This window comes from Mustela nivalis, assembly GCF_964662115.1.
Source record: "Mustela nivalis genome assembly, chromosome: 4".
NCBI lineage: Eukaryota > Metazoa > Chordata > Mammalia > Carnivora > Mustelidae > Mustela > Mustela nivalis.
This window is the reverse complement of record NC_139023.1, coordinates 60,127,909-60,272,087: the sequence shown is the minus strand read 5'-3', so window position 1 is coordinate 60,272,087 and position 144,179 is coordinate 60,127,909. Positions and strand designations below refer to the sequence as shown.

Sequence of the window (144,179 nt, the reverse complement as noted above, 5' to 3'; positions counted from 1 at the left end):
ACCACTTACAATGATCAACAGAATACTACATACTAAGTAAATCCATAGAATTTATTGAATGGATAGCAAATGAGTGATATGAGTGAATGAATGATCTCCTTTTTTAAAAAAATAGAGAGCATGTGTTAATAATGATAGGGGGAGGGGCAAAGGGAGATGGAGAGAGGAAACCTTAACCAGGCTTCATGCCCAACACAGAGACCAATTCAGGGCTTGATCTCATGACCCTGAGATCATAACCTGGGCAGAAATCAAGAGTCAAATGCTTATTGGACTAAAGGACCCAGGCACCCCATGAATGATCTCCCTTAATCTCTAAAACAATCATCCATGATAGATAATAGACCTTAAAGTTTTGAGATATGGAATCTAATGATCAGAAAGCTTAACTCATAACAATTGTTATACAAACAATAACTTACAAGGCTAAAATTAAAATCCAAGTTTGTTATTTAAATCTGTCTCTGTCTAGAAGCTTCAGATTAAACTTTGGAAAAATATACTTAAAATTGTCGATTCCTATATAATCACTGAACCCAGCAAGTGTAGCTTGGGAGATTTTTTTTTTTTTTTTTTTTTTTGGCACAAGGCTTGACAACTAAGGAAACTCTGCAAGAGGTGTCTCAGGAATAGTACTTCTATTGAAACCAAGAAGAGATCTGAAAACTCAAGCCTCCTAAAACCAAAGAAAACAAGACAGTGAGACTCAAAGGACTATGACCCAGTGTTAAAAATAATAAGAAAGGATTATGGATGGTAAGGCCCAAGGGCTTCTGGGAATAAACCGGACGATTTCAAAGGAGCTTTGGTTTGGAGAAGTGAGGAATGTTTGATTGGCCCTGCCTTTTGGCAGGGCAATTCTCTGATCCATGAGACTGTAGCTTCTCATCCAAAGTCCCACAGTCCACAGCCTGTCACATTTGCCTCCATCTGAGCTGTCCTAGAATGTTTGCTCATTCTACCTCCAAAGAACTTTAAAAAAAAAATTGAATGAGAACAAGCTCCCTTACACCTGACTTTTCACCAATTAATTTGAAGAATGACATATAATTTAAAAAAATGAAGTTGGCCCATATAACATGGCAAACTGTTAATATTTCATCACTGCCTTAATAGTTTTGAGAATTTAAATGTAAATTATATATATTAAATACATATATATGTATTTAGTATATATTAATTAAATATATATATATGTATTTAATATAGATAAATTAGGACCTTGTCCATATATATGGACAAGGTCCTAATTTGTCGTGCTTATCTGGAACTTGAGTGTTGCAGAACAACAGGGAATGTGATGTTAGAATACTTGGAGCTGAATATCATTTCAAATTTTATATATATATATATATATAACTGAAGAAAGAAAGATTCATGTGATATGACAATATGATATATATATATATATATATATATATATATATATATATATATGGACAAGGTCCTAATTTGTCGTGCTTATCCGGAACTTGAGTGTTGCAGGACAACAGGGAATGTGATGTTAGAATACTTGGAGCTGAATATCAGCTTTATTATGTAATTTAGGCATGCCTCTTAGCATATAAATCAGGCATACCTCTTAGCATATAAATCATGGGAATCCCAATGCATGTTTCCCAGGGAGACCAACAGGGCTATATGAGACAAGGTATGATAAAAATGGCAAGACAATGCTTGTAGAAGGTCATAAGGCTGTTGCCAGCCTTTTCTTCTTCCTCTTCCTTCTCCTCTTCCTCTTTTTCTTTTTCTCCTCTTCCTCCTCCTTCTTCTTCTTTTTTTGTTTTTAATATTTAATTTATTTATTTGAGAAAGAGAGAGCATGCACATGAGTGGGGGTGGGGTTTGGAAGAGTGGTGGAGGGAGAGAGAGAATCCTCCAACTGACTCCCAGCTGAATATGAAACCAAATGGAAGGCTGGATCTCATGACCCTGAGATCATGACCTGAGCTGAAATCAAGAGTCAGATGCTTAACAGACTGAGCCACCCAAGTGCCTGGAATTGCCAGCCTTCTTATCTCAATACTGTATTTGCTATCTGTGCAACTTGGAGCAAATTACATAATCTATTTGTTGCCACTGATTCTGACCTGTGAAGGGAAAAAAAAAAAAAAAAAGTTAACTATCTTTTTTTTTTTTTTATTTCTTTTCAGTGTTCCAGAATTCATTGTTTATGTACCACACCCAGTGCTCTATGCAATAGGTGCCCTCCATAATACCCCCAACCAGGCTCACCCAACCTTCCATCCCCCTCTCCTCCAAAACCTTCAGTTTGTTTCTCAGAGTCCAGTCTCTCATGGTTCATCTCCCCCTCCAATTTTCCCCAACTCCCTTCTCCTCTCCATCTCCTCATGTCCTCCATGTTATTCCTTATGCTACACAAATAAGCAAAACCATATAATAATTGACTCTCTCTGTTTGACTTATTTCACTCAGTACAATCTCTTCCAGTCCCATCTATTTTGATACAAAAGTTGGGTATTTATCCTTTCTGATGGAGGCATAATACTCCAAGGTATACATGGAACATATCTTTATCCATTTGTCTATTGAAGGGCATCTTGATTCTTTACACAGTTTGGCGACTGTGGCCATTGCTGCATTGGAGTACAGATGGCCCTTCTTTTCATTACATCTGTATCTTTGGGGTAAATACCAGTAATGCAATTGCAGGGTCATAGGGAAGCTCTATTTTTAATTTCTTAAGGAATCTCCACACTGTTTTCCAAAGTGGCTGCACCAACTTGCATTCCCACCAACAGTGTAAGAGAGTTTCCCTTTCTCCACATCCTCTCCAACACAGTTGTTTACTGTCTTGCTAATTTTGGCCATTCTAACTGGTGTAAGGTGATACCTCAATTTTTTTTTTTTTTTTAAGATTTTACTTATTTATTTCACAGAGAGAAAGAGATCACAAGTAGGCAGACAGGCAGGCAGAGAGAGAGGAGGAAGCAGGCTCCCCACTAAGCAGAAAGCCCAATGCTGGGCTCCATCTCAGGACCCAGAGACCAGAGTTGAACGCAGAGGCTTTAACCCACTGAGCCACCCAAGTGCCCCATCTCTCAGTATTTTACTATTTTCCTTCCTTCTTCTCTGGCCAGCAGTTTTTTCAACTATAAAAATGGAAATCAAAACTGTCTATTGCAAAACCTAATTTTAAGAACTAGAGTTATGTATTGATCGAGTACTAAAACGTTACCGAAGTTTTTTCTTGTTAATATTATGATAGATCTCTCTCGTTATGTGGTGTTAAATGCCAGTTCTCTCTCCACCTTGTGCTTTTCTTAAATAAGTGAATAGACAAAGCACTTGGATCCAATAACCTTAGAGCTTTTTTTTTTTTTTTTAAGATGTTGCATGAAAGAGAATCATACCCCATGGACATAATCAATCTGAGCAAGAGACCATGCCTCTTACCCAGGCTTGCTGAGGCTTGCCCACCACCTGAATTTAGAGGCAGACTTCTTCTCAGAGATAGACCCATGACCTCTGAAGAGCTGACAGCTGCTCCCAGGTTCCCAGACCCTTTCTACAAAAACCTGACAACTGCAGTGTAAGTGGATTGGAGATGAGTATTAAATGCAAGGAGTGGCTGGTAGCTTCGTTGGTCAGAAAGGAATAGACAGTTTTCCTTTAGGTCTTTTACTACCATCTATATTTTTTACTTTCTCTGAGGAAAGTAACAACTGAATGTTAGAGGGAGCTACATCATCTTGCAGCCCAAAGGCCTGGATTCTACCTCTACCAATTGTGTTTGTATCATGGGATAACCCATGTGACATTTCTGGAACCCCTACACTTCCATTAACATGTAAAATGGGGGAAAATAGCTACCCCCCAAAATAGATGTTGTAAATGATGTTGCCTTGCCATCTACATGTTCTATTATAATTATTATATATTGCTATGACCTTTCTGAGGTACTGGGGGAAGCATAATCTAATCCATGTTTCTAAGGGGTAATTCCTTGAACTGAAGAAAGATTCATGTGATATGACAAATGAAGAGATAAAATCTAATTCCATTTAACCTTGTCTCAGAAACCGAAATTACAGTCTCTTGTCTCTGAAACAAAGGAGATGATGATCTTCTTTTGTGTAGTCGTACTGGATGTCCCCTTGATGCTCAAAGGGACTTTGACACCACGAAGCATCTCCATACCTGGTTTTCCAAAATGTTTTGCAGGACCATCTTCAGGAACACTGCGTTTCAATGCTGAGGAGGAACTCATTGAACGTGTTTGCATTTTCCCATGAGCCTACGTGTGCACATACGACTCTTTCTCTCAGCTCCCAAGGATCTGGCCACATGCTAATTAGCTCAGACCATCCTTGCCATGTCTTTCCCCCTACTGTTGGAGCTCACAGTCCTCTCTATATAGCAACATATATGCGGCATAATGGGTTTGTTTTCAAAGCTTTTCTTTCCTGGTAGGTGGCAAATCTTAAAGATAAAGGACAATGTATTATTGATATTAATATTTTTGTGCCTCATGAAGACCCTGGCCCAGGGTTTTGCCCTCAATAAATGTTTCAGAGAAAGAAAACAAACAAACAAAATAAGAATGAGGGAGAGCCAAAGTGAGTCAAAATGAGTCAAAGTGTGTGGGTAGTACAGAGGAAGGAAACCAGCATAGGAAGTGACATTATACCAATGTATCAGAGGAGAACTTGAGGCATCCTTCACTGGAACAAGAGTATCTAGAAGACTGCCATGTGGAAGAAGAGGGAATATATTTGTCCAATTTGACCCCAGAGGCCAGAACTATGGTTGGTGGGTAGAAGTTAATCAGCATAATGGATAGCTTTCAGGGTGGTGAGTTTTCACTGGGCAAAGAGATCAAATATGGGTTGGACAATCACAAGATACAGACTTTGCATAAGAAGACAGTCACTGTGAATAGTAGGGAATAGTTCCTACCCAGAGAAGTCCCTTCTATTCCTAATGTCTCATTTTTCTGCAATTGCACATTATATGGTTCTGAGATAAATGATTTCTAGGGGAGAAAAGAGCGTACAATTGAGAAAGAGAGAGAGAGAGAGATAGTTTGGTATGAGAGTCACCCAAAACTATGCCTTAGGTGGGCTGCTATGATTCTGTTTTGTTTCCTGATTTATTACTCTTATTATTAGGATCTCCCACCAAGCTTTGTGTTCTGTTGGGGTGACTCAGCTCAAAGCTTTGTTCAGGGCTTTTCTCAAAGGTCCTCTCTCTAGAGAGTCCTTCCCCCACCATGCTTTCTAAAGTGGCACTTTCTCCATCACTTTTTGTCCTTTACCCAATTTGAATTTTTCTCCTGCCTTATGAGCCCAATCTGAAACTGCACCATATCCCTATTTATTTGTTTGATTTCAGTCTCTTCAATTTAATGTTAGCTCCAGAAAAACAGAGACTTGATAAATTTTGTTCAGCTCTATATTTTCAGTACCTAAAATAGTACCTGACACATGGGCAATGTTTAGTAAATATTTATTGGACAAATGAATAAATGAAGGGTCTTGATTTACTTTGACTTGCCTTAGGCTGTTTTGTGTGCTGGAAGCACCTGGTATAGTAATACCAGAATCTGCTAACTTATTAACAGCCCTGAATAAAATATGACTGCCATTAACTTACTGTATTTATGTTAAATGGATTGCAAAAAGAGTGTCCCATCTTCAAAATGAACCCCATTGGACACCTGCAATATTCCCTGCATCTGCTTAGCACACATTTACACAGATTCCCTGCTTTGCTGATAATCCTTCTGAATCATGTCTCCCATTTACCCCTCCACTCACCCCACTGCCACTCTGCAGTCAGGCCATTTTCCATGCAAGAAAATAAGTTCCTTGAAAGCAGAGGTTGGTCTGTCCAATCTGTTATTGCACTTTCAACAATCAATGTGTCATATGGCAAATGACCCTATTTCTGCAAATATATGATGAATGAATGGGGGACAAGTAAGCAAATGGATTATCACAATAGCTTTCTAATTTATGTCACTTACTTTGCTTTTTTGTAAATTCAATTTATCCATTTCTTTCAAGCCAAATTGATGTTTCTGAAATTATATTTTATACAGGTTATTCTCAAGTATAAATGCTTTCAATGGCTTTCCACTGAATGCCTTATGGACTGAATGCTTGTATCCCATGAACCTGCAGTCTCAGTAGAGTCTGGAGTACAGAACATTGAGACTCAAGCTCTTTTTTTTTTAAATTTTTAATTTTTTATAAACATATATTTTTTTTTTCCTAGTTCATTACTTTTTTTTTTTTTGATTTTTTTTTTTAATTTATTTTTTATTTTCAGCATAACAGTATTCATTATTTTTCACCACACCCAGTGCTCCATGCAATTCGTGCCCTTTATAATACCCACCACCTAGTACCCCAACCTCCCACCCCCCATCCCTTCAAAACCCTCAGATTGTTTTTCAGAGTCCATAGTCTCTCATGGTTCACCTCCCCTTCCAATTTCCCCAAACTCCCTTCTCCTCTCTAACTCCCCATGTCCTCCATGCTATTTGTTATGCTCCACAAATAAGTGAATCCATATGATAATTGACTCTCTCTGCTTGACTTATTTCACTCAGCATAAACATATATTTTTACTCCCCAGGGGTACAGGTCTGTGAATCACCAGGTTTACACTCACCAAAGCACATACCCTCCCCAATGTCCATAGTCCCACCCCCTTCTCCCAAGCCCCCTCCCCCCAGCAACCCTCAGTTTGTTTTGTGAGATTAAGAGTCACTTATGGTTTGTCTCCCTCCCATTCCCATCTTGTTTCATTTATTCTTCTCCTACCCACTTAAGCACCCATGATGCATCACCACTTCCTCATATCAGGGAGATCATATGATAGTTGTCTTTCTCCGATTGACTTATTTCGCTAAGCATGATACGCTCTAGTTCCATCCATCTTGTCACAAATGGCAAGATTTCATTTCTTTTGATGGCTGCATAGTATTCCATTGTGTATATATACCACATCTTCTTGATCCATTCATCTGTTGATGGGCATCTAGGTTCTTTCCATAGTTTGGCTATTGTGGACATTGCTGCTATAAACATTCGGGTGCACGTGCCCCTTTGGATCACTACGTTTGTATCTTTAGGGTAAATACTCAATAGTGCAATTGCTGGGTCATAGGGCAGTTCTATTTTCAACATTTTGAGGAACCTCCATGCTGTTTTCCAGAGTGGCTGCACCAGCTTGCATTCCCACCAACAGTGTAGGAAGGTTCCCCTTTCTCCGCATCCTCGCCAGCATCTGTCATTTCCTGACTTGTTGATTTTAGCCATTCTGACTGGTGTGAGGTGATATCTCATTGTGGTTTTGATTTGTATTTCCCTGATGCCGAGTGATATGGAGCACTTTTTCATGTAGAGACTCAAGTTCTAATGGAATTTGTCTTGATAGGTTTTAGACTTGTTTGGGACCCTTCAACTCTTATTTCTTATTTCTCCTTTTCAGAGTAAGACTCTCTATCCCCTACCTGCCACATCATTATATTTTGGAAGTACACAATTTGTCTGGTTTTACAAGGTGCACATCTATCTGGGAGGAAGTTGCCTCAGGATGAACCATACCTTGGATCTCAACCACATCTGACTGAGCTGACATTTAGAAGAGGCTTTGGACTTTAGAGTTTGCAATTGATGCTGAAATGAGCTAAGACTTTTGGACCCTTGGGATGGAATTAATGCATTTTGCATTCGTTTGAAAAAGGACATGAATTTGGGGGGCTAGGGGAGCAGAATGTTAGGGATGAAATGTCTGTGCCCTCCCCAATTCACATTTTGAAGTCCTTTGGAGATGGGATAGAGCCTCTAAGGAAGTAATTAGGGTTAAATGGGGTTATAGGTGGGGCCCTGCCATAGGATTTGCATCTTATAAGAAGAGACACCAAAGACCTCACTCCTTCTAAGTGCATTTATGAAAAAGTCCACGTGGGGACATAGTAAGAAGGTGCCAACTGCAAGCCAGAAAGATAACCCTTGTTAGAAATTGGCCTTGCCAGACCTTGATTTGGAACTTCTAGCCTCCAGAGCTATGACAATAAATTTCTGTTGTTTACATCCCCCAGTCTGTGGTATTTGTTTGGAGTAGACCAAGGAGACTAATACACTGTGAATCACTAATCTTCAAGTGACCTCAAACCATCCTTCTATTACAATCTCACCTTCTAAGACATCACATGCTCTGCCAAAGTGAGTGGCCTGCTGATGCTCCAAGAGTCCAGTGGATCCCACCTTTTTTCCCTCTTGCTTTGGCATATGTATGAAGTGGACAATCCATGTAACTTTATTACTCTAATAAAATTGAATTAAGTTGAGATGAAGCATGGGATAATTTTAATTTTATGGTTTAGAAAGTTCTTGAGCTAGACAATGTTGGAAATGGATTTTAGTGGTAACCAAAAGCACTGATCTGTTGGCAGCAACAAATGGACCTCTTTCTCTTCCATACTCATCAACATGCTTGAGGAAAACATGTTCTGATGGAATATGGGGTCACATGCACCATGAAAGGCTGCTGCATGGTGTCTGAGAATAACCTGGATATGAGTTCTTGTACTCCAATTTACTACATGCTGATTGTGAATGAAGCATTGATCCTCTCTATTGTATGGTTTCCTTATTTATTCAGTGGGTGTAGGAATTCCTATTTGTCTTACACTCTATCTTGTTTGATAAATAAATAATAAATAAGTAAGAGGATGGATGGAGCAGGTTTTGTAAACCAGAAACTCATGTAATGGAGTTCAGTGTTCTGCCAACTCGTACCATGTCTGGTACATGCCAGAAGCTTCATAAATGTTTGTGAAGTAATGCTTTTGAAGACATGTATTCTGTTTGGCTTGAAACCATCTCACTGAGCAATCCCAGCCTGTCCTCAGCCCATGTTGTAGAGTTTGGTGGTAACCTAACAATTACTTGCTCATCCTACTTTTTCATACCTCAATGAACTGCATACTTAAATTTTATTACATGTAAAGAGTACATGCAGGACATTTTATTACATGTAAAGATAGGTCAGTAAAATTGATTTAAAAACACATATGTGGGGTACCCAGGTGGCACAGTCAAGAGTCTGGGTGGCTCTGACTTTTGACTTCAGATCAGGTCATGATCTCAGGGTCATTAGATCAAGTCCTGTGTCGGGTTCCATGTTCAGTGGGGAGTCTGTCAGAGATTCCCTCCCTCCTTTTCCATCTCTCTCTCTCAAATAAATAAATAAATCTTTAAAAAAATAAAAATAAGAATAACATCCAGTGTTGGGGAAGGTATGCAGAAATGGGGTGTCTTATAGACTCGTGGGAGAAGACATTGTTATAGCCTTCCTGGACAGCAATTTTGCAATTCAGACCCAGATCCTTAAAGGCATGATATAGTACCTTTTGATTCAGATAGCACTTTCTGAATTTATCCTGTGGAAGTAGTCAGTCAAATGAGCAAATTTATGTACATAAGATGTTTATCATAGTATTTATAAAAGCAATTATAGTGGCTTAAATCTATAAATGATGTCCACATAAAATAATTTAAATTATGGTACATATGTACAAGGGAATGTTTGCCACCATCAAAAATGTGAAAAGAACATCATCATATAATACTGGGCATAGACATAAAACAGATTACAAAACTAGGGACAGAATATGGTGTCAATTTTGTAAAATAAATATATGTATATACCCCTGGAAAAATGGGTATAAACTAGGACATAACTGGATTATTAAAAATAATTACATGGAGCATAATCTTCTAAGATTGATTTCTGTATACATTTTTATCTTTGTGGTTTTTGTAATAAACATGCAATATACACTGTCAAATAAATATTAACACTTTAAATATAAATAAATAAAATATATGTATATCTAATATACATGTAAGAGTAGTATTTTTTTAATAAATGTATATGTATACATAAAAAGTGAAAGTTTGCCTTTAACAGTTTTCAGGAATACACTAATGAAATCTTGATTCTTTTCCCTAACCTAAGTTTTACTTGGATATCATTTATGAAGAAAGGTTTCTTAAGCAGCTCACTCACTTATACTGGATATCAGTATGGGTGTTTATGCTAACAGAACACTGGACTTCTCCAACAGAGCACTTAAAAACTGTCATGAAATAATTTATGGTATTATTCTGTTCATCTGTCTTTGGTTTTCCATTTTTTTAAATTTCTTTTCAGTGTTCCAAAATTCATTGTTTATGCACCACACCCAGTGGTCCATGCAATACGTGCTCTCCTTAATACATCACCAGGCTCATCCAACCCTCCATCCCCCTTCCCTCTGTCTTGATTAAATTGTGTAAGTCAAGTGTGTATACTCACCTGAATGTAAGCTGCATGAGGACATGCTCCAAGTCTGCCTTGTTTGCTAACTGTAAAATGAATAAATGAACCAATTAAGTGTACACTAATTTCAAACTTTCTGTGGCATATCAGTAATGAGCTAATTATAATTATATCACCTCTTCAGCAAAGTAGGTCTAGTAGGACCAACGCTTGCCAAACTTCATAACCAGTTAATTGCTGAAATGTTCTTGAAACTAATAACTATCAATAAAAACTATCATATGCCACTTTATACTTTTCATATTTACTTCAACTAAATCCCTTAACAATCCTGAGCCATAAGCAAAATTTTTATGTCTATGTGTATACCATACACTGTGTGGATTAACAACTAAAATCATCCAAACTCTGATTTCAGCTGTGGTGTTTTTCAGTATAAACCAATGCAGAAAATATGTATTCTTCCAAGCCCTGTCTATACATGTGGGGTGTCAGGGCACCTGTCTCCAAACTCTGGATTCCTAAGATGGTGGGGGAGAGAGAGAAAGAGAGAGGGGGTGAAATATAAATATTTGAAATGAAAAAAAAAGAGAGAGAGAGGAAAGAAAGAGAACGAGGAACACAGTGGATTTAGAAGCCAAATGTTCTAAATCTTGCCCTACCAGTTGCAATTAGCAGCACCACCATGAGAAAATTACTGAATCTTCCTAGACCTCAGTTTCACCAAGTGTAAAGTGAGAATAATTATATATGTCTCAGAGGTTTGAGCATTTACATAAATAATATGGATGCAAATATGGTGATAAGTTAAAATACTCATAACAGTAGTTATTATTGTGATAATAATAACTAACAATAAATAGTTATTTTTTATTTTTTAATAAATATGTATAACCTTATACATATTAGGTTAACTTATTATACATAATAAGTTTATACTTTATATTTATGTAAGTGTATGGTTAGAATAAATTATTTATCATTATATATTTAGTATTAAAGGTAGAATAAAAGTAATAGCCAATAGCAGTAATAACAGCTAAAGATTTACTGAGCATTTACATGAATCTCCACTTTGGTGATGAGTCACTAAAGGGGTTAATAAAGATGAAATAACTTACTCAAAGTCATGCTGTTAGAAAAGATCAACAAAATTGGGGTTCAACAGTGTGTCTGTTTATTCAGGAGCTCACATTCTCTGCTCCTGTTTGTACTTAATATTTTCTTGGAGATGTTCAATAAATAGCAGATTTCAAAGAGGGTGCAGTCAGGAGACGTTGAGAGCAGGAAATAGTCAAGAATGGGCTGTGTGAAGGGTCAAGGCAGCAAGGTCAAGGGGAGTTGCTGATCCACACAAGGGCACCAGGATGGTTACTATATGGTGCTGGCCGCCTGGTCAGGGACTGGAGAGGGTGATCTGCTTGGATAAAGGGAGCATGGAGGGCTGAGGATTTTCAAAAGGATGTGATTGTATGTCTTAGTGGATTAAACAGCCCCTGCCTAAAAGGTCCACAGCAGTGAGAAAGTCCAGTGCTGTGTACTGTATAAACGCTACATCAGTCATCTCTGAGGATCATTGTGTGTGGCCAGCTCTTTAGAGAACATCCAAGGTTATCCCCTATGGCTTGCCTACAGTGCCACCACTTCTCTCTCATCTTCAGAGCATGCTCTCTAAGCTGGGATCCCAGGTCTCTGGTTAATTAACCATCTAAGGGACACACTCCTAATAGGGCAGCACACTCCCTTTTAACCACAAGATCATTGTTCCCTCCCCACCAGGTACAGCTGACCTAGAAATAGGCTGTATTGTACCAATGCTGAGACTATTTATTAAGCAACCTATTTTCTGCTCCAGGTCAGCCAACAATGGACGAGCTGGCACAGAAACAGAGGTGATGCCTGTGTTGAGAAGGGAGTTAAGTCATCAGTGAAGCCATTATGACAAAAGGCAGAGGCAGTTGTGTGAAATTGATGGCATTCGGGGGCAGAGGCACTCACACACTGAGGGGTGGATGGGTTGTAACACCATTTTCCTGTTTACTGAGTCCTGATGAGGCTGTGTTGTCTTGAGTCTCCTCCAGTAGGACCAGCCTGCACTCTGTTGCCCAGCTCATTGTTAGTACTCGGGTTTGGTGGCTCTTAAAAATTTGTAAACTTTGGTGGTGCTGAAAGGTAAGCTGGAAACACTTGGAATTTTCCTAGAGCAGCCTCATTAATCCCCGACCCTCTTCTGGTCCTGGCCCTATGGTTTCCAACCCAGGTCTTCATCTTTCCATGATGACCACACTCTGAGGTTCTCAGAGTGCCCGTCTGGGTCTTATCAGGGCCCTCCCACAAACTTGCAATTCCCCCTTGTCACTTCTGGCTTGGATTATTTCCACTCCTCATTCCTTACCTGCTATCTACTACCTGTTTTTCCCTGTATTAGACTAACCTTGGGGCATTATTCCCTGCTGGGCAGGAATTAAGGTAGGCAATCAATAGGTAATTGATGTTTGTAGAGACTGTGACTTTGATAATGACCAAAGAACTGATTTTTCTCGTAGTGGACTGTGTAGAAGCCAGTCATGTTTTCTCAGGTGTTAACACACCCCTTAAACATTATTTCCAATCTTTCCAATCGTGTAAAATCCTCCCATAGATGCCAGTCCTCCAATTAGTTGCCTGGCCTGTGTCTGAATGCTTCCTGGGACAGGAAAACATATAGAGGAGGAAATGTATTTTAATGGAGCACTCACATGGTACAAGGGTTATTTCTTAGTCTGTGTGATCTTGGACCGTCTTAGGTCAGGGGAGAAAAGTCAGATAATAAAGGGTGTGTTAGGGGTGCCTGGGTGGCTCAGTGGGTTAAGCCTCTGCCTTTAGCTCAGGTCACGATCTCGGGGTCCTGGGATCGAGCCCCTCATCAGGCTCTCTGCTCAGCAGGGAGCCTGTTTCCGCTTCTCTCTCTGCCTGCCTCTATGCCTACTTGTGATTTCTCTTTCTCTCTCTCTGTCAAATAAATAAATAATTAATTAAAATCTTTAAAAAAAAAGGGGGGGGGGTGTGTTATCCAGCTGGTGATCACTGTGATCCAGTGTGGAAGAGACACCTCTGAGTTTTCCAAACTGGGGGCTTGGGAGCCAGATCATTTATACTCTGGCTCCTTTGTTGACAGATTAACAGTACCTACCTGGTGGGCATTCCCTCCCTGCTCTGTCTGCCTTCCCCTTGGGCAACAAAATAAGTTCCCATGGTGAGGGAAAGTACTTGGACAAGGAGATGTAGATATTGGCCTTGGAAGCTGAGCTGGCATGCACTGAAGCAGCCAATACAAGGGACACAGGCTGGCCCCAAGCAGCATTGGACACAAATCCTCAATGTAAATGATGAGGAGGAAAGGACCAAATTTTATTGAATCATTGATAAGAAACAGACCTGTGTCAGGAAACAGACCTGTTTCAGGGGCTTTATATACTGTCTCATGCAATTTAGTCTTCACAATAATTCTTGGAAAGGATTATCAGTATCCCTAGTTTCGTTTTTTTGTTTTGTTTTGTTTTGTTTTGTTTTGCTTTTTCCTAGTTTCGTTTTCAAAGTTCCAGAGCTCTTAATGTTATTTGATGCAATCACACACTGAGATCTAGACAGACCTAGGGTTTATTTGAAAGGACCCAAAACCTCTTGCCTTTTCCATGTTCCCAGGCATATCTGCAAGAATTCAAGCACTGGTCCTTCTTCCTCCCAGACAGAAACTGTTTCTGAACCCACAGATTAAAGTGTGACTGAGGAGATGCAGATGACAAAGAGAGGACCCCCAGGTGTCGGGCTGGGAGGAGGCTTAGAGCTGTGCCCCTATTCTGACTGTCTCTTCACTAACGGCTTGGGAAGGGGGGCATAGCCCTTTAATGAAATCTGTGGTTGGCGGAAAATTGGAAAATGCTGTAGACACCAATTGGGTTGGAGACACCAGTCTGAGTGGGGACCCAGATTCAGAGGGAAAAGCTTATTCCTACTCCGCCCCATCCGAACACACTGAAGGAACAACAAAGAAAAGGAGGTTGTGTTTTTAGAAGAGGAACTGGGAACAGGACAAAGAGCTGCAGTGTGACTCTACCTCAGCTCTGGAGCAAATTAAGGCAGGTCTCGGAGAAGATCAGGCTGAAGCAGAAATCTACTGACAGGCCCTTCAGAGTTACTCATCGTCACCGTCAAAATATGCCAGAGCTATTTCCAGCAACCAGATAATTGTGATGGCATTTGATCAGTCAGGGAAGAGTTAGACCCTTCTTCCTTGGGGGAGCTGGGGAGCCCGTACCGTGGTGCAGGGCCTATTTCCCTACCTCTTAAACTCCCAGGGAGGGTAACAAAAAAGCAAAGATCCCGGGAAGAGATTGAATAACTGACTGATCCCATCAAATGTATGGTAGTGTCTGCAGAGAGCTTTTTATCATCATGCATTGTCTGCACTTCCCAAGAAGTGTCCATTTATCATGGGGATTCTTGTGAGAGTCATGGAGTGGGGATTTTACCCTCCCCCTTTAAACCAGGGAGATAGGAGCTGGGTGAAGGGATGGGGAGACTTCCAGAGTTCAGGCAATGTGTCCAAAGCCACACAGTTCAGCATGCCTCCCCTGCCTCTCCCAACCATCCCCCATGCCTGCCTTTCTGAACACTGCTGCTTATCTCTATAAAGCAACAGAAGGAAAAAATCACTGTTTTCCTTCTGGCCCACCTCCCTTGGATGTGAAATGCATTACCCAAATAATAAAACATTTCACAGAGCTTTTTTTATATCTTGATTGAGATCTACTTGACAGATAAAAATTGTTTATATTTAAGGTAGATAATGTGGTAGTCTGATATATGTATCCATTATGAAATGATTACTAATAGTCAAGCCAATTAACATAGTCATAACCTCACATAGTTATCTCTTGTCTGTGTGTGTGTGTGGTAAGAGCCCTTAAACATCTATTCTCTTGGCAAATCTTAGGCATACAATACAGTATTATTAACTTTTGTCACTATGCTGTGAATTAGACTTCCAGAATTCACTCATCCTGAAATTTTGTATCCTTTAACCAAATCTCTCCATTCCCGCCACCTTCCAGCCCCCGGTAACTACTATTTTACTCTCTGGTTTTATACGTTGGACATTTTTTAGATTTCACATATAAGTAAGATCATGCAGCATTTATCTTTCCGTGTTCAGCTTATTTCAGTCGTCTTAAAGGAACTTAAACAACGTAGTAGCAAAACCCCCAAATAACCCCATTAAAAAGTGTGCAAAAGACCTGAATAGACATTTTGCTGAAGAAGACATAAAAATAGCCAACAGGTATATGCAAAGGTGCTCAACATCACCAATCATCAGAGAAATGCAAATATAAATCACACTTAGTTATCACCCTGCACAGGACTTTATTACATTTACCATATTAAGACCAAGCTCTTCCAAGTAAAATGAAGGTGGCACCCTAGTTCCACTTGCTGTGTTCCATTCTCACCTCCAAAACTGGGCCTTCCAGGAAGTCTTTGTTCTCCAGCATAAAGGTTGGAAATACTATTTTCTGGGTGTCTCCAAATGTCCTGCCAATTCTAAAATGTTATAGCCTAGACTTTCCTACTATTAAGTATTTCACAAATGCATTCTTTAGTATGAACACAGCATCTTAACGGAAAACAATTCATTTGAGGAGCTGGTTTCCTGATGCTCCTTTCCTGTTCAGAATCATCAGTCTGGGGGAACTGGGATGCTCCTTCATGCTCATAATTGCCCAATGGTTAAAATCTCCTTTATCACTCACCACAGTGATAACATTTGAATAAACTTTAAGCATTGGAAGAATAAAAGCGAACTGACAAAAGACAAAGGATGGGGTTATGGGTCAAGTCTTGTTTTCTTTCAGTTGGGTTAGGGAATGTGAGTAACTGGTAACCAAGAACTTGGAGTTTCTTGGGAATTCAACAAGGAAGAAAAAAAGGAAGGGAGAAGGAAGGAAGTAAAGAAAAACGGTAAAAAGGAGGGAAAGAGGAAGGGAAGGAGGGAGGGAAAGAAGAAAGGCAGGAAAGAGAGAGAGAAAGAGAGAAAAAGAAGGAAGATGGGAAGAAGGGAGGGAAGGTGGGAGGAGAGAGGGAAAGGAGGAGAGAAGGAGGAGAGAGGAGGGAGCGACAGAGGAAGGAATGAGCGCTACCTTTCCTGAGAGTCACAGGCTGCCTCCCTCCAGTTCACTCATTCATTGGCTGTCATTCACATTCTGCCAATGGCAACTTTTCATTCAACCCTCAAAGTGGGTTAACATGTTACTGGTTTTCTGGGAGTTCTTTAGGCACCTTCAAATACATAATGAAAATATGAACTTTATAATAAAGGGAATTGGATTTTTATTAAATTAGCACTCAGAATTACAAATATTAGTGATTTTATTCTTGTATTTTTAAAAGCAGACTTTATGCATTTAATGGCTGAACACTCAAAAATAGTTTTATATTTTAATCTAATCTAATCTTATAGTTTAATTATAACTCAATTTAAACAGTTAATTGAATTTCTAACTTAATTTAAAAATTATATTTTCACAAGAATCCTATTTTAAGATTATTGTAGAATAAAATGTATACTGTAGAAGCCAAAAATGAATGCTACTTTTTTTTTAGCAGAAACTACAAAAAAAAAAAAAAAAAAGAAACAATGATCTGTTATAACAAGTAGTCTGAAAGATTAAGATAAGTCCTAAATCTGAACTTAATGAGCACACACAGGTTAGGTCAGAGGCCAAAGTGACTTGAATCTGCCTTTCTTCTGTGGTTTTGTTTCCCATAAATAGTCATGAGCACACGTCTAGTAATCATTTCAATGCTAGAGGACATGTAGATATCTAAATGATGCCACCTGAGCAATTTCTGGATGGGAGGACTCAGCATGCGAAGCGCCTCCTCAGAGTGACCCCAAGTGATCTCTAGAATTCCACCATTAGAAATTCACTTTGGGAACTTCTGTCCCGACATGTCCCATGTTCCATCTAGAAGACAGATTTCACTAGACATCAGTATCTAATAAATTACTAGATTTCACATTTCACATTTCACAACCTCTGTCTGCCAGGAGCTCAAACAGAGCCAAAAATATACTTGCATGCAGAGAGAAATGCATATGCTGTTTGTGTACACTACAGAATCCCTGTTTAGATTTCACAGAGGAAAGCAGAGAATCCACATACCCCTTCACAGGCCACACTATCAGACACAACAGAGCTGAGTTCATGTGAAGATGTCACATGGCAAACAAGAATTTGGTGTTCTGGATTTGTCAGTCAAAAGCATTCAGAAGATTCTTGTGCAGAGTGAATAAACTTGGGACAACTCCTTTCCATAACAATACCTCTGAAAGCCAGTCAACCAGTACAGCCACACTCTAATAGCCAAAATACCAGTCAGTCTCCAGCATTCCCACTTCTTAGAGTGCACTAATCCCTCATCCTTGGTTCCCAATGCTGTGCTTTGCTTAGCAAGTGATACTTGCAGCCTTTTTTTTTTTTTTTTTCCTGAAATGAGATGTGGCCTCCTCCTTTGTATTCCTGACAAAAACACCAGAACAAATGAAACATGCAATATTCTAAAAAAGGAGGAGGAGGAAGGGTGGGGAAGAGGAGGAGAAAATCTTCCTGAACTGAAGAAAACTGAATCTGCAGATTAGAAAATTTATGTAGTACCAGGAATAATACTGAAATATCTAAATGTAAAGAAAGTCTTGACCTTCAATTTGGAATAAAACATCCCCAAAAACTGTAAAAAAATTACCTATTCCCCCCAAAAGATGAACCCCAACCAGTTTTATACTTCTCTAAAAAGGTGACACCAAAAAACTGGGAACATATTTGAGTTCTAAGAGTGATGAATGCTACCCAATACTTGATTTCTTAGGCAAAGTTTTGTGTATGTATGAAACTTCCAAAAACCAATTAAGATAGGCAACAGCTGGGGAATGATACAGATATGACCTACTCAAAGAATACCTGAAAATAATGTTAGAGAAGAAGAAGAAGAAAAAAAAAAAAAGACCTTGAAAATGCCCACAGAGTAATATACTGAGGTGTAGGGTGAACATCAAGATCATTGATGGAGCTCCAGCATCTGGTGCACTGCATACCCCACAGGATGATAAGGTGCATGACCAATGTATTCCCCAAGAAGTTATGCACCTCTACTTATAATAGCACCTAAGTAATTGTTATAGAGATAAGTACAGAATGAATGCCAATATCATTACTTCCAGAAAGATGGCATATGTAATATAAAATCAGAATGATCCTTTGAAAGGATATCAGTCTAAAATCCAAGACAAGATTTCACCTATAAATAAAGCAGAAAGAAGAAGGGGAGGTAGGAAGAATATGGAAATTACCTCATTTTTCAGGTAGGGAGTCAATAAAATTTCTTTGGGAGAAGCAATCCTTTTTAAAACTATTTTTTAATCAAAAATATATCATCATCTGAAAACATTAGACATCAAAGGGAATTGTGAATAAGAAGTCTGAAAAATAATAGGTTCATCAACCAACAGTGATCAATACTATGATTTTATGTCATAATATCATTCCAGACCTCCCACTGCCCTGGGGTTGAGATCTAAGTATTTAAAGAGACCCTTCAAGGTCCATGAAGATCTGGCCTCAATCTATCTTGACAGCTTCATTTGCAAACCACATATGGTTCACTTGAACTTCAGGAACCTTGAGTAGCTTGAGTTTCCCCATTGCATACTACTTTTCTCTTCCACACTTGGCTTGGGTTTCTCCTTGTCTTTTCCCTCCTCTTTCCATCCCTTATTTCTTGCATCTCTTAGATCCTTCCCAACTCATGCCAGCCTTCCAGATCCTTCTCTGAACTGTGCTACTCAGAGATATCCACATACCCTCAGACTGGGTTAGTTGCCCCTCTTCCTACACATTCCTAATTTTATTGTAGCATGTTGGGTGGTAATAACCAGTTGATGATATATAAGATTCTGGAAAAAAAAAAAAAGTTTGGTTTTTCTTGGTGACCCCAGTGCTTATCACATTTCTGTATGGCAAGTAACTTGCTGCACAAGTAAATGAACTTTCAACACAAGCTCTACGCCTCTGGCCAGCCAGCTGACCTGCTGTAACTATTGTGATTGCTCCCATTATTCTCAGTTGCTTCATTTAAAGCCTATTGAAAGAACTGGGTGTCCTAAGCCTGTTTTCAAATATCTGAATGACACTTATTTTTGGTCAGAATACACTTATTTTGTGCTAGAAAATGTCAAGAGCAAATGAAATCCAAGTCAAACCACTGATTACTATTTTTTTTCTCTTGCTTTAAATAGAAAGTATTGTGCTCCCAAAAAATAAGATTGTGACCACTTTGGTCCAATATATTTCTATATTCCTTTGTCTTGGTTGCTAATGAAACCCTTGCCCATGGTGTTTGGAAGTTCTTCATCTTTTTGTTTCTGGAGGAATACCTGAATCCAAAACAAAGAAATAGGTGAAGTTTTCATTCAAATGGTGATTTTTTTAGATAATTAATGAGGTTCTAAAGAATCTCAGGAAATCTTTGATCTCTTAGGAAGATTTGCTAAGAAAGATCATAGGGTCTCCTGGATAGGACAGTCAGTTAAGTGTCCAGCTCTTGGGACATCTACGTGGCTCAATGCTTTAAGCCTCTGCCTTCAGGTGAGCTCATGATCTCAGGGTCCTGAGATAGAGACCCACATCAGGCTCTCTGCTCAGCAGAGAGCCTGCTTCCCCCCATCTCTCTCTGCCTGCCTCTCTGCCTATTTGTGATCTCTGTCAGTAAAATAAATACATCAACTCCTTAAAAAAAAAAAATGTCCAGCTCTTGATCTCAGCTCAGGTGTTGATCTCAGGGTCATGAGTTCAAGCCCCGACTTGGGCTCCATGCTGGACAGGGAGCTTACTTGGGGGAAAAATAAAAGAATCATAAGCTTATTATTGGGAGTGGTTGGTAGTTTTAGAGTCCAAGAGTTTGTGAAACATTTGATTAATCTAGGCCATAATAAATAAAACAGATTCCAGAAAACCTTGGTTTTACAAAAATACCAGAATGGGGGAAAAGGAGAGATTAAAAAGTATCTGAAAGGGAAAGGGGTGGCAGAGGAATGAGTTTTTTTTTTTAATCTTATTTATTTATTTATTTATTTATTTATTTATTGTGTAACAGAATTCATTATTTATGCACCACACCCAGTGCTCCATGCAATGCGTGCCCTCCATAATACCCACCACCTGGTTCCCCCAACCTCCCATCCCCCGCCCTTTCAAAACCCTCAGATTGTTTTTCAGAGTCCATAGTCTCTCATGATTCACCTCCCCTTCCGATTTCCCTCAACTCCCTTCTCCTCTCCATCTCCCCTTGTCCTCCATGTTATTCATTATGCGCCACAAATAAGTGAAAGTATATGATAATTGACTCTCTCTGCTTGACTTACTTCACTCAGCATAATCTCTTCCAGTCCTGTCCATGTTGCTACAAAAAAGTTGGGTATTCATCCTTTCTGATGGAGGCATAATACTCCATAGTGTATATGGACCACATCTTCCTTATCCATTTGTCTCTTCTTTCCACAGTTGGCGACCATGGCCCTTGCTGCTGTAAACATTGGGGTACAGATGGCCCTTCTTTTCACTACATCTGTATCTTTGGGGTAAATACCCAGGAGTGCAATGGCAGGGTCATAGGGAAGTTCTATTTTTAATTTCTTAAGGAATCTCCACACTGTTTTCCAAAGTGGCTGTACCAACCTGCATTCCCACCAATAGTGTAAGAGGGTTCCCCTTTCTCCACATCCTCTCCAACACACGTTGTTTCCTGTCTTGCTAATTTTGGCTGGAATGAGTTTTTTAAATTGTGGAATTAGCTCCAGGAATTGGTCAGAGGTCCTTGTTTACTAGGTAGGTTAGAGGAAGAGGAAGAAAGCCGGAATTTCTCCAGAAAGGTGTGGGCATCGAGAGCTATCGGTGCTCTGGTAATAGGAGGAGGGGTTGACCAGATTTCTGGTGTTCCCTATGTGGGCACTCCCACGACAATGTGTATGGGAGTGTTCTCATTTGATATGTGCACAACCTTATGAGGGAGACCATACTTTTCTCTCACCTTCACATTTGAGGAAGTTGAGGCTCAGAATATAATTTACTGGAAGAGTCACAGTCAATAAGTAGCGGATTCTTGACTGAAAACCAGTCCCATCTAATGCTAAGGCATGGGCTCTTCACACTAGTACATGGACTTGGATGACTTCTTGGAAGTGTGGAGGAAGGTCAATGGGGGATAAGGAAAAGAATTTGAAAGAGGGAAAAAAAAGGCAGGACATTTTTCCATAAAAAAATCTATATGGAACAGGACATATTAACAATTTTTCTGTTTATCATTTTGTTTGAAAAATTACAAAGAGAAACTGATCTTTGTTGAAGTGATCCATGTTATCAGGAAAGAAAAGAACATAGATTTTTTTAAAAGCTGTAAATCTATGTCAAGAAAATATGTGTACGCTGGTATTATAGATAAACATCTATTATATTGTTGGAGGAGGTCACCAAGAAGACATGACCGTCAGTTGACCCACAAGTGGACCAGAGTGCTTAGAGGCTCTTTCCTCCCTCCTGTGTCCTTGGAATGTGTGTTCTGCTTGCCTTGCCTGCTCCCAGAAGCTGTTCCAAGGATACAGCCTTGAGATGAGGATATGACGTTGAAGCTAACTGGACTGGGTATGTGGCTAAACTCAGTGAAGGCTTCTACATAAACTTTTAACATTTGGTGGATGGGTGCACAGATGACTCTTCTTGTGGCCGCTCAAGATAAGCCTTGTATATAAGTTCCCTGGCTTATTGAATCTGCCACCCACCTACCAGCCTGAAGGGGCCACCTCTTTCTTCAGTCTCTTCCTGCCCTGTGTGTATAGGGGCCAGTTTGAGATCACACCCAGGAAGCTCCCAGATTTTGTGAATCAACATTTATGCTGATCGGTCAACATTTAACTGCATGATTGTGGCGATAGGTTACCATTCATTTCTTGCGGGTCCCCAGAGCACGAGGGTATTCTACATAATATGGAAGCATGTGTGATGATCTCCAAAGTGTTCCTGCACATCCAGGAATGGATGTGCAGCATGGATGGTTACAGACGCATGGTGGGACCGGAGCCTTGCAGAGAGAGATGGCGCACATCTGTCTCCCAGGCTAAGGACAGTGTGCTTCAGCAGTTATGTGTTATGTCAATTTTCTCCCTTTCCATGGCTTACTGTTTTCACTCATTAGTGGTATCTTTAAATAAGATAAATTTTTAGTTTTAATGTGGCTTAATTGGCTTAATGTGGCTAGTGTTATTCATCACTTTTTAAATTTTTTTTTTGTATCATGTTTAAGATATGATTCTCTGCCTGGCTCATGAAGATATTCTCCAAGCTTATCTTCCAAAATGTTTTTTTTGTTTTTTTTTTTTTGTTTTGTTTTTGTTTTAAGATTAAACCTTTCATATTGTGTTTTTAGCATGGATAGAATATTGTTCAGAAAATTTCACCTCCCACCTCCCTCCCCTCACAGGCGCAACCCTGGGCCTGACCTGGGACTTAGGCCAACAGAATGCATGTGATAGCACCAGAGCCCCAGATGTGCTCATGTGTTACTAGCTCTGCAGACTTTCTCTTTGAGAAGAGCAGTCCATGGGGAGCAGCTGATCAAGAGAGGGTAGCAGATGTATGAGGCACACCTGGACTTCATCTGCATCCTGGAAACAAGCCCAGTGACCTCTGATGGAAGCAGTGCAGCCCCAAGCAACCTGCAGAATGGAAAGAAAACTATGCATTGTTGTTATGAGGTACTGAATTTTGTGCTGCTGTGTTCACTGCATGATTGTGGCAACAGGTTACTGTTCATCTGCATCCAGTAGTGTAACTGATGGCCTAGCAGGCACCCATCTTTGTAGTCCTCCTAGCTTCTCAAGGTCATCCAAACTGCTGACGTCTTAGCTGGCTCTCCCAACATAGTTGGCCCAGGATAAAGGCAACTCAGGTGCTAAGCTCACCTATGGGTTCCAGACCTTTGTTTGAACTTGGGTCATTCAGTACTCACTAATAGTTAACTCTTTGATGAGTTTTTAAATTCTAATTGCAAGTGTTTTTCATGCACGGTCAATATTGACTCTAATTACCTAGCCTGTTGTTATTGGATGGCCAAAAAAGACATGCTAGTTTTTCACATGTCCTGAAAGGATACCTAAGAACAGATAATTCAAAAAACTACCCATATGGCCATCTGCTGATTTGATGAGAGCTACGTCCTCTCGTGCCTGCTCCTTGAACAGGCATGCTCAAGCTACCATGTTGAGTTACCATGACTGGTAGTCATGGGCTGGTGCTTCTTCAGGCTGAAATCTCTCTGTACCATATTCTCTACAGTAGCAGTGCACTCCCATTGGATTCAGGCCACTATCTTCCCTGGGTATTTCCTATAGTTTTCAAGTTTTTTGTTCTGCTATGCCAGACAAATCCTGTAATATGGGAACATAGGCATGGTTCCAGACCTCTTTTGGTCCCATTGTTGTCAAGGCTCTCTACTGTTTTCTCCTCATCTTCCACAATTTAAGGCTGATTTCTGTATCTGGAATAATTTCCTGCTAATTTGTAACTGGAAAAATCCAAAATTTAGTTCACAGATTATATCACTTTTGAAAACCTTCCCTTATCTCTGCACAGAATTGTCATTCTTCTTACCCACTTTGCATTTTATATACTTATTATTATAAGTGCTGTTTTATTTTCATTGCTATGACATATATGTGTGTGTGTGTGTGTGTGTGTGTGTGTGTGTGTGTATACGTTTTCAGAAGTTTAGCTACTCAATGGAGATCATGTGCCTACATGTAGACAGTAAAGCCAAGCTCTTGTGGGGGGGGGATATATATATATATATATATATATATACACACACACACACACATATAGAGACACACATATATACACATATATATACACACACATATACACACATTATATGTGTTGTGTACATATGCACATAATATACACAATATATATACACATATTTACATATATACATAATCTACACAAAAATATATATACACACATAACACACACATATTTGTATATCAATATTATATTAATTGTTATATAAAATATAACAAAATATACCATATAAATATAATTAATTAATTATATAATTAATTATTATTAATTATATATTAATATTATATTTATATTAAATATATATATTTTTCCCCCTGCTAGAGCTTGGCTTTACTGTCTACATGTAGGCACATGATCTCCACTGGGTGGCTAACCTTCTGGAAGCTTTATCATTTTTATTATGGAATTCTTTTGTTTCAACTGAAGTTGAGGTACATTCAGTAACATGAAAATCTATTATGTATGTGGGTTGATAAATGTCATGTGTGTATACATCTACACAATTACGATATAGATCCAGGAATAGAGCATTTCCATTATCCCAAAATGTCCTTCATGGTAGTCTCCAGTTTTGTTTTGTTTTTTTAATCTGATTTACTTATTTGACAGAGAGAGAGATCATAAGTAGGCAGAGAAGCAGGCAGAGAGGGGGAAGAAGGCTCTCCATTGAGCAGAGAACCTGATGCGGGGCTGCATCCCAGGACCCTGAGATCATGGGCTGAGCTGGAGGTAGAGGCTTAACCCATTGAGCCACCCAGGTGCCCTGGGTGCCCAGGTTTTAAGTCTCCAGTCTTAAAACCACCCACAGAAGGTGGTGGACTCTTCTGACTTCTATTTCCATAGACTGCACTTTGCTTATTCTGAAATGACACACAAATGCTATCAAGCACTAATGTGTTTATTTGTCTGGTGTCTTTGGCTCATTGTACAGGGTTTCTTAAGATCTATTCATTCATCTGAATGAGAGAGAAAGAGTGAGCACATATACAGACAGGGTGGAGGGCAAAGGAAGAGGGCGAGAGAGAATCTCCAGCACACTCCCTATTGAGCACAGAGCGCAACATGTGGCTCAATCCCATAACCCAGAGACCATGACCTGAGCCAAGATCAAAAGTTGGGTGCTTCTACTGGGTATTTATCCTAAAGATACAAACATGGTGCTCCGAAGGGGCACGTACATCCAAATGTTTATAGCAGCAATGTCCATGATAGCCAAACTATGGAAAGAACCTAGATGTCCATCAACAGATGAATGGATAAAGAAGATGTGGTATATATACACAATGGAATACTGTGCAGCCATCAAAGGAAATGAAATCATGCCATTTGCGATGACGTGGATGAAACTAGAGGGTATTATGCTTAGTGAAATAAGTCAATCAGAGAAAGACAACTATCATATGATCTCCCTGATATGAGGAAGTGGAGATGCAATGTGGGGGGGGGGGGTTGGGAAGTAGGAAAAGAAAAAAATTAAAGAAGGTGGGATTGGGAGAACACAAACCATAAAAGATTCAATCTCGTAAAACAGACTGAGCATTGCTGGGGGGAGGGGGGATGGAGAGGGTGGTGGGGTTATGGACATTGGGGAGGGTATGTGCTATGCTGAGTGCTGTGAAGTGTGTAAACCTGGCAATTCACAGACCTGTACCCCTGGGGATAAAAATATATTATATGTTTATTAAAACATAAATTAATTAATTAAAAAAGTTGGGTGCTTAACTGACTGAGCCACTATGGCACCCCTTAATATTAACATATAGTTTTTAAAATTTATCTATATTATTGCAGGTATCAGTAACTCTTTTTCACTGCTGTCTACTATTCCATTTTATGACTCTAACTAAATGTGTTTTATCTTCTTTTGGTAAAAATTTGGATTGGTTTTACATTTTAGCTCTCATAAATATGCCTTCTATAAAATTTTTTGTACATATATTTTGGTGGCTTGTTTAGGTTGGGATATTTCAGTTTTGCTGAGATGCAAATTAGCATGTGGCAAGTCTATTACAAAAAATAAAAATAAATAAATTATTAAAAACCAGAAAAGTGAGAAATCCTGTTATTATAGTTTCCAAAAGCATATGATAGAATCAACTACTAAAGTCATCTAGGCCTGGAGTTTTCTTTGTGAAATTATTTTATTTATTTATTTTTAAATTTATATATATATATTTAAAAATATATAATTAAAAAATTATTAACATATAATGTATTATTTGCCCCAAGGGTACAGATCTATGAATTATCAGACTTACACATTTCACAGCACTCACCATAGCACATACCCTCCCCAATATCCATAACCTAGCCACCCTATCCCTATTCCCCTACTCCCCAGAAACCCTCTGTTTGTTCTGTGAGATTAAGAGTCTCTTATGGTTTGTCTCCCTCCTGATCCCAACTTGTTTCATTTTTTCTTTCCCTACCCCCACAAATCCCCACTCTGCATCTCAAATTTCTCATAACAGAGAGATCATATGGTAATTATCTTTCTCTGATTGACTTATTTCACTCAGCATAATACCCTCTAGTTGTGAAATGATTTCAATTAAGAATTTAATTCCTTAATATATTAAATGCTACTTGTTATTTTCTATTTCTTTCTCCATCAGTTTTTAGTAAATTTTGCTTTTCAACAAATTTGTTCCATTTCTCTAAATATTCAGGAACATTGCCATATAATTGCTCATAATATTGTCTTATTAAAATTTTAGTATCCGTGAAATACATATGATATTCCCCTTTTTGTCTTTGATGTTGATTATTTGTGTTTTCTCTTTTTCTCCCTTGATGAGTCTTGCTCAGAATTAATCAATTTTATTATTTCCTCAAAGATGCATTTTGAAAGAATGTCTGATTCCTAATAAATAAATAATATCTGAAGCTGAAATGTTACTTATTTATTTATTTCTGTACCTAAACCCAATTGATTGACTTTTTTTTCTATTTTATTTTATTTTTTTCATCATGGTAAGTGTACTCTTTAAATTCCATCCTCTACGTCCCCATCCCCCTGCCTCTTCTCTGACAACCATCAGGTTATTCTCTAGAGTTAAGATATGGATTAATTTTTTTTTAATGGTAATGTTGTCATGTAATTTGAGAATATGGGTGACTTCTAAGAAAAAAAACTGTTGAGGATATTAAAAAGAATTGGAAGAAGTAGGAGATTGCTTTTATTTTTAATACAATTAGTCATGATACTTTATCTTGTAACAGTATTTATATGTATCAATTTGAAAAAAAATAAAATTTAATTAAAAAATGGATCATAACCATCCCAACTTATAGTATGTTGTGAGAATTAAAAAGATAAAGCATGTGTCGTGCTTAGCATAATATAAGAATTTAATAAATGATAGCCATTTTAAATGCTATTTTTCCACAAACATCATTATAAAAACATTAATGCAACTCTATATATAATGAGAAAAATCCTGCCTTCCAAACATGATATATAATGTTCATTTGTCTTTGTTCTCTTTTAATTTGTATTGCTATACACACATAACTTTACAGAGAAAGAATAATAATCTACACATGTTTGTGTGTGTTTAAACATTGTATTAATATAGCATCTCATGTGTCCATAGATATTTTATTCAGGAGGTTATGTTACATTTGGTTCATACATATTATTTGGTCCCTATGTACATACAACAGTGTACCTATAATTGTGTTATTGTTGGATGCTTCTGTATTTTTTTTTTCTTAGCTATTATACATGATGCCATCTTTAAATATATATACTTTTGGCTTTTAGATTATTTTCTTTATTTAAATTCTCTGAAGTGGGGCTGCTACTTCAAGAAATATGACGGCATTTATATTTCTTCCTAATGAACTTCTGTATTTCTTTCCAAAGCAGTTTGACTGTTTTGGAAAGTTTGTTTTTGACAGTTCATTACATCATCAGCAATTACTGAATATATTGATTTCCAGCCACACTTTTGATAGTATTGCCTATCATTGTGCTAAGTTTAGAAATTCAATAATAAATAATATGCTATTTTCAAAATTGACTAATATTACTCAGGGAACTACTTCATCATCATTATAATTATTATCATTATTACTGTGCAGATCTATCTTTCTCTTGGAATTTATTGTCTGTAAAATAGATTTATTTGTCACATTTAGCTTAGGGATTCCAGAAAAAGACACAAATTCTCCCTTATCCCCGCCCAAGAACTCCTGGCCTCCTAAATGGGAATGCAAGTCAGCTCAGACTACCACATGAGAAATGCCACAGACTGGATGAATTAAACAAATACTTATTCCTCAAAGTTTTGTAAGCTGGAAACCCAACATCAGGGGACCAGCATGGTCAGGGTCTTGCTGGGGTCCTCTTCCTGGTAAACAGAAGGCTATCTTCTTGCTACATCCTCAGAGGGAGTGATCACCTCTCTATGTCTCTTCTTGAGGGACAATCACTTACACAGAGATTGCATTCTCATGATCTGAACACCTCCTAAAAGTCTCACATCCAAATACCAGGATATTGGGGTGTAGCACTTCAGCATATGAAGTTTGGAGGACTCAAGTCTTTGGTCCATAGCAGAGAGGTTCCAAGTAACTTGAGAGAAATACCAATGTTTCTGCTTTTTTCCCCCTCTCCTCTGTTTTCCAGCAAACTTACTTTGGTTTAGATGTGGGTCTTTACTTTCAATTTGATTTCTACTTGGTTTTTGTTTATTTCATGTTTCCACCTGATTATGTTCTTATTGTACAATGTCTTCTTTCTGGAAAGATGTATCTCTCTACTTGTGAAATGTCACTTCCTCCAGTAAGTCTTCCCTGATCTGCATTCCCTTATCAGCTATTTTAGGACCCACACATACTTTCCAAGCAAATCTTTTATATTCCTTTCTATACTGTGTTTTAATGACCATATCCCTGTCTGTTTGGCTATTTAGACTCAGAGTTCCTTGGAGTCTGGAGTCTGTGTCTTATTAATCTTGTTGTATTACCTTTGTGACTCAAAATAGTGATTTATTGATTTAAAGTAAAAACAATATTTTATTCATCTTGCTGATCTATTTACAAGGAATGAATGCACATATATACGTGAAAGACTTTTTTTTTTTTTCATTTTGTAAGTAAAGGAGCTGGAAAGAGGAGTTTCAGGGATATTTCATTTTAGCTCAGTTCATTTCCATGAAGGATGACAAAAAGTCAATTTCAATTCAACATGTATCAATGCTCTGCAGATCTAATTTTAGTTGTCACAGAGTTTTAGACCTTCCCCCAGACTATGAATCCTAGTTTCCTGACATACCTGTTCCCTGGGTATTCTTCTCCCCTGCTTCAGTTAGAGCTTGTGAAGTCATGTGTCTGGTTATGATTCATTCATTGCTCTGTTGTGTGAGGCGCTGACTGTGTTCGGACTCTTCTTCTTACCTTGGACTGATTTTCCACAATTGGGGAGCATCAAACCAATTCCTTAAGTAAAAACCTCAGCCTGACTTCGTGTCTCTCTGTCTGTTCCCGGTGTCTGAACAGTTCCATTTTCCCACCCCATCCAGGGCATTTGCCTGTTTCAATCGATCCTTCAGGCTGTCTCACAAAAGCAAGGTGGGGTAATGAGAAGTTTGAGTAGGAAAAAGAAAACCAAGTGAGAGATCTCTCTCCCACAGTATTCTCAATTCATATGCAAATAATATGGATTCGAACTGTGAGCCCCTCTTGGGTCTTAGGCATAGATTTGCCAAGAATGTCCTGTGCTGGGGGTGCCTGGGTGGCTCAGTGGGTTAAGCCGCTGCCTTCGGCTCGGGTCATGATCTCAGAGTCCTGGGATCGAGCCCCACATCAGGCTCTGTGCTCAGCAGGGAGCCTGCTTCCTCCTCTCTCTCTGCCTGCCTCTCTGCCTGCTTGTGATCTCTGTCTGTCAAATAAATAAATAAAATCTTTAAAAAACAAACAAACAAACAAACAAACAAAAAAAAAGAATGTCCTGTGCTGAACACTCATTGGACATTTCAAAGAAGTTCAGGTCCGTCATAAGTTAAAAGAAAGAAGAAAAGGTGTTAGATTCAGGTTCCTGGTGACTTTCAGATTTGAAATTCTGTAATTGTAAGATTTGCACCTTAGAAAGTTATAGAAAAAGCTTAGGTTCAAAGTTTGTGGCAAAGGCAGCTGGGTAGAATAGAAAGGATGGAAACTGGAGGACTCCAAAGATGGGTTCGAGTTGTCTCTGCTACTCACAACCTGGGAACCTCGAGGCGGTGCTCATGAACTCTAGTGTAAAAGCCACATAGCATATTTCTTTCTCTGCCTGTCATATAGGGTGTACTTTGGATCAAGGGGAGGAGGACATGCTGGGTAAGCCTTACTGTGTTGGACATACCCTACCATGAGATACCTGGATTCTGCGCCTGAAACCGTCAGCTCCTATCCATGTGAGCCTTGAGAGCAAAGCTGCTCCTCTTTCTGGTTGTTTGCACAGACTTTTGTGTGGCAGCCAGGACAGCTGGGCTCTTAATAAATACTTTGGTTGATGCTACTGTACCTACGCCAACAGCCCAAATGGGCAACACACAAGTTTGGAGGCTTCCAGAGCACTTGGCATCTGTTTGGAAAACCCATCCCTCCCATTTCAGGACTCAGGACATTTTTATAGCAGCTCCTGGCAGGATGGCAATATTGAAAAAAAAAAAATGAAATATGCAGTAACTCATTTCTCAAAAAGCCACTTTGCCGTCACACCCTGTAATCTCTGCAATGCGTGGGCTGGGCAGTCAGCTGTGACTTAATGTTGCCGTGAAACTGGAAACTTAGAGAATCTGCCTAATGTGTCTTTTTTTTTTTTTTTTAAACTTCCTTTTGTCAACCTGCATAAAAATCAGAGTAAGATTAGTGCTGGCCAAATTATGTTCTGAATCACGTAAATAAACGATTTGTAAATACATTTTGTGGGTCTTGCCTCTCCCAGATTGAACTGGGAGGTTCAATTCTGAGGCTTAGACTCTCATCAGAAACTCAACCTTGCTGTACCATCCACACAGTCTTATAACACCAGGGAGCTTTGTGGACACAGGGGAAAGAGGACCCAAGATCACAAGGAGGCCATCTGCTACAATTGCCTTCAATAGAGTAGGTCTGAACAACATTTATTTTATTCAGATTCTGTACAATAGTGGGTAAATATTGTGTGTATTTAAAAATCATCTGGGGGCTCAAATTCTATGTCTCCTTATACTAGCTGGATCACTTTAGGAAAGCCACAATGTCAGAGAGATTTGCTTCAAAATGCCCAATGTCTAGTATATGTTCATTTTTCACGTGTTTTCTTCCTTCATGAAGAAAACTCACTTTGAACATGAGGTTGTTGAGTTCATGGTGGTATTATTTGAGAACATGGAGAATGGGGAAGATCTGAAGATACTGAAAACAGAAGATAAAGACTCTGTTAATAAAAGAAGTGTATGGTTTGTCTCCCTCCTCTTAATCTCACAAAACAAACTGAGGGTTGCTGGGGGGAGGGGGTTTAGAAGAAGGGGGTGGGGTTATGGACATTGGGGAGGGTATGTGCTTTGGTGAGTGCTGTGAAGTGTGTAAACCTGGTGATTCACAGACCTGTACCCCTGGGGATAAAAATATATGTTTATAAAAAATTATAAAAAAATAAAAAAATAAAAAAAAATAAAAGAAGTGTATATGAGTACACATATGCATGTGCATATCAGAGACTGGGAGTGAGAGGGAATGCATGCTGCCTAATGGACTATGCTGCAAAACAGAAGGTGCTATGGGTTGAATTGTGTCCCCCCAAAATTCAAATGTGGAAACCTGAACTGCCAGTCCTTCAGATTGTCACCTTATTTGGCCACAAGATTCCTTCTTAAAGAGGAATCAAGTTAAAGAGAGGTTGTTGGGATGAGCCCTGATCCAATATGAGCCTTAATCTAACATGAATCCTTTTATAAAAGGCCAAGGTTGGAGATTAACACATGTACAAGGAGAACACATATGCAAGGAGATGTGAAGATGAAGGGAGGGATCAAGGTGATGTGTCTATAAGCTGAAGAATGCCAAAGACTATCAAAAGCATTAAAAGCTAGGAGAGAGGCACAGCACAGATTTGGTCTCACAGCGTCAGAAGGGACTAGCCTTGCTGACTCCTTGATCTCAGTTCTAGCTTCCAGAATTGTGAGAGGATAAATATCTGGTATCTTAGTCACAGGGTTAGTGGTACTTTGTAGGATAGCCCTGAGAAACCAATTCAGAGAGTCTGTGGGGCCTCCAAGCTCTTTCCTTCTCCACATTGCTGTGAATGAGTTGCAGGAGGACACAGACTTGTGCTGTTTCTCTTTGGGAATATGGCGAAGTTGGGTGAAACTGACAGGATGAAACTGAGGCAAGCCAAGCCAAAGATAGGATGGAACTTAGCAAAGACAGGTAGATAGATGATAGATAGACAGATGATAGATAAATGCATGCATAGATAGATGGATGGATACCTACATACATAGAAATAGTCATTTGCTCTGTAAATAAGCACATAATGATCCAAACATGAAGTTGATGGACCTAAAATCACAAATTTCCTGGTCGTACTCACAGAAGAATGGTATCAGGACCACGTAGGGGGCAATCTCACATTGTCCTGTGCTTATAAGGCCACAACTGTGGATTTTATTCTCTTTCTGGTGCCCCTTTCCAAAAGAGATATGGACAAGGTGAATATAACAGATGGACAAGGGGCCAGTGCCAAGATGGGTTCAGCCATTCATTTGTTCATCCATTAAGTGTCTTGCTCTGGTCATTCACTCGTCAAGTATTGAGCTCTTTCTATGAACTGGAGATACAAAAATGATTAAGTTTGTTCATAATCACAAAATATTTACAACCCAGTATATGGCAAACTATTGCATACCCATCAGTTAATCACCTCTTTTTTTCTTCTTAACTAGTTTTCTTAGTCAACAATGTCTTCTGTCTAGGCCAGGTAATTACTTTTTCTTCTTGCTTTTCAGTGAGAAATGACTGTGGGACAATCAGAAAGTCTTCAGGTGGGCTTTTATTTTCTTTTTCATCATACACTCTTTTTTTTTTTTAAGATATTTATTTATTTATTTGACAGAGAGAGACCACAAGTAGGTAGAGAGGCAGGCAGAGCGAGAGAGAGGGAAGTGGGTTCCCTTCTGAGTAGAGAGCCCAATGCAGGGTTTGGACCCAGGACCCTGAGACCATGACCTGAGCTGAAGGCAGAGGCTTTAACCACTGAGCCACCCAGGCACCCCTTCATCATACAATCTTGCTAAACTTAATATTTCTAGTACTTTGGTGCAGGTTTCATTGTGTTCCACATAGATGATCTATTAATCAAGACAATTGTACTTAACTCTAGAGAACAGGGGCGTTGGGTGGTTCAGTTGGTTAAGCATCTGCCTTTGGCTCAGGTCATGATCCCAGGACCCTGGGATCGAGCCCCGCATCAAGGTCTCTGCTTGGTGGGGAGCCTGCTTCTCCCTCTCCCACTTCCCCTGCTTGTGTTCCCTCTTTTGCTGTGTCTCTCTCTGGCAAATAAATAGATAAAATCTTAAAAACAAAATAAAAACAAAAAAAAAAACCTCTAGAGAGCAAGCTAATTGTCACCAGAGGGGAGATGGGTGGTGGAATGGAGTAAACGGGTGATGGGGGTTAAGAGTGCACTTATCATGATGAGCACTGAGTGATGTATGGAAGTATTGACTAACTGTATTGTACACCTGAAACTAGTATATCACTGCATGTTAACTACACTGGAATTCAAGTGAAAAAATTATTAAAGCAAAATAATAATAATAATAATAATAATAATAGAGAATTTTACATATACCTACTTCATCTGAATGCCTTTTATTTCTTTTTCTTCTCTTAAGTCTTGGCTAAACCCTTCAGTACAATGAACAAAAGCAAGAAGAGAACACATTCTTGCTATGTTATCTTGGGGTAGGGGGGTAACACTTAATTTTTCACCATTAAGTATATATTACCTACACGTTGTTTTATGGATGCTCTTAGAAGACCAAGAAAATTAATTTCATTCCAATTTAAGTAATAATTTTTATCATTAGTGGATAATGGATTTTGTCAGATGATCTTTCTACATTTATTGAGATGATCTTATTTAATTAATTATTTTTATCAGTTTATATCTTGAATTACAGGAATTAATTTTCAAATGTTAAACCAACCTTTCATTCCCGGGATAAATGACATTTCTCATCATGTATTATCCTTTTTGTGCATTTTCAATTTCAGTTTGCTAAATTTGGGAGTGGGCTTTTGATTCCTTTTAAAAGTGATGAAATAAAGAGATAACAATCTGTTATCATTTTTTTCTTCTGCTTTTTGCCTTGACTGTGGATAAGATACCCAAAACATCTTGCAAAAATAATGCAAAGAGAAATAAGACAAAATTCACAAGTTGTGAAATGCAGAGAAGAAATCTCGAAGCGCCATGTGCTCTTGATAGTATGGTCATGTTGCCAAACTAATTCTGAGCCTACTTAATTCCACAGTTTTTTGTTTTTTGGTTGGTTGGTTTTTAAGTAATTAAAGAGTCATGGATTTAAAGCAATATTCTTTGGGCTTTTTGCTACTTGCACCTGGAAGTATTCCTAACCATGAAAACTGTGGCTAACAAGCATATGATAGATGCTACAATAGTATCTTGGAGAAAGAACTAGTTCTGCTCAGAGAACTCAGGGAAGGCTTTTGATCTGGATTTTGAAAGAAAAGTATGAGACTAGTTGAAGAAACCAGAAATGTCTACACTGGAAAGGTAAAGATTCAGGCAGCCTATATTAGCTGTCCTCATTATGAAAAGGCCTTGATACACAAGTGAGGTCTGACCTAATTTTGGGGGTCTCGGGAGAATAGGCTTGGGTGATGCACGGAAAGGTGAATTGTGGCTATAATACAGGAGAAAAATTTTGAGTCAACACAAGGAAGCCATCTCTAACAGGGCAGCCTTGAAAACAGTGTATCTCTTAGAGCTGACATCACGTGGGAATGACTACATGATGAGTAAATGATAGAAATGCTTCAAGGGGCGCCTGGGTGGCTCAGTGGGTTAAAGCCTCTGCCTTTGGCTCAGGTCATGATTCCAGGGTCCTGGGATCAAGCCCTATATTGGGCTCTCTTCTCAGCAGGCAGCCTGCTTCCTCCTCTTTCTCTGCCTGCCTCTCTGCCTACTTGTGATCTCTGTCTGTCGAATAAATAAATAAAATCTTAAAAAAAAAGAAGTGATTCAAGGACATAATTGATACTTAACTGTATTTATTTTAAGGAATTTTTCATAGTGGGCTGAATGCTTAGGTCTTCAGCCATTTTCTACTTTTTCCTGCCAAGGATTGGACTACTATCATTCGGTACACAATCTGCACCTATCAGTGGCATACTGTCAGGAAGAAAGCTAAAAGCAGGTGTTTAATGTCCAGATGTCCAGGCATGACACTATTTTGCTCTAGATAGCAGATCAGAATTTAGCAAGCTATTCAGTTGTGTCTAGATGCAGCTGTGTATTATGGGGGTAAAGGGATGTTCATGCTTATGCTCTCAATGTGGAACATAATTTTCAAAAAGCTTTTAAGTGGTTTTATTTGGACTGAAGGAAATGTCAGGTTAAAATGCATTTCTTTTATACTATTTATATGGCGTAGGACTACCCCTCAGAAAGTTTCTCATGGAGAGCATTTTATATAAAAAGCTGAAAGGTGACAGGTACAAACAAATGACTTTGAAAACAAAAGGAGAAAAAAAAATGAACCTCTACATCAACAAGAATGTATTTCATGGGAATGTTTCTACTTGGTGTTGTTGTTATTGTTGTTCATGTAATAATGTTCCCATTGCTGTGATTTTATGTCAGAATTAGAAGGAAAAGCAACACCAGTCTTTGCCATCACCTGGTCACTAGACACCGGCCTTTGAACAAACTCATGAATACCTGAGCTGAGAGCATTTACAACTGTCACAGTGTTCGTCAAAAGCACCTGCCAACCTCATTCTGTTTATCTGTAAATTATACATACATTGTACCTGTGCAACATTGAATTTTATGCAGTTTAGCACTCCTGGAAACACTTTTGACACTTGAATAAACTACTTTTGATCAACTCGGAATACTCGGCTGGCAAGGAAGGGAAATGGGAAAAAAAAAGATGAAGAGATGCTTCTCTGATTATTGTAAGCAAAGGAAAGAGAGCGGTGCTATCTTTCTAATTCCTCACAGAGCAGAGCAGGACGGATCACAAAGGAAGAGGCCGAGAACGTCATGAATGTGGGCTGTCCAGTAACTTATGAAGGAAAAAAAAAATTACACGGTGCTTTTGTTGCAAACTCAGCCTGTCTCTCCACAAAATGGTAAGTAGGAGAAAAGACCAAGAAACTTAATGGGGGGTTAAAAATGGCCTTTGGAGCATTGCAAAGCACAACACAATAATATGAACTACACTAAATTGGTGAATTGTGCTAAAAGTGGAAAAAATAGTCTGTGCCAAAAATATTCTTTAAGATTGACTTGGTGGGGGCGCCTGGGTGGCTCAGTGGGTTAAGCCACTGCCTTCGGCTCAGGTCTTGATCTCAGAGTCCTGGGATTGAGTCCCACATCGGGCTCTCTGCTCAGTGGGGAGCCTGCTTCCTCCTCTCTCTCTCTCTGCCTGCCTCTCCATCTACTTGTGATTTCTCTCTGTCAAATAAATAAATAAAATCTTAAAAAAAAAAAAAAAAGACTGACTTGTTGACTTTTGTAATGATAGCTACTAGTAGCGAGGAATCAATGATGACACTGGCTGTTCTGTGGGAAATTAATGAACATTCTGGCATCATTTCCATGGCATGCAGTAGACTGCACTTCTCATGATGCTCTAGACACAAAGCCCTTAACACATCCACAGACTCCAGTCACAGTCCTGGTGCTAACTAACTGTGGGGCCACCTTGTTCCTGAGGGATGAGTCTGCAGTATGAAGACAATAATTTATTTTTTATGATGTCAATACACTTAAAATTTCTGGGTATAAAATAAATATTCAATAAATATTTATTTCTTCCTTTTTTTTTCCCATTAGAAAATTCTGTGAGTTCGTGGGGCTCTTGGGTGTCTTAGCAGTGTCTGCCTTCAGCTCAGATCAAGATATCAGGGTCCTGAGATCAAGCCTTTCATCAGGGTCCCTGCTCAGCAGAGTCTGCTTCTCCTTCTCCCTCTGCACCTCCTCATAGCCCCACTCCTGTTCTCTTTTTCCCTTTCTCAAATAAATAAATACAATCTTTTTTTTTTTAAGATTGTATTTATTTATTTGACAGAGAGAGATTACAAGTAGGCAGAACGGCAGGCAGAGAGAGAGAGGAGGAAGCAGGCTCCCTGCTGAGCAGAGAGCCCAATGCAGGACTCGATCCCAGGACCCTGAGATCATGACCTGAGCCGAAGGCAGCAGCTTAACCCACTGAGCCACCCAGGCGCCCCAAATAAATACAATCTTTAAACAAAGAAATTCTGTAGGTTCAGTATAATCATCAGTTTGGGTTTATCATGGGTCATTTGGTTGGGCCTATAGAGATGCACATTGGTATCAACAGTATCTATGACCTATAATTTAATCACATTGGTTAAGAATCAGATGGCCTGGGTTTGAACCTTCATTCCAACACTTGGACAAATTATACTGTGTGACCTTGAACAAACCACTTACTCTTCCTGTGCTTTCGTTTTCTCAGTCATAAAATGGGGATAATGAGTTCTTCATTGGACTGTGGGGAAGATCAAATGATTGAGTATTTATAAAGTTCTTAGAATGAGACTGGCTTCGAGTAAGCCTTCCATATATTTTTTTTTTGTTAAATAAATATATTTTACAATTTAAATCAAAAGCAGTAATACCTCAATAGCAAGACAAATGTTTATGTAACCTTCCCACTCCCATATGTGATACTTTATTGTTACTAGGCATTCACTTCCCTTTGGAAACTGGTAATTAGGAGATCGTTGACCCCTCAGGTCTTTTGTTTTGGTTACATGTCATGTGGTTTAAAAACACACAGAATCCCTTTTCTAAACAAAAATAACATGTGTGGTCTCCTAGTGAGGATGAAAGTCAAATCTTTATGTCATTATAATTCTATGCAAAACAAAACCAACTTAGGGGGCCTGGGTGGCTCAGTCATTAAAAGTCTGCCTTCGGCTTAAGGTCATGATCCCAGGATTCTGGGATCAAGCTCTGAGCTGTCTCCCTGCTTAGTAAGGAGTCTGCTTCTCCCACTCTCCTTGCTCCTACTCCATGCTCTGTCTGCCTCTCTCCCTGTCAAATAAATAAAATCTTAAAAGCAAATAAACAAACAATCAAAAAAAAAAAAAAAAAACACCTTCACAGAGTTGTGTAACAAGTACCATGGATATCCCAAAAAAGAAAGATTATTTCAAGCTAGAAGAATTAAGGAGAAATGCTCTCATGAGAGTGACAGGTGAATACAGGAACATGGGCTTTCAGAGCCGACTATTTGATGACTACTGAAATCATACTGGGCTGTTGGAAGTCTTTTTGGAGGAGGTGGCATCTATGTTGAAAGCTGACAAGGATTTGGAATAAAGATAGAGAAGACCATGAATTTTGGTGTTTAAGAGATGCTGAGTATTCATTCGACAGCTCTCCTTTTTTTTTTTTTAAATCTTTATTTATTTTTTAAATTTATTTTCAGTGTTCCAGAATTCATTATTTACGCACCACACCCAGTGCTCCATGCAATGCATGCCCTCCATTATACCCACCACCGGGCTCATCCAACCTCCCACCCTCTGCCCCTCCGAAACCTTCAAATTGTTTTTCAGAGTCTATAGTCTCTCATGGTTGGTCTTCCCATCCAATTTCTCCCAACTCCCTTCTCTCCATCTCCCCATGTCCTCCATGTTATTTCTTATGCTCCACAAATAAATGCAACCATACGATAACTGACTCTCTCTGCTCAACAGCTTTCCTTGATGGTCAAGCTTGGCCCATTTGGTGACTTTGGGTGAGTCACTAGCACACTTCTGAGACTTCTTCTCACCCTAAAAGGGAAGTGAGGAGAGCTACTGGCAGCAAGAGCAGGTATATGAAAACACCTGATGTGGCTAGTCTTTGCCTCCCCACTGCCCTCTGCCTCTAGCTGGAAGTGACTTCTTGTCCTGAGCTCTCAGTTCCTGGGAAAATTGGGGTCACATCAAACTCTTTATGTGTTCAATAAACAAAAATAAATTGCCCATTATCCTACATACACCAGGAGAACAAAAGATGCTTTATGAAGTTTACCTTGTTCTCCTATCATTATGTTTTTCTTTGGTAATGGCCACTGAGCTGTATAACTACCGGTGGTGATAGAACAGATAATAAAGCTTATTAGTGTAATAGCCTGTGAGGAGCAGCAGGAGAAAAAAGGTCTGGTGCTAAATGCTCTGACAGGATCCCTGGGATTTTAATTTCAAAATTAAGCCATTGAAGATGGGAGGAGATTCTATTTTTTTTTAATAAACATATAATATATTTTTATCCCCAGGGGTACAGGTCTGTGAATCGCCAGGTTTACACACTTCACAGCACTCACCATAGCACATACCCTCCCCAATGTTCATAACCCCATCCCCCTTCTCCCAACCCCTCTCCCCCCAGCAACCCTCAGTTTGTTTTGTGAGATTAAGAGTCTATTTTGTTTTGATTGGGACACTACTTAGCCTGGAAGAACTTTGGTAGAGGAACAACTTATTTCAGAATGTGGCAGGATGGAATGAAAGATGTTTGGAACTTCTGGAGAAAAAATAATCAAAATATTTCTAAATATTATTGTCCCACATAAAACCCAGCCTTGCTTGTTACTGAAGTAGGAAGCACATGACTGATGTGACTTCAAAACTATCAGAAGGAAGGCATTAACATTTCCAGAGTGACCATTAGATGGCAGGCATTTTAGGTCCTAGGACTAAGGAGATAAAAATTATGTCAATAATTATGCACAAAGTGTTAATAACTCAACTGAGGGAACACAGAAGAAAGAGTACTGCAGACCTGAATTTCTTGTCCAAGACTCCAGACTAAAATCTCAGCAGGGGTTCCATGGATGAGTGTCAAATAGTGGACATGTCTATTGCTGGTATGCATACTACTCTCAAACTCAGGTTTGCAAAAAAATGACCTATTACTTGTTTTTCCCCCTAAAATCAAATGAAGTCTGATACTAACTACCTCCCAGCCAGGCTGGTGGAAGAGGCAATGATAATCATTCTGGACAGCCCCTGGATGGACAGCATGAACTGCCTCACTAGTTCTATAGGGAAGTAGATAATAGGGAAGTGTCTCTGCACCTTTGGGTGTTTGATCTACAAAGGTCACTATAGTTATGCTCACTATCTTTATGCTCATTGTTCAACACCTGATATTCTTTGCAAAGTTATGTCTCTGTTGCTTCTGTGCCAAGCCTAGACACATAAGATCTTTCCTGAGGTTGGAAACCTACTGCTCAGAGCCTGGCTTCCTTTTAAGAATGGTCCCTCATGCCCTCTGAGGTCCCTATTTCCCCCAAGACCCTGCTCAGTATGGACAATAGACCTCTGTTCACTTCCGAGCTTACAAATCTTTCTCACCTATGGAATTGGATTTTTTCTGCTTCAAGGTTCTCTGTGTCACCTTGTGCACAGTCAAAGATTATTTAGGCATTTGTTGGGTTAATCGTTTCCATACCTCCAACTTCACTGGATGTTACCGCAATGCTTTCAAAGCCAGCTGCATGTGTCCACTATTCTAAGTGGTGTGTGATTCTTCCAATGCTCCAGTGTTATTGACAAGATTGAGTATTACCAGAATCTTGTAAATTTCTGCTAATTTGGTATGTATGTGAAGTGGTTTCTTGGTGTGGTTTTGACTTCCATTTTTCTAATGAGTAGAAAGGTTAAACATCTTTTTCAAGTTTACTTACTGACCATTCAGGTATCTTTTTTATTTACTATTTATCCTGGGCCCATTTTCCATTATTTTTTAAAATAATTTTTAATGAATTCGTATGAATTTTTCTTAAATGTAAGAAACTAATCAGTTGATAGTCACATGTATTGTGAATTTCTTCTCTCAGTCTTTTAAGTAAACTGAAACTCTTGATTTAAAGGTAGCAAATTCTATTGTATATACGGACCACATCTTCCTTATCTATTCATCTGTTGAAGGGTTTCTTGGCTCTTTCCACAGTATGGCAATTGTGGCCGTTACTGCTATGAACATTGGGATACAGATGACCTTTCTTTTCACTACATCTGTATCTTTGGGGTAAATACCCAGTAGTGAAATTGCAGGGTCACAGGATAGCTCTATTTTTAATTTCTTAAGGAATCTCCACACTGTTTTCCAATGTGGCTGCACCAACTTGCATTCCCACCTAACAGTGTAAGAGAGTTCCCCTTTCTCCACATCCTCTCCAACACTTGTTGTTTACTGTCTTGATAATTTTGGCCATTCTAACTGGTGTAAGGTGGTATCTCAATGTGGTTTTGAATATTATGCCTCCATCAGAAAGGATGAGTACCCAACTTTTGTATCAACATGGATAGGACTGGAGGAGATTATGCCTGAAGTGAAATAAGTCAAGCAGAGATAGTCAATTATCATATGATCTCACTTACTTGTGGAACATAAGGAATAACACAGAGGACATTGGGAGAAGGAGAGAAGAAGGGAGTCAGGAAAACTGGATGGGGAGAAGAACCATAGGAGACTGTGGACTTTCAGAAACAAACTGAGGATTTTGGAGGGGGATGGGTTGGTTGGGTGAGCCTGGTGGTGGGTATTAAGGAGGGCACATATAGCATGGAGCACTGGGTGTGATGCATAAACAATAAATCTTGAAACACTGAAAAAATAAGATAAAGTTTAAAAGAAAATAGAAAATTCTATCATTTGCATTTTTTAACAAATAAATTTTTTCCTACTACAAGTATTAAAATGCTGAAACTTTCAAAATATATCTGATATTGATTTTCATGTATGGTGTGAGATAGGGATTTAATTATCTTCCTCCCAATCCCAGCACAATCTGTTGACTGCCATCAGCATCATATATCACATTATCATGCAGGTATAGGGCTGTTTTATTTTATTTTATTTTTTTTTAAAGATTTTATTTATTTATTTGACAGAGAGAAATCACAAGCAGATGGAGAGGCAGGCAGAGAGAGAGGAAGGGAAGCAGGCTCCCCGCTGAGCAGAGAGACCGATGCGGGACTCGATCCCAGGACCCTGAGATCATGACCTGAGCCGAAGGCAGCGGCTTAACCCACTGAGCCACCCAGGCGCCCTAGGGCTGTTTTAATATCTGTATTTATTTTCTCCATTGATTTGTCTTAAAATACCAGTTTCTTTTAAATACTATGACTTTAGAAGTCTTATATCTCTTCAGCATTTCTTCCCATCTTGTTCTTTGCTTCAAACTTAATTTATACTTTTTTGACCCTCTGAGTTTACATAAGGTCCTGCCTTGGTAAATTCTACTTAAAACTCTGCTAAAATTGTATTGGATTAATAATTAATAATTTAATCTGGGAGAACAGACATATTTGTGATATTTAATATTATATCCATGAACATCTTATATCTTTCCACTTAGTAATATATTCTTTAATGTCATTCAATAATGTTTTGCAATTTTCTCTAAAAAGATATTATATATTTTTCTTATATTTATTGTGAGGGTTTTATAAATTGTAGTTATAGTGAATGGTTCTAATGATTCTTTCATTACAGCCTTTAATTAATTATTATGAGGATAATAAATGCTACTTATTTCATATGCCAATCTTATTTACAATAACCTTAATGTACCATTTAATTAGTTTAATAGTTTGTAGCTTTGCCTGAATTTTCTTTGTATATCATTCTGTCATTTCCAATTTTTATAATTCATATTTTTCTACTTCATTTCAGTACTAAATATAAGTGATGATTTTTAGCATTCTTGTTGCATTAGTTTGAATGCTTCTAAATATCATAATTATGCACAATCTTTGCTAAAATTTTAATGTCAATTTTTTTTTGTTTTTATTTTTAAATATTTTATTCATCTATTTGACAGAGAGAGAGAGAGACAGCAAGAGAGGGAACACAAGCATGGGGAATGGGAGAGAGAAAAGCAGTCTTCCCAACAAGCAGAGAGTCTGATGTGGGGCTTGATTTCAGGGCCCTGGGATCATGACAGGAGCTGAAGGTAGACACTCAACAACTAAGTCACCCAGGTGCCCCAATGTCAATTTTTAAAATTCCCTATGTTTCTAACATTTTTTTAAACTTTATTTTTTCAAATATGAGGACTGAAGTTTTTCAAATATTTCTATACATCTATTTAGATTATATTTTTTCTCTCATAATCTATTGATGTGATATATTGCATTAACTGATTTTCTTTTTTTTTTTTTTTTTTTTTTTTTTTTTTAATTTATTTTTTATTTTCAGCATAACAGTATTCATTATTTTTCACCACACCCAGTGCTCCATGCAATTCGTGCCCTTTATAATACCCACCACCTAGTACCCCAACCTCCCACCCCCCATCCCTTCAAAACCCTCAGATTGTTTTTCAGAGTCCATAGTCTCTCATGGTTCACCTCCCCTTCCAATTTCCCCCAACTCCCTTCTCCTCTCTAACTCCCCATGTCCTCCATGCTATTTTGCATTAACTGATTTTCTGATGTTGAGCTATCCTCTAATTTCTGAGACAAATTCTACATTGTCAGATTGTATTCATTGGAATTTGCTGGATTTGTTATGCCATAATATCTTTAAGATTTTTGCATCATTATTAATTAGGTCTTTGAGTGATTTAGGGGTCAAGATAGTCCTAGCCTAACAGAGTGCATTAGGGATTTCTCCTGAAACTCGTCTGTAGTACCTTGTTATCTTTTTATTTGGGAAGAGAGGCAGAGAAGAATTTTGTTTATAGGTTCAATTGATAGAATCTCAGATTACTCATATTTTCTATTTCTTCTTCAGTTTTTGCAAAGCCTCTTGGCCTTGGTACTGCTGACATTTTGGGTTGGATAATTTTTCCTTGTTGGGGACTGTCTTATGTTTGTAGGATGTTGAAGAGCATCCCTGGGATCTACCCAGTAGATTCCATCCCTACCTTTGGTTGTGACAACCAAAAATGTCTCTAGGCATTGCCAAATGTCCAATGGAGGACAAAGTTGCCCCTTGTTGAGGACCATGACTGTGAAACATACAATTATAACACTTACCTGACAAACATCAATGTGAGAATTCAAAGAATTAGCACATGTGAGTTTCTCAGATCATTGTCAGGTACACAAAAAATGCTCAGTAATTGTTGGCATTCCTATTATAATTAGTTTTTCAAGACTGAGGTACCTGGGCTTATCCTCTGGGTGAGAAGAATGTTTGTATCTGCCACCATCCCAGTCATAATATCGTTTCCCTTACTTGTGGAATATAAGGAATAGCATGGAGAACATTAGGAGAAGGAAGGGAAAAATGAAGTGGGGGGCATTAGAGGGGGAAATGAACCATGAGAGACTGTGGACTCTGAGAAATAAACTGAGGGTTTTAGAGGGGAGGGGTGTGCAGGGATGGGTTGGCCCAGTGATGGGTATTAAGGAGGGCACGAATTGCATGGAGCACTGGGTATTATATGCAAACAATGAATCTTGGAATACTACATCAAAAACAAATGACAGGGGCCCCTGGGTGGCTCAGTGGGTTAAAGCCTTTGCCTTCCGCTCAGGTCTTGATCCCAGAGCCCTGGGATCAAGCCCCGCATCAGGCTCTTTGCTCAGCAGGGAGCCTGTTTTCCCCTCTCTCTGCCTGCCTCTCTGCCTAACTTGTGATCTCTGTCTGTCAAATAAATAAATAAAATCTTGAAAAAATAAAAACAAATGAACCAACAAAAACCTAATGACATACTGTAAGGTACTAACATACCATAATAAAAAAATAAAAATAAAAATAAAAGTAACTTGATAGGAAAATTATTGACATTTGGCACATTATTTTTTTTTTTCTAGGAGATGATAGAAAGGAGAATTGACTTGTGTTTTATCCTTATTTCTTCATATTTACATGTATGGAGCATGTAAAGTTCTCAATTCAAAATGATTGGGGCTGTAATCAGGCAGAGTATAGCCAATTGATCTTGGAAAGAATTCTTTCAAAGTGAGACCTCTAACAGTAGAGAATTTTAGTAGTTCTCTAAAAGTAATAAGCTTTTAGTAGTTTAAACCATGCTATAGGATCTGTAGAGAGTGACTTATTTTCTTGGAAGGACAGTGGTGAAAATTAAATGTCACATAAATCGTCAGTTATGAAGGCAATGCCAATTGCACTGTTGCCATTTCCTCATTGTCCTGTATTTTTGGAATTTCATATAAATTTCTGTGAAATTTAGGTTAGTTTAGAAACAAACAAACAAAAACAAAACAAAACAAACAAACAACAAAAAAACAACCTCTTGTGATTTGGGCAGGGCCTCAGTGAACCTGAGAGGATACATGACAAAGGAGAACAGTGAGATCCTTGAGCCAGGCTTCAGTTTCCTGCTCATGTATCTCCAGAACTGGAAAAGTACAGAAACTTTGCCAATCTCTGTTTCCTCAGCTGTGAAAGGGGGCAGGAATCAAAATGTTTTTACTCCTGAAAATTCTGCCTGAATGACAGGGTAATGGGCAAAAGGATAACATTCTGTCTGTCTGAGAGGATCGAATTAGATCCTCAGAAGGATATCTCCTGGTGCTAGTGTATTTTGCATTATCAGGTGGTGATCAGGAAAGGGTTTATAGAGACCAGTGACCTGGATGTCATGTGGCGTTGCTGCATCCTGGCAATGTGACCTTGGTCAGCTCCAATTCTCTGTGCCCCAGCTTCAGCTCTGTCCAGTGGAGGTACTCTTAGTTCCCATCTGTCAATTCTATTGTGAAGATCCAATGGGTCAGTTGGGTCATTTGCCTAAATTCCCAGGACAGTGCCTAACAAACCTAAGTGCTTAATAAATTAACTTTTATCATTATAGTTACTGTTGTTGCTGTTGTCACTGCTGTTAGCTGTGATCTTCTCTGCTTCTACATCCACATTCCTACAGGGTGGGGCATGCATTCTTAAAGTTCCTTTGTTAAGGATCTTTACTCTGGTTTCAAATCGGAACAACTAGCTTTCACAAGGGACAGTAGCCATTGTGTGGCCTCCCTTTGGAAAAGAAAGAGCAGACATCACCATCCTCTGAGATTTAGGAAAACAGAGAAGGGCTTTGGGGTCCCATTTCCATGAGATTACACTGGTGAGACAAAGTGGCTTGCTGGTTCCCATTCTGTTCTCTGTGTCATTCCCCAACAGGGGGTGGGAAAACTGCAGGAGCAGGAAGCCAGCAGAGCTATACACTGTCAGCCTGGGAAGACTGATGACTTCCTTTTCACATTCCCAAAGCACAGGCTGTTTCCCTCCCAGATGGGCTAAGTAGTCCCTACCAACTTCCAGAGTTTCAGAACATTGCCTCTATGTCATTCAGGGAGAGCCTCAGAGAATGGCTGAGTAGTGGAAACCTGAGATCTGCAGCTATCCAGAGAGAGGTCAGAAAAGAAACCTGTGGTCTCCTGCCTGGGGGAGGAGAACCAGATCTCCCTTTCTTCTTGGGACTCCTCCGACCTGTGTGCTGATAGTTGGATGGGGCACAGGGCTTTATAGACACAGTGTAAAACCTGAGCACAACACTCTGGAACTGCAAGGGCTTTGGTCAGATTTCTGTAAGTCTTTTTGGGGCTAATCTTCTAATAAGAATTATATTTTTAACTTGCTACGTCTGAATGTGCTTGCTTAAGTAAGAAGCGTCAATGTACACAGTGGTCATTTCTAAGTGGAAGTTACCACCTAATGAAAAAGAATCCATACACCGTAACAAGAAAAAAAAAAAAAAAGAAAAAAAAAGACCTTCTTTTCTCCTTATCTTTAAGAGAATGATGACTGAAATCATCATAATAGTGATCATTAAATGCAAATTGCGGAGGCATTTCCTAGCAAACAGAATGTGTATGGATCAATATGGTGAAAACAGTAAGCTAAGCATATAGTAGTGACACCAGGCATCATAATACCTGGGATCTGTATCTTCTGTCTCCAAGTTTTTCCTGACTCCAGTACTCTTCTCCATACAAATAAGGGATGTATCTGCGTAATGTTTCTTGCAAGGTAGTCTTGAGACCTAAACCAAGGAACCGGTATGAGATGCTTAGAAGTCCCTTGCATGAACTATTTAGTATGATTATTCAAGACAACTATTTGCTGGTGGCTCAATGCTTACCTTCAAATCTAGCAATGAAGCAGATCACCTGCTTCCCAACTGTGGGCTTCTTCGACATGCCTCCCCCAGAAGATTACTTTATGGTCTTAAGCACTACAAACGGCCATGTTAATCTCACGAAATGGGCTTATTTCCATAAAGTGTATAACAGATTCAGTACATCCATGGGTTCACTTTGCTATTATAAGGATTTGGGGCACACTTGGGATTTTCAGTAATTTACTCCATGGCAAATTCACCACAGGCTTCTCCTCTCTTCACACCTTGGCCTGTTATCTGCACATTTATTTTTGTTTATTCAGGTGTTGGATGCAAATCTTTAATAGGCTCACTAAACAGATTTTTCCAGAATTGAAATCCTTGCTCATCATGAGGGAAATTTCTAAAGAAACCTGAGGCAATTTACCCAACCAAATCCTCCTTAATCCTAACACATTTCTTAATTTGGTTGTATTTAATTTGAGTCTTCCCATTTAGAGTAGTGCCAAGCTCATAATTTTCTGACTTGTCCTCCAAAGCACCCCCTAGAGAAGTATCCAGTCCTTTCTGTACACTGCTATGCATTCTCTCACTTCTGTGAGGGTGAAATCTATTCTTCCTTATACCCCTGACACTATGACCATGTGTGACCTTCACACAGATTATATCAGAGAGTAGGTACCTAGCCATTTTTTTCTGGAAGAACAGAGACACTAGTTTAACATTTATCATTAGCATAATGTCCCACACAAAAAGAAGGTTACTGATTATTTGTTGAAAGAATTAATGACTGAATAAAGGATTGTTAGTTCTGTTTTTCAGATTGCTCTCTGTGTCCATTTAAGTACATGGAGAGGCAAACATCAAGATGGAATTGCACATGCAAGGGGTTTACTGGGAAAATTATGACTGATAAAAATAAGGCATCAAGAGTAGGCAGGAGCAGTAGTTATACCATAATGGTGACCGCACACCTGTGCAAGGGGAAGAATGAAGGGATAGAGTAGGAAGAGCCTCAGGACACAGGATGGTGGTCTGAATTCCTGACCCAATGGCAATCATCAGAACAGTCCCACATCAGGAGAGATAGGTCAGAACCAGTGTCCCTATCAAGTTCAGTCATTGGCTGGAGTCAACTGGTGGAAAGCATGGCCTCAGCATTCCTTGTGGCTATATAACTGTGACCTGTTGGCCAACAACTCTCCCTGTAACTGGTACTTCTGGAGGCAGACCTGAGTAGAGGCACTCTAAGGCCATTAAAGCATATCCTTGGTGCCACACAGACCCACTTCTCCATCCAGGTTCACAAGCCCCTATAATAACGGTACTATTTGGACCTGTGCCCAGTAATCCATAGATGTCTTGTCTTTCCCTTTTCCCTAATGTGTAGTCACTCTATAAATAGCTATGGGAGCTTTTGGGGGAAGGACTAAAGAAAGTATTATAGGAAACTCTTGCTAGAGCATCACCAAGCTCTCCCTGTTGGGGACTCAAACACCTCTTCATTGCTTTGGCTCTGGGCCAGAATTGAGCTCAGGGCCTCAGTCTGAGCAAGAAATCCTAACTTTTTATAGAACGACTGCCTCCATCTGCTCCTCCATTCTCGCTTTGTTGATGTTATTTGCTATGGATGTTAGCAGCATCCTTGTTGACTGCCCATCCATTCCCCTCCCTACTCCTGCCAAGATATTCTGTGTTCTGTTAACCATCCCTGTGACTACCAATTAAGCCCTCGTGGCTACCAGTTTGACCTTCACACTCTTAATAGTGATTGCATTTTGTTTGCTTCTGTAGGTAAATGCTACCACCTGCCTCCTTATTCCACATCCTCATCACTCCTACAATATTAACAATCCCAGCTCTGAGATTCCCTTCCCTACCCACAGCCCTGGCCTAGGGAGGGAAGCCACCATTGCATATCCCAGCGAAGTTCATCCCTGATACCTATAGTACGCCCTGTAATACCCTCTGTGGAATATAATTCTTTGGTGGGTCTTGTGGCCTTACATATTGTATTGATTCAGCATGCCCACTTCCTCCATTTCCTTTATTTCTTCCTCTATCACCTTCCAGGGTAACCCAGGCATTTTCACTCTGTCAATTTGGGCCAACTGAGTAGTGAAATTGCCCTATTTCCCTAGGGTCTTTGTCAATACATGAAATTCTAAGAGCTGAAAAAGTGCCCCCAATTCAAAACTTCTTATCTACCAATTCTTATATTCTGTCCCCATGAGGAAGCATGCTCCGTGTCCAATCAGTGTTATCTATCCAGTTCCTGCTGGTTGGCACTGGCTAATTCTTATATCTCCCTTGGCATATAATCTTCTTCCTCCTCTATCAGACTAAGCATATCTCTAACTAACTTGTGCCAGAATTTAACCCTAGTTATAGTTCTGGCAATAAGGGAGGGAGGTGGGACCTCTGCCAAGGGGGAAGGGACCTATGGAAAAGAGGTTCGTTTAGCACCAGCCAGTCCAGTGGATGTGTTAGCTCATATTAGGAACTGACAGGCCATTTCTAAAATTTGAGGTTTCAGAAGGTTCTTCAGAGCCAGCATCCTCAGGGCATTTGCTTATGTATCTCCATTTCATATTTCAGGGACTAAGGTTTTTGCATCCAAAGCCCTGATATTAGCAAAACAGACCTGCTGTGGCTAAGCATTTAAGGGTCAATGTTGATCTGGACTTCAAATGCTGAATCTTCTCCTCAGTTCTCTGCTCTTCCAGTGCGGGAAATACAAGCTTCTTTACAAGCTATGAAAGAGCTCCTCTGGCTCCACATGTAGCTTGTTTGTTAAATAGTTTTATAGTTTTTCATTATCCCCATGCAGGACATCAATGTAACTTAGCCAGTCAATCCACTATCCTTGTGAACATCATGTACACCATATCTTTCCAATATCTGAAACACATCATTTGCAAGCAGAATCTCCCCCATCACACAACTGTTTCAGGTCACCACCAGTGAAATATTCAGCCTCTGATCTGCCATGTTATACCAGGCACTATCATCTGTGTCCATGTACCACTAAGAGTAGCATCCCCTTCAACCAGTCAGACAGCGCCTTGGGCACTCACCTATCCCCATCTCATCACCTGCTTCCTCAGACCATTCCTGGTCTATTTGTGTTTAGTCAGGTTCTCTTGAGAAGCAGACTCCAAAACAGGACCAAGATATTTTTTGATGGAGACACCTAAAGGGTAAAGGGAGGAAGCAGGCATGGGCAGGGAGAGACTTTCAACTTGATATGGAGATGACATCTTTGAAAAGAAGGAGAAAGGAGGAAATTAGGTAGGAGGGATATCAGACATAGTGTCATCTCTGAAAGTTTTACAAGAGCAAGGGGAAAGCCTTCCAGCAAATGTTGCCCACTGAAGGCATCCACATTTCACAAGTGGCATGAATGGCTGCGAGCAGCCCTGGGGAGGCATGGCTTCAGCAGAGATTTGGTGGATCAGAGCTGCAATAGATGAGGCTGCCATTCAGCTATTTTCCCCAATATAAATGATGTGAGCTGCACATTTCCATGGGTCTCTCATCTATTTGTTGGAATGACTGCTGTATCTTAAATTTACCGCTGCCTCCTAAATTGGATGGGAAGATTCTCTCCAGATTTCACTAGAAGCAAACAAAGATGATCAGATAAGCTAGGGATAAGCTAAGACGCTATTTCCCTTTTATAACAGAGTGCTGGTCCTACTGATGCATCTCAAGATGATTATCATCCTACACACTCCAGAGCAGCACCTGCCTCAAGTGACCTGACCCTCTATAGAGTTTTTAATTATGCAGGCAGATTGCGTTTGCCTACTTCATGCATGGAAAGACACAGTAATGGGAGGAGAAGAGGGGAGGGCAAATGCAAAGAAATTAAATATATTTATGTAGATGTGAAAGCCAAGTCTGGCCACAGAATATTGATGTTGAGGTGGCAGGAGTTCATATGAAGACCTGTTAAATAAGAAAGACATTTTGTCTCTTCTTTTTTTTTAGACGTTATGACATAATGACTGATAAATTTCAGGGAAAGTAAAGTAAGATGCATTGACTAAGTGCCACATTCCAAGGATGAGTCTGGCTGGTTCTGTAAGTACTTTTAACTTCAAATCCTCCAACAAGCCTAGGAGGTAGGTGCATAATTAAAGACATGAGGGTATTGAAACTCAAAGGTGAAGTGATCTGTATGGTCTTCTTTAGCATGGAAATGGCAATATACAAAGGACTAAATAGCTTAATTTTTTACTGTTGTTCCTATACCCACGACTAAAAAAAAAATTACAAATATACTGAGATATAAACATAAAAGGTGAGAGCTAACAGAAGCATCAAAGATCATTCCTCAGATCAGGAGCTAAGAAAGTTATTTGGTAAAAGGCCAGATAAAAAATATTTTAGGCTTTGTGGGACAGACAGTCTGTTATAACCACTCAGCTCTGCTGTTGTCAGACTGGAGCAGCCACGGACCATATGTAAATGAATGGACATGTCTATGCTCCAATAAAACTGTTTACAAAACTAGGCAGTGGGCTGGATTTGGCCCATGGGCCATAGTTTGCTGACTTCTGCTTTAGATAACAGAACACCTGGCTCAGTGAATTTCAGTAACTTGCCTGTGGTCATAGAGTAATTACTGGCAGAACCAATCGGAAAATTAAGGTTCTTTCCTCCCAGTGTATAACAATTCCAATGCACCAACCTTTTCTTCTGGTATCTTCACTGATTACATGTCAGGAAAACCAGATACCTATTGAAAGAGGGAAAGATGTGAGCAGGAAAAGCAGGCTGTAGAGGGTCTTGGATGTTCTGCTATGCAGGCACCAAGGAGATATTACATGTTTACTGAAGTCGGGCAATGATGGAATGGAGATGCCAGAGTCAGAGGTGACTGCAGTGTTCCCTGAACTAGAGAGGGATTGAAAAGAGTACTATGGTGAGCCTCAGTGCAGGCTCTGGAAAGCACAGCAGAGGAGGAGACTATGAGACTTGCTAACTTCAGCGCAGGAAGATGTGGCCCATGTGAGGAGGGTGGCAAGCCGCAGGGCAGGCACAGTATCATTAGAGAATCATGGCTGCATGTCTGCATGACTGATGCAATGACAGCTCCATAAACAAAAAAGGAAATTAAAAATTGCTGAGCTGGAGGAAAGATATATCTTGCAATTGGTTTATCTTAAGTCATCATAGAAGTCTCGATTTAAATGTCCAAGAAACTTGAAGTGATGGCTGCCTGTCAGGAAGAGTTTGATGAGACAGACAAAGCTAGGGAAGCCAGCTGCTCTGGTGCCATCTGAAGGGGAAAGTGTTTATCAGATGAACCCAAAGACAGGACCATGGACAAACCAGCAAGAAGCAGGAGAGTGTCTGTCAGGGATTCAGATGGAAAACCAAGAGGAGCCAGTGTAGAGGAATTTAGGGGAAGGTCTATTTGCAGGAAGAGCCCTTCCTCTAAATCTTCACCCCCTCCCCACCCCTCCCCATGGAGTCCGGGCTCACCCCCTAGCTCTGGCTGCACACCAGGGGGTTGCTCCTCCTTCTTTACCTCCACTGAGCAAAGTTTTCCTTCTCCATGGCCCCCAGCTTCTGGGGACCCTGTCAAACAGGGCTCAGCTCTCTATTGGGTTTGTCTGTATGCTTCTCCATTGCCTTTACCAAGTTTAGGATTCTCTGAGGGCAGGAGTTTGTCTTTGCTTCTCTATGTTAAGCCCCAGGAATACACCATTGTGTTTGGCACATAGTAGGAGCTCAAAGAATATTTGTTGATGGGTTGTATGAGTGAGGGAAATGCCAACCATATCAGAAGCTGCAACATCTTATAAAAGGATGACAGCTAGGAAGAAGGTTAAGGATCTGGCCATAAGGCAATCCTTCATGACCTATTTGAATGATTGGAACATAAACCCAGATTACAGAGAACTCAGGAATGAGTGGAAGATGAGGATGCTGAGATCAGAGAGGAAAGTATGTAACTCATTCTGTTGTCTGCTCCACTGCTACTTAGTAACAAGATGCCCCCAAAACAGTAGTTTAAACAATATCCTCAACATGCCTTTGGGCAGGGCCAGGATGTGGTGGGAAACAGCCATCTCTGCTTCCCATGGTGTCAGCTAGGGAGGTTCCACTGGCCCAGGAAGACCCACTTCCAGGAGAGGTCAATTCCTTGGCTCGAAGCCAGCCGGGTCCTTCATTCCGCTCCATGAGGGATTCTTCATGGGCTGTTTGGACTTCCCATCAGCAAGATGGCTGCAAGATCAAAGCTGCAAGGCCTCTTCTGATAGAGACTGGGAAGTCCCAGACAGTCACTTTCACTGCACTCCATTTGCCCAGCAAGTTGCTTGGGACAGCCAAGATTGAAAGGCAGGAGAAATCGATTGGCCTCCCAGTGGGAGCAAAAGCCAAGGGACCATGGCCCTATGTATCTTGCAACAGCTTCCCAAGTTCCTGATTTTACAACTGAGCACATGAATGCCTTGAGAGGCAAAGTATTCGTACAATTTCACACAGTGAGTTAGCAGATTTCCCACTTCTCATTGCAGCTAGAGCCCAGTGCCTGCTTCTGAGTTACTGTGTGGTGGTCCAGGTCAAGTCACCAGGAGAGTGATCTTCAGAACATATGGCTATGTTCAGAGAGAAGACAAAAATACTTTGAAAATACTTTGGGGGGTAAAAGGGAGGATAAAATACATTACCCACACTTGGTAATGAGAGGTTTCATTTCTAAACTGAAGACAGATTGCAGGTTTTAATAATAGTAATATTATTGAGGATTTTCTGTGTGCTAGGCATTGTTTTAAGTAACATACATACTTTTGAGGGAGATAATATTGTTGTTTTGGGATTCAAGATGAGAAAGGAGATCCAGGGATATTAAATTATGCATCCTGGTTCACACATGTTGGTTTCACCCAAATGTAAGTGGTAGAATTGGTGCCTTAGTTAACCTGAGCTACTGGAACAGAATACCATAGTCTGGGTGGCTTAAACAACAGGAATTTCTCATGGTTCTGGAGGCCAAGAAGTCCAAAGTCAAACCATCTACAGATCAAGTTTCTAATGATAACCTGTTTCCTGGTTTGCAAATGGGAGTCTTCTCATTGTATCCTACATATACAGAGTGAAACAGACAGAGATACTGTGTATAATATTATAACTTAACAAATCTGTATGCCTTTTTTTCTGTTAATCTGCCCGTTGTCAGTTTATTTTATAGATACAGTTACTAAATTTAAATAGGCTTGATTTTCAATCATACTCCTTGGGGGTCCAGGGTGCATAAAAGAACTATAGCCTGTGAGACTTCAGATGGAATTCAGCTCAGACACTGTGTTGCACAGTTGCTATAAAAATGTCTGGTTCTTGGTCAGGTCTGAAGGGAGAAGAGGATGGTTAGCATAAAGATGAGTGATTGGCAAATAGCATTATATTTAATGTATCAGAGACACAAACAGTGTGATCAAAACACAGAAGAGGTTGTAATTCATTTCCCAGGGGGAAAAGAAGGATAGACCAACTGAAATGAAGTAAATTTTGAGCTGGATATTGAAGAATGAAGATGTATTAATGAGGTGAGAATCATATTCTAGAAACTCATTCTAATATTCTTTATAAGCATGTGAAACTTGGAACTAGAAAGTAAGGAAGAATAAAGGCCTGAGGGTGACTTATATCTGCTTGGTATGACCATTTACATAGTGATCTCCTTTATTCCTCATTACAACCCTTTGGGATGGGTTTTGTGATCATTGCAGTTTTGACAATAGGGCAACGGAGGCTCAGAAAAATGAAACTACTTTCCCAAAGTTGTACCATTAGTGCACAGCCAAAATGACTTTTGAGTTAACTGGGTCTAAAGATTCCAAAAGCAAGATCCACAGGCTCAGGTGGTTCATGTTATGGCATCAGGGGTTCATGGGTAAGACATTGAGATGGACAAATGGAGACAGGCAAATCATCATCACCCCATAGGAGATCAGAAGTGCAATATCTCTTGAAGAGTTCTTCTGATGAATCACAAAATGGGAGATTCTGTCTGGAATCATTCTGTGATCAAGAGTCCAATACCTTACAAACAATTGTATAAGATAGAAGCCATCTGTATCATGCATCTGGTAGTGCCTGGGCACTACCAGAATTTCCATAGCAACGCTCCATGACTGGTTTAAGCAATGTTTACGATGCCTTGGACACAGCTACCTCTTAAAGATCACTGGGTGAAGGCAGATTAGAGAATGTCACACTAGTCATCTAAACACAGCTAGCCTACCTGCCTCTCTGATAAGCAACAACCAAACAGCAAGACCTTAATCTATTATTTTTATTTTTTAATTTTTTTTGTCCTAAATGGACCAAACTGACTGGCATATGACTTCAAGGAAAATTGGAAAGTAATGGTCATGTTTACCTGCCCTTCAGACCACAGCAATTGGGAACACCACATACTTCACATCCATGGAACTCAGTAAGTCTGATGGGTAACATGGGAAGTGATTGAAAAGCCAATCTTATGTCTGTGGATGTAAGATTATGTCACAGGTCCCTGATAGGGGGTTCTTTAATGTCAGTCTTTGACTCCAGCCTCCCATCTGACCTGCCCACATCCATACTTTTACCTGGACACATTTGTTATGATTCTGCTGCTCATGAGTCTTGACTTTCATTTCCACTGCTATTCCAGATGCCCTGTATACCTGTGAGCTCAGAGGGAGTTATTCCAGCTGTTGCATGACTAAGGATTATGGGGTCCCATAGTGTTAGGGAGCCTCATCTTCTCTAAAACTACCCTCTGTATCCTAGGAGAGTAGCAAAATCCAACTCTTGTTTCTGATCTTGATGAGCTTAGCATGGTCAGGGAATATGGTCACATCTCTTTATTTTCTTAGTATCTGATTTCCACCCAATATAGAAGCAGGCATCTCCAAGGGTAGGTACCCTGTCACATATGGATGATGTAAGGACAAGAGCTGGACTCCTGATTATTTATCACCTCATCACCACTTCCTTTTAAAAATCTTAGAGGGAGGGACCATGGTTTTCATAACTCTGCATCTCCAGACTCTAGTACAGAGTCTTGCATTCAGTGCATGCCCAAGAAATGTTGAATGAACTCATGATTGACTGACTCCATGTTTCCGCAGTATACATAAAAAATTAATTAAGACTCTGATGTGAGTGTCATGATGTATATGAGTAGACACCAAAAGATGGTGTCTACTCCCAGTAGGATTCAGTATTGCCCTCTTTTTCCTCAAAATGATAGTCTAGCCAAATCTTCAGGACAACCTTAAATTATCTTATCTGGATTTCTAGCAACTGCAAATGTTCACTACCTGGAACTTCTAACCTCTATATTTATGATTTATTTCCATTCATGTATATCAATATAGCTCATCTTGTGCCTTCATGTCCATCAAAATTGAATTATATATTCCTTTCCACAGTTTCCTGGCTCATCATATGTTTCTACTTTGGGAGCTTCAAAAATGTTAGGGTTGTGAAAAGATACAATGGAAAAAACAAAATTAAACAAAGACTACCCTTCACTTTCAGAGTCAGGTATAGGTGCATTTAAACTCCACCTGTATCATTTGCCAGCTGTGTGAGATTGAAAAAAATTACTTGACTGCACTGAGTGCTTTTCCTCATGCGAAAATGTTCATACTGATCACTACAAGATAAAGTATGTTAAACACTTAACTTAGTGTTTAGCACAATGTAGGTATTCAGTATATTTTATAGCCTCCTTTCTGCTTCTTTTTTTTTCTTTCTTTCCTTCTTTTTTTTTTTTTTTAGGAAAAACTGGAATCCATCCATGGAAAGTGTACTAATGCATCCACTTAACAAGTATATTTTAGCACCTATAGTATTCTTGGCACCTGTTCAGGCACTAGGATATAGTGACATGAAAGTGGAGCCAGCCCCTGCCTTCATTGAGACCAAATATGATGCTCGGTTATCCTTCAAACAAGCGAGAACCAGGTACCCTAAGTGCCAGAGCAGTGGGAGAATACAGATCTTCTAAGTCTCTTCCCACACGAGTTTCCCTCAAAGGACTCTGATGGAGGAAAAATTAAATTCAGAATAAATAAGTGGCACTTAGTGTGAATCAACGTTTCCTTGTCCAAAACACTGCAGTGCACTGGGGTAAAGGAGTCTGTCCAAGGTAAGCTCCTGGCCTGCAGCCAGCACTGTATCCACCTCCTCAGGGGAGGAGGATGCATAAGTGCCTGAAGGCCAGTCCCTCCATTTTTAAGCAAAATAAATATTGTCATGCCACGGCCATAAAAATGAAGTTCTCTGCTTAATAGATTTCTTCTCAGTAATAAACCACTTCCCCCTGAGTCTGGTGTACACACGGGTCCACACAGACATGGAAGAGTGGTCAGCATTAGTAGAGAAGCTGGCGAGGTATTTTCCACACCAGGAAATGATCGCCATACTTTTTTTTTTTTTGCTTAGTTTGAACTGTTTTATAAATGATGGTGAGATGAACATTCATATACAAGTCTTTGGATATTTTCATTCTCCTGGATGGATGCTAAGAGTGGAATTGCTAGGTCATAGTAAGTGTATTTGAGAAATTGCCAAAATGACTGTGCCATATACACCAGCAATGTATGTGTGTTATTTCTTTATTACAAGATGATTTTTTTAATTTATTTTTTTATCTTCAGCATAACAGTATTAATTATTTTTGCACCACACCCAGTGCTCCATGCAATCTGTGCCCTCTATAATACCCACCACCTGGTACCCCGACCTCCCACCCCCCACCCCTTCAAAACCCTCAGATTGTTTTTCAGAGTCCATAGTCTCTCATGGTTCACCTCCCCTTCCAATCCCCCCCAACTCCCTTCTCCTCTCTATCTCCCCATGTCCTCAATGCTATTTGTGATGCTCCACAGATAAGTGAAACCATATGATAATTGACTCTCTCTGCTTGACTTCTCTTACACCATACACAAAGATAAACTCGAAATGGATAAAAGACCTCAATGTGAGACAGGAATCCATCAGAATCCTAGAGGAAAACATAGGCAGTAATCTCTTCGATAACAGCCACAGCAACTTCTTTCAAGATATATTTCCAAAGGCAAAGAAAACAAAAGCGAAAATGAACTTTTGGGACTTCATCAAAATCAAAAGCTTCTGCACAGCAAAGGAAACTGTCAACAAAACAAAGAGGCAACCCACGGAATGGGAGAAGATATTTGCAAATGAGAGTACAGACAAAAAGTTGATATCCAGGATCTATAATGAACTCCTTAAACTCAACACACACAAAACAGACAGTCATATCAAAAAAATGGGCAGAAGATATGGACAGACACTTCTGCCTCCATCAGAAAAGATGAATACCCAAATTTTGTAGCAACATGGACAGGACTGGAAGAGATGATGCTGAGTGAAATAAGTCAAGCAGAGAGAGTCAATTATCATATGGTTTCATTTATTTGTTGAGCATCTCCATACATTTCTTAGGAAAGTTCTGGTTTCTTAAGAATTCCTGGGAAGAATTCTGAGGTTATCAAGTCCAGTTACTCAACCAGGGGGCACAGGCATTACCTGAGAAAAGGAAGCAGATGTGGATGAGGCTGGGAGTCCTGCAAGTCACACTTGCCATTTGATGTCCTTTTCTGAATTTCTTTTCTGTCCTGTAGCTGGAATAACCCCCACTTCAATCTTTGCTTATTGGTCTCTCATAGTTTTGGGTCTTGAACTTCTAATGCACTCTGAATTAAGCAGTAATCCCTAATTCCTGCCTGGGAATGAAAGCTGATTCATGAACCTCAGTTAAGTGATAGTGAATGTTCAAATGCCAATCATGGAGATCTATGGAGAGAAAACAAGCTTGTCTTTGCCACATCCCTGTGGAAACAGCATAAGTTGTAATACAGACATGGGCCTTGGGGTGAAATAAATTGGACTTTATTTTTCCTTCCTGTTTTATGTGTTGATCAATTATTTAAATTCCCTAAATCTTGGGTCTTCATTTGGAAGAGGAGATAATGCGCTCAATTCTTGAGGTTGTTGTGAGATTTCAATGAAATAATGCAAACACTTAAACCATAGTGGCTGCTTATGAATATAGTGTCACTTTACTCCTTCTTTTCCATCTATTTGCTTACTTGACTGCCTCTGAGTGCATGTATATATAAATTTTTCCCTTTCCTCACAAATATAGCATATATATATATATATATATATATATATATGTTTTAAATTTAATTTTTATTTATTTTCAGCATAACAGTATTCATTATTTTTTAACCACACCCAGTGCTCCATGCAATCCGTGCCCTCTATAATACCCACCACCTGGTACCCCAAACTCCCACCCCCCCGCCACTTCAAACCCCTCAGATTGTTTTTCAGAGTCCATAGTCTCTCATGATTCACCTCCTCTTCCAATTTCCCCCAACCCCTTTCTCCTCTCTAACTCCCCATGTCCTCCATGCTATTTGTTACATTCCACAAATAAGTGAAACCATATGATAATTGACTCTCTCTGCTTGACTTATTTCACTCAGCATCATCTCTTCCAGTCCCGTCCATGTTGCTACAAAGGTGGGTATTCGTCTTTTCTGATGGAGGCATAATACTCCATAGTGTATATGGACCACATCTTCCTTATCCATTCATCCGTTGAAGGACATCTTGGTTTTTTCCACAGTTTGGCGACCATGGCCATTGCTGCTATAAACATTGGGGTACAGATGGCCCTTCTTTTCACAACATCTGTATCTTTGGAGTAAATACCCAGTAGTGCAATGGCAGGGTCATAGGGAAGTTCTATTTTTAATTTCTTGAGGAATTTCCACATTGTTCTCCAAAGAGGCTGCACCAACTTGCATTCCCACCAACAGTGGAAGAGGGTTCCCCTTTCTCCACATCCCCTCCAACACATGTTGTTTCCTGTCTTGCTAATTTTGGCCATTCTAACTGGTTTAAGGTGATATCTCAATGTGGTTTTAGTTTGAACCTCCCTGATGGTTAGTGATGATGATTTTAAGGAAAGGGTGGTTCCTCAGGCACAAGCCATTTACACTGTGCATAAAAGTTCCTGGGGAAGCAGTCCCTGCAGAGCAAATCATCCCTCTGAGTTTGAAAACAGCTTCATCACGTGATAGGTGTACATGGGTTGGCTTTCAGAAATCTGCTGGCCATGAGCAGGGAAATGGCCAGCCTCAGTTGCTCCTGTTCATTGTCTCCTATCAGAATTTCCCCATTAAGATTTCCCCACACCTGCAATTAGCAACTGGTGGCTTTTAAAATCTCCTCATTCCTCTCCAACACATGTTGTTTACTATTTTGTTAATTTTGGCCATTCTAACTGGTGTAAGGTGGTATCTCAATGTGGTTTTCATTTCAATCTCCCTGATGGCTAGTGATGAAGAACATTTTTTTATGTGTCTGTTATCCATTTTTATGTCTTCATTGGAGAAGTGTCTGTTCATGTCTTCTGCCCATTTTTTGATATGATTATCTGTTTTGTTTGTGTTGTGTTTGAGGAGTTCTTTATAGATCCTGGATATCAGCCCTTTGTCTGTACTGTCATTTGCAAATATCTTCTCCCATTCTGTGGGTTGCCTCTTTGTTTTGTTGACTGCTTCCTTTGCTGTGCAAAAGCTTTTGATCTTGATGAAGTTCCAAAAATTCATTTTCACTTTTGTTTCCTTTGCCTTTTGAGACATATCTTGAAAGAAGTTGCTGTGGCTGATGGTCAAGAGATTACTGCCTATGTTCTCCTCTATGATTCTGATGGATTCCTGTCTCACATTGAGGTCTTTTATCCATTTTGAGTTTATCTTTGTGTATGGTGTAAGAGAATGGTCGAGTTTCATTCTACACATAGCTGTCCAGTTTTCCCAGCAGCATTTGTTGAAGAGAATGTCTTTTTTCCACTGTATATTTTTTCCTGTAAGATGCCACCTTACAACAGTTAGAATGGCCAAAATTAGCAAGACAGTAAACAATGTGTTGGAGAGGATGTGGAGAAAGAGGAACTCTCTTACACTGTTGGTGGGAATGCAAGTTGGTGCAGCCACATTGGAAAACAGCGTGGAGATTCCTTAAGAAATTAAAACTAGAGCTTCCCTAGGACCCTGCAATTGCACTACTGGGTATTTACCCCAAAGATACAGATGTAGTGAAAAGAAGGGCCATCTGTACCCCAGTGTTCACAGCATCAATGCCCACAGTCACCAAATTGTGAAAAGAATCAAGATGCCCTTCAATGGGTGAATGGATAAGGAAGATATGGTCCATATATACTATGGAGTATTATGCCTCCATCAGAAAGGATGAATACCCAACTTTTGTATCAACATGAACAGGACTGGAAGGACTGAATGAAATAAGTCATGCAGAGAGAATCAATTTCCATATGGTTTTGCTTATTTGTGTAGCATAAGGAATAACACGGAGTTCATGTGGAGATGGAGAGGAGAAGGGAGTTGGGGAAAATTGGAGGGGGAGATTGACCATGAGAGACTGTGGACTCTGAAAAACAACCTGAGGGTTTTGGAGGGGCAAGAGGTGGTTGGTTGGGTGAGCCTGGAGGTGGGTATTATGGATAGCACATATTGCATGGAGCACTGGGTGTGATGCATAAACAATGAGTTCTGGAACACTGGAAATAAATTCAAATAATAAATAAAAATTAAATTAAATTAAATTGAAAAAAAAAAAATCTCCTCACCCCACCAGGCATTTTATCTGTCTCTCACGGGGGACCTAATTACATCTTGATTCTAACAAACCTGGAATTATTCTGTTTTATCAAGTTGCAGGGTTATGATGAGGATATGAGAATATAAAAAGTAAACCACCACATCATCCATTATGTTTGGGACCAGCTTGAATCTTCAGCAATACTGTATATTCCTAACATGAGCACCAAGTGGACCTTAGTCTATATGTGTTTACTATTGTTCAGTTTATTATTCAATTTAATCATTCCATTTAATTATTGTATCTATTATTATGAAAATGTCTGTCCATGATGGGTGTGTTAGTCTCATATTGATGTTTTATTATGCTTCTTCACCAAGTCAATTTCAGATGTGCTGGATTCCAGTATTGGAAGTTAAAGTGTACATTTTAAATATAATTGTATTAGTTCATGGCATCCCTCAATTCTTAACATTAACAATATGGGGGTATGTGAGCAATCCTTTATCTATACCTGCGTGATTATCCATGTAAAAAGGAGGGGGACTTTTTGGAAATGCAAATCTGATTATGGTCCCACCATCAGACACCTGCCTACCAACACCCATTATGACCAAAAAGCCCTCACACTTTCCAAACACATTTTTCAGTTTCAACTATGTATTCACTAGTGTTATTACTTTAACCAGGCTTTCCTAGTAGCATATCGATGCCTTTGTTAGCCATTGCTTCCCAAACATGTAGTATATTGAATGAAATGCAATAGGTAGTCAGTGAAGTTATGACAATGGGATGAGCCCTGTGCTGTGTAAGGATGGTGTTCACAATAATAGTCACATTCAGAAATTCTGATCTGATGAGTGTATGTATGGATAATGGAACACAATTTTCTTCCTATTGGAGAAGAGAACTATAAACAAGAAAGCAAGCTAAATTCAAACCCTGTGGTACTTAATTGTTTTTATACTGAACTCATGCTTTTAAATATAGACAGATAAACAGAAAAAGATCTATGTCAATGTGTGTATGACTATATATATACATATACCTTAGTTCCATCCATTAAGAGAAACAGGGATCCTTAGCCTTCACACCCAGCACACAGATCTTGGCTTCTACATACCATTTTCCAAAGAAAGGAGCTGATGCTTTTTGGAAGATATCTGATTTCATGGCTGGGCCAGAGAAAGTATAATATGAAGAATCGTGTTATATGATAAAATAAGAAAGTGTTTGGTCAATGATAAGGGCACATCACATGACATAGAAAACAGCTGGGTGTGGATCCCATTGGCCAAATCTAGAGGATCTTGAGCATCATAACAATAATGATAGTAAGGAATTATAACTTACTGAATAAACTGAAACCCTAAGTGCATACTGATAAGAATATATACATGATATATAAATTAAAAATAAAAGCTTGATAGAAATGGAATAGTTTCAAAATAAGCCTCCACAATAGTATTTGTTAATTTCAAAAGGGAAAAGGTGGCTTTACAGTGGAGAAACACATCAGAGACTGACTTAATCAGAAAATCATAATTAGTAATGGGGGGAATTAAAACTGTGTCACTTGATAGGATGCAATGAAAAGAACATACTATTGATTCTATGATGAAGTTGCCAAAAAATGCATAATCCAAATCACAATAAGCTTCAAACTAAATCAAACTGAAGGACATTCTACAAAATAGCTCATCTATAACCTTCAAAAATGTGAACATTAAGAAATTCAAGCAAAGACTAAGAAACTCTCATCAATTGATGGAAACTAATAAGAAATGACAATTGAATGCAAGTCCTGATTACAACCTGGATCCTTTTGTTATAAGGAGCTGTTGGGAACATTTGTGTAGTGTGTGAACATTAGATGGTGGTAAGGTATCAATGTTAATTTCCTAATTTGAATGTTTGTGTTGTGGCTATTTGGAGACTGTCCTTCTGGGCAGGATACAATATTTAATGATGATAGAGCACCATGTCAATTACTTCTTATCAAATAGGTCAAGGGAAAAAGTTATACTTTAATGATGTTTGTTAGTTTGAGATTATTTCAAAAGAAAAAAAAAATAAGAAACCCCAAACAAGGTAAAAGAAAAAGGGAAGGAAAGGAAAGTCAATAAAGACAGTGGGCCAGCTCAAGATCAGAGCATGACAAACCCCGGAGTTAAACATAACTTGCCACCTGTTTATTTTATTTCATTTTTTAATGGCCTATGACCTAAGAATAATGTTTACATATTTTTTGGTTGAAAACAGCCAAATAATGATACTATTTTGTGATACATGACAACTATGTGAAATTCAAACATTCGTGTCCATAAATAGTTTTTTGGAACATAGCCATGTTCACTTATTTTTGTAGTTGTAGTTGTGCGTAGTTGTGACAAAGACTGTGTGTGATGTTCTCATTGTTTCACCCTCCTTCTTGGTACACTGTTAGTTGCCGTGACAAGGTTCCGAGTTCCATGTATATTGCCATACTATGTATTAATTCTCAGTGCATACCCATCGTGTTGAAACAAGAAAAGAAGAGAAAAGAAATGGACTCTCAACCTTGCCCTTAGTGGAGTGTGGATTATTTTATTATCAAATTAGATGTCAAAATATTGTGTTTCTTTTGTAAGGGCAGTATACCTAGGCTAAAAGAATACAATAAACTTTGACATTATCTGACCAAACACTCATTATAATATTTCTAGCTCATAGGAAAGCAATAATTGGAAAATTCACAAGATTTGCAACTGAGGATTCCATCAAAGCAAAACATTCTTCACAAAAATAATAAATGAAAATTAGGTTTTAACAAATCTAAATTCTGGGGGGCGCCAGGGTGGCTCAGTTGGTTAAGTGCCTGCTTGGGCTCAGGTTACGATCCTGGAGTCCTGGAATCAAGTCCCATGTCAAACTCCTGTTAGGTAGGGAGCCTGCTTCTCCCTTTGACCCTCCCCCCATCATGCTTTCTCTCTCTCTCCTTCTCTCTCTCAAATAAGTATTTAAAAAAATCTAAATTTTTGAGTGGCGCTTTTGTTAGTTAAGCAACAAAAACATTTACCAATTATGATCAATTAAATTGTGTTTGAAGGCAGCTCCTGGAGACATGTATCCGAAGAAAATAAACTTCAGGCTGTGGGCCTTTCACGGGAAAAGTTGAGAGAGTTGGGACCTTTCTAAGTGATGTCAGCAAGCAGGTAGTTGAATGCTTGCAGGTGGTTGCCTGGGTTCTTGATGAGTCTACAGACATTAAGTCTACAGATGTTACCAGACTACCCGGTAGTTGTTTATTTGAAGACTCAGTGTTAACCACAGTCATATTAGTCTGTTTGGATGAACTGCTGATAAGAACATTTTTGGAGAAATGGAGAAAATGCTAATTCAGTATAAGCTGAAGTGGAATCTGCTACAATATGCTATCCCTGATGGTGATAAAAGTACATGTGAAACAGACACAGGTTACTTGGACAGATTTCCAAAGCTGGTGGAAATTTAAGGTATTAGAAGCCTCCTTGTATTAGCCATCAGGAGGTACTATGTGAAAAATAGTTGAATCTATCATCTGTCATCAAACTAATAATGTCAGGAGTGTATTTCATTTGCTCTCAAGGACTTCACCATCATTAGTTCTGTGATTTTTTTTCAGTAGTAATAAAAGATGAACATGGCGGTTCATTGGCTTAAAGTTTTATTATAGTTATTCAAGCTCAGGACCAAAATTGAAATCTTTCTGGACTAGAAAATCTGCCCTTACCACTATTACATAACATTAAGTGGATTTAGAATTAAATTCTCCTTTAGTTTTGATAATATTGTGTAAGGAATTCTACAGAAAATTACTAGGTAAAAGAGTGGAATACAGAATGTATGGTAAAGTCATTTCATTGACAATTAATATTGTTTGAGTCACGTCATGTTTACCTGACTTGTAACTTCCCCTGCAAGGGGGTTAACAACAAGCAGGATCTCCATTCCCACATAAATACACAACAGATAGATTTTTATGAGTTCTCATTATAGTTTAAGCAGTGTTTTTCAGACCTCCGTGCAAGTGTAAAGAAAATTTCTATATTTAAAACCCTATTTAAATGTGCAATAGAGGAACCTCCAACTAATCTTCAGTTGAGTGTGATTGATCTGTAATGTAATGCATGTTAAAAGGAACATGTAGAAAATAATCTAATAAAATCTAACTGATGAATACATAATAATATGCTCATAAATTGATATCAATATTTGGCTATATTGAATTGTTAAAAAACTTAGAGATGAAATATGTAAAAGGGTATTACAGATCAATATAAACAAATGAATATTTACAATTGACTTGATTAGAGGGGATATAAACTGAATCCCAATTAAATTAAATGTTATCCCTCCCCCCTAAAAATTTCCATTATTCTCATTAGTAGATCTATAGTACAAAATAAACAAATTTTACTCAGTTATTACTATATTTTTAATTTCATCAATATAAATTTTGGGGTAATTTATTTTTCCTTTTATTATATAAGTCCTAATAATAGCCTCAATTACAAAATCTTGACCCACCAATCACAAGGAATGCAAAACCTCTTTACTATCTGATGTTATTATGTCAATGTTAACGTGGAAGTGATAGTGATACTGACATGCATAGAAGCACTTTGCTCTTAATGCCAAATGCATTGATTTACCAATCAAGTGTCATGAGGTCTACAATTTAATTTTAAATGGTTCAGCAAAGGAAAACCAAGCATGATGCAAATCTGAAGTTTGAAAATCAACATGAGTTTTTATACTTGTGCTCTGTTCTTTCAGTTCCTTGAGAATTTCAGCTTTGAAATTTTCAAAATAAAATCTGGGAAGAAAAGAGGCTTCCCTATGACCACACTTTCTAAAGTCACTCTCAGTTAGTCACTGAACAATTGCCCCCATTTGATTTTCACGTTACTTATTATTACAATATTTTTAAAACTTCTTTATTCATGTGCCTTTCCTTATTCCTTTAGGATCAGAGAAGGCTAATGACAACAGGGACCAGGCTTGTTTTGCTCTTTGCTTTATCTCTGTAGCCATACCAACACTAGTACAAGCAAGACACTCAACAAAGTCTATTGAATAAATGAAAGAAAAGAAAGTGAGAAAAGCAGAAACAAATGAATGAGTGTAAGTTTCTCAGTCACAGATGCTTGCATGCTTTGACTCAGCTCAGTTAACTGCCATGTACACCCTCCAGCCACCAATGCTTTGGACACAGACCTGTGTCCCGACATCTGTGTCTATGTCTGCTTGCTTTCATCCCACATGCTTGGCCCTCCTTTATGCTCACATACTGGTTCCCACCCCAGTTTGTGCCATTTTGGGTAGATGCTCATGCTAAGATTTCTTTTTGTGTGTGTGTGTGTATTTGTGTGTATATATATATATATATTTATATTCATATATACATATTCTTTTTTATTTTTTTTTTGCCTAATAAAACATTTTTGTTCAGAATCTTAGTCTTCCTTCCTTTTTTTAAAATTTTTTAAAAATTTATTTTTTTTCAGCATAACGCTATCATGCTATGATTTCTGATTGCAAATCCATAACTTCTCCTACAATTGACCTCCTGCCAATTGCATCATAAACAATACTTCTCAATTCTAGGTCCTCAGAATCAGTGCCCACTCATGGGTCCATCCTGTCCTAATCTGTCCCTTAGAATGGTGAGAATGTCACCTTTCAACTTCTGGGCCAGTCAGAGGTATGATGGTCACATCATTTAGTGTCCTTTGTTCTTTCTCCAAGTCCTTCAAGGCAGATCTTATCTCCATCTGGTGGGAGAGAAAACTGAAATGTAGGAAGATGACATAGTTTCTCAGAAATGACAACAAGTTGGTGGTAGAGGCAGGACTAAAATTCAAGTCCCCTTAAGTGGATCTTTCTGAGTGTGCTTTTTCCTCTAGTATTTGCCTGTACTTATTTCATTTTGGCCTATAGAGGAAGCAGCTGGCAAGGATATATGTTCTTATACTGTGTCAGTATTTCTTTTTTTTTTTCAGTTTTTTTTAATTTTTAAAATTTTTTATTTCTTTTCAGTATAACAGTATTCATTGTTTTTGCACCACACCTAGTGCTTCATGCAATCCATGCCCTCTCTAGTAGGAACCGCCTGGTTCCCCCAACCTCCCACCCCCCGCCGCTTCAAAACCCTCAGATTGTTTCTCAGAGACCATAGTCTCTCATGGTTCACCTCCCCTTCCAATTTCCCTCAACTCCTTTCTCTCCATCTCCCCTTGCCCTCCATGCTATTTGTTATGCTGGTTTCACTTATTTGTGTCAGTATTTCTAACAATAGTGATTGGGTCTTACTGGGATGAGTACCAAGTCCTGCTGGGAAGCTGGGTCTGACTCACAATTGATCCCTACTCCTCCGTTAGGGACTTGCTGGATTAATATGACTCAATAGCCTAAACGTTAAACATTGCACTTGTGTAAAATGCCTTTATTGATTTGCATCGGCACAGTAATTGGTAAATTAATCTCTTAGCAGCCTGAAGTGCATGCAGATGGACAAAGTACACCTATAGAGCATTTTGCCCTGCAGAGCAAAGTACTTCTTCCATCACTCACTTTCCAGGGATACTGTTTCGTTATCATAAAAATTATTTGCAATGACATTACAGTGCAAAAAGGACAAAAACAGATGTGGGGACCCCACTGTCCACCTTCAAATGCAGGGTCCTTATCTACCAGCTCTACAAGCTTGAGCCGATTCTTATTCTCCCACCCTAATTCCAGATTGTTGAGAGAATTCAAGGCTCTCCAGAGAGAGTGCTAAGAGCATTGTCTGGCATATATGTGCTTGCTATCACTATCATTCAACTATATGTTTATTTTCAAAGTCCTTACTGTGGTCTGTGGGACCTTGCATCATCTCATCCTACTGCTTCCTTCTGTGACCAGAAGCCACACTGGACTCTTTGCTCTTCCTGGGCCATGGAGGGTACATCTCCCTCCCCAAGCTCTTCTCTGCAGAGCTACTCTGTGGCTTCACTTAGGTCTTGGTTCAAGCATCCCTTCTTCAAATATCCACTATAAACATCTTATGTCAATCTACTCATCTACCCTATGGAACCTCCTGCTTTCATCTCTCCCCCCCACCCTCATTTTATCTCTCTTCCCTGCTTTCTGCTTTTCTTTATAGTATTTATTCCCTGTCATTGTCATTTATTACTTATTATCTGTTCCCCAGTGGAAGGTAATTGGGGTAGCACCCTAATTTCTGTGTGCCATTATATTTCAGCATTGAGTATAATGCCAAGCACATAGTATAGTGCAATAAAGAGTAAGCTGATATAGATTTAATTGATGAGTGTTAAATTATTTGCTGAATCTATCCCTGCTGTTGTAACCTTGTGCTAGAATGTGTGGTGCCTTCAGTGTTTCTCACTGCTTTGTAAGTCATGCACCATGCACCATGCACTTGAACATCATGGGGACTTCAACAGATTCTGAAACCCCTTTGGGGATTGGAGTCATGCAGAGGTGCCCTCTGAACTTCAGGAAACTCTGACCCAAGGAAATCAGGACCTATCTTCAGCTAACTCTCCAGAATGGGCAGATTAGGCCCAGTTTTTGTTTGTTTGTTTCTGTTTATATTATTTTTTTTTCAGTTTGCAAAATATCACATTCCTGCTGTAATAATGAATATATCTTTCCCTACTCCATATGTAAGTTCCCCTAGGAAAACCTAAAATATCCCTTTCCTCCATAACCCATTCACCAGGATAAGTTTCTACTGAACTTCCCAGAGTCTTTGAACTTCCCAGAGTCTTTGTTTTCCAAATGCAAAATGTGATTAATACACCCATTGGCAGAACTACTGTGAAAATTAGCAATACTATTCATAAAATGCTTGGCACAGAACAAACTTCAAGGAACAGCACCTTGGTGCCTCTTTTACCAAATGATCAGTGCTGCCCTTGGAGCTGTGTTTGGTGCACTAACTTAATCTGGATATATAGCATTTCTCTCCTAAGCAAATGTTTTGACAGCAAAGGAAAGAAAGCCATGGCCAAAAGCTTCCCTCTTTTATTTCCAAAGTTTTTTGACCACGTTGTTCTTGTTAACCATTCTTTGGGATCTAGGGTCAGTTGTGTATTTTGCTATGCTGAGGCCTCCTCTCTGTGGGCTGCTAAGGAAACAAGACAGCCCTGATTTGTTTGATTTTGCATTGCATCCAGGTAATCCTTCAATATTGGGGCTGCTCATAATTGAATGTTTTGCTACGCAGGCTTGAGTTATCAAACAGTAAAAGGGATTCCGGGCTCAGGCGAGATTGCAGCAAATTATAGGAGGCATCTTCCTGCGTTGATTGTTTTTGTATTTAATTGTATGCTAATCATTAGTTCTGTAGGACCGTTATTCAAAAGAAATAGCTAAGTAACTGCAAAAGAAGAAAGACACTGCTTGAGTATACATGTCAGTCTCAGAGGACAATTTACCAAATTAAAAGACTTAAAAACAAACTGTACATGAATGCCTTCAAGGGACAGAGCTAGCGTGGTTGCCTAGAAATGGAAGTATGCAAAAATACAGAATTCCAGCCACTCTGGAAAACAGCATGGAGGTTTCTCAAAATGTTGAAAATAGAACTGCCCTATGACCCAGCAATTGCACTATTGGGTATTTACCCTAAAGATACAAACGTAGTGATCCAAAGGGGCACGTGCACCCGAATGTTTATAGCAGCAATGTCCACAATAGCCAAACTATGGAAAGAACCTAGATGTCCATCAACAGATGAATGGATCAAGAAGATGTGGTATATATACACAATGGAATACTATGCAGCCATCAAAAGAAATGAAATCTTGCCATTTGCGACAACATGGATGGAACTAGAGCATATCATGCTTAGTGAAATAAGTCAAGCAGAGAAAGACAACTATCATATGATCTCCCTGATATGAGGAAGTGGTGATGCAACATGGGGGCTTAAGTGGGTAGGAGAAGAATAAATGAAACAAGATGGGATTGGGAGGGAGACAAACCATAAGTGACTCTTAATCTCACAAAACAAACTGAGGGTTGCTGGGGGGAGGGGGTTTGGGAGAAGGGGGTGGGATTATGGACATTGGGGAGGGTATGTGCTTTGGTGAGTACTGTGAAGTGTGTAAACCTGGTGATTCACAGACCTGTACCCCTGGGGACTAAAAATATATGTTTATAAAAAATAAAAAATTTAAATTAAAAAAAAAGAGTAAAAAAAAAATACAGAATTCCGTTTATCAGAAGTAGGACCTACTGTTCCCAGCCCAGATGATGGAATGCAAGGAGGAAGCCAACCATGACCTTCTTTTTTGCCATGTTGTCCATTACCTGCTTAAGGTGAAGAAATGCTCCTCCTATGACTGTATAATGATCCACTGGCTCACCATGTCCTACTGATTAACATTCAAATGCATTAACTGGATAAATATACAACCCTATGATTCTTTGATCATCAATGGCCCACACTTGGAGTGTTTGGAGTCATTGCGGACTCACTTCTTCTCTGAACACACATGCTCTTGCCTAGCCTTGAACTGACTGCTGCATTCTGGATGGCTTCCTGCTTGCCCTTCCTAACCCCTTTACTCTGCATTTCATCTGAAATGCCCACTGGAGATCCTGTACTCATGTCACCCCCTCAGCAGGGATAGAAATTTCTTTAAACCTTAGGCACTTGGCTCTCCCTCCTCTGAATCCTATAGCCTGGGGCTCTTACCAAATCTGCTGCCACTTACTTTCCTATAGTGTGTAAGTTCCTGGGGAACACAAGTGTGTATTTGCTCTAGAGATAGAGCATGGCACACTGCAGGGACTGAGCAGGTGCCCAGCACACAGCTCTGGAATAACAGCCAGACTTGACCTATGGTGCTCAAGCACAGAGATAAACCAGAAGAAATTCTGCCAACCTACCTACCCAAATACAATCCTTCTTCCCACAGTCTAATCTCAAAGGGAAAAGACAAGTACAACATTGAAACTTGATTTACCCACTGTTATCTCTGTCTTCTACAAAAGGATGGATGCTTCTTTAGGATGTTCACCCTGGCTTCACCCCTAAGCCTGGCTGAAGTTGTCTTTTGGCTCCTTTTCCCATCGCTGGCTCTTGATCGTGCTAATTACTCTGTCTGGAAAATTCTTTCTCAACTCCTCTTATTGACTTAGACAAGCAACTGTTTTAAGTGGGGATCTTGGAAAGTCCATTCTGAAGGAGGGTTTATTCACAAACTATTTAGTAAAGATCATATCATGACAGAGACCTGTAGGGAGTGGAGGAAGCAGGAAAGGGAAGAGGAGGAAGCCAAACAAGACCAAGAACTCAAGCAATGAGTCCCAGAAGATTGACTTCCACCTTTCCCAGAAGGAAATTCTTAGTTGGAAAATGTGCCTATGAGTTGTTGCTACCAGAACAGGAAAATTGGGCTTACCTGCACCCTTGTATCTGTGTATTAGTGGTCAAAGGCTACCTGGAAGGAATGCATTCCCAGATTATCTCCTGTTACCTGTGCCTGCAGGTAGCCTGAGGGCAGTTCCCCCAGGAAAAGCCATAGTTATTTGTGTGAGAAACCAAGGAAAACTTAAGAAACCTTACTGGTACATGAAATAAATAAGCAAACAAACCAATTCACAAACAGTGAATACAAACATTTACAAAGAATTCAAGGACATGTGGGTGGAGTGCAGATACTGCCTGTTCCAGGTGCTTTGTGTTCTTTCCTGATATTTGACAACTGGCTGACAAGAAGAGTCAGATGTGATACCAATGGTTAAGATTGCCACTGTAAGCAAAGAGCTTGGCACACAATTGTCCCAGCTCTGTTCAAAATCTGTCATCTCCAACTTCCTTAAAGTCTCTGTCCATTAATTATCCCTCTAATTCTCTGCGCTTTCTCAGAATATAAACATGCTCAAGGAGAACCTCCATGTCCAATACCAAAGGAAAGGGAAGGAAAGAGGAAGGAAGGGGAGCAAAGGAAGGGGAAAAGAGAGGGAGGAAAGGAAGAGAAGGGGAAGGAAAGGGAGAAGAGAGTCAATCAGAAAGAAAGACTTAACTCTACATTTTCCTTATACTAAGCTTATGGAAAGACCGATTCATATTTTCTCCATTTTCTTGCCATTTGTTCCTTTTTTTTAACTTTGATTAATATATTTATTTTTTGTTTTTTTAATTTATTTTTTATTTTCAGCATAACAGTATTCATTATTTTTGCACCACACCTAGTGCTCCATGCAATCTGTGCTCTCTATAATACCCACCACCTGGTACCCCGACCTCCCACCCCCCGCCCCTTCAAAACCCTCAGATTGTTTTTCAGAGTCCATAGTCTCTCATGGTTCACCTCCCCTTTCAATTTCCCCCAACCCCTTTCTCCTCTCTAACTCCCCATGTCCTCTATGCTATTTGTGATGTTCCACAAATAAGTGAAACCATATGATAATTGACTCTCTCTGCTCGACTTATGTTCCTTTTATTTTCTGTACTTTCTCACCTCCTATCTCTTTTTCAAGCTCCTGAAGTCAAGGTTGTTCTAACCTCCAGGTAACTGGCTCTGCCTCCTTTAAGGTCACCTACGGCTAAATTCTGGGGAATCTTTCCTATGCTCTGCCTGTGGTGTTCACCAACCCTGCCCCTTCTAAGACTTTCTCGTGCCTATTGCCTTGTTTCTTTATCATTCTGCACTGTGTCCAGAATGAACTCCATGGCTGAGCAAACTCCCAGGAGCACCACCAGGAAGAAAGAAGACCTTAGTAAATGTTTCTTGGCTTGCTAGACATGGTCCACTTCCCTACTGGCACATGCTTGGCTGCAGTATGCCTCATGTGGCTCCTGTTCATACCAGAACTCCAACAGGATGTAGTTGGCAGATGTGGAAACTCAGCTTCTAGGCAAATTTAGGGTGCTGATGTTGACAGGAGGAAGGACCACTGCTTTTACTGTTACTGACAGTCTGTTTGGTGTTAATGTCTGACATCTCCTTCAAGCCAAGTTATTTCTATCCCACAAAACTCATCATTTTCCTCCCATTCTCTGCATTGCACCTGCAGGTAAAGGGGCCCCTCAATAAACATTCCCATTTCATAGCTATTCCTGAGATTGGGAACCATTGGGATGAATATCTATTTATCTTATGTCTCAGTATCTCAGTATGGCTGTATCTATCTATTATCTATGTATCTATATGTCTATCTATTATCTATGTATCTGTGTGTTTATCTATCTATCCATCTATCCACCTCTCTATGGAGAGAGTTTAAGGTTAATGTGATTGCAGAGACGTGGTAAGTCCAAGAGCTGCAGAGCAGGCCAGTAGTATGGAGACCCAGAGAAGAGTTATGGTTTGAGTTCATAGCTCATCTACTGGCAGAATTCTTTTTTCTCAGGAAAAGTCATTCTTCTGTAAAATAAGGCCTTCAACTGATTGAATGAGGCTCACCTGTATTATGAAGGGTATCGTGCTTTATGTGAAGTCCACAGATTTAAATATTAATGTCATCTAAAACTAACCTTCACAGATACATCTAGAATAATGTTTGACCAAACATCAAGGCACCAAGGCCTAGGTAAGTTGATGCATAAAATTATCGTACATAAATAAAATTGTGTTTGCTTAGATTGAATCCTGTTGCATCTCTGAGGGGTTTGGAAAACATTCGAGAAAGTATGCATAGTTCATTGTCATTTACACTGGGCATCCTGGACTTAGGCTTGTGTGGTGCCAATAACACTTGTGATATATGGTCTTGGGGAGAATGACTATACAAATTAAATGAACACACCAAGAAAGAATGAAAAGTACAGTAATGGGAGAAGATTTAGGGACAAAAATTCAGAGAAGCAGCATAGCTAGTTGGTAAAACGAAGAATTCTAGGACCACACACTCTGATTTATTTTATTTTTTAAAAGACTTCATTTATTTATTTGATAGAGTAAGAGAGCACAAGCAGGGGGAGCAGGAGAGGTAGAGGGAGCAGCAGGCTCCCAGCTGATGGGAACCTGATGTGGTGCTTAATCCCAGGACCCTGGGATCATGATCTGAGCTGAAGGCAGGTGCTTAACCATCTGAGCTACCCAGGTGCCCCCAGACACTGTGATTTAAATTCTACTTCCACTGCTTACAAGTTATGTGACCCTGGGTGAGTCACTTAACTCTTATGTGCCTCAGTTTCCTCTTCGGTAACCTGGGGACAATAACAGTATCTATCATGTAGGGTTCATGCGGTGACAAAATTAGTTAAAATATGTAAAAGTTTTAGAAAGTAAAATATTTACTGCCTGCAAACATTGTGTGAATAGTGGTATTATTTTATTAACTTTGTTTGAAGAAGTTAAATGATCATTAGCAATGACATTTATAAAAGTTATAATATCAGCCAGTATGTATCCTTGACAGTTGATAAATTGTCTGCACTTAACATATTTCATTCAATTCTCAGAAAGATTTTATTTGGTATGTGTATTATTAACTATGAAGATAATAGGAGACAGGACTAATAGGACTCAGTCTCAAGGCTTTGACTATAGCTTCTGAGCTGCTTCTCACCACTAATCCTATACTACATCTGACATGGCTCTTCAATGAATGGCGGAAATGCCAGAGTAGCCATCGGTCACACAAATGCTGAATTTGAGGGTTATGGGAGTGGTCGTAAAGAATTTGGTAGGGTCATGAATGCTGGCAGGTTGTCAAGAAAACAGAAATAATGCAACCGAATGTATAGTCTTCTTGAAAAGTGGCTTTAGTATCGCTACTTTTGGTTATCAAATGGCCGATCTGGAATTTCATTAATGGAGAAGAAGATATTTCCTAGTTTAATTACCTATGCCCTTTGTTGATATAATAGTAATAAAAATGTTTTTTCTCTGTATAGAATATTATAATACAAAAGGATTTTTTTTGCAACAAAGGTTTGAAATTTTTGTTTTGATAACAGTGTGTGCTGCTCTGTGTTCATTTTTTTGATAATGGTATTACTAATTAATGATTAAGATTTCTAGTAGTTGTGTGAGTTATTGTGCTAATTAGCTACATTCACATTCCCATGGCCCCTTTTTCTAATCATTGCTATTTAGGAAGAAGTATGAGAGGATTTACCTCCACTGTGTTATCTTTGATAAGAGCTCTCTCTCTCTTTTTTTTTTTTCTTATTTTTTTTTTTTCTTTGAGAGAGAGAGAGAATGAACAAGCAGGGAGGAGGGTCGGGGGCGGGGAAGCAGACTTTCCACTGAGCAGGGATCCTGATGTAGGGCTCTGTCCCAGGACCTTGGGATCACGGACCGAGCTGAAGGCAGACGCCCAACCAACTGTGCCACCCAGGCGCCCAAAGAGCTGACTTTCTGATACATGATAGACCCCCTGATACTGATTATAAGTACATGAGACAAACATCCAATAACACCATATCATAAATATCATAAATATTTATGATTCAAATCTATAGAAATGCAAGAAAATAAAAACACTGGGCCCTTTCTGCAAGAGGCTAAAAACACTGGAAGTGAAAGAGCTATAAAATGGTTGTTGGTTTTTCTCCATCTCCGATTCCAAACCATGAGAGACTTTGGATTCCAGAAAACAAACTAAAGGTTACAAAAGGGTAGGGGAGTGGATAGGGTGAACGTGTGATGGGTATTTAGGAGGACATGTGTTAATACGAGTACTGGGTGTTATATACAACTAATGAGTCATTGAAACACTATATCGAAAACTACTGTACTATATGTTGGCCAACTGAACATAATAAAGAAAATTGTTAATGAAAAAAAAAAAAAAAGACGGCAGCTTCTATGGTGAGCTGATCCATTCACCATATTTGCCATTTTTACTTCTGATTATCAAAGTCAATGCTGTGTGTGGCTTCCTTCCCCTCTACTAACTCAACCTTGATCCTTGAGAGTCTAGAAATCCTATACAATTCTTCAAGAGGAGAGCTATGCCCAGCCATGAAAATTGGACTTGATCCTGGTGGACCATCCAGTCTTCAGAATGGCTTCATCCATGTACCCTCCAGGCTGGAGCAAACAATAATTTTAAGTCCAAATTTGGGACAACTGTCTGAAGATATAGCCAAGATAACAGCTATAATGTGGGGCTGATCTCACCAGGGCCTGTTGAATCCTGAGAACGGACTTTGGCACACCAGTGTTCCATTCTATATGTTGAAACATATAGAAACACTTGTTGAAACACTCCCTCCCTTCCTTTCTCCATCCTGTTTTACCACCTCTGCTTCATCCAGAAGAAACTATGCATTGGTCTGACTCAGCATTTTCACAGATGGCTCATGAGTATCGTATTAAATGAACTCAGGTCTAAATAATATCACATTTATTTACTTTTCCTTATTAAATCTTGACTCTAAGTCTCTATTCATTCACTGGACTGGTGAGGGGGGATAAAACAAAACAAAACAAAACAAAAAAACCCACCTTTCATTATTATTACCCCCATTCTCTTTTTAAAGCTTCAAAAGAATTTTGGAGGCTTACTTGGTACCTCCAAAATATCTAATTAGGATTGGTGCCGATATCCCAGTTGTCTCAGCCTACAAAGTCCTTAAAGCAAGGAGGCCATGTGATGTCTGGTCCAGGAGGGCACAGAAATCCTTGTATTTCAGGTCTAGATTGCCACCATACAGTTCATGGACATTTTCTTTTCAAAATCTTGCTAATTCCTGAATCTCTCTAACTTCATAGTCTTACACATCTATTATCTGCTTACAAAGGTCACCTCAGCCATGAGGGAAACCTCAGTCAACCGTGGTTCCTTCTCCTCCTCTGTGTTTTCCCTATAGAACTTAGCCCTTTGGAAATTAAGAGCCAAAATGAAAGGTTGTTTGCAAAAAAATTTCTGCCTATGTCTTGCTACATATCCCTTTCTAAGTAAAAGGGGAACAAGACCTGGCTATTTGCTCAGAATGCCAGAGAAGACAAATATAGGAAGATATCTTAATCCATTCAGTCTACTATAATGAAAATTCATAAACCAGAGGGTTTAAACAAAGAACATTTTTGTCTCATAGTTATGGAGGCTGGGAAGTCCAGGATCAAGGCTCTAGCTGATTCAGGTTCTGTTGAGAAACCACTTCCTTGTTAATAGATGCCCATCTTCTTATATACTCACATGGTAGAAGAAATGAGAGGGCTCTCTAGAGTCTCCTTTATAAGGGTACTAATCCATTTTTAAAGAGCTCCACCCTCATTACCTAATCACCTCCTAAAGTACCCATCCCTTGCGGTGCCTGGGTGGCTCAGCTGGTTAAGCCACTGCCTTCAGCTCAGGTTGTGATCCTGGAGTCCTGGGATCGAGTCCTGCATCAGACTCCCAGCTCCAACGGGAATCTACTTCTCCCTCTGACCTTCTCCCCTTTCATGCTCTCTCTCATCCCTCTTTCTCAAATAAATAAATAAGATCTTTAAAAAAATTAAAAATAAAGTACCCGCCTCTTAATACCATTACATTGGAGGTTAGAATCTCAATCTAGGAAGTTCAGAGGGACACAACATTCAGTACCAAACAAGAGAGTAAAATAAAATTAGTAGCTAAATAATATATCATCCCAGTTACTTTAATACTTCTCAGGCCCAAATTTTTCCCCACCCCAACTAAAATGTCTTTCCCATTATTTTCAGAATCTTGCCATCACTGAGTATGTTTCGGGTTAGATTCTGAAGATCATCCTGAGACAAATATTTGACTTCAAGGGTTTCTTTGGGAGGTGACCAGGAAACACAGGTAAGAGAGTTAGGAAGTGATACAGAGAAAGAAGTCAGTCCAGGTGCATTGATAAGCAGGTGACCATGTGTAGCTGGGCTCAATCCCACTGGGGCCCTTTGAACAACATCATGGACCATTCCTCACCGTTGCCTTGCTGGATGTCTGAGTTAGAGTATTTATCCAACAACTCTTGTCCATCATTGGCTACTTACAGAAGCACTAACTCTCCAGGACTTCCCTCCACCCTCTTCCAGTCAGAGTAAAGAAGTCTCAGGCATGTGCCAAAGGACGTTGTTGGTGCAGGAAAAGTGAGTGCCAAAGGGAGCTGAGTGAACCTCCAACCAGTAGTGTCTACTGTCTATTACACAGTTAGACCTTCCCAAGGTTTCCTTTTTCTGGCCAATGGTTTCTGTTGATTCTGAGCTCCAAAACTGATAATCCATGTACTGAGTCCTCAGCACACATAAGGAGCTATGCTCTTTATATACAACACTCATTTCATTCTCATGAGCATCACACGTGGTTAATACCTTTGCTATATGCATTTAAGGCATGAGAAAACAAGGTTCATGGAGGTCTAAGTGATTTTCTCACATACAGAATTTGTAATTTGCAACCCCTGGATAGTCTTACCCTGTACAGTCACTGCACTATGGAGACCAGATGGATTCTGAAGGACCTAGGGTTGACATGAAGATGCAGCAGAAGCTTTGCTGTAACGTGTGGATGCACCAGGCTCTCACTCTCCTGCCTCCAGTAGTGGATTGTGTCTCCTTATTTATCCTTCTGTGAGTGGCAAGTTCATTCCCTCTGTATTTTCCTAACATATTCCAGATGGTTTGGTTGTCTTAAAAAGTCATCATCATATCCCCAGCACCCAGAACAGTGCCTAACATGCAGGAGGCAATCAGTAAAGGAACAAAAATGGTGGTGTGAGGATGGTATGTTAGTGCTATCATGTTTCCATTGCAGTGGTGGGGACTCTTATCCTAAATGGGCCAGGAAACATTCCATAGTGCTAATATTTGAACCATGGCATTTGAGTCAGAGTCCTATGCTCAGTCATTTGGCTACACTCCCTCCTCACCCCCACCCTGCCAGACACAGCACGAACCACATGCGGTGACCAGGTCCAATATTCAGAGGGGTTTCTGTGGAGCTAATTTAGAGAATAAACACGGAATACCTATTAGTTTACTAGTTTACTAGTTCACAGAAGAGATAAGAATCTGCACTAAAGTCATAGCCATGGAAAGGAAAGGAAGTGAGTGGCTGGATTTGGGATGTATTTCAGAGACAGTTTATATGTAATTTTATGTGATTTTAATTATATGTTAGTAGTAATCTCCTGTAATTATACAGAAACCCTGTTGATTGGGTGGTAGGTGTAGAAGATAGGGAAGTGTTCTGTAGTCCTATGATTAGGTCTCAGTCCTGCAGTGATCTTGTGTCCCTGGGTTGTGACTTTCACTTCTTAGCTTCCTTCTCTGTAGATGAGACAGGGAAGCTAAAGGGGACTGGAACTGAGTATGCCCTTTCTCCTGGAGGTAAAACCCACAAGAGTGTGGGGGCAGGGCTGTCCTCAGGATGTTGTCTCTCAAGCTGGCACATGGCTTGGTCTCGAACAGCTTGCCAGAGTTTCAGGTGTTCCTACCAGGCTGTGCAGCAACTTCTGATCCCAAGAAGCTGGGATTCTCTGTTTGCACCTGTATCCTCAGTGTTTGCGGGTGGTGGGTTGCCCTGTTAGCTTGATCATCTGATGGATCTGAGAATAGTTTCTGATTCTCATTTGGTTTAGTCTTTTGTTGTTGTTGTTGTTGTTATTTTGAGGGTTAGAGTTAAGACTTCCAAGTTCTTTACATGTCAGATCAGAAACCTGAAGCCTTTCATATTTCTGTGGTTATTGGTTTAATATTGGCCTCTACCATGGGAATAGAGGCTCCATGAAAGTAAGGATGTGGTAGAGCTGGATCCTCAGGGTTTGATGAGTGCTTGGCAAATAGTAGGAGCTTACAGGTCAACAACATGGTTTGAATGAATTAGACCATAGTGTGTGTGTGTGTGTGTGTGTGTGTGTGTGTGTGTGTGTTGGAATGGAATGACTATGTTTTCAGGCTAAGTTATGCTTGATTTCTAACTCCTTTTTAGAAAGAAATGATTATATTATTTGTTAAATCAAAAAATGGGCAGAAGATATGAACAGACACTTCTCCAATAAAGACATACAAATGGCTATCCGACACATGAAAAAATGTTGATCATCACTAGCCATCAGGGAGATTCAAATTAAAACCACATTGAGATATCACCTTACATCAGTTAGAATGGTCAAAATTAGCAAGAGAGGAAACAACATGTGTTGGAGGGGATGTGGAGAAAGGGGAACCCTCTTCCTATCTTGGTGGGAATGCAAGTTGGTGCAGCCTCTATGGAGATTCCTCAAGAAGGTACCAGGTGGTGGGTATTATAGAGGGCACGGATTGCATAGAGCACTGGGTGTGGTGAAAAAATAATGAATACTGTTTTTTCTGAAAATAAATAAATCAATCTTTATAAATAAATAAATAAATAAATAAATAAATAAATAAATAAAAAGAAATTAAAAATAGAACTTCCCTATGACCCTGCCATTGCACTCCTGGGTATTTACCCCAACGATAAAGATGTAGTGTAAAGAAGGGCCGTCAATTTTGTATCCCAATCATTGTATACCAATGTTTATAGCAGCAATGGCCATGGTTGCCAAACTGTGGAAAGAACCAAGATGCCCTTCAACAGACAAATGGTTAAGGACGATGTGGTCCATATACACCATGGGGTATTATGCCTCCATCAGAAAGGACAAATACCCAACTTTTGTAGCAACATGGATGGGACTGGAAGAGATTATGCTGAGTGAAATAAGTCAAGCAGAGATAGTCAATTATCATATGGTTTCACTTATTTGTGGAGCATAACAAAAGGCATGGAGGACATGGGGAGTTAGAGAGGAGAAGGGGGTTGGGGTAAATTGGAAGGGGAGGTGAATCATGAGAGACTATGGACTCTGAAAAACAATCTAAGGGGTTTGAAGTGGCGGGGGTGTGGGAGGTTGGGGTACCAGGTGGTGGGTATTATAGAGGGCACGGATTGCATGGAGCACTGGGTGTGGTGAAAAAATAATGAATACTGTTATGCTGAAAATAAATTAATTAATTTAAAAATTTTACATATTTAAGGTATACAACAGGATGTTTTAACATCATAGTGAAATGATAACTAACCAAGCTAATTAACATATCCGTCTCTTCAAATATTATTGTGTGTGTGTCCTGAGTGCATCTGAAATCCACTTGTTCAGGGCTCCTGGGTAGCTCAGTTCATTGGGCGACTGCCTTCAGCTCAGTTCATGATCCTGGAGTCCTGGGATCGAGTACCACATGGGGATCCCTGCTTAGGCAGGAGTCTGCTTCTCACTCTGACCCTCCCCCACCATTCTCTCTCTCTCAAATAAATAAAGTTTTTAAACAAAAATCAACTCTCAGCCAATTTTCAGGGAGGGAAACTTGAAATATTTTAGTTAGCTTCTCCAAGCACCCCTTCCTCATCCATGAAGTGCAGCTTCTGAACTCCTTCTTACTAGGCAGCTAGGGAGATTAAAAGATATCCAGAACAAGACACCTAAAAATGAATATGTAATAGGTTCCCAAAAAAACGCTCGTCCCCTCAACTTGGTCTTTCTCCAGTTAATGTTATTCCTGCAAATTGACCTTTGGTTGTTGGTTCTAGAGATACAAAATGTGATTTAGTTCCTTCATAACAGTTTTCTCAGTTTGAAGAAGAAAGGCTGTGGTTGCATTTATAACGATAAATAAGGGCATGGATGATTTTCCATTATCTTCTATTTCTTGTTTATTCTACTTCTTCTCTTGTATTTCTTCTCAGTCAGAATAACTAAGTGGAGACCAGTTAGGAGAATCTCTACATTGCTAACTAACCTGGCATTAGTGGTCTGTGGCAAAGTCAATTTGAGTTGCAAGTAATGAGCCTATTTAGCAGAGTTTTCAGTAATTTGACTTGCTCTGTCTCTTTCATTATTTTACCCTCTGCGTTATTAGGGAATCAGTGACTAATTGGGAAATAGTGTCAACATTCTGTGGTTTACAGTCTATTCACCATGTGGGGCTGAAAAGGAATGAGCCAACTGCTGACAGGGACAGAAGATGAACAATGTCTATAAATCAGGGCCCTGATCAAATATCTCCTTAGTGGCCAAAGAAACCACTTCCCCAGCCCTGGGGGAGATTCTGGCACCAAGGGTATTCAAGTAGAAGAATTAAAAGGTGTGGATTCTAATCCAGTAACAGGAGCCAACTTAGAGATCTTGATAAGTAATGAGACACTCACATCCGCCAAGGTGAACAGATGGCCTCCTTTAGAGGACACAGAACAATTGTCACTAAAAACAGGCCCTCAGACTGTGTGAAAAGAGGGTGGTTCTCCAACCTGGGCACCCTGGGAAGACAGGACAGGACACACTGAGATGAGAGGAAGGGGGGGAAATTTGAGAATGAGAGGTGGTTTGTAGAAATAAATAACTAGGGAGATAATTCTGTCTTTGGTCTAGGATTTCTAAGAAGTGGTGCTATTGTGTATTCATTGCTGAAAAAAAAAAAAAAAAAGTACTGTGACACCTGGCAGAAACACAGGGATTTGGGGATTTAAAGAAAGAACATCAGAATAATTTGTGTTTGTTTTGTTCTTAACATATGAAGTATCCAAACTCTTTCTGGGTATTGACACATAAATGATATATATTTTTCCCCCTATCAAATGACTAAAAATATAATTGAATCTATGTTTTATTTTAATCCTCCCCAGAGTTGGACTTTATCCCAACAGAATGCTGTGTGCATAATGTATGAAGTTTTCAGAAAATAGTATTGAACAGACAATTCATCTGACCTTGGATAAAAAGAGCTGAAAGGCACCAAGATTCCCTTTTAGTAGGACTCCAGACTCTGGAGGGCCCCAGACTTGGCATCTTCACCTTTCTTTGGGATTCCTTATGGCTCCCCTCCAGGAAGGAAGACAGGCCATGTCTCACTGACAAGTTGGATATAGAATATTCACTCCTACACCTCAAGAGGGGTAAGCAGATCTGGCTCATTCTAAATATTTACTGATAATTGTTAGGGTGGAAAGCCACCCCTCCTAGTGTCACTATAAAGGGTTTTCTCATTAAGCAAATATCATGTTTGCCTCTAGCCTTTCCTCTCCTTAGTCTCCATTTGGGTGGTAGACTGAAGTATCCTAATTGGTGAATTTAGGAAGAATCGGGTGGCCCATTTGGCTCCAACCTCTGCTTTCCTCTTGGGAGCCAGGTGTGCACAGGAGAACATGATCCTATCTTATCTAGTCCAACTTCTCCCCTAAGCTGCAGGGACTAGAGGGAGCAAATATGCCACTACATCCTGGAGCTCAGTCAGAGATTGACTCATCCTTAGAGGGACTTCCTTTCATTTGGTTTTAGCCATTAATGAAGATGATAATTAAGTATCCATTAAAACAAAACAAAACAAAACTTTCCTCAAATGTTCAGAATGCAGGGAAGGAAGAAAGATATTTATCGGGCACCTCTTCAGAAAGGCTCCAACAATAACCTTCAATAAAACAAATGAGCAGCATTTGAAGGAACACTCAAGGGGAGGGACTTATGTTTTCAGCGACCCCACTACCTACTGGCACTTGGTATGCCTATATTATCTCCACTGGTCCTAACCCATAACCTAATGAAGGACATGAGGAAAAGCCGGGGATTAGCCCACTGGAGTGAAAGCCTGATCCCACTTAGCATGAAGAATTAGGGGGAGAGAGGTCTACCTCTGGCACCTTGCGAGCATGCCCAGGGGCTCCTCTTCCTACTTCCATATACAGGCAAAGTTAGCTGGAAAGCACAACAACCCAAATGAGACAGGGCAAGTGAGAATTCAGATATTTCAGTAATAAAGGTTTGGCTCACTCTACAAGATAAATCTGCTGACCAACTAAGGTCCTGGCTGAGGTGAAGAAAAATTCAGAATGGGTAATGGAAGAAAAATGTTGTAATTATTAATCATGACTTTTTGCCCTGGTATAGAAACAAGATTTTAGGAAATTATGCATATTTTACTATTTTCTGGTATGTGTGTGTGTGTGTGTACATGAGTGTGTATACAGAATTAAGCATATACACACATGCAAATATATACACACATATATATCCATATGCTACCTAATTTTTCTTATTTCTCCTCTTTTACATTATCATTTTATACACATTTTATTGGAGGTTAAGTTTATTATTTTATTTCTTTAACCAACCGTGTTGGAGACTAATATAATTTACTCTTCACTTGCATGCAGATTTCTTTGGAAGCATTTTTTTTTTTTCTTCTTTGGTGTTTTCCCAATGCCCATATCAGTATCTGGCATACCACTGGTATTGATAAATATGTGTTGAATGACTAAATATTAGACTTTTTCCTTTCTGGATTTTGTAATTTTGGTTTGCAAGCTCATGTTCAGCTGAATTTTATATGTGAATCTCTTGAGTGGCCTAGTTAAGGCTGTGGTTTGTGTTGGCTTTTACGAATCACCCTGGGATAAGGCTGTGGTTTGTGTTGGCTTTTATGAATCACCCTGGGATATCAGTAGTTCATTTTAGTTTAGGGGATAGTATGAATGTAATCTTCAAACTTGCATAAAAGCTATGGTAACAAAATGTGGGAGAGATTTATTTTTCCTTTGTAGTGTCCCAGAAAGACAGACAAGCCTTCTCTTTTTCTTTTCTTTTCTGTTTTTCTTTCTTTTTTTTTTTTAAATCAATGTCTTATGCGAGAGCAGACCATATATATAATATATATGATATACATATCATACATATCATTTAATATATTATTTATCTGTGAAGGGAGCCAATTGCCAGTGGGGATCTTGGTGTTATATGTAGCTCTCAGTCTCAGCATCTCCCCTTACTGAAACCCCTAGTCAACTCTTCAAATTAACTCTCCTGGAAGCTCATGCCTGCCACCCTAATTTTTAATTCCTTATCTATTTTTAGTCCCTGGTTTACTTTCTTAAGCAGTCAACTATGTGTTCAAAAGCTGCTTCTTATGATGTATTCAACATTTCAGAGTAGTGTGTAATAAGAGGATATAAGTTCATCTAATCTGTTATATGACTAGACATATAACCTGCTCAACATATAACTCATTTGTTACATTGTTTAGACATATAACTGCTTAAATCATTTTATCAGAAATTATTAATGTGTTTAAAGGTTATTTTTATCAATTTTCTACAGAGTAGACTTATAAAGAAAAGAGAATGCCCATGTCCACAAACTTCCCTTCCCTCAACCACTGCTCTCCAAAGACAATAATGTCATCTGGTTTTAGCTGCTTCTTCTGGCATTTATCTCCATATTTCTAAGCACAGCCATTTCTGCTCTAATATCAAATATATTACCAAAAAGCCTAAAAATCGCAGATTTATGAGAAAACTAGGATTAAGGGCAGACCACTCAATAGCTATGGATGTTGAAATGTGTAACATCAACTAAAACAATAACAAGCCTAATAAAAAAAAAGTCACAGAGCTTAATCTATGGTGACATTTTCACCCAGCATGGGATGCCCAGATCCTCAGCAGCCTCATATCCCAGAGTTCATACACTCTCCACAAAAATGCCAATGCTCAAGGGCATCTGCTTCTAGAAGTGACCATTTTGATCAAAATTAAAAATTTTGCACAAGCTGTAGACTTCATACTCAATCTTTCCGTTTCCTAACACAGAGAGATGTCTTTTCAGCCTCTTCATCAATACCTCCTCAGTGTTCCCAATGATTCTGAAAGCCACTAAAATGTCACTATTTGCTTCAAAGGAACAAGGACTTTCCAGCTTTATTTTTCTTAAAGTTTTCATATGGTGCTAATGCTTTCCTCTTAAATTTTGAAAGTGTTTGTCTTTGATAGCTTCAAGATAGCTCCAGAAGAAATCACCCATGAACCATACCTATGCACAGCAAATACGAATAAACCAATTCCTGTAAGAGACATATGTTTTAACAGAACATTTCTAACTCTGATTTGGTTTTTGGCTTTTGATATTATCTATTGATATTCTACCATGAGAGACAGAATATTATTGCCATCTGAACTCCAAACATAAACTTCGACCACCTCTTCCACCTTCATCCACCCAATACAGTTCTGGCGGCTACTTTGGAGAAGCCACTATCCAGCATTTATACTATTTTGCATATGCAAATTTTATCCATAATTGTTCTATGTAGTGCTTCGGTTGCACTTCCTCTTATACTCAGTCAACTTTTCCGGGCTTAAAAACTGTGTTCTTTCTTTTTGTGTATGTGTGTGTTATTATTGATTAAATCTGAACTATGAATTAAACACCCAACATGATGTGAAAAGGGAAGACTCTGTGTGTATGCCGTCCTGTTCACAACACATTCCTTCTGACACCAGGGGTTTTGGTATTCCATACCAAGTAATTCTTCAGTTCCCTGCACACCATCTGGATTTCTTATAATGTCACTCTGTCCTGAGGCTATCCACCTGGGGTTAGCATCCCGTCATCAGAAGCCACAGGTTAAGGGCTCAGTCACACAAATTTCCTCTTACCCAACTTCAGAAACAATTCCAAGTCCAGGTGGTCTTCTGTACTTCTAACCCCACTTAACTATGAATCAGAGGTTTTCATGGCCTCTTCTCAGCTTCAGTACATTCTGAGAGTGGCTCACAGAACACAGGGAAACTGTTTACTTCTTGATTGCAGGTTTATCCTAAAGGGATACAATTTGGGAAGAACCAGATGGAACAGATACACATAACAAGGTTTGTAGGAAAGGATAAAAAACTTCCACGCCCTCCCTGTGGGTGTTACCCTCTAGGACCTCTATGTGTTCACCAGCCCAGAATGTCTCTGACCTGTCACTTAGGACTTTTGTCCTCACAATCAATTTCTTGGGTTCCTTCTCATTGTTCTGAGAATTCTCTTCAACTCTACTTTGTGTGGCTATCTTATTTCTCAAAACTCTTGACTTCTTTTTTGTTTACTCTCTCCAATGTATTCAAGACAAAAACCTACGAGAGGTTAATTGTTTGAGACCCTGAACACTTGAACATATCTTTTTTTTTAAATTTTTTTATTTTTTATAAACATGTATTTTTATCCCCAGGGGTACAGGTCTATGAATCAGCACTCACCAAAGCACATACCCTCCCCAATGTCCGTAACCCCACTCCCCCTTCTCCCAACCCCCTCCCCCCAGAAACCCTCAGTTTGTTTTGTGAGATTAAGAGTCACTTGTGGTTTGTCTCCCTCCCAATCCCATCTTGTTTCATTGATTCTTCTCCTACCCACTTAAGCCCCCATGTTGCATTACCACTTCCTCATATTAGGGAGATCATATGATAGTTGTCTTTCTCTGCTTGACTTATTTCGCTAGCATGATACACTCTAGTTCTATCCATGTTGTTGCAAATGGCAAGATTTCATTTCTTTTGATGGCTGCATAGTATTCCATTGTGTATATATACCACATCTTTATTCTACCATCACACTCAAATGATAGATCATCCAGGGATAAAATTTTATTTCTTTCAGAACTTGAAGGCAGTAGGCTTTGCTCCTAATATTGCTTTGGAGAAGTCTGACACTGTTCTGACTCCTAAACCTCCTGTATGTCCTTTGCAAAAACTTTTACAGTAGTGTATAAATCCTCATTTTCTGAAATTTCACAATGGGATGCCTTATTGTGGAATTTTTCCCCATTGTTTTGGCTACTGATGTTTAAAAAAATGATTGAAGAAGACAATTTAGGTAATACAAATTTCATTTAACATTTCATAAAGTGGGTAGTCTTGATTTGGAGAATTGCAAAATGAGGCAGAATAATATTCTTTATTACATAAAGAATAAAGAACTAGGAAGACAAAAAAATGGAAAATATCTGATTAGCTGGGATCACATAGTTAGCCTTGTTTGGGGTGAGAAACTGAGCATTGGCTTGTTGTCTGGATATTGGTTGACCAGATGTCCTTCCTTATGGCCAGGCAAAGTATTTATAGAGACATAAAAATTGCCTGAATTTCAGTTTGTTGACATGGTTTCTGGTGCAGGAGAGGATCCTTCTTGGGCCTAGAAATTTATATTAATGATGGTAAGCCCTATTAGTATTGAAACACACACCCTTTAATTTTAATAAGTTAAGTATTTTCTTCTTAGAACATCTCCTCCTTTTTTGTCTGCTTCCTCTTTCTAGAACTTAATCAACTTTTGAACCTCCTGTAATCTTCTAAATTTCTAAATTTTTTTAAAGTATGTCATCTAATTATCTCCTCATTCTGCTTTTGGGGAAATTTCTTTAACCTTATTTTCTAACCATTTCATTGCTCCTATTATTATTACTATTATTATTATTACTGCTATCATAATATTTCAATTTCCTGTAGAAGTTTTTCCCTGCATGTTCATATTTTCTAGTTTCCTGATCTTGTTCCATATGCAACATCTTATTTTATATATCTAATGATCTAGCATAGTTTTCTGCTTCTTGCATGTTTCTTCTTTGATCAAATTCCTCTTTTGAAAATTGTATTTTTAAAAGATTGTGGTATCATCCCTTTATGTTAGAAGCTGCCCTCAAATGTCTGCTGACCCTTTGTCATATTTAAGGTTGAGGCTAGAAAGATTATGGAGAACCCTGTGTGTCTGTGCCAATTGTTGCCAGGAAGGCTCTGCTGCCAGTAGATCATGCAGACCACAGCCATTTCATTGCTGGACCTCCAGGCAACAGATTCTATAGGAATTCTTTCTTTTGTCAGTGTATTTCTTCAACCAAGCATCCTCTCAGCTCCTGTCAGGGTGATAGAAGCCTGTCTGCCATTGTCCTGTCAGATGAGCAAAGGCAAGGCTAAGCATCCTATTTCTTTCCTCTGACTTTCCCATAATACTCTTATTTCCAGAAGCTACCTCACTTCTGCCTTGGGCTGTCTCTGACATTACTATCTCTAAAGAAAAAAACCTTTCTTCTCTCTGACAGTTGCCTGGTTGTGCTTATGAGCAAGGCACACATGGGAAGCTAAGTGCTACTTATATAGCCTTGTAAACAGTAGTCTGATATATTCCCACCAAAAATCCCAGCATGAAAGATGCCTCATGACTCCATTTTGTGAAAATTATCTCACTTTAACTTGTTTCTTCATGGGTCTCTCCTTGCTTCTCCCCTCAGCTCAGTTGCATTATGTTAGAGTTCCATTTTCCCTGCTCTACCATGTCAACTCCCATTAATCCATCCAACATCATGTTGACATTGCTTGGCTGATGCTCCCTCCTGTCATGTTCTCCTGCAACGTGGTGTGTATGTTTCTCTGCCGCCATTTACTACAGCTTCTAGAATGCAATTCCATTGTTGAATTTACCCTGTTTAATTTAAAGTCTACTTTTGTGTCTTCCTTAAGCATGAATAAGTCAAAAAATGAGAAATTGATCATGGAAAGGAACTCCATTAAGACAAGAGTCAAGACAGCGACAAATGACAAAGGAATGTGATGTCTGGTGTGAAGATTTTATAACAAGAAATGAAAACTTAATGTAACTCTTAGTGACCTAACACAGGAGTTAACTTAATGCTTTATCCAATAGTTATGACATTGGTCTTGGGTCCCTACACAAAATCCTTTGAGAATTCCATGCCTCTAATAACTATCGGCTCCCTATAATCGCTTAGTACATATATAGACTTGGTCTTTCTCCTTTAAGTGGAAAGACGTTATCTCAGGTTATATAAAATGACAGGTTCTGCACAAACATGTAATTTTCCACATAAGGTATTAATCAATCCTCCCCACCCCACATTCCATCTTGCTTCCAACCTCCCTGATACCAACAATAAGTGCTCCCTTTTGTACTCACCAATCTGACTTAGCATTCTGGAACTATTTCTCCCTCTCCATCAAATTTATGTTGATTTACTTTATTGGCTACATATCCTGATTTTATAAATACATGCATTATCCTTCTACTCAGAGATACCAATATAAGCAGTACCATCTCTGGGAATGCCCTCATGCTGTATAGGAACACATCACCAAAGGTCCTTGCTCATTTCTTTCTAATTTGTGCTCCTTTCACTGGCTTTGGCAAGGGTCTTCTTCCCACCCAGGCCTGTTAGCCGCCAGTACGGCAACTTCATGCCAATTAGACAAAAGAATTCATTCCTCAAGTCATTTGATTCCAATCTACTTAAAACATGCATTATAACTGCACACATTATAAATAGTGACAACATGATTGATTCTCCCAGAAGTTGTGCAATGCATGATTTGCACTGTCAGCAGCAACCCTAACCTCCATCCAGGTTAGTAGCTCTTATTAGACTCCATAAATGGAGTGTGACTTTTTTTTTTTTAAGATTTTGTTTATTTATATGAGAGAGAGAGAGAATGAGGAAGAGATCACAATCAGGGGGCGGGGAAAAGACAGAGGGAGAAGTAGACTAGCTGCTGAGCAGGGAGCCTGATGCAGAACTCTATTCCAGGACCCTGGGATCATGACCTGAGCTAAAGGCAGATGTTTAACTGACTGAGCTGCCTGGGTGCCAGAGTGTGACTCTTCTTTCTCCCAGTTTCTTTCTGCTGAGGAACGTAGGACAAAAGCAGACTAGGGTCAGTTTTAATAATTATGTTTGTTTCTGCTGATTCTAGCCGGGACTCAGCATGAAATCAAGGCACTTTGTTGCCTTTTATCTTAAGGCAGGAAATTCTTATACTTACTCTACAGTGAGCTCCATCTCACCAGGGCCACATTAATGCCATGGGAATTCCTAAACTCTGCACTATGAAGTAGCCATGTTTCTCACACGAAAGAAATACAAGTCATATTAAAAGGTAGCGTGAGTGCAATAACTTTCTACTTTATATAACAAAAGCTGCTTTTTAAAAATAAATAAATATTGATTATTATATTCTTCAGAGTTATCATGAAATATACTTCTAGTGCCCATTCAAGGTGGTCAAGGGAATGTTGCAACTTTGGTTTCAATCTCCTCCTAAGGTGACTTGGCCCTTTCTCCCTGTTGCTAGGTCCTTATTCCATGTAAGTGAAAGTTTCAGATTTTCCCTAGTGTCATTAAAGCTCAGAACTTTAGAATGAACTGTCTCACTCTATACTCCTACTCCTTACAGTCACCAAGATGGCAAAGGGATGTTTTTCACACTCCTTAAATATTTCACTTATTTAATCTTACAGGATTTCATTTATTTATTTTTTATTTATTTATACTTTTCTAACATTTATTTTCTGGAATATGCCCAGTGTTATATGCTATTTTATATTTGTTACATCATTTAATCTTCAAAAGTATCCTATAAAATAGGAAAAAAAAAAAAAACCTGAGTTTTCCTCTAAAGCAAGTTAGAGAAATAAAAATACCTTTCACAATATCCACGGAGCTACTAGGTAGCACTATACAACCCATGGAAACAAATGATAATAAAAACACAATGGTTCAAAATCTGTGGGACACAGAAAAGGCAGTCCTGAGAGGAAAATATATAGTGATACAAGCCTTTCTCAAGGAACAAGAAAGGTCTCAGGTATACAACCTAACCTTACACTTAAAGGAGCTGGAGAAAGAACAACAAAGAAAGCCTAAACCCAGCAGGAGAAGAGAAATAATAAAGATCAGAGCAGAAATCAATGAAATAGAAACCAAAAACAGCAATAGCAACAACGTTAACAATAGAACGAATCAATGAAACTAGGAGCCGGTTCTTCAAAAGAATTAAAAAGATTGATAAACCCCTGGCCAGACTTATCAAAAAGAAAATAGAAAGGACCCAAATAAAAAAATCATGAATGAAAGAGGAGAGATCAAGACTAACAGCAAAGAAATACAAGCAATTATAAGAATATATTATAAACAGCTATACGCCAGCAAATTTGACAATATGGAAGAAATAGATGCATTCCTAGAGACATGTAAACTACCACAACCAAACCAGGAAGAAATAGAAAACCTGAACAGACCCATAACCAGTAAGGAGATTGAAGCTGTCATCAAAAATCTCCCAACAAACAAGAGCCCAGGGCCAGATGGATTCCCAGGGGAGTTCTACCAAACATTTAAAGAAGAACTAATTCCTATTCACCTGAAACTGTTCCAAAAAATGGAAATAGAAAGAAAACTTCCAAACTCATTTTATGAGGCCAGCATTACCTTGATTCCAAAACCAGACAAGGATCCTATCAAAAAAGAGAATTACAGACATTGGTCTTGATGAACACAGATGTGAAAATTCTCACCAAAATACTAACCAGCAGGATCCAACAGTACACTAAAATGATTATTCGCCATGACCAAGTGGGATTTATTCCAGGGCTGAAAGTTTGGTTCAACATCCGCAAATCAATCAATGTGATACAATACATTAATAAAAGAAAGAACAAGAACCATATGATACTCTCAGTAGATGCTGAAAAAGCATTTGAAGAAGTACAGCATCCTTTCCTGATCAAAACTCTGCAAAATGTAGGGAGAGAGGGTACATACGTCAATGTCATCAAAGCCATCTATTAAAAACCCATCATGAATAGCATTCTCAATGGAAAAAAAAAAAAAAAAACTGAGAGCTTTTCCACTAAGGTCAGGAACACGGTAGGGATGTCCATTATCACCATTGCTATTCAACATAGTACTAGAAGCCCTAGCCTCAACAATTAGACAACAAAAAGAAAAGAAAGTCATCCAAATCAGCAAAGAAGAAGTCAAACTATCACTCTTTGCCGATGATATGATACTATATGTGGAAACCCAAAAGACTCCACTCCAAATATGCTAGAACTTGTACGGGAATTCAGTAAAGTGTCAGGATATAAAATCAATGCACAGAAATAAGTTGCATTTCTTTACACCAACAACAAGAGAAATTAAGGAGTCAAACCCATTTACAATTGCACCCAAAACCATAAGATACCTAGGAATAAACCTAACCAAAGAGGCAACAAATCTATACTCAGAAAACTATAAAGCACTCATGAAAGAAATTGAGGAAGACACAAAGAAATGGAAAAATGTTCCAAACTCATGGATTGGAATAACAAATATTGTGAAAATGTCTATGCTACCTAAAGCAATCTACACGTTTAACGCGATTCCTATCAATGTACCATCATTTTTTTTTTCAGAGAAATGGAACAAATAATCCTAAAATTCATATGGAACCAGAAAAGACCCTGAATAGCTAAAGGAATGTTGAAAAAGAAAGCCAAAGTTGGTGACATCACAATTCCAGACTTTATACTCTATTACAAAGCTATCTTCATCAAGACAGTATGGTATTGGCACAACAACAGACACATAGATCCATGGAAAAGAATAGAGAGCTCAGAAATAGACCCTCAACTGTATGGTCAACTAGTCTTTGACAAAACTGGAAAGAATGTCTAATGGAAAAAAGACAGCCTCTTCAACAAATGGCATTGGGAAAATTGGATGACCACATGCAGAAAAATGAAACTGGACCATTTCCTTACAGCACACACAAAAGTACACTCAAAATGGAGGAAAGACCTCAATGTGAGACAGGAGTCCATCAAAATCATTAAGGAGAACACAGGCAACAACCTCTTTGACCTCAGTCATAGCAACTTCTTCCTAGGAACATTGCAAAGGCAAGAGAAGCAAGGGCAAGAATGAACTACTGGAACTTCATCAAGATCAAAAGCTTTTGCACAGCAAAGGAACAGTTCACAAAACCAAAAGACAACTGACAGAATAGGAGAAGATATTTGCAAATGAAATATCAGATAAAGGCTAGTATCCAAAATCTATAAGAACTGATCAAACTCAACACCCAAAGAACAAATAATCCAATCAAGAATTGGGCAGAGGACATGAACAGACATTTCTGCAAAGAAGATATCCAGATGGCCAACAGACACATGAAAAAGTGCTCCATATCACTCGGCATCAGGGAAATACAAATCAAAACCACAATGAGATATCACCTCACACCAGTCAGAATGGCTAAAATCAACAAGTCAGGAAATGACAGATGCTGGTGAGGATGCGGAGAAAGGGGAACCCTCCTACACTGTTGGTGGGAATGCAAGCTGGTGCAGCCACTCTGGAAAACAGCATGGAGGTTCCTCAAAATGTTGAAAATAGAACTGCCCTATGACCCAGCAATTGCACTACTGGGCATTTACCCTAAAGATACAAACGTAGTGATCCAAAGGGGCACGTGCACCCGAATGTTTATAGCAGCAATGTCCACAATAGTCAAACTATGGAAAGAACCTAGATGTCCATCAACAGATGAATGGATAAAAAAGAGTGGTATATATATATATATATATATATAATGGAATACTATGCAGCCATCAAAAGAAATGAAATCTTGCCATTTGCAACGATGTGGATGGAACTAGAGGGTATTATGCTTAGCGAAATAAGTCAATCAGAGAAAGAAAATTATCATACAATCTCCCTGATATGAGGAAGTTGAGAGGCAATGTGGGGGGTTTGGGGAGTAGGAAAAGAATAAATGGAACAAGATGGGATCGGGAGGGAGACAAACCATAAGAGACTCTTAATCTCACAAAACAAACTGAGGGTTGCCAGGGGGAGTTTAGGGAGAGGGTGGTGGGGTTATGGACATGGGGGAAGGTATGTGCTATGAAGTGTGTAAACCTGGCTATTCACAGACCTGTACCCCTGGGGCTAATAATACATTATACATTAATGAAAAAATTAAAAAAAAAAAAACTAGGAGGCACTTTTCTTTTTTTTTTTTTTACACTATCATGGTTTTTTATACATTTCCTTCAAATTTATAAGAACACTTCACGGAAAGTCCTAAAACCCTCTTTTATAAAAAGAGTTTATTTCTAAAACTCCCTGAGGTTTGAAAGTTACTTCATTTATTATACTAAGGCCAAAATGGATACTGTAGAACACTCTATATAGAATGCTAGAGAGTGTATCAACTGTAAATCCTACAGATGTGTGAGAAGGGGAAAGATTAACACTAGTTGTAAAGGCTTCTGGATTAAGAATAAGAAAAAGCAGTAGGTTGTATCATAAGCATGCAATGTATGGGGCATCAACTCAAGATTTCTTAACATCAATATCTATGTTACAGCTAGCTAATGTATTCTCAGAGGAAAGGGTCCTCCAAATTAACATCATATTAAAATTAGCTAACTAGTGAGCTATGTTCTTTCAGCTACTATTTCTCCATGTTCAAGTTTGTTTTGAAAGAATATAGTTTACTGAATTTTAAACATCCAGTTCTTCCTGGAATCCACTTACAAGTTCTGTATCCATTTCTTTCTTGTGATCCCTTCTGTGATTAGTCTGGTCATTAACAATACCATCTGTAAGTGCAGGAATAAGACATGAAATTTCTTTTTGTAACCTCTCATGAGGTGTTGAGGACAAGTCTACAGGGAAAAAAAAATTACCTCTGAGTTTCATGCACTTCAGGAAGAGTGTTTAATTCCTTCCCTTGGTAAATATGGGAAACCCTTAAAAAGTAATGAATCAACTGAGTTGGATCGCAGAAATGACAGAATATTTGTTTACATATACATATTTTTCTCCAAGTAACATGCATATTGGGCCTCCCTTCTGCAATTTCTCCTACCAATATTTCTATGGGTCATAGATTTTGATGGCATATTACTCATCACCCTCCACACACATATGTGCATGCACATATTTTCAGAACTTTGTTAGAAGTCCTATCTCAAGGTAAAATAAAATGCAATGGAAATGACATAGTGTATCATAGGTACATTAAGTGTTGGATTTCCAAATGAAAATATATTTTGTAATTTCCTTTTTTTCCCCCCAAATTCCAATCAGCCCTTCATCATAATCTCAGCAGCTAAGTACTGAGTGAAATCCACAGGTTTTGGGTTACAGCTTAGCATTATCTCTGGTTATCAAAATTCACTGTGCACCCTCAGCTGGGATGCTTTTAAACTTAGTTATAAATCTCACCATATTTCTTGTCCCCAAATTAAGTAAAAAAGACACACTGTGTGCATTTTATATGGTTTTATCCTACCCCTTAATTTGCTTTCATTTTCTGCTTCTTGAAGCCTTTTGTTTGTCTGATTATTTTACCTTAAATGATTGGACAGTCACTTCTAATATTTTCTCAGGGATTTTCTTCCTAATCAGTCACCTGCCTGTTATCCCAGATACTTCCTGAGTGTACCTGAGCTCTACTAGTTCTGAAGCATGGAGCCTTATGCCACCTTAGGGAAATTCTATAAAAGGAATGGATATTCTGTGTATTAGTATTCTAAGGCTGTCATAACCAAATAGCAGAGACTGGGTGGTTTGAACGTGAGACATTTATGTTCTCACAGTTCTGGAGGTTAGAAACTGGAGATCAAGACGCCAGAGTACTGGTTTCTTCTGCAACCTCTCTTCATGGCTTGTTGATGGCCATCTTCTCCCTGTGTCCTCACATCGTCTTCCCTCTGTGAGTCTGTGTCCTAATCTACTCTTCTTATAAAGACATCAGCCAGATTGGATTAAGACTTATCCATATGACCTCATTTTAACTTAATTGCTTCTTTAAGGAGGCTGTCTCCAAATACAGTTCATTCTGAGGGACTGGAGATTAGGACTTCAACTTATGGATTTGGGAAAAATGGGAGGGAAAACATAATTTAGCCCTTAACACTGATTGATAATAGTGCGACCTTGAAGATGCACAATGTGTTGTAATGTATTAGAGACTCTGATCAATCTGATAGCAAAGGCGTTATTTAGCTTTGTCCTTTCTAAACTTATATGACTTTTTTTTCTCATAACATGCATTAAAATTTCATAGGGAAGATGTTACAAGGAATAAACTTTGAGAAATATCGCTATCCTGTCAGGGCATGCTAGACCAAGATAATTTGGAGTCATGTTATATTCATTCTGATTCTCTATTGAAGAATTAGGTTCACAAATCCAAAGATAACATCTTTGAGAGGAAAAGTGAATGTCAGCTCACCACCACAGTAGAGCTCATGAAGCTGGATACAAAATCAAACATACATTTTAACCCTGGTGTCTTCTTGGTGTTACCTTTCATAAGCACATACTATCTGCCAGAAAATTCTGAATCTGACCACTTCTTGCTCCCATCCTGGTACAGATCTTTCTAACTTCCTAACTCATGTCTCTGTTCCCACCCTGTCACCTCTTGGTTGATTTTCATCAGAGCAATTGGAGTGGTCCTGCTAAAGGTGGTCTAATTCCAGTATTGCACTAGTCACCCACCACACTGGTTCGCTTCTTGCCAACAGTGGAGGCCAGAGTTCTTATGATGGCCCTGGAGCTCTTACCCTTTCTGCCCACATTTACCTCTCTGTCCTCATTCACTACCGTGGTCTTACCTTCCTCCTGACCCCAACTAAACAGGCCCTTATCTGCACATCCTGACCTCAGGTTTTTGCTTATACTTCTTCTCTAGCAGGAGTACTGCACTCCAGATACTTGCCCAGAAGACTCCTTCACTTTCTACAACTCTATATTTAAATGTTACCTTCTCAATGATGCCTTCCATGACTGTCCTAAAACTACAATCCTCCAGGAATGCCTGGGTAGCTCAGTCAGTTGAATGTCCAACTCTTGATTTTGTCCCAGGCTAAGATCTCAGGATCCTTGGATGATGCCAGGTGTCTGACTCTGTGCTCAGCAGGAAGTCTTCTTCTCTGCCCTCTGCTGATGTGCTCTCTCTCTTCCTCTCTCTCTCAAATAGATAAATAAATAAATAAATAAATAAATATGAATAAAATCACAACACTCCAACACACCCTATCTTCTTTTCTGCCCTCTGCTGATGTGCTCTCTCTCTTCCTCTCTCTCTCAAATAGATAAATAAATAAATAAATAAATAAATAATAAATATGAATAAAATCACAACACTCCAACACACCCTATCTTCTTTTCTTCAATTATTTTTCTCAGTATGAGCTTTGTGAAGACATTTTTTTTTGCTCATTGCCACCCCCATTACATAAAATGATGATCAGCATATAGTTAGAGCTCAATAAACATTTTTTTGAGTGAACTCATTTTTTTTTATTTTGTTATGTTAGTCACCATACAGTACATCATTAGTTTTTGATATACTGTTCCATGATTCATTGTTTGCGTATAACACCTAGTGCTCCAAGCAATCCAGGCCCTCTTAACACCCATCACTGGGCTTACCTATCTCCCCACATCATTCCCTTCTAAAGCTTTCCATTTGTTTCCCAAGTTCATAGTATCTCATGGTTTGTTTCTCACTCCGATTTCTCCTCCTTCATTTTCCCCTTCCTTCTTCTCATGTCCCCCATGCTATTCCTTATGTTCCACAAATAAATGAAACTATATGATAATTGACTCCCTGTTTGACTTATTTCACACTGGAGAAGATTATGCGAGTGAAATAAATTGAATGAACACATTAATTTGGTTTGGATTACAAACCTTCTTTCCATTCTATTACGTTATCACACTATTACACTATTCACCTGTTCATTCACACATTCATCCTTTCATTTGCAAAAAGCATTTACTATGTATCTGATATTCTCATTCTATAATGGTAAGTAAAACAGACATATCCTTAATAATGTTTACTTGTCTATTAAATTGAAATATACAGTTTCTTTTTGTAAGTTTTTTGGTTCCGTACACTAATAACACCAATAAATTTTGCTTCAAATAAAAGTAGAGCTAATATTGGTAGGGTCTAACTTCTTTGTCAGTCAGTTTGCTAGGTCCTTTACATGCATTCTCAAATTTATGCCTCTAAAAACCCTACAAAATACATAATGTTTTAGCTCTTAGGTTCAAGGTTTGTTCTTGTTGATCATCGTTTGTAGTTGAAAAGGCTGAATCACAAAAACATAGTAATTACCCCACACTGTCTCAAAGTTCCAAGTGCTAGAGCCCAGATTTATATTATCCATATCCAAAAGTCAAAATGCTATTTTTTCTCTCCTTTACTCATATTTTAGATGTTTTTGAAAAATTTATTGATGTTCGATGCTCCCAAAGATTCATCCAGATATCTGAGTTGTGACTATCCTAGACCAAAAAGAGAGAAAAGACATTGACTTCCTAAGCCTTATATTATCCTGAGATTCAGACCAAATTAACAACAACAACAACAAACAAGTATACAAAGGAATGAGTGAATATATAAGAAACTGTAATGGTGAGATATGGCAGATGTAGTTGGCTGCTCCCACGTTGGGGGCATAGATATTTAAAATTGTTAAATCTTGTTGGACAGACCCTTTGAGTATGATATAGTGTCCTTCCTCATCTCTTATTATAGTCTTTGGCTTAAAATCTAATTGATCTGATATAAGGATTGCCACTCCTGCTTTCTTCTGATGTCCATTAGCATGGTAAATTCTTTTCCACCCCCTCACTTTAAATCTGGAGGTGTCTTCGGGCTTAAAATGAGTTTCTTGGAGGCAACATATAGATGGGTTTTGTTTTTTTATCCATTCTGATACCCTGTGTCTTTTGACCGGGGCATTTAGTCCATTCACATTCAGGGTAACTATTGAGAGATATGAATTTAGTGCCATTGTATTGCCTGTAAGGTGACTGTTACTGTATATGGTCTCTGTTCCTTTCTGATCTACCACTTGTAGGCTCTCTCTTTGCTTAGAGGACCCCTTTCAATATTTCCTGTAGAGCTGGTTTGGTATTTGCAAATTCTTTCAGTTGTTGTTTGTCCTGGAAGCTTTTAATCTCTCCTTCTATTTTCAATGATAGCCTAGCTGGATATAGTATTCTGGGCTGCATGTTTTTCTCGTTTAGTGCTCTAAAAATATCATGCCAGCTTTTTCTGGCCTGCCAGGTCTCTGTGGATAAGTCAGCTGCCAATCTAATATTTTTACCATTGTATGTTACAGACTTCTTTTCCCGGGCTGCTTTGAGGATTTTCTCTTTGTCACTGAGACTTGTAAATTTTACTATTAGGTGATGGGGTGTGGGCCTATTCTTATTGATTTTGAGGGGCGTTCTCTGAACCTCCTGAATTTTGATGCTCATTCCCTTTGCCATATTGGGGAAATTCTCCCCAATAATTCTCTCCAGTATACCTTCTGCTCCCCTCTCTCTTTCTTCTTCTTCTGGAATCCCAATTATTCTAATGTTGTTTCGTCTTATGGTGTCACTTAATTCTCGAATTCTCCCCTCGTGGTCCAGTAGCTGTTTGTCCCTCTTTTGCTCAGCTTCTTTATTCTCTGTCATTTGGTCTTCTATATCACTAATTCTTTCTTCTGCCTCATTTATCCTAGCAGTTAGAGCCTCCATTTTTGATTGCACCTCATTAATAGCTTTTTTGATTTCAACTTGGTTAGATTTTAGTTCTTTTATTTCTCCAGAAAGGGCTTTTATATCTCTCGAGAGGGTTTCTCTAATACCTTCCATGCCTTTTTCGAGCCCGGCTAGAACCTTGAGAATTGTCATTCTGAACTCTAGATCTGACATATTACCGATGTCTGTATTGATTAGGTCCCTAGCCTTCGGTACTGCCTCTTGTTCTTTTTTTTTGCGTTGGCCCCGGGTAAGGGAGGTGTAATTCCGCCTGGGGCAAAGACACTTGAGAATCACTACAACAGGCCCCTCCCCCAGAAGATCAACAAGAAATCCAGCCGAGACCAAGTTCACCTACCAAGGAGTGCGGTTTCAATACCAAGGAGAGCAGCAGAATTCCAGAGGAGGAGAAAGCCAAGCACGGAACTCATGGCTTTTTTCCTGTGATTTTTTTTTAGTCTTGCAGTTAATTTAATTTTTTCTTTTTCATTTATTTTTTTTCTTTTTCTTCTCGCCTTCGGGTAAAAATTTTTTTTTTTAACTGTTACCTTTTTCTTTTTTAACGATTTTTTACTAGTTTATCTAATATATATATATTTTCTTTTTTACATTTTTCTCAGGTGTTTTCTTTTTTAAAAAATTTTTTTTTCTTTTCTTTTTTTTTTCTTTCTTTCTTTTTGAACCTCTTTTTATCCCCTTTCTCCCCACTCACGATTTTGGATCTCTTCTAATTTAGTTAAAGCATATTTTTCTGGGGTTGTTGCCACCCTTTTAGTATTTTACTTGCCCCTTCATTTACTCTTATCTGGCCAAAATGACAAGACGTAAAAATTCAACGCAAAAAAAAAAAAAAGAGATATGGCAGATTGAACCAGGGACAACTTTAGATTAGATGGCTTAAAAATGTACATCTGAGAAGGTGACCTTTAACTTGATATTCAAAGACCAAAAGGAGCTGAGTGTGTGTTTCCAGAAAGAACTTTGCAAGCAAAGGAGTAGCTGGCATGAAGGTTCTAATGCAGGAATAAACTGGACCTATATGAAAGGCAGGGCAATGCCAGTATAGCTGAAAGTGAATGGCTGAGGCAACAAGTGGTCATAAATAACAATGGAAAGATGGGCAGGGATCAGGTCAAACCAGAGACCTCTCTGAAGATGCATAAGGAGTTTGGATTTAATTCCAGGTGTTCCTGATAGATTTTAGGAAGAGGCAGAAGCTGGGAAACTAAACAGGAGAAAACTGCCAGAGTTCATGGGAGATAAGGTGGCTGGTCCAGAGTGGAAGGAGATAGGTGGAGATGGGAATGAGTAAGAGGTCTGTTTTGCAAATAGGTCTGTATGTCAGGTAGAGAGAATGTCAGTCTGGCCTGAAGGAAATGAGAGGAGTCAAGAGCAGCTCCTGGGTTTGAGGCTTGAGCTTGCTAGGTGGTAGGTGGCAGGTGGTATCCTTCCTATGATGGGAAATATGAATAGGTGAATGAGTGGAAGGGGCAGAGGAAGAGGAGAGAATATCAAACAGACTCTGTGCTGAACGTTGATCCCAAGGTGGGGCTCAATCCCACAACCCTGAGATTAAGACCTGAACAGAAACCAAGAGCGTAATGCTTAACCCACTGCACCACCCAGGTGCCCCGCAATCCTCTATTTTCTTTCAAGTTCTGTATCCTGAAGGGCTGACAATGGCATCGTGGGCTTCTTGCTGTCTGTCTTCCAGTAGGTTTTGTCTAATAGAAAGTAATAGATTCCATACAGTGGAAGGGGAGTGAAGCAGAGTGTATACTGGTTGCCTGGGAGCCTTGCTTACAATGACTTGCAAGCTTTGACTTCATCTCTCTTCCAAAGGCCACAGATCTCCACTGGGGGTCCTCTCCTGAGCTACTCTATCCATCCACTGTTGCTCCTTCTCTTCTCCTCTTGCAATTTCCAGTCTAGTGGTGTGAGTCATCCCCTTCCCCCTGGCCCCAAGATACTGCCTTTTCTGATTGTGTCTTTTACTGGCTTTCCTGAACCTTGCCCACACCTTTGTACACCGTCCTTTTATGAAAAATATGTTAAATTACCTAGATTTTAATTTCTTTGATTGGTATGTGCCATCTCTTTGCTGCCATCCCTTGAGAGATATAAGAGTGAACTGGAAAAGCCAACAGACAATCAAGATAGAGGAGCAGTATGTTACAGCAAGGGGCAAAGTTGGAATTCAAGGTTAGCTCATTCAGGGAAAACTTTCCTGAAGCCTTAAGAGCGACTTTTTGTAGAGCTCAGTGCTCTTTACCCAGCCAGGAAAGGAGCACGCTGGCTGACTCCCTCTTCGATTTGCCCTCAGCAACTATAACAAAAGCAGTGCAAAGTTATTAGTGGCTTTCCCCTTCCATATTGCCATTTCAAGCAAGTTTTACCAAAGTCATTAGCTCTTTAATTTGCTCCCCAGGATGCTCACTCACAAATAAGTGGCACCTACAAGTAGCATAGAGCCCAACTTTTGTCTGCTTTCTGTTTCAAAATGTATTTTTCTTCTGGAGGGCAATGTGGTTGGTACTGACAAATATTCCGGATGAGATGAATGAAGAGTATGCATTACCTTCAAGGATCCTGTTAAAGCCCCACTGGTGAGGTCAGTTACCCAAGAAAGCATGATGATGGATTTGGTTTCAATAGACCGAGTATTCAGATTCAGGTATGAATGCCAGTCAAGCAATTAATGTTTACATAGAGGTATTTGAGATACTAATAACACAAAAAACGTAAAAGGCAACCAGAAATCCTTAGTGTTCCATTGAAAAGCGAACAGCTGTGAGCTGATTTCCAAAGGGTGAAAGTAGCTTCTGGGGGCTTTGGATTAATTACATGCTATCCATCTCCCTAATTGCCGTAGGAAGTGGAAGCTGCTATTATTTAATTGGGGCTGTTGTTATTTAATTTCTTTTATATTCTGAAAAGCAATTAATGCAGTGAGGAGAGGTATGCTTGAACTTTTCAACATTTTCTCTAGGCTTCCCAGAACCTAATCCTGCATCTTTCTAAGGCATAATTTATACCTTGCCTCCTCCAGGATGGATGCCTGGATTCTTATAGTAGATGCCAAATGCTCCCTCTTCTTTCAGTTTCTATAGATCTTATCTTTGATTTGCAGTGTCTAATCCAGGATTTTCAACCTTTCACATGGCCTCCTTCTTGAAGTTCTATGGTTCTTTGGACCCATAGTTTAAAACCACCAGTGTAGATCTTGGTGGGTTTCTAATTAGGAAGTCTGCATTTTGTGATCCAAAGATCATCTCCGAAATAACTTTTTCTTTGACAGCTGCAGAAAGCCCTTCATTATGATTTTTATAACCTCCAAAATACCTGCCCTTTTGAGACTTAGTGAATTTAAAATTTTGAAAGGTCAGAAACTGGTAGAAAGTGTGGAGCTTTGCTAGCCCAAGTCTTTCACTTTTCTGATGAAAAAAAAAAAAAAAGGATAAAAATCAAAAGTAACCATCCCAGAGCTCCTGAGACTAGTAGCAGAGCTTGGATTCTATTATCAAGTTCTCCCGATTTCCAAATTATGCTTTTTTTCTTCCACCTGAGGAATACTTGCTTATTGATAAAATAATGATTGACCAAGTTCAGATTAGTGCTTCACAAACTTGAGGGTGCACACAGCTCTCAGAGGGACCTTGTTAAAATGCAAATTCTGATCCAGTGGTGAGACATGAGATTCTGCTTTTATAACAATCTCCCAGGTGACACTGATGCTGCTGGCTTCCAGACTGCTCTTTCAATAACTAAGGTTTAGAAAAGGCTCAGTGCAGGTTTGAATAATGTGGTTCCTACAAGGGCATCAGTTGTATCTATTCATGTGTTTTTGTTTTGTTTTGTTCTGTTTTATTTTTGTTGTCTTTTTGTTTTGTTTTCTTTTTTGTTTGTTTTTTTGTTTTGTTTTTGTTTTTGTATTTTTTTGTACTTCTTTCCAGAATCCCTTCCTCCATCTTCTGACACTAACACTAGCATCTTCATCAGGCTGGTCTCTCCTCCCTCTCCACATGCTGTCAGTCCAGTGGCATGAGGCCTGTCTAATCCTGCCCTATGTCCATGAGCTTATGCTTTAGCTGTGAGTGTGTGCTTTGGGAGGGGGCTTGAGATCCAGGCATGCACTTGTACTTTTGGAATGCTCGTGTGACTGAGGAGTGGAATTGTAGTCCAGGTATGGTCTCATGGTTAAGTGTGGGCTTGCGGTTCAAACCTGGCCAATCAGTATGTCCTATCCCCTTATCCCTCTGCCTTACTGATTATATTCCCAAATGGGTATATAAGAGCCATGCATGTCAGAGACTTTCAAGAATTTATTGAGGGGCAACATTTTCTCTTTTGCTGGGCTTACTGAGAAGACAAATCTGCAGATTTGTCCTGCCTGGAGTCTGCTTGAGACTCTCCCTCTTCCTCTGCCCCTCCCACCTCTCTCTCTCTCTCAAATAAATAAATAAATATTTTTTTTAAAATGGTCCACCTAAGAAGGAATGTAGTACCTAGGAACACATGAGAGAGGGAGAAAATGTGTACATCTAAATGACAATGCTTCATACCTGGATTCAGTTGTATGTGAAACTAGGTCAACCTTCTAGAGCATTCTATTTTGTGAGCAAATAAAATCCCTAGGTTTTGCTTCAGTTGAGTTTCTGTAACTTGTGACCAGTGGAGTCTTGGCTAATTCACTTTCTACCAGGAAGGATTAGAAAAGTATTATTATAAGAATTCAACGAGTTCAGAGAAATAGAAATTAATTCATCAGCCACCCAGAAGTATCTGGATACCCAGAAATTAAAGATTTCCTGGTGTCCCAGAAAACCTCGCTAATTGTACAGGCAGAGGAAAACCAAAGCTTCAGGCTCCTTCATCTGCTGAACAATCTTCTCGTCTATCTGAAAGATTCCAGGAAGAGGCTCCTCTACCCGTGTGTCTACATATGAAGCCAATTGCTTTATATTCCCACTCATTCCTTTTACATCATAACCCCTTCCTAGAGCAGGCCACATAACAGGGACAGCTGAGTTCAAAACATGCCCTTGTGTCTTGCTGTTTGTATTAATTGACCAGTTTCCTATCTCAGAGCTTACCCTGCCTCATCTACAGGACCAGGACAGAGGGTATGTCTTTACTGAGACACTGCATGGATTAAGTAGTTTGGTTTGAGTACATTTGCCTTTCTTTTGTCTTCTCATTTCATTATCCAGGTTTTTAACTTTCTCCCCCTACTTCCCCCCGCCCCTTTTTGATATGCCATTCTGACTGGAAACTCCCTTTGTTTTTTTGGAGGCCTCTTCCTAACTCCAGAGACCCTCCAGTACCAAGAAAATCAATACCTATACATTTCCCCATTCTTCTCCAGGATCATTTTCTTGGCCCCAAAGATCAAGACCCTGCCCTCACTGTGCTCAGTTGTGCATTCAGTAAATTCAAAATTAACACAAAGTAAAGCAAAATGATTCAGACCAGAAAGCTACAAAAGTATGTTTTTTTAAATAACATGATAATATCAGCTGACATTCCCTCCTGGAGTCAGCTAGAACCTCTGCCTGGAGTGCAGGTATCTGCGGCCAGCTTGGGCCCCTCCTGCTACAGGCATACTTGTTTACTCTTCAACACGGAAGATGTTCTCAAGAATATGGGAAAATAATTAACATGTGCCTGGAAAGTAGAAGGGGTATATCCATGGCTAATATGTATAGGAACACAGTGTCCCCTGGTCATTCTTCAACCTACTTCATTGGTTGACCAATACCTAAACACTGTGCCAGAAGGACTCTGAGAGGTGGGACCCTGGAGCAATGTGCCCTTGGGAAGTTCCTTGCTCTCCTTTGTTTCTTTATTTTGTTATGTTTTGTTTTGGAAATATGACATGTGAGGATGTACTATATGTGCTTCAGGTACAGTGGTTTGCTGGGAATGAATGCTCTGCACCTTAACGCCTCAGAGGCTATCTTTCACTCAGAAATGCATCCTAAATTCGATGCAGCACAGAGACCTTAAGAGGGCCATCTCATCTTCTTACTCACCCAGAGTCACATCTGTGGTAAAATGTAATATCCTTGGTGAATAAACTTCATAGACAGATATTTTAGGATAAAGACAAACCAGGGCAGACAGCAGCAAGAAACACGGGAAAGTCAACAGAGAATGTCAAGGCATCCAAAGCATGAAATTTCAACCCTGGTTCTTTTAACTCAAATAAATAAAATCTGAAGTGAAAGAGGAGACATTACAACTGATGCTATAGAAATAAAAATGATCACGAGACTGTCATGAACAACTTTATTCCAACAAATGGGACAAGGTAGAAGAAATGGATATATTTCCAGAAACAACCTACCATGGTTGAATCATGAGGAAACCAAAGAATTGAACAGTCATAATGATTAAGGAGGTTGAACCAATCCTTCCTAAACTCTTGCAAAAAAATTGAAGAAAAGGGAACCCTTCAAATATGTTCCATGAAGTCAGCATGTTCCTGATAATAAAGCCAGCAAAGACATCACAGAAAGGAGAACTATAGGCTAACATACCCAAGGAACATAGATGCAAAAATCCTCAGCAAAATACTAGGAAATCAAATTCAAGAGCACATTGAGAAGATCATGCACCATGACCAAGTGGAAACCTCCCTGAGATAGAAGGATGTTTCAATGTTTGAAAATCAGTGAATGTCATATGCCACATCAACAACAAAAAAGAAAAAAAAAAACACATGATAGTGTTAGTAGATGAAGAAAAAGCATTTGACACAGTTCAACAAATGTTTATGATTTAAAAAAAAACAACAAAATAGATAAAGAAATTTATCTCAGCAGAATAAAACTTTCTTCTTAAAAAGGAAGTAATTCCTGTCATTTGTGGTAGCACAGATGAACTTGGAGGACAATACACTAAGGAGAATAAACCAGTCACCAAAGCACAAATATTGCCTGATTCCATTTACATAAGTTATCCCCAAGAGTGAAATTCATAGAAGCAGAGAACAGAATCGTGATTACTAGGAATTGGGAGGGTGCTGTTGAGAAGATGGGAAGTTGTTCAACTGGTATAAAGTTTCAATTATGCAAGATGCATGAATTCTAGAGATCGACTGTCCAGCATAGTATCTATTGTTACCAATAGTAGTACATTTAAAACTTTGTTAAGTGGGTAAATCTCATGTTAAGTTTTCTTCCTACATACACACACACACACACACACACACACACACACACACACAGACCACAAGAAAGTTTTTGGAGGTGATGGATATGTCTACTACATTGATATTGTGGTGATAATTTTGCTGATGTATGCATATGCCCAAATTAATCAAATTATGTCCATTAAATATGTGCATTTTTTGGTATATTGATTATACCTCAATAAAACTGTTAAAAAAAGAGTAATGAAATGCTTTCCCAATTGATCTCTGTTTCATTCTTGCTTCTTTCGAGCTAATTTTTCACCTGGCCTCCAGAAGACCGTTGTCACAAAAATTATAACATTTTTGGCCCTCCTGCTAAAACTCTCAAATTCTTTCCCCTTATATTGTCATTGGATTGTAAGCTCTTTACCCTCCAGACTTGAGGTCTTCTTCCTACTCCTTGAACACAGTAGCTTAACAGATCCTCATATTTGCTGCACGTAATATTTTCCCTCCAAAACTCCACATCATCTTCTCATTCAGGTCTTTGTGCTACTTTTACTTCTTTCAATATATTGTCTCTGACCACCCTGCATAACTCAGTACCACCTACTCTATGTCACATCCCTCTGTTGGTCTTTGTTCCTACATAGTGTTTGTCACTCTCAGAAATTACCATGTTTATTCACTCATTTATTCTCAATTTGCTCATTTCCTTCCCACTGTTCTTGCCATATAATAGATACTGAATAAATAATATCTATGAATGAATGAGCTAGTTGAGTGTCCTGGCTTGAACTTCTTAATCTCTTTAGGTCTTAATGTCCTCATTTAAACATTGAAAACAATAGATGAGGAGTTCCCCTGATATATGAAATCTCCACCCTATGACCTGAATTTGTGATTTGGGATTAGAATAGAGGAAAATATGATTTGGGGCTGTGACTCAGGATTGGTCCTTGAGATACTAAAGATCCTGTTGATAATATAAAACTAAATAAGCAAAGGTGAATTATAGTATAGATAGTAACTAATTAATTCCATAATTACAGGCTGTCAGTGAGTCCAGAAGGCCAGAGCTATTCTAGGCAGATGGGTGTCTAGAAGGCCTCATAAAGGTGGGGTACTGTCTAGAATAGAGAGTATTTGAGTGGGGTCTTGAAGGATGAAGTAGATGTGGATAACATCCCACATACTGTTGATTTACTTCAAGACAATTCCCATTCACCTCTGGATTTGTAGTGTTGGCACATGATGTCACAATAAAGTATGGAGTCAGGTCAAATTGCATTTGGTACCTATCTCTGCCACATACCAGCTTTGTGACTTTGATTTCCTTGAAGCTGTGTCCTCATCTGCAAAATGGGATGAATAGTATCAATTATATAGGCTTGGGGTAACATGATTAGGCTACATTACACAGGGCCTGCATCTTTGGAACAGTGGCTCACTCCTAAATTAGGCTCTTATGAAACAGTAAAGAAAAACACCAGTAGTAGCATGCACAACTATATGTTTCATGTTTTATTAGGTCATCACATAATTTGAAGAAAAAAATCAGAGTGAGAGAATAAAGAACTAAATTTTCACGTTTACAATCTGACATTAACTTAAGGTCATTAATCTGTGACACTTTGAGTCACTTCACATTTCTTGACTGTTTATCCATACCAGGTTTGGTGCTGGTCTTGGGTGACACTTAGAAGCTCATAGTTATGGGGGACAACTATACATACCCTCTTCCTCTCTTTCAAATTAAATATATGGGGAAAGGCACAAAAGTAAAACTACTGCTAATTCTTGAAATTCTCAGCAATAACCTCTAAGACTTCCAGAAATGTCCCAAATTTGATAATATCATTATACCAACAACCTTGATCCCATAAACTATGGTAAAAACAAAACAAAACGAAAACAAAATAGGGGCACCTGGGTGGCTCAGTGGGTTAAAGCCTCTGCCTTTGGCTCAGGTCATGATCCCAGGGTCCTGGGATCGAGCCCCGCATTGGGCTCTCTGCTCAGTAGGGACCCTGCTTCCTCCTCTCTCTCTGCCTGCCTCTCTGCCTACCTGTGATCTCTCTATGACAAATAAATAAATAAAATCTTAAAAAAAATAACCAAAATATTTATGTTTCAGAGTAAAGAAAAAAAAAAAAGTCTTAATTCAGTGGCATGTTTTGTTCTACCAAAGAACCATTAATCTTTCAGACTTCTTTCTCACTCTGAGAAAAAATGCCTTACTTCTGCTTAATAACCAGCCACCATGCATGAACCACATTTATATCAGAGTAAAACAACATATATGTAGGTGTCTCTGACATTTGCAGTCATTTGCCACTAGTTCAAATGGTGACTTTTGGATAACCTAAGTCCCCAGAGCCCTCTACACTACAGCCTTACAGTGGCTCTCACTCTCCTCCTTGGCATCCTTTGTGTCTCCAATCATTTTGTGGGGGAGTTAAGGTAGATAATGTCCAAGTTTTCTGCCATGATGCCATGGCATTAATGTTACCAGATCCTATCCTTTTCCACCTTCTCCAAGATGATAGCCCAGGTTCTGTCCATGCTCACCGATGCTACCCCAGTTATAACTGTCCTTCCCATGCTTCTCTGAAATGTTCTCTCCTACAAGCTGTATGTCCTCTGAGGGTAATGGTTCTTAATGTTTACTGCTATGGCAGCTCAGTGCCTGACATGCAGCGGTGACCAATAAATGTCTGTTGAATTAATCAAAATATGATTACATGGATGCACAAAGAAGGCTCCCAAGAAGACAAAAACAGCTTGGAAAGTTCATGGGCACTTAGAACCCCCTGGGGTCTCTGTGCATCTGGTTCTGATGGAGGCATCTGACTGAGCAACTTAGAAGAAGCTGTTTTAAAGGCTCTATTACCTCCGGCCTGCATCACTGACTCCACATGTCCAATCTCCCAAGATCCACAAGGGTTCCTCTGTGAACATCTCCCCTCACACTGAGTTAGAAACAGAAATGGCAATAACAATCACAAACAAAATAGCAAACCATCTTCTCACTGCTGGCCATGTAACACTACTCCTTCAGGTTGGTCTTTCAGTGAGAACACATCTATGTTGCATCTTGTCTCCTAGGCCTATACACAGTTTCAGGTAGAAAAATGATGTGGCTTCTAAGAGAGGCTGGTCTCTGAGGTGGCCAAGCTATTCACATTAAGTTCCACACTCAGTGATCCAAAAGCCCGAATGGTCAGACCTATATCTAAAATTGTCCAGTAGCCCCTGTCTCTGCAGCCAGCATATGCTCAGTGTTCCAATATGGCAGGTTTTGTAGTTACTTTTTCCTGGGGTAAGGGAGGGAGGTGATTTTAGTAGCTAGAACTTCTGTTTTCATAACCATCAAATGATGTGGTGTAATTATGATCATACCCATTTTCAGATGAGAAAGCTGAGGTACTGAGAGGTCAGGTAGGTTGCTGAAGATCATGCAGTTAGTGTGGGGCAGAGCAGGGATGTGAACCTCTCTGGGCTGATTAAGACCAAGCCTGCTCTGTGCTGCCAGTTCCAGGGACTTTCAGAAACAGCTTCTCAATTGATGTTTTCCATACATGATTTCCACAGCATCCTGGTTAGTTACTTCTTAGAAGTCCACTTTTCAAGATGAGAACATTGAGATTCCATGAAGTTAAAGAAATGATACAAGGCTATAAAACTAATTAGTGACAGAGTCAGAATCTCAACACAGATAAATGCGACACCAAAGCCTGTGACATTGTCAACTCCTTCCTTTCTGTACCCATGCATTTTAAAACTTGTTTTTAAAGATTTTATTTATTTATTTATTTGAGAGAGAGAGAGAGCACATGAGGATGGGGGAGGGGCAGAGAGAGAGAGAGAGAGAGAGAGAAGCAGACTCCCCACTAAGCAGAGAGCCCAAACCAGGGCTAGATCCCAGGACCCTGAGATCATGACCTGACCCAAAGGCAGACGCTTATCCAACTGAGCTTCCCAAGTGCCCCATGTACCCAAGTTTTATAGGCAAATCCATTAACTCAATAAAGTTATCTCCCTCATCTGTGAACAGAGATATTTATACTTAATGATCATGAATGATTCTTTCAAATCTAATATTCTCTGATTCAATTATAATCATTTATTCACTGAACACTAGTTTTGTGACATTGTGAAAAGAAACAAATGATATGAATGGGGTTTCTGGGCTCCAGAAGAACAACATATGTAAAGATAATGAGAATGGTATCAGCATACCACATGGTGATGTCTAAACTAAGAGTCTAGTCTCAGGGTCAACATGGGGAAGCTGCAGTGGATTCATTTATTCAGCTATTTAGGAAATGACTATTAGGGTCAAATGCTTTGCTAGGCACTAGGGGTAAAATGAAAAACAAAATAGCTTTCAGGAAGTTCACTATGAAGTGGGAGGCAGATAAGGAAAAGGGCGAGAAGACATAGTCAGTAGCACTCTCTTTCTGTTAAGGTGGGATTTCCTGCATGGGCACCATACAGAAGGTTGCCCTGGAAATGTGAAAGAAACTAAGCTGCAGAAGTCCCCAGAGATGAATCACCAGGTGGGAGGTGAGAGGGCAGAAAGAGGAATAGTTGACTAGTGCTCCATGGGAACATCACACCCCAAGCCTGGGGGAGATATATCAAGAAAGGGAGACACACAGGTGAGAAGAGTTGTGTTATGTAGGAGCTTGCATGCACCCTACTGCACCAAGGAGCAGGGATTTTGTTTTTGTTCTAAGAACACTGAGCAATACCAGTAAAGGTAATTGCGGCAGGCATGCAGTCCTTCTGTGATCTTGTGGAAGTCACTTCACTTCTAATGCCTCAGTTTCCCATCTATAATGAGTATAATAATTAGACCTGTGTCCTAGGCTGCAAGGAGAAAATCCTCAGAGATCTGAGCCCAAAACCTGATTATCTAGTAATCAAGTTGCTATTTTCATTACAGTTTGACCATCATTATTATCTTACTGGACTGGTGTGATCATTCCTATTTTGTAGTGGAGAAACCTGAAAGCATCAAGGGGACTGCAATGACACTGAGCAATTGGAAGACATTAGACCACAGGAGAATGATTAGATAACAGGAGAACCTCTTCTTTAGCTTCCTCTATGCCCCATGTCTGAAAAGGTGTGTTGTAGATGTGTTTCAGGTAAGAATGGAGGGCAGGGCAGCATCTCTGTCTGGAGAGGGGCTGGAGAAAGCACAATGTCCACTGGGGGCACGAGAGCTGCATTCTGAGGACCAAACTCCAAGCAGGGTGCTCTGGCAATAAGAAGCACCAATAGGGAAGACATGGACAAAAAGAAGCAAGTTTCCAGCACATCTGGAAAGAAGCAACTCAAGATTATAATAGTCAGATGTTTAAATAGTCATGTATGTCCCCAAGAACAATTTATCCAGTGCCCACAATTTAAGTGGAAATAGGCCCTGAAGTTATTCAGTGTCACCTGATCGGGTTCCAAAGCTGCCATACGTCCTCCAGCAGTGGACTTCTGTTGTATGCCAGGTAGCATGTGTGAAATGCAGGTGCATCACAGCGATGAGGACAGTGATGATGGTACCCTTGTTAATCACTTCCCATGGGCCATCCACCTTTGTAAGTGCTTTTATGACACATAATCCCCACAATCTTTGCCCTTTAAGAGCTTACCAACAACAGGGACTGGAAAAAACAGAGAAGAACAGAAGATTGGGGTCAGAGGGTCTGAGTTAGAGTCATGACCCTGCCACCATCTTGGACATCAACCCCTGCTGTCACCTTACCCTCATCAGTAAGACCTCAGAGTTCTGTGACATTCACCCTACTCTATCAGGACCCTGTATTATGTTTATGGTCTTTGGGGAAGCAGAAGATGACCTTCGCTTTATGAAAAAGAAACTTAATGGGGCTCAGGGAAATGAACTGAAACGTCCTCATTAGTAATTAACATCAATACCATACCGATATGATTTGGACTGGCAGAGACAACATTTTAACTCAGGCCTGTGGGATCCCATTAATAATTATTATCTTTCTAGGGCCCTGCACTTCCTGGGGAGAGTGATGACCAGCCCTGCGGAATGCCAGGCAATGATGGGAGCCCAGGCAGCAGCTGGGCTGGCTGGTCTAGTTGGAAATATGAGCAGGACTGTCCAAACCCTGTAAAACTTGATGTCCTGACTCCATTTTGTGTCTTTCTCATGATCTCCCCATTTCCTAGTCCTCCAGAGAGGAATCTCTGTGCAAGATATCAAAACAACAACAGGATGATGACTGTGTGTCCAGATCTACCACTTACTACCTCTACAGATTTGTGGAAGTGGTCTTACTACTGTGATTTCCAGATTTGGGAGGTAAAAAGGAAAATAATAAATATTAGACTCTTGCTCCACCCAGGATGGCCTCAGATAGAGTATCCCGGACATTAGCATCACCTGGGAGCTTGTTAGAAATACAGAATCTCACCTGGTAGATAAGAAATGGCATCATGTCAAGATGCCCAGATGACCCTTGTCCACTTCAAGATTGGAGAATCACCCAGACCACTTTTCTCTAAGTTATGCCTCCATCATCAGAATCACCTGAAGAGTTTGTTAAATGTTGATTCCTGGTCTCTCCTAAATCAGAATCTCTGTGAGGGACCCCGGGCACTGGGCTTTTTAATAGGTTTCCAGCTGGCTTTTAAACACTTCTAACTCACTCCTTATATCCATGCCTGATGGGTCCTCAGTAAACATGGGCAGGTCATTTGATCCTTCCCTTCCAGGAACTGATGCAAAATTCAGAATCCCCTCATTGACTGTAAATCCCTACGCACATGGGGCAGATCGTTCCTAACTTGCTGAGATCTGGGGCAGGGAGCTTTACAGCTGCAGGAAATGGTTCCAGGGCAGTGCCACACTGCACTTTCAAATAATGTCAGAGAGTCAGGAAACAGAGAGTGAGAGGCAGGAACAAAGGAGGCAAGAGAATCAGGTGAATATGTGTGAGAGAGAAACAGGGACAGAGAAACAGAGAGATCGGGACAGATTGCAGAAGACAATCAGAAGCCAAGTGTGCTGGAGAAACTGAGGAGGTAATTTGGAGGAGAGTGCAAATCCATTTCTACGGAATATACATTTTCAAAGGGCATCCTGTGTACGAGGACCTTTGCATAGGCTTGCCTGCCCAAGTAAATGCTCAATAAAAAATTGTTTTAAAATAAGCGGGAGGTGATTTTAAGCAGCACATCAAATAGAATCTATTTGAATCCTTAAAATCTCACCTGAACTGACGACGCCTTAGCAGATGGATTACAAGTCTTGCAAGTTTGAACTTCCTTGCTCATAAGAAGACAATTTCTTCAACTACAAAAAGCACAAGGTAGCCCGTGAGACAGAAATGCACTGTCTGGGAAACCTTTTATTTTCAAATACCCGAGCTGGACAACCTTTGTTCACCTCCTACCTATTCCCAGGTCCTCAGGCTATGTCTGGATCTTGTCCCAGCTCTGAAACCACATGGTAAGCAGCCTATCTCTCCTTCTAGGAAACTGTGGGAAACACACTGGGGGAGGGGAGACCCTCCCCACAGCAATCCCACTTAGGAAAGCATCACCTACTGATTTTCTAGTGGTCTCAGGCTTCTCACTTCAGTGGACTCTTTCACCCGCCTGTCCTGGCCACCAAGTCTTGAGAGTGAGTCCTCTGAGAGGGCAGAGCAGGAGGGCAACCTGTCACCCCGGTGCCGCAGTGACTAGCATGAACTCGGTTTCTGGAAAGTAGTACATATTTAGTAAGTAAAGAATGCATAACTGAAAGAATAAATTTCTACTGAATGGGAATCTAAGCCGCACCCAGGTGCAGATATTTAACATGGTATCTCTTCCTAAGATTCCATCTCAACATCTGAATTTTTCCCCTCTGGTTCCTCATAAAAACAGTCCGTTTCTCCAAATGCCACAGACAGAGGACAGAGGTGCCACAGCTCCTCATGACCTAAAGCCTCTCTAATTTCCCACCTGGAACTTCTGGCTACGCTGATCGAGAGCCAAAACCAATGCTCGAAAAACAAGCAAACAAACCAATGAGTAAAGCTCCTTTCCCATAAATAAGCATCTAAGACTGGAGTCTGGGGGTTACCTAAGACAGCCTCTATAGTGTGTTTGTCTTTCTAGAAAGATTCGGCTTTGGATCAGCCAATTCAACATTCAAAATCTTCAATCAATGAACAACTATGTCATTCTGAGAAGCTTATATGATCTCCCTGAGCCTCAGATTTTCTTTTTATAAAATGGAGATAAAAGTAACGACCTAGTATTTTGGTGAGGATTCTGATCTCCCTCCAGAGCACCTGGCATCAAGTAGATGCTCAGTAAATCACTTGTTTTTGTTTGTTTTTAAGATTTTATTTATTTATTTAACAGAAGGACAAAGTGAGAGAGGGAACACAAGCAGGGGGAGTGGGAGAGGGAGAAGCAGGCTTCCAACCAAGTGGGGAGCCTGATGCGTGGCTTGATCTCAGGACCCCTGGATCATAACCTGAGCTGAAGGCAGCTGCCTAATGAGTGAGGCACCCAGGTGCCCCAGTAAATCACTTGTTTTGCTTTTGTTTATTAGGCTGTCCCCTGCATGTTTTTTACACATGGTGTCCTCTGTTTCTTCAGTTCCTAGCCTTCCTGCCTCTTCTTACACAGTTCTTACTTACTTTTCAAGACCCAGATCAAAAGCCACCTACTTAAGCATTCAAAGGCACCCTTGTATTAAGGTTAAGTGCAATCCTCAAACTGTAATAAGAAAACAGCACGCCCCACTCTCCTGAGGGTGCAGCCATTGATCTGCAAAGAACCTGACCAGCTGCTTGCCTTACCAAGGGCACATCATTTTGAAGTAATTTTCTGTGAGAGATCATGCTATATTGATCTGGTGGGAGGCCAGAGGCCTTGAATGTTAAAAAGTAAGTGTTAAGATGTTAGGGCAAGAAGTCAGGAAGTTTCTTATTTTACTGTCCACTAGGTGACCTAACAGGCAGGGGAGTTCAGGAACAGTATGATTGTGAATGGGGTGCAGTTGTTTGGAGGCACAGAGGGGCCCTTGTTGGCTGGGTGAGCAGCCTTGTGGATCATTGTGGGTGTGTACTCTTAGGTATAATGGGAGCCACATCCATTCCAGAAGGTCCAACACATGTCCCGGGTCAGCCTGTGTGCCCTGTGCTTCACCCACCTGAGGAAAGGAGCAGGGTCAGAGGGGAGTACACTCAACATCTTTGACATGCTTATTTGCTCATTTGAATATGAATGGATCTTGTGCATATGTCATTCATAATACTGGTTAGAACTAGAGTCACACAAAATAAAAACAGTTCTGGGGCACCTGGGTCACTCAGTGGGTTAAGCTTCTGCCTTCAACTCAGGTCATGATCTCAGGGTCCTGGGATAGAGCCCCGCATCAGGCTCTCTGCTCCGCAGGGAGCCTGCTTCCCCGCCCCACCCCCACCCGTGCTCCCCACCTCTCTCTGCCTACTCTGCCTATTCTCTCTGTCAAATAAACAAATAAAATCTTTAAAAAATAGATAAGTAAACCTGGTGATTCACAGACCTGTACCCCTGGGAATAAAAATATATGTTTATAAAAAATAAAAAATCAATTAAAAAAATTAATTTATTTATTTATTAAAAAATAGATAAGTAAATACAGTTCCTGGTTTTTAGGGGCTTATGGGTTTGTTAGGAAACAATCAACAAGGAATCTTACAGGAAGTATGAAGGCTGCAAGAATTCAGGCTTTGGAACCACCATCGGCAAATCCTCCCACTATCAGGTATTTTCTGTGACCCTAATGAGTTATTGAATCTCTCTGAGCTTCTGTGTGTGTGTGTGTGTGTCTTTAAAATGAGGAGGAATCCACAGGTCTCCTTAGGCTACTTCACGAGAAGCAGAGATGGCATATACAAACTGCCTGGCAGGTAGAAGTCACACCACACAAGGCAGGTATTCTTACCAATGCTTTTGGTAGGCCTTCGCTTGCAATCTTGACATCTCTACTATTCCACATCCATTAACTCATGGAGAGGAAAGAAAGAGACATTTAAATCTTCTGTATGTTCCACATACCCTAGGAAGTACCTTACATAGCACTGTGTATTCTAATCCACCTAACAATTTGATGACATGGGCATTATCTCCTCGGTGTTACAGCTGAGAAAGCTGACGATCAGAGAGTTTCTATTCCTTGCTTCAGGTCACACAGCTAATGACTCTGGAGGCAGGGATTAACTGGAACCTGGATCCCCTCCATTCTGAGCAGTAGGCTTTTTCTACTCATATTTGGTAATAAGGGAAGATGTATTTGTATTTTTGAGACACAGAGGAACATTGTGGTTATGTGCACAGACTCTGGATCCTATCTACCAACACGTACCAGTTCTGTGACTTGGGTGAGGGGCATATTAGTTTGTGGACAGCTAGGACAAAATATCACTGCCTGAAAGCTTAAATAACAGAAATGCATTTTCTAACAGTTCGGGATACTGAAAGTCCAAATTCAATGTGTTAGCAGGCTTGGTTTCCTCGGAGGCCTCTATCCCTGGCTTGCACATGGTCACTTTGTCCGGGTATCCTCCATGGTCTTTCCCTGTTCACACACATCCCTGACATCTCCTCATGCATCCAGATCTCCTGTTCTTATAAAGATACCAGATGGATTAGAGCCTGTCTGAACAGCTCTGTTTAAACTTCCCCACTATGTTAAAGGACTACCTCTGAATACTGTCACATTTTAAGGACCTGGGGGCGAGGGTATCACTATATGAATTTAAGGGGACACAATTCGGTCCACAGCATCCAGTTACTGAAACTTCCTGTGCCTCAGTTTCCTTATCTGTAAAACAGACAATGTAAGTTAATATTTGTAAAGTGCTTTGGGCAGTGCCTGACACCTAGTAGATGGGATATCCATGTTCACTAAGAAAGTAGAAACGTAGAAATGAATTGTCAGGCCTGACCTAGTTGTTTAGTAGCAGAACTATAGTTGGATTCTGTGTCTCCAAACCTTGGGTCACCTATAAATAGGTACTCCAATAATATCCATTGAATAGATAAGTGGTTCAACTGAAGCTATGGAAAAAGTGATTCAGTTAAGAAGAAGGGGTCAGGTCTGGAAGAAGGATCATACATGGAAGGAAGATCAGAGATTATCTGCTGTCTTAAAAGAGGAAAATGTTGAGTCGAGGTGTTAAGTGACATGCCCAGGTGTCACAGTTAGTAAAAGGCAGACTCTGGCAAGATGTCAGGAGTTCTGCTCCTGCAGCTGTGATTCCTGTCCTGCACCTAGCAGCCTTCCATGAAATGGAGACTTAATATACTCGAGTTTTCCATCTGCCTCAAGTCACCACGAGCATGGGGTGTATCCAGGCCTGTGCAAGTTACTTCCAGCAATAACATCTTTTGAAAAATGCTGCATTTGCCTCTTTCACCTGGAAGGCCCTGAATAATTACGCACGCACACACACACACACACACACACACTTAAAAACCTGATAAAATTCTGGCTCAGAGACACAGGATCCTAGCTGCATAATTAGAACAGGGTGAATCATAACAGATGGGGCACAGCACAAGTCTGTGCAAAAAAAAGATTAACCAAAAAGGGCAAAGAAAAAGTGACAAAAGTAAATGCAGAAACAGTGGCTGAAAATAAGAGGTGTCTTGGAGTAATTGCTGGCTTTGGGACCCATTCTGATGTCTGCTTTGTTGCTCTTACTACAAATATCCTGCGACTGATTCACCTTGCCTGTGTAAATCAGAAGACCAATTAATCATGAACTGATATTATTATTTAGAGATATTTATTGTACTTTGTTCTTAAAGCAAAATGGCCCAATTTCAATGATGGCAGAATGAAAAATCTGCATGGAGTCTTCATATTATGTCTGCTCAATTAAAAGTAATAATAAAGTATAATTTTAAAATACTTGCCTATTATATAAAATGTTTTAAATGCATTCAGATAAAATTGTTTAATTTTTCTTTGTATATTTTATAGTCTGTGAACACAGTATCTTCATTTGCTGCTTAATACTCCATGATAGTAGTATAGCATAATTTACTCAACTTTCCCTATTGTAAATTTTGGTGGTTTCCAATTTCAAGGATAAATGCAAGCAGACTTAGTTTCATGTTGCAAATTAATTGTTTCTAAAAGAAAAGCCTAGGATAGTGAAAAACCAAATATTATTTAAGTTGTACAAGCTATGACTTCATTAATTGACAGTCATATTATTGAAGTATATTGAAACAACAAAAATCAATAACTTTTCAGATATACTTCAATATACTTCAATTTATTGAATATATATTCAATATATATATAATTCAATATATATTGAATATATTGAAGTATATTGAAAAACAAAAAAATCAAATAAATTTTCAGATGTTAGCATTTGAATCCAACTATCAGTATACTCTAAAATCATGAAAAACTCATGAGTATAGAGTTTAGTAACATAACAAAGTGGGGGGAAAGGAAAGAGTATGAATTTCAGAGTCAGACCAAGGCAGGTACCATCCAGGTTGGACAGCCACTGGCCATACCAATTTCAACATATGACTTCACTTTCTGGTTTTTGACTTGCCATCTGTAAACTGGGGATAAGAGGGCTTTCTCAGCATGATGGTCAGAGGAGTTAGGTATAAATTGGGTGGAGACACATAGCCCAGCACAGGTCTTCCTTCCTCTTACTTCATTAATGTGGACTCCAACCCATCCTTGTCCAGAAATGTACAGATAATTATAGCACAAACTGGTATTTATTAACCTCAGTTTTCTACATAATTATATCAAGTATTCTCTCTAATTTTCATATATGAACACAATGAAAAACAGCTAATTGCATTTCTTTTGATACTAATTGCATTTTTAACTCACTATCATGAAGATTTTGGCTGAGCCAATGAAATGGAAGTGCTATCATGGGACCATTGTCACCACCAACATGTCAGGACCCATAAAAATAAAGTGTTCTACCCATCTTGGACTGCTCACAGTCCCTCTCATGCAGTGTATGTGTTCTCTAGCTTCATGCTGCTCTCTTACGTTTGCATGATGAAAGCCTAAGAGTTAGCATCTCAAGAAGGGTCTGGGTAGAATGCCACATGGGTAGAAATAATCACACTTGTTACTATGCCACTACTAGTCCACATATTAACATCAAACTCATTTGTTTGAACCTACCCATCTACATTCATATTTTTTCACTTACCTGTGTGTTCCTTGAAGGCAAAGGCAGGTGCCTTATCTGTTGGTCTTCTAAGAAGTCCAAGTTTGTGTTCTGGATCAAGCAGCTGTGTATAGATTCTTTCTGAGTGAATGGAACCAGTGCATGTTAGGTGATCTCAGAATTTTCATATAGATGGGTGTAGGAGCAGAGGAGCTATGGAACTTTTCTTGGAGCCATATTAAGCATTCTGGTTTTGAGTATTGGTTTATAGCAGGTCGAAAACAATTCGAAGTCTTCTAAGAATGCTTTTATTTACATTTCCTATAAGATGGGGGGCAGATGGCACTGCTTACATAAAGTGATAGTGTCAATACTGTTTAGAGGCAACTACCCAGAAAGGGTGCTAAGAGTTTATAAAATCTCCCTACCAGCCCATTTATGGTACTATGGTACTGACACTGAGAATTTCTCACATCTTGAGGCTAGGTTGTTTGTGTGCTTCCAGTTGCGGAGGCGGGGGGGGGGGGTGGGGGGGGTGGGGTGGGGGTGGGGGGTGGGGGGGGTGAAGTGGTTATCCATTCTAAATGAGGTTGTTGTTGTTGTTGTTGTTGTTGTTTTAAATACAACTGTGTTTCATTTGAGTCATCCATAAAATTCCCAGTAAAATTTATAAAGTGGGAGTGGGAATGAATCACCAAGTCCTTTCCACAATTTTCTAATTAATTCCATATGAGACTTTACTTTGATCAATTTACAGACTTCATCGTATTTAGTTAATTAAGAAATTGAATGCATGGATTTTGTCATTACTACAGGCAGCTCCAATTGACCCTGGGTGATGTTTGACGAGCTTCTGTGAACCTAGACAAATGGGGTCCTGACCACTGCTCTGAGAGAAAACAGTGGGTGATCTGAGAGACAGAGCTGAACCAGGCTGAGAAAAAAACAAGTTTCAATATTCCATTAAGTGGGATGTGGAAAATGGAAGTTTTGTTCTTAAGCAAAAGGAAGGAACCAACATTGGCTGCATATGTTTTAGCTTTGTATAGCCTATAGTATATCATGGTAAAGGGTAGGAAATTAGTAATGAAAATAATTTGTATTTCAATTCTTATTCTGCCATTACACTTGCTGTGTGATCTCAAACAATGAATTAAAAGTCTGCAGATAAGTTTTTTTGGGTGGCAAAGTGTCTTTGATGGCATCATAAGATTTGAGGGCAATATGAAAACACCTAGCACAATGATTGGTGCATGGCTAGGGATTTTTATTAAAAATGGAAATTATGATCTTCCTTATTGTTATCAACATCAACATCATTGGGTATTTTCACAAGAATTGTCTCTTTCATTCTCAAGAAAATTTTAAAAGATAGAGATAAATTTCCTTTTGTATAAATGAAGAGACTGAGTCTTAAAGCAAAAGAGAACATTCCTAACAACACAGCTATCGGGAAGTGACCATGGAATTAACATCAGGGCCTAATATACCCTCTTTCAATTAGCTAGTCTTTCACAAAGAGAAATTAAGGAATGGATCTCATTTACAATTGCTTTAAAACCCATAAGTTATCTAGGAACAAACCTAACCAAAGATGTTAATGATCTGTACTCTAAAAACTACAGAACACTTATGAAAGAAATTGAGGAAGACACAAAGAAATGGAAAAAAAAAAAAAAAAAAAAAAAAGAAAAAACATTCCATGCTCAGGGATTGGAAGAATAAATATTGCTAAAATGTCTATTTTACCCAAAGCAATCTTCACATTCAAAGCAATCCCTATTAAAACGTTGTCGACATTTTTCACAGAGCTAGAACAAATAATCCTAAAATTTGTACAGAACTAGAAAAGATCCTGAATAGCCAGGGAAGTGTTGAAAAAGAAATCCAAAGCTGGAGGCATCACAATCCCAGACTTCAGGCTATCTTACAAAGCTATAATCATCAAGACAGTGTAGTATGGGCACAAAAACAGACACATAGACCAATAGAACAGAGCAGAGACCCCTGTAATGGACTCTCAACTCTATGGTCAATTAATCTTAAGCAAAGCAGGGAAGAATATCCAATGGAAACAGGATATTCTCTTTCATAAATGGTGCTGGGAGAATTGGACAGCCACATGTAGAAGAATGAAACAGTACCATTTTCTTAGACCATGCACAAAGATAAATTCAAAGTGGATGAAAGACCTAAATGTGAGACAGGAATCCACCAAAATCATAGAGAAGACACAGGCAACAACCACTTTGACCTTAGCCACAAATTCTTGCTAGACACACTCTCCAAAGGCAAGGGAAACAAAAATGAAAATGAACTATTGGGACTTCATCAGGAGAAAAAGCTCTGCAAAAAAGCTTTGCACAGCAAAGGAAACAGTCAACAAAGCTAAAAAGCAACCTATGGAATGGAAGAAGATATTTGCAAATGTGTTATCAGATAAAGGACTCCTATCTAAGATCTATAAAGAATTTCTCGATCCCAACACCAAAAAATCAAATAATCCAGTCAAGTAATGGGCGAAGACATGAACAGACATTTTTTTCAAAGAAGACATGCAAATGGCCAACAGACACATGAAAAAATGTTCCACATCACTTGGCATCAGGGAAATATAAATCAAAACCACAAGGAGATACTACCTCACACTAGTCAGAATGGCTAAAATTAACAAGACAGGAAACAACAAATATTGGCATGGATGCAGAGAAAGGGGAACCTCTTACATTGTTGGTGGGAATGCCATCTGGTAAAGCACTCTGAAAAACAGTATGGAGGTTCCTCAAGAAGTTAAAAATAGAGTCATTCCATGACCCAGCAATTGGACTAGTAGGTATTTTCCCCAAAGATACAAATATAGTGATCAGAAGGAGCAAATGCACCCCAATGTTCATAGCAGCAATGTCCACAATAGCTAAACTATGGAAAGAGCCAATATGTCCAGTCCATAAACAGATGAAGGGGTAAAAAAGATTTGTGGTACACGCACACACACACACACACACACACACACACAGGAATATTACTCAGCCATCAGAAAGGATGAATACTTATCTATTGATGGAAATGGAGGGTATTATGCTGAGTGAAATAAGCCAATCAGAGAAAGACAATTATCATATGGTTTTATTCATATGTAGAATATAAGAAACAACACATCAGTCATGGGTAAGGAAGGGAAAACTGAATGGGAAGTCATCAGAGAGGGATTAAAAACCATGAGAGACTCTTAACTCTAGGAAACAGACTGAGGATGGCTGGAGGGGAGGTTGGTGGTGGGCTGGTTGGTAATTGGGTGATGGACATTAAGGAGGGCACATGCTATGATAAGCACAGGGTGTTATATGCAACTGGTGAATTACTAAACATTATATCTGAAACTAATGATGTACTATATGTGGGCTAATTGAATTTAAATAAAAAATGAACTAGAAGGGAGTTGGGGGAAATTGGAAGGGGAGGTGAACCATGAGAGACTATGGACTCTGAAAAACAATCTGAAGGGTTTGAAGCAGCGGGGGGGGGTGGGGGGTGGGAGGTTGGGGGAACCAGGTGGTGGGTAATTAGAGAGGACACAGATTGCATGGAGCATTGGGTGCGGTGCAAAAATAATGAATACTGTTATGCTGAAAATAAATAAATGAATTAAAAAAATAAAGTCTTAGCAAAAAAAAATAAATAAAGAGTCTTTTAAAAAATGAACTAGTCTTAAGGTATATGGAAAATAGGATGATTTTTTTAACTTTCTATTTCTGGAAATTGATACCCCTTATACTTGTGATATACATTTTTCCATTTATATGTATCTATTTATGTGAAAAGGTAAGTTGATTTGAAGACATGTTTTAAGTAAGTCATTGCATGGGTAATACCTATATAGATAGATAATACATATTAGCTATGTATGTATGTATGTATGTATGTATATTATGTATAATGCATGTATGTATCTATAAATACATATAGATAGCTAATATATATTAGCTGTCTACTGCTGTGTCACAAATTATCCCTAAATTCAGCAGTTTGAAACAATAAGTATTTGTTTCTCCCACAGTTTCCATGGGTCAGAAATCTGAGTGTGGCTTAGCAGATGCCTGTGTTCAGAGTATCTCACAGGCCTGGAATTAAGGTGTCCAGTGGGAGGGACTACTGTCCTTTCAAGGTCTGCTGGAACTGGCTTGGCTTCCAATGCCTTCCACATAGCTGTTTACATAGCTCAGGTTTTTACTGTTACTTGCCTGAAGACTTCAGTTCCTCAACACTCAGGCTTCCTCACAGGGAAGTCCATGGCACGTCAGCACATTCTCTTCTTTAGGAGCTTCTGGTTAGTTCCAGCTGACGAGTATGAAGAAGAGAGTTCCCAAGAGGTAGGGGTGATCCAAGGACTCCTTAGTGGTTGCCTGCCACATCCATAGGATCTTCCTGCAAATGTATAAAGGTTGGGAAACCTTTTACTACACATACCACCTCTAGAGAGGAATGTCAACTCAGAAAATAAATTCTGTCTTCAGTCCTGTCTTTCGTGTTTGGGAACCTGACTGCATAGTAGGATCTTCAACTAAATCTCTAGCCTCACCCTCTGATTTCCCCTGGGGCCTGGTGTGACTTGCTCTGTAACAAAACAAACGTTCATACACCCTCTGTTTCAGGACAATTTTACTTCGCTAGCCATCCTTATATCCCGTTACCTCTGAGTCTCTGTTCATGCCAGATCCTCTGTTTAGAACAACTTTCCCCACCACCCTACCTTATCTCCAACTTTCCTGACTGTTAAAACTCTACATACCCCCCAAGGGTCAGTACAAATGCCACCTTCTCCATGGAGCCATTCCCCACCAAGAAAGGAACTCCTGCTTCATCTTCTTAGTATAGTCTGTTCAGTTCCTCATACTCCCATGTATTCAATTCTGCTTTGAAGGAGGGAACCAGGGGAACTAACATTTCCTGAGTTGGCATATCCTGTGCCGTAGGTATGAGAAGAAGTAGGGGCACCAGCATCGTGCCTTGAGGAAACGGCTTTGACAGAATGCCATAACCAGTCTCTAAGGTAACTTCCAGTGTTTCTGCATATGCTCCTGCCCCATGCAGTCCCCTCCCACACTGAATCAGCACCAACCTGTGTGACCTGTGTGATATAGTGGAAATAACAGCATGTGCCTTCCAGGGCTGTCTTAAAAGTGAACCGCACTCCGCAGTCTTCTGAATTACTCAATATGGGGAAAGCCAGGGACTATGTACTAAGGATACACTCAACCAGTTCCGAGAGGAGACCCATGGAGAAGAAACTTAAAGCCTCCCTTCAGTCGTCAATACCAACTAGCCAGCCATGTAAGAAAGTTGCCTTGGAAGTGAATTCCGTCCCCAGTCAAGCTATCTGCAGCCCTGGCCAATGTCTGACCACCCTAGGAGAAACCTGAACCAGAACTACCCACCAGGCTGATCCTGAATTCCTGACCTGCAAAAACAGTAAGGGAAAACACCCATCTACTGTTTAAAATCTGTTATGCAGCAATAAATAATGAAAACACAGAATTGAAGAAACTTGCCCCAGGTCACACAGCAAGTCACACTGTCAATAAGGGAGAAAAAATCTTCTGCCTTCTCTCCTTTCTCCAGTCACTGACTAGTTATTCTTAACTAAGTTCAGTTTTGTCCGAGGATATCTTCAACCTGTCTGAAATTCTACTTCCTCCTTAAAGTGTGATGGGAAGAGAAAGAGTACATTGGAAGCTGAGGTATGGCATGGAGGCATGAAGTTTCTGTCACTCCACGTAAGCATGACAAGGACTTCTGATTTTTTGGAAGAACCTTGAGGACCTTCTTATTAAATTCCCTCATTGTACAGGTAACTCAGGCCTAGAGAATGAAATGATTTCCCTAAATCCACAATATTGTTTAATGGTAGAATCCAGTATAAATATCAGGTATCTGTAGTCCCAGTGCCATCATGAATTTTTTAAACTTCCATCCTTCCTTTACCTTCATTCTCAGATTTTGAAATATTTTTGTTAACTGAAGTTTGCTTTTATTCAGTAGCAATCGTCTACACTGTGCTATCATAGGTACATTTAAGGTTTTCATTAAGTCGTGCCTATAACGGAAAAAGTTGATGGAAGTCCAGGTTTACACACTTCACAGACCTGTACCCCTGGGGATAAAAATATATGTTTATAAAAAAAAAAAAAAAGTTGATGGAAGTCCAAATTGTTGCCTTTGGAAGAAGTGGAAGAAGCTCTAATGTACTCAAGCCCAAGACTGAGAATATTAACCTTAAATCAATGATTTAGGCTGTTGGGTCTTCTGCAATAACATTTAGTTCTTTTGACCCTCTTTTTTTTTTTTAACTTTCTCTTACCTAGTATACCAGGACGTTTTCTCCCTAACTTTTCCCCCAACTCTCTGGGTATTCCTTCTCAGGCCCCTGGCCTGGATTCATTTCCTCTGCCAACCACTTAATTGTTAGCCTAACCTAGGATTTTGTCATAGATCCTTTTTCCTTTTCATTCATACATAAAACAAACAAACAAATATAAACCAATAATTAAAAAGTTTTCCTTTATTATTTTTTGTTGTTGTTTATTTTTTCCTTCCTTATCTTTATAGAAAACACTTGCCTTTTCAGCAAAACAGAGGACAAGTGTCCCTTGCTCTGGAGAGTGTTTTCTATAGCCTCCCCCAGAGTAAATCATCCCAGTCTCTGGGCTAGCTCTTTGTCATTCACTTTCTTCCACCAAGCTGTTTCTCACATTCAGAAATTCTCTGCTGACATGCCTGTCTCTTCCACTGAAATTTGAGCTGCCCTAGGTTAAGATCTGGTCTTATTTATCTTGGTATCAACAAAGCCTAGCCTGTAATCTAAAATCAAACAAGCACTCAATAACCACATGATGAATGGGTCTGAACCAATCATTAACATGGAAATGCCATGTAAATGCACTGTGTTATGCCCTTGTATGCAACTATTGCTTTTGTTCTCCCAGTTCATTTGTATTTGCTGAAACAACTTTTCTCAAGAACTAGTGCTCACATCCTGTGGAATCTGTTAAAGCCATGGCAGACATTTAATTAGACTCAAAGCTGAATGGAGAGAGAAATTCTACCTGAGGGATGGTCACTGGGGAAATCATGATTCACACTGAGAAGACAGAAGAGAAGAAGAGGAATTTATAGCCCCTCAAAGACTCCTAAATACAGTCCAGGAAATGTCATTACTCTAAATTGGTAGAGTATAACATATTGATTAGTATGTATTTCCACCAACAGGATGAAATAATTAGCCCTGGACTACTATAGTATCCCCCAAGTATATGCTATAGAACCTTATTGCTAAAATATATTTCTTGGAGTAATTAAACAAATAAAACTGTTTCTGTGGACAAACAAGTTTAGGGAATGCAACAAATGATATCTTCTCTTTTTCCATTTCACAAGTGACATTTGCATGTTAAGTTATTGAGCAGTCTTGCAATACATATATGTGTTTAAATTTGTTTAAATGAGCATCTGTTTTAAAATTTATTGAACTATAGCACTCTGTTTTTGTTTTTGTTTTTTTTCCATATCATTGTTATTACCTTGTGGAACTAATATTTGGTGGAAAACACTATGGGAAATGCTAGCCTTGCTCTACAGTACCTCATCTTGATTCACATTGCATGTTTAGAACAGATACATTTGAAATATCCTTGCAGTCCACGGCCTCTTTGCTTTGAACAGACTCAATCAAATGGGTAAGTGTGGCCTTCATGTTAGCTTCACAACTATGCCTCGCCTCTCTGATGATACCTGGTTAGAAAGGCACTCAGGAGTTTTACACCCAGCTCAGATGGTATGTTGAGCTATGGCTACAGTGATCATTTACCTCCACGTGTATCCAGGAAAAAAAAAAAAAAAAAAAGTGATCTTCAGAAAGAAAGGAGAAAATAATTCATCAGGCCCTCAGAAGAAAGAAGGTATGAGAGAGCCTGGAGCCCCAGAGATATTAACTTCCCTAGCATTCCAACCTCCATGAAGCCCTGCTGAACCACTACCATAGGATATCATAACATACTCCTGTATATCTCTACTGGATCCATTTTGGCTTGCATTTGTGTGAGCTGTGTTTTATTTCCTTCAGAGAAACTTGACAAATACATGGGATCAGAAACAGTGTTAAAAATAGAGCTACCCTATGACCCAACAATTGCACTGCTACATATTTATCCAAAAGATGCAAACACAGCTATCTGAAGGGGCACCTGTACCCAAATGTTTATAGCAGCAATGTTCACAATAGCCAAAGTATAGGAAGCGCCCAGATGTCCATCAACAGATGAACGGATAAAAAAGATATAATGTGTGTGCGTGTGTGTGTGTGTGTAAAATGAAATATTACTGAGCCATCAAATATGAAATCTTGCTATTTGCAATGATATGGATGTAAATAGAGAGTACTATGCTAAGTGAAATAAGTCAGTCAGGGAAAGACAAATACCATATGATTTCACTCATAGGTAGAATTTAAGAAACAAAACAGATGAGCATAGGGGAAGGGAAGGAAAAAATAAATAAATAAGATGAAAACGGAGAAGGAACCAAACTATAAGAGACTCTTAACTGCAGGAAACAAACTGGCTTGTTGAAGGAGAGGTAGAAGGGGGAATGGGGTAACTTGGTGATGGGCATTAAGGAAGGAAGACACTTGAAGTAAGGAGCAGAGGGTGTTGCATGCAACTGATGAATCACTAGATTCTACCTCTGAAACTAAAAATAGAGCATATGTTAATTTTAAAAAAATTAAAAAAGAAATCATTTAAGACCACCAAATGTTTATTGACCAAAAAATGACCAGAAGAGTCATTTAAGATGACCAAATGTTTACTGATCACCTATTATGTGCCAAGTCCTGTGTTAGGTTTCAGGAGGTTTGAGACATTATCATATGCCCATGGCCTTGAATATATTCACACCTATAGTTATAGGTGCAGATTTTAACAATTATTTGATAAAGGTATGTTAGAGAATATCTATCTAATGAATGATAAGTATAAGCAAGAGAAAACCAAAAAGTTCTCTGTTATAGGCAATTCTTAAAATAATCTTAAAGATTAAGTTATCCAGGTATAGAAGCGCCATAAAGATATTTCAGATAGGAGTAACTGCATGTGCCTGGGAGTTCATGTGTGAAGAAGGAATGAGTGTGTGGAAGGAATAAGTAAATGGCTATGGTTGGAACATGTAGAACAAGAGGTTTGCTGTGGAAGATGAAGCTAGAGAAGTAATAATGCATATGAGGGAGGGGCAGCCATTCTGTAGTTCAACCAAGATGTTAGGATGTCATCATGTCAAAGAAAAAGCAGGTCCCAAACAGGAAATTAATGAGATCAGATTTGCATGCTAGAGAGGTATTTTTTAGTGATTGTGTATAAGATGCATTTGACGTAGGCAAAGTAGATGACAGAGAGACTACTAAGAGGTGATGGTGGATGACAGGGATGGATAGAGGCATGGAAATTAATGACAAATAATAATTTTAAATGAATTAATGATAAAATTTTAGTGAAGAAAATGTCATTAGAGAGTTAACAGGCACGTAAACATTTATCCCCAGCACTTTGAACTGCTTGCTTTTATATAAATCATATATTCCAACAACCTTATCCCCCCAACCTTCAAATGTGGTCTACAGTGTAGGACTAATGTGATCCTAAGCATTAACACTAGTGAGAAACTGCGTCTCTGTTTTAACTCTTTGGTCTTGCCAACAATGACACTAAAAACAGAATCAGGAGATGGGATATAGCTGTGGACCCTCTAGGATGCAGATCTTTCTCCTCTAGAGCTGGATTTCCCCACCTCCAGAAAGAAAGAACATTAGATTAAACATTTCAAACATTTTGTCCTATGGTAGACTTTCTTTTCAAAGGGAAATGTCTGCAAAATCCTTTTTTTTTTTTTTTTTTTAAACCAAGGGACAATGGGACAGCTTTAGGTAAAGCAGCGGGTAGAAACCCCCAAGCCCCTCATTGGGTTCTGAGATGCCTTCACAATCTTAGTAGATCTGGGAAACACTACTTCAAAACTAGAGCTTCTCAGCCACCTTCTTCAGGCTCTTCTATGAGCTCTTTATGTTTCATTGGTGACTTTCTCTTGTCTCCCTGAGCTGGGCTCTGGCTTCCAGTGTACATGATTTGCCCCAGATCTCACATCATGGACAGGTGATGTCCACTCATTGATTATGCCTACTTTCTCCAGTAGATTGGAGGAGCTGTTGGATATGTCACAACAGATTCCTATAAAATAATTATGTTAAAGGAAGATCAGTGCCTCAGCATGGAAAGGGTATATTGCAGGAAAAATGTGGACTGAGTCTTGACCTTTGGGGAAAATTAAGAACTTCTTAACTCAGTCAGCTTTCTGTCTCAGAGATTCAACAAAGCTAGTCTGAGCCTCTCCAGGCTTCTCATGGAAGTTCAAATAGCATGGAACTTGTGAAAAAGATTTTTATTTTACAAATATCAATGATTTTTATTAAAAAATAAACTGTCAATGTTCACACATTCTATGGTAGAATCAGAATATCAAAAATGAAATTTTTATTAACAAAACAAGCAAAGATCCACACTACAAATTAAATTAACATCATGGCAAAATGATCAATGCCCAGCCATATGGTGAGGCAATTCTAACATGGCGTAATTGTATGAAAATTGCTGCAGAGCTAGCTCTGGGTTGATAAAACTGGTCCAATAACTGTTTTCTCATTTTGTTGGGAGTGCTTTCCTATTCTCACAGTAACGCACCGCCACATTTTCTCTGTTGCACTTGATAAGGGTAAATTGGCACTGTGGGATGGAGAAAAGCTTTGTTCATTCCCACAGTTCAGCTTCCAATTGACGGGAAGAGTTGTACAAATTGTTTTCCCTTCGTTCGAAGACACTTATCAAGGACCAACAAGGAAGGTAATTCGGGCCACTTGCCAGGCAGACAAATCTCTCAAAAGAGACAGTACTGAGCCCCCCGGCATAATGAAATTGTGAGAGTTTGCCTGCCATAGCGGGGAGAAAAAGAACTTTCTGAGGCAGATTGCTTAATAAGGGGTACCCAACAGAGTCATTTAGTAAAGTATTTCAAAGAGCTATTCAGTTGTGGCACTGTAACTTCCCAGCGCTGGTGGAAGATCAGCTCACTGCACAATAGTCTACTTGATTTGTGGCTGCTTGTACTCCCTCAGAAATTCAGTACCTCTCAGGTAACCTTCATTAGCATTATGATTTTGTTCATCATTTCCATATTTCCAAACCTCAGGATTAGAAATAAACTTTAAGAGAAACAAACAAATAAATTATAAATCCAGTCATCAGCCAGATATTACAAGTGCCATTGTAGGCGGGCTATGTTTTATCACTTCTACATGTGGGCAGCAAAGGCTCTCTACCTCTAGAGTAAGCACAACTCCACTGATGTCACTACACTTAGACTTCCAGGCCCTACATTCTCTCTTCCCATCTTTGCCTCTTGAATCATAGGCAGTTAGAACCAGAGGGACCTTATATCTATGTAGCCCAAGCTCATGTCCTGAGGCAGAGAGTACTGACTCAAGTACAGAGAGCATAAGTAATTTCTCAGGGTCCAGTAGCTAGGAAATAGAAGATACCAGGTTTTAATCTGTTGTTTTTCTACAATCTATTTAATATTATCTCATTTTCCATATAAAGAGATATATCACAAATTGTGCTAGAGAACAGAGATAAGAAGCCAAGTTTGTCTGAAGCCAGAGTCCACTGAATAACCACAAAGAAGGCCCAGTTACTGTAGGTCAACCAAAGACCAGGTTCAGGTATTTGGGGGAAGGTTTTCTCCAAGCATGATCTTTTTAGAGACAAATACAACCAAACAACAGTAATATTTTTTTCTACACTTGATTGTAGCCAAAAGACCAAGAAGCAATAGTAATATTTTATTCTAAAGAAAACCTTTGTTAAATGACCCTCAGAGTTGAAATACTTATGGAGAGCCCTTATCTATAGTTATCAGCTCCACTTGGACCTTCTTAGAAGTGCGATATCCCTATAGACAAAGCTTAGCAGATGATGTCAGTGTTCCACCTACATTCCCTCAGATCCCTTTCACCATGTTTGTGCTCACCAGCTTCCAGTGTGCCTTCACTCCCAAAGCCATGAATGGAGACCACACTCAGAGACCAGCCCCCTCATTGCTTATAGGCACCAAAGTGTAAAGACCCAGAAGTATCTGGGAATGAATGTCATACCTAGGGTGTAACCAGGTTGAGTGCAGTGATGTAAACACTCCAGCTCCCTGGCCCTGATTCAGAACCTCTGAGCTGTGACCTTCATTATTTCTGACTTCCTGTAAAGTTAAGCCAAATTCACCCTCCAATGGTTGATATCTCTCACTTGATATCATATATTTCCTTGGCCTCCTTTACTTCCTGTCCTACTTCCTGTTTCTCTGTTTCATTATCATACTGATCCTCATATCAGAGGCTGCAACTTAAGACACAAGAGCAACCCATGCATTGTTTGACACCCTGATTATTTAGTCAGTAAATTGTTTTTTCCTCTATTCAGTATAACTCAGATTCCGCATAACTCCTATCTAAAGGATAGATCTCTTCTCTCCTCCAAAGTGACAGTGCACACATCTAATCCCCCATTTGTCTGACTTTCAGATGGTTGAAGGTGCCTGTGGTAGTCTTCACTTTTCCAAATCACCAAGGACTTAAATGAGAATCATTGAGCTGGCCCAGCACTTGAATTACCAGAAGCTTGCAGTAATGAGTTGTCATTGCCGCTTCTTCATCTGTGATTTGAAAATGAGTGGGAAGAAAGGAAACAAACAAACAAACAAACAAACAGTCTTGTCACCTTAATAAAGACCTAGAACCCATGTGTGTCTCTTTCTTAGGTCAGAAAATAACACTGTGTACCAATAATTAAGTGCTATTTATTGAGCTCTTACTATATCCAGGGGAGGGCATGGTCATTTTACAAGTATTATCTCAATGTATATTCTGAAAAACCTTATCAGGAGTTACTATTGTTATTATTCCTGGTTTACAGATGAGGAAACAGAAGTAGAGAGAGTTTATGCTGTTTGCTTTATGTTTAGTAGGAAGTCATGGAGCTGGGATTTGAATCTAGGAAATCTGACACCAGAATCCACATTCTGAACCACCACAAATCACCATGAGTGTTCTGAGGAACTCAGGAAAGAACTCATAAATATACATAAATAAACATTGACATTTGTTAAGTAAAGTTTGAGAGTATGGACTAGAGACACAACCGAAATTTCATACAAGATCTTTGCTTGGGATTGCAAAAATGACCACATTTCCCGTTCCTCCCCTCAAGAGATAAAGTGCTTTGGCTAATGAGATATTAACACACACACACACACACACACACACACACACACACAAAACAAACAAACAAAACCACAAAACAACAACAAAAAAAACAGGCAGGGACTTAAAATTGTTTGCATACTGGAACTTGTTCTCTTTTGCTGCTCTTTGGAACCCTGAGACTAACATGTAAAGATGCCTTTGCTACCTTCCGGGGAGATGGAATGTCACATGGAGGAGAGGTAAGCCATCCCAGCTGATGTCCTACATTGAACAGTCCATGACATCTGAGTTAGGTCCCCCTGCATGAAGCTTTCTCAACATCTCTGTTATGCAGATTTGGGGCCAGATGAATCTTTATTGCAGAGGTTTGTCTTATGTACTATTGGATGTTTAGCAGCATCTCTGGCCTTTACCCACTAAGTGCCAATAAAAAAACATTAGTAATGACAACTAAAAATGTATTCAGACATTGCCAAGTGCCCTCTGGTGGTAGTGGTCATGGTGGTTGTAAGTCATCCCCAGTTAAGAACTACAGTTAAGTTCTAGAACATCAAGTGCCAGCTGTTACATTCCTGACCTGAAGGAACACTCAGCTGACTCACACAACTATAAGATAAAAGTAGGCTGGTTATCATGCTAAGTGAAATAAGCCAGGTAGAGAAAGACAATTTTTTAGCATATGGTGTCACTCCTATGTGGAAGATAAGGAATAGATTAAAGGACTAAAGGGGAAGGGAAGGAAAACTGAATGGGAAGAAATCAGAGAGGGAATAAACAAGGAGAGACTCTGCTTACAGAGCAGTGAACAAACTGAGGATTATTAAAGGAAGGGGGTGAGGGAATGGGGTAACTGGGTGAAGGCTATTGAGGAAGACATGTGTTGTGATGAGTACTGGGTGTTATATGCAATAAATGACTCACTGAACACTACGTTGAAAACTAATGATGTACAATATGTTGGCTAACATAATAATAAACATTTTTTTAAAAATTGTGTGTCACGGGGCGCCTGGGTGGCTCAGTGGGTTAAGCCTCTGCCTTCGGCTCGGGTCATGATCTCAGGGTCCTGGGATCGAGTCCCGCATCGGGCTCTCTGCTCAGCAGGGAGCCTGCTTCCTCCTCTCTCTCTCTCTGCCTGCCTCTCTGCCTACTTGTGATCTCTCTCTGTCAAATAAATAAATAAAAAAAAAAATCTAAAAAAAAAAAAAAAAAAATTGTGTGTCACTGTCTCAAGTAATTAAAATTGGTACACACTCTCCATAGTCCCTTACTTCTACCTGCTTGCCTAGAAGGAAAGAACTCCAATATTGGCAGCATTGTAAAACAGAAGTCTGAACACCTGACTTAGGAAAGCTACCTAATATGTATTGGACTGTGACATGAGTGAGGAATGAATCTTTACCATCTTAAACCATTGATATTTAGGGTTTACTTGTTATCACAGCAAAACTTAGCTTCAATCTCCATTCCTGACATATAATGTTAGAAATAAGCTAACCTTACTTATTTTTTCCTCTGGGATAAGGAATAGAAAGTTTGAATTAGATGTGTTAGTAAATGAGCAAGTCTTCTTCAACATTTTTAATCCAACATGTCAACTACCAGCATGCAAATCTCAGTTCTTGTGTTCATTCATTCAAGAAATGTTTATTAAGTGGCTACTGATTGTCAGCAATCACACCAAGAAGCATGCTGTGTAGATGAATAAGGCATGCTTTCTGCCTCTAGGAAGATCACAGCCCACTGCAGAAGGCAACCACATTAAAAGAAAATTCAGAAAACATGGTGATCAGCACCATGATGAATTTAACACCATGTACTGGAAGAATGTCAAAGAGCTGGTGAATAATTGCTAGAAAATCAGAAAAGCTTCATAGGGGAAGTAATATTCTACATGGATGCACAAAATAAAAATTCTAGTAGGGAAAAAAAGTGAAGAATATAAGGAGATTTTAACAATGGAAGACAATTCCAGGTAGGAGGAAAAACTTCAAAAATAAAGGGGCATGTGAAAAGTCCTTTGGCTTGGAAAAGAGTTAAAGAGAACAGCATGGCTAAACTAGAAGCTTATATCTTGCTTATTTATTGCTATGTTACAAACTAAGTCAAAATGTGATGGCTTAAGAAAACACACACACACACACACACACACACACACACACGGTTTTGTGGGTGAAGAATTTGGGCAGAGTTTGGTTGGATAATTCGTCTGTTGCATGTGGTGCTGACAGAGTTCATATCTTGCTGGTGGATTGGCTAGTGTGGGGGGGTCCAAGATGACTTTACTCACATATCTAGTGTCTTAATAGGCATGTCTAAGTTTAGTTTATACTGTTGACCTGAGCGCTAACATCTGTCCTCTCCAGCATGATGGTGGATAGTGTCAGAGTAGTCAGAGTTGGATATGGCTGCTTAGGGCCAAAGACAGTTTTCCAATAGGCAGAAAGTAGAAGATGTTGGTCTTTTAAGTCTGGGCCTGGACACTGACACAGACTCGCTTTTGCCATATTGAATCGTCATAGTCAGCCCAGAGCCTGTCCAGATTCAAGAGGAAGGGTCAAAGACCCTGATTTTCAGTGGTAGAAGTGTCAAGAATTTTCAGGCAAGAGGAGGGGATCTTAGTATCTCACTTAAGGAGACAAAACTTCCTTTCCCACAGAAGCCAACCGGAAGGAACATCAATCCCCAGCAGTTTATTTCTGGCACCTTGTGATGAACTCCCACTGTGGAAAAAGACCTCTGGGAAGTGGAACCAGGGTCAGAGATGACCTTGAGAGATAACAGGATTCTAGCAAGCCCATTTTAGAGGACAGGTGCCCAAATTAGAACTTTGAGCACGTGCAGAACATAGAGAGTGTTTCACGGAGCAAGAAGGTAGAGCCCTGTGGGGAGAGGAGGTGATGGGTGGGGTTTAGGGGTGGTGTGGGCGGGCAACCATGGACAGAAAAAGTGATTGAAGTAGTAGCTGATCCATTCATCTGTTGATGGACATCTAGGTTCTTTCCATAGAGAAGAGGTATTACATGTGTTTAATTTCAGTCCAAAGCCATTACTCTGGAAGACACAGGAAGCAGTTGTGGAGTGATGCTAAGTTTTGCTTGAGAACAGGGTCAACTCTGGCCTCTGCCTGACCTAGTAAATAAAGTGTTATTGGAATACAGCCACACCCATTCATTCCTACTTTATCTCTGGCTGCTTTGCAATACCATGGCAGAGCTGAGTTATTGCAACACAGATCTTCTGGCCCATAGGATGTAAGATATTTACTATCTGACCCTCCACAGAGAAAGTTTGCTAACCCCTGCTTTAAAAATTAATCTGATGGTAATGGCTTTTTATCCACTGGCCTTTCCAAGGAGCAAAAGGGGCAGAAGATGATTTGGGGGTTTGCAACCCTCTAGGTGAGTGATGTCACAGCCAGGGATCATGGCAGTGGGGTTAGAAAGACAGGGAGAAGTTAGGAGACATTATGTGTTTAGTTAAATGAGGACATGTGCCTCTGTGTGTGTGTGTGTGTTTATGTGTGTGTCCTGGTGGGGGAAGAGAGAGGAGAAAGAGCCAGCAAATCAGTCTGCTTTCACTGCAGGGTGGTACTGAAGCTATTAGCAAAATGGTGGTGGGGTATGGTCATTGGATACAAGAGGAGAAACTGTCTTCAGGGGAGAGTGGTAAATCAGTTTTTCTTTTCTCCTGATTGATGTCATCATTTGGATATTAGCTAAGAAAGATGCTACAATCATGAATGCCTTCTGAAATTCCACTCTACCGAACAGAATAATTGTGAAAGAGGAGATACAGCCTCACAATGTCCAAATGTTTCATTTACTGCACCAGTTTGATAAAGATCTGATTGACAGAGGGCTTTTCTACTGATCTCTTAGACAATGCACCATTGCTGACTGGATCAAGCCCTACCCCGCCTCAGGGTCTTTGCTCATGTTGTTTTCTTTGCCTAAATGTTGTGAGGAAACCTCTCACCACTCCCAGGTTCCCTGGCTAAGTTCTATTGATCCTTCATGGTTTAGTTTAAACATTACTTCCTCCCAGAAGACTTCCTTGAATTCATAGACTGTTCTGGCTACCATTGGGTAATGCCTAGGCACCACACTGTATTTTCTTCTGCTATGCTGTCCTATGTATGACTTATCTGTTCCTACTCTGTGCTGCTTCTCTAAGCTGCTTCCTCTGGATATGAGTCGTTAGAGGATCCAGCTACTCAATATATTGTTCCACCTTCTACATGTAGCATGACACTTAGGAGCTGCTAACACAAATTTGATAATACAGTACATAATAAAAAACAGCTCTTACTGAGAATTTACAACCTGAGACACTAGACTAATTCTTTTACACACATCAGTTTAATCTTCAAATCAATCCCCTGTGTTAGATACCACTGCTCTGCCCACTTTAGGGATGAAGGGACTAAGGTTCAGAATAGTTGAAAATCATAGACTTACTCAAGGTAACACAGCTATTAAATGCCATATCCAGGCCTTAAATCCCAGTGAGTATGACTCCAGGCCCCCATGGTTAACTGTCATAAATATCAAGCTGGAAGGAACACGTGAATACATGGAGGAAGAGGGGGAGGGGGGAGAAAGTGGCAAGGGAGAAGGAAGGAGGAAGAACAAACTTTATAAAACAACAATTTCCTGGTGTGCTGTCACCAATAACGGTGTTTCTATCAAGGAGAAACACAATTAACACTTACTTAGGATATTACTGGGAATGCTTTATCTGTGTCAACTCATTTGCTCTTTTCAACCACAGACTTGTGAAGTGCATTTGATTGATATAATGTTATATATGGAATTTGACCACTACACACCCCTCCCCAGCCATCACCTTCCCTGCAGGCAGGCCACCATCATCCCTTGCTTGGCTCAGGTCTGCAACCTCGCTGCTTCTGAGTTTGCTACCTCATCGTCCTTTCTCCACTTAAGAACCAGAATGATACTTAGAAAATATAAGTCACATCTATCATCATTGTAGAGTGAAATCCAGCCATGACAGCTTTGTGCAGGCCCTGGCCACTCACTCCCTTCTCTGACTCCAGTCCGTTTCCCCTGCCACACTGGCCTCCCCCATTCTCCTCAAATCTGCCACATAAGCTCCGGAGAATTTGTCATTCCCTCTGCACAGAATGCTGTTCCCACAAGTGCCCAGGCATTTAATTCTGTTCCTCCTCCTTCCTCAGATACCAGCCCCCCAGTGAGGCCTTCCCCAGACACTGTCTACAGGACTGCACCACTGCTTTCTCCCTGTCCTATACCTCCAATCCCCCCTGCCTTATTTTCCTTATAACCTCAACAGCCAAGTGATGCTTGGCATTGTTAAGAGTTTGTTCACTTTCCCCTTCCTCTAGCTCCCAGAAGGCAGAGTTCAGGAGTTGGAGTCTCTTCTGCCTCTCCCTAGGTCTCCAACACCTGGCACAGAGTTGGCACTCACTAAATGTAAGGAGCAAGAACAAATGAACTCCCATTTCATAGATGAAGACATAGAGAAATGTAATTGATGGCTGACCGATGTCATACAGAAGTGGCTTGAGGAGAGGTGTCCAAAGAGGGAGAGGTATCCAGGACCAGCCACCTGGTCCTGATCTGAACAGCATTGGCACTCTTCTCCATTGCCTTCCGATAGAATAGCGGCTGGAGGATCAGAGGTTTTCAAACCAGATGGGCCCCCAATTGATCCTGATCAACACGGCTGTGTGATCTTGGGCAAGTTCAGTTCCCTGTCTATAAAATGGCCATGGTAATATCGACCCTGCAGAACACATTTGCAAAACAGTTTGCACAGTTCCTGACATGCCATAGGTCCTCAATAAGTCAATGTGTGAAGTTTAGCAATGTTACCATGATTGTTATTATGACCATCATGGACAAAGTACCATCACCAATTGTCCTAGATTGAAACCATGGGGTCTCAGGTGCATCAGTACCCAGACTTCATTGTTCTGATGTGAGTGCAGAGACTCCCTTCTCCGTAGACTGCTAAACTGGAATGCTAATTCTTCTCATTTTCTGTCAGGGCCTCTGGTTTAGAATGGCAGGCCTACAGGCACACAGTGGATAGGGGTTAAGTTGTTTTGACCCTGATGTCAGAGCCCTTCAGAGAGTCGCCTGATTTCCCTGGGATGAGTTTCTCATTCGGATCTTTTTTTCCCGGGATGAGTGAGCAGTCTCATGACACCTCTTGCCATCTTGCCTTGAAGAGCTGGTCTGTGGTGGCAGTGGAGGCTGCTGAGTGTGGAAGGAATTTAAAGTTCTTTATCACGCACTGGGTGGGGGATTTGTGGTTAGCTAAATTTGTCAGATCATGAAATTTAGTTCCAAACCTCATCCTGCCTCGTAATGTCTTATATTCCCTGAAGTCTCAGTGGGGTAAGAGGGAAGTGGTGTTAAAGAAATTTCTAGGGAAATAAGAGGCCAAAAGTGGGGGCAGGGAGGTTAAGACAAATGAAGCAAAATAAAGAATTTAGTACTTTTCTTACTACAAGAGGCTGTCTGGGAAATCCCCAAACCATTCCAGGGCTCAGTAGCAAAGCGAAGTTCATTTACATGGAGATCCTCTATTCCAGTTGTCCTGGACCAGGTGGGTGAAGGTTTCAGGGGTTTTCTCTTTTTGCCCAATCTCCACTTAATAAATTTCTGAGAGCAAAACTCCCTTAAAAAAAAAAAAAAGTCATTTACATGGAAATGATGAAATCAGACCCCATCAGGCCTAAGACAAAGTGTCTCTGACAAATGGTTTCAACCCCAGGCCAGTCATTGCTATGGAGGCTGCTTCTGTCTCTCCTAACAATGCACATGGAAACAGAATGTCCTGGGAGTTTAGAACACAAGCAAACCAAGAGAACAGGGACTATTATTCTGGCGAAAGGCTTGTTTTGGGTTTTGCAAGGGGTAGGGTTATTTACCCTTCTGTTGTTTTGTGGAGGGTGGAGAGCTCAGTAAGGGGAGTGTTGATACCTCTCCTGCCTTCCCAGGAAGCAGAAAATATATGGCCAGCCTCCTGAAGATTTGGCTTATGCCCAGCTGCCCCACACAGCTAGAAGAGACTGACCCACTTGCTAGTATAAAGAGCTCCTTCCCCCCTACTGGGTCCTGGATAGAGCCCAGGGTCCTTCTGCATGTGGTGTCTCATGTTGCTAACCCTATGTAAATATCACCACCATGGCCAGTCTTCCTTGGGCAGGTTCCTATTTCCCTATCTCTGTCACTTTGACCATGTGCTTGTTAAACACTTTTCACACATTATCTATTTTATTTTTTTTTAAGACTTTATTTATTTAAGAAAGAGACAGAGGGAGAGAGAGAGATAGTGCATGCAAGTTGGGGAAGGGGCAGAGGGAGAAAATCTCAAGCTCCTCGCTGAGAGCGGAACCTGACATGGTACTTGATCTCATGACTCTGAGATCATGACTTCAGCCAAAAGTAAGAGTCAGATGCTTAACTGACTGAGCCACTGAGCACTAAGATGCCCCTACATTATCTCTTTTATTCCTCACTTTGGTCATAGGAGGGAGAGACTCTTGTCCTCACTTGGCATCAAATCAAACTCCTTGGGGGGTTCAATCATTTTCTCAGGTTCATCCTGAGATGAACACATGACACAGAGCACTGACACCCAAGCTACACTGTTAACCATTAGTCACTCTGTTCTCGTCTTGTGTCTGATACTCAATCTATGAACCCTGACCATGGAACTTGACTCATATGTTCTGCTAATCTAGAATTAGACCTTGTTCCATGAACTGGTAACAAAAACTGCGTTGGACTTCTCTCATCTAAAATGCAGGGCTTTGTTAGAGCCTGTAGCAATTTCTAAGGGCTGGGAACATCACAAATCATCACAAACTGAGAGTTTAAAGAAAGGAAAGTTACTGTCATTCAGTTCTTAACTAATTACCTTTGCAAAACACCATTCCACCTAAGTCCAGATTCTGAGATTCTGGATAGACATGAGTTTTGGAGGAATGTTAAACCCCCTACAGACCCTGTTATAGTTTATCCCCTCCAAAATTTGTATGTTCAAGTCCTAATCCCTACTACCCCAGATTGTGATATGTTTTGGAAATAGGGTCATTGCAGTTTTAATCCTGGGGTAGAGTGGGCCCATAATCCAGTATTTCTGGTTCCTTATATGTAAAGGGGAAATTTAGACAAAGACAGGTAAGAGAGAGGGTAGACAATTCTAGAACAGACCTTTCCCTCAGAGCCCTCAGAAAGAACCAAATCTTCCAACACCTTGATCTTGGACTTCTGGCCTCCAGAACTATGAGACAATAAAGCTCTTTCAGTTAAGTCATCCAGTTTATGGCACTTTGTTGTGGCAGTCCTAGCAAATAAATATAGAAATGATCAGTCAAAGAGACAGAAGTGGGGTAGATGATGACCAGATCTTCTCCTAAGAAGGAATAGACCCAGTTCTGGCAGGCCTAAGATACTAAGATAGTGTTAAACATGGGCCTACATTTCAGATCAAAAAAGTCCAACACAATTTTTGCTGCATGTTCATGAATCAAGGTCTGGTCTTTTTTTTTTTTTTTTTTTTTTTTAGATTTTATTTATTTATTTGACAGAGAGAGATTACAAGTAGGCAGAGAGGCAGGCAGAGAGAGAGAGAGGAGGAAGCAGGCTCCCTGCTGAGCAGAGAGCCCGATGCGGGGCTCGATCCCAGGACCCTGAGATCATGACCTGAGCTGAAGGCAGCGGCTTAACCCACTGAGCCACCCAGGCGCCCCTCAAGGTCTGGTCTTAAAGAAAACTACTACAGACCCCAACAATTGTCCCATAATCATACTCTGCCCTGACTTTTCTGACTCCTACCTTAGTGGCCAGACCTGATGATGGTTATGGCTACCATCCAATCAACCATCCCTTGGTTTATTCAACAAATATTTCACTGTGCCTCACTCTATGCCAAGTACAGTGTAGGGCCCTTGGGATTCCACAGTAAGCTGAACATAGTTCCTGCCTTAGGGGGCTTATTATGGTCTAGTGGGAGAGACATACCAGGAAAAAGACAAAAGGTGGTGCAGCAGTACAAGGTGGCAGACACTGTGTTAGGACTTTGAGGGAAAGGGAAGCCCTCAGCACAAGGACAACTCCTGGCAAGCCAGTAAAAGTGTTGCGGGCTGGCCAAAGATCACTATGTCACAGCCAAGGGTCAAAGGATGAGCAGACATTTGTTAGGGGAATGG

The 144,179-nt window shown here is 39.6% G+C and overlaps 1 long non-coding RNA gene across 1 annotated transcript in view; it reads left to right on the top strand.

The window, feature by feature from the left end:
• The first annotated feature begins 138,267 nt into the window (after positions 1 to 138,267).
• The window catches only part of LOC309863774, a 7,988-nt gene continuing 2,076 nt past the window's right edge, over positions 138,268 to 144,179 (top strand). The window contains exon 1 of the long non-coding RNA XR_014311249.1: positions 138,268 to 138,372. This is a non-coding gene — a long non-coding RNA (uncharacterized lncRNA). The remainder of the gene's footprint in view (positions 138,373 to 144,179) is intronic.